The sequence below is a fragment of the Callospermophilus lateralis genome, chromosome X, assembly GCF_048772815.1.
Source record: "Callospermophilus lateralis isolate mCalLat2 chromosome X, mCalLat2.hap1, whole genome shotgun sequence".
Lineage (NCBI taxonomy): Eukaryota > Metazoa > Chordata > Mammalia > Rodentia > Sciuridae > Callospermophilus > Callospermophilus lateralis.
In genome coordinates, this window is record NC_135325.1 from 57,349,389 (window position 1) to 57,493,567 (window position 144,179).

At 38.1% G+C, this 144,179-nt stretch overlaps 3 protein-coding genes, 1 non-coding gene and 1 pseudogene across 4 annotated transcripts in view; 3 read left to right on the top strand and 2 right to left on the bottom strand.

The window, feature by feature from the left end:
• Positions 1-6,741: 6,741 nt before the first annotated feature.
• On the bottom strand, positions 6,742-19,817 carry LOC143638551 (RNA 3'-terminal phosphate cyclase pseudogene; annotated as a pseudogene).
• On the top strand, positions 18,289-78,520 carry Mtmr8 (myotubularin related protein 8). The gene is made up of 13 exons (XM_077107056.1): positions 18,289-18,388; positions 21,686-21,848; positions 22,973-23,130; positions 26,096-26,224; positions 27,343-27,477; positions 30,465-30,597; positions 31,890-31,999; positions 37,807-37,932; positions 38,967-39,016; positions 42,546-42,746; positions 45,313-45,441; positions 75,385-75,511; positions 77,971-78,520. The coding sequence occupies exons 2-13, from the start codon at positions 21,734-21,736 to the stop codon at positions 78,511-78,513; spliced, it is 1,956 nt and encodes a 651-aa protein (XP_076963171.1). The 5' UTR covers positions 18,289-18,388; positions 21,686-21,733; the 3' UTR covers positions 78,514-78,520.
• A 28,999-nt stretch (positions 78,521-107,519) lies between these two features.
• LOC143639638 (U6 spliceosomal RNA) lies at positions 107,520-107,625 on the bottom strand. Its single transcript, XR_013154781.1, has one exon. It is a non-coding gene; the product is annotated as a U6 spliceosomal RNA (small nuclear RNA).
• A 1,837-nt stretch (positions 107,626-109,462) lies between these two features.
• Positions 109,463-115,887, top strand: Asb12 (ankyrin repeat and SOCS box containing 12). Its single transcript, XM_077107406.1, has 3 exons — positions 109,463-109,625; positions 114,341-115,190; positions 115,617-115,887. Exons 2-3 carry the CDS (start codon positions 114,365-114,367, stop codon positions 115,748-115,750), a joined length of 960 nt encoding a protein of 319 aa, XP_076963521.1. The 5' UTR covers positions 109,463-109,625; positions 114,341-114,364; the 3' UTR covers positions 115,751-115,887.
• An 11,740-nt stretch (positions 115,888-127,627) lies between these two features.
• Positions 127,628-144,179, top strand: part of Amer1 (APC membrane recruitment protein 1) — a 16,642-nt gene continuing 90 nt past the window's right edge. Inside the window, exons 1-2 of the mRNA XM_077106917.1 lie at positions 127,628-127,770; positions 140,734-144,179. The exon at positions 140,734-144,179 is cut by the window's right edge and continues 90 nt beyond it. Coding sequence (XP_076963032.1) covers positions 140,832-144,179 — 3,348 coding nt within the window. The 5' untranslated portion in view covers positions 127,628-127,770; positions 140,734-140,831. The remainder of the gene's footprint in view (positions 127,771-140,733) is intronic.

Sequence of the window (144,179 nt, forward strand, 5' to 3'; positions counted from 1 at the left end):
CCAAAACTTTGACCTTACTTAGTACTTGGGAAACCTCCAACTAAGTAATTACTCCTAGAAACCAATGGGATTTGTTTAAGGGGTATATCTTTTTACATAGCATGTGTAGTTTTGTGGTATAATGCTTAAGTGTATTAAAAAGATTTTAAAAATGCATTCTAAAGACATTTTCATTATTTGAGAAGCCGATATTGGACAGTCAGAATACCTGCGTTCTGCCCCAGGTTGTGTGACCTCAGATTGCTTTTTTTTTCTTTAACCTCTTTTGGGTTTATTTTCCTTATGGGTGAAATAAAAATAGCTAACATTTACAGAGCTACCAAATGCCAGATAATATTCTTATTTCTTTAAATATTATTATATCCCCATTTTATCCTCACAGCAGTACTGTTATTGTCTTCATTTTAAGAATCTTTTTTTTTCTTTTTTTTATGCTGGGGATCAAACCCAGACCCATGTACTCAAGGCAAGTGCTGTGCCACTGAGCTACATCCCTAGCCTTAACCTCATTTTAAAGGTTAAGTAAATCACCCAGAAAGCTTAAACAAGTTTCCAAAAGCCATAAAAAAGCCACACAATCTATAACTCAAAAGTATGTGCTCTTAACTATTGTGTTATGCTACTTCAAAAATGAGAAGATCATATTATACCAACATTTCCTAAACTGCTTCTCATGACACTAGTCCTACAATATAATTTGTTTAAAAATAAAAAGGATCCTAAAGTAAAATACGTTAAACCCCCACAAAATGTAGAGATTATTCATATTCACCTATTAAAGGATCTGAGAAGCCCTGCAATACATACACTTCCTTATATTTATTTCATCCAGTGTTTCTTTACTGCGTCTGCAAATTTCTTTGTGTCATGTATACATTTTTGTGTGTATACCTATTAACATTCTGTTGAACCTAGGGTTCATAGAACATGTTTTAAAAATGCTGGGATCCATCTGGAAGGTTCATTCCAACTCTTGGCACTTAATGATAGATATGCAGACTATGAGAATTCCCTTTCCAAGTTTCAAATTTGCTTTATTTGGAGGGGGACTGAAAATTTATATTGGGAGCCATAAGTTCAAGGCTAGCCTGGGTTGCTTTTTTTTTTTTAACATTTGTACATATTGACTCTCAAGACTTCATTTGCTTTCTACCATTCTTTTTCTTCTCCCTTGCTGGGTTGCATATTTTCTCATTTATTATTTAAAAAAAGAGACTTTCATTATAGATGTTTGCCATGAAATCAAGATAAAACATTTTTAATATATGCATGGTGCAGGGCTTGTTTTCCTAGAAATTTTTCTCTGCTATTGGAGGCAGTGTCACTCAGGGCAGGGCTTGCTTTGGACATGTGTATGGCTGATGAAATCATTATATTATTGGTACTCCAGAGGCAGATGTCTCATGTTTTATTTATTTTTGCAGTGTATCTGAGTTATTACCAATAATTGTGGCAACTAAGGAAAAGAAATGAATTCAGAGACCTCTGAATACACCTTATTACCTCTCTTCCTTCCTTCCTGGAAGGGAAATGAAAAAAATATAGTTTATGGTTCATAGCTTTTCCAACAGTAAAGAGCTTATAAATGTCAGCAAGCTCTGTGTCCAGCTCAGAAGTGCAAAACTAACAAAGCAACTGGGTGGTCTGTTTGGGAAATAAAGTCTGTACAGTATGTAGTAGTGCTATACTACTTCAAAAAATGAGAAGATTATCTTTTATAATCTTCATGTTTTTCCCTGTTTTTTTTTACCTTCTCTCTCTCTCTCCTTTCCTTTGCCCTTCTAACTCCCTCTCTCTTCCCTTCTCCTTTCCCTCTCTTCCACTCTTATCTCTTCCTTCTCTTTCTCTCCCCAAATCCATCTTGCCTTCTCTGTCTGTACACACATATGCACATAATGGAAAATGGGTTTCTATTAGCTAAAAGCATACCAGGTAGAAGACCATTCTTACCACACTATTTCTGAACCAGAGGGGTCTCTTGTGCCCATGAGTAGAAAGAGGGAAGAAATAGTAATTGCAGGTCGCCTAAGACATCCAGTCTGTTAATAGGCACAGGTTTCCTGCCATGTGGAGCCCTATAGGAAGATCACCCTGTACAATAGTTTTACCCTCCACTGAGGATTCCTCAACAACTATGTTACAAGTGGTGCACACCCTGTATACTTGGGCAGTGTACACTTTTGGTAGTGTGTTAGACAGATTTTTGTCACTGGGAATCAAAATACTTGACAAGAACAACTTAGAGAAGGAAGTTTATTTGGGTTCACAGTTTCAGAAGTTTAATTAATCTTAGTCAGTTTCATTGTTTGGGGCCTGAGGTGAGGTGGAGGAAAGCTGCTCATCTCATGGTGGGATCAGGAAGCAGAGAGAGGGAGGGAAAGGGGCCTTAGGGAAGATGAAGCCTCCAGGGCATACCCCTAGCAAACCACCCCCTCCAGTCACAACCTACCTGCCTACAGTCACCACCCAGCCTGTCCACTCAAACCAGAATGGACTGATTAGGCTATAGCTATCATAATCTAATCATTTAAAACTGAATATTCCTGCATTAACACAGGATCTTTTGGGGGACACTTCACATCCAAACCATAACTGGTAGATAGTGCCCAGGGTCTTAGCAGGAACCCTTTTGTTGAGAATTTCCTGCCATTCAGAGCTATACAAGATCTCTGGGACAGGCATGAGAGAGGTAATAGATACTTTACTACTTTAAGTCCTACTTTCTGCCCCTTGCCCAGTTTTCCCTGAAGTATATTTCTTTACCTAAGTTTAAGAGAGTAAGCCCCTGTACAGCTGACATTGATTTCTTCTATTAACCTAATCACAGTGTTGTCCCTTTGGAAGAACAAGCCTGCTTTTTCTTCTAGCTTTCAATTGCCTGAAGTCATCACGTGATTATAGTCAAACTACTCCCATCAAATTTATATATCACTCCTACATTCAGTTTAGCACAATACCTCTCTATTAGCTTTTCATTGCTGTGACAAGTACCTGAGGAAAACAAGTTAAAGGAGGAGAGATCTATTTGGGGCCACAGTTTGAGAGACTTCATTCCATGATTGGCTGGCTTCATTGCTTTTGGTCTGAGGTGAGGCAAAACATCTTGGTGGAGAAGAGCCAGGAATCAAGGAGGGCAGAAGCCATGGGGGAGCAAGATATATTCTCCAAGAGTATGCCCTCAGTGACCTACTTCTTCCAATAATATTCCACCTGCCTACAGTTTCCACTACTTCCTGAAATAGTCCATTCAATAATATTAATCCATCAAGTGGATTAATGCAAGATGAGGTAAGAGCATTCATGATCCAATCAGTTTCTAAAAGGCTACCTCAACATGGCTGCATAGGGGACCAAGTCTTCAACACATGAGACTTTGGGGAACATTCCAGGTATAAACTATGATAACCTCTTTTAAGCTTCCCTATCAGGAAAATAAATGCTTTACATTCATGTTTCTCTTGTAACCATATTTGCAGCTTTCCCCATAAGTATTTTGCCAATCTCTTGCCGTTCTGTGTCTGAAGGTTAGTGTGGATTCTTTTTTTCCTATCTAGGTTTCTAATCCTATAATGTCTCCTAGGTTCTGAGAGTCTTTTCTTTATCCTAAACCAGATATATATTCTTTTTTTAATTAACTCTACTCTTTCTCTAGTCCCTCCTCCTTCCATATGTAATTGGCCAATTTTTGCTGTATTCCTTACTCTCTTTTAACTTAAGCTACCCTTTACTCTGCTTTAATATTATTTAAAGACTAAATTGCAACAAATTCAGTTAAAGATCTAGCTGCCTTCTTTTACACAATTCATGACTGGGTTAGCTTCCATTCTATAAAATAGAAGGAAAGCCAGGCCTGGTGGTGCATACCTATAATCCCAGCTACTCGGGATGCTGAGGCAAGAGGATCACAGCCCGAGCCTGTCTCAAAAATGGCTGGGGACAAAACTCACTGATAGAGAGCCCCTGGATTTCATCCCCAGTTAAAAAACAAAGTGAGGACTCTCAATGGGAAATATCAGGACAGTGGGTTTTGTATGGTAGGAGCAAACAAACAACAAAAGAAAACAAAATTGATTGTTTGGCTTTGCATGGTGGTGCATGCCTGTAATTTCAGCAGCTTTGGAGGCTGAAGCAGGAGGATCACAAGTTTAAAGTAAGCCTCCACAACTTAGTGAGACCCTAAACAACTTAGTGAGACCCTGGCTCAAAATAAAAATAAAAAGGGCTGGTGATGTGGCTCAGTGGTTAAGTGCCCCTGGGTTCAATCCCTGGTACAAAAACAAAAACAAAACAAACACAACACAAAGAAAGTAGAACTGATTGGTTAACATCAGGTTATTCCATTTTCCTTTCTTGGGAGGTTTGAAGTAGAAAGGTCTTATTATGTTGACTCAGGTCAACTAGAATCTCTTGTTTTCTGGGGGAAAAAACTAGTTTGGAGATCTGTATGCAGTATGATATTTAGTATAAGTGGCTTCATTTTAGTTTGTCAGGTTTGTTGTAACCTAGTGTAGGAGATTTAGTCAAAAATAACAGCCTCTCATAATTTTGGTTAACAGTATATACTCCTCTAGCAAATTTGGCTCTGTTCTGGAAATAAATGTCTTCCCAGACTGTACATTAAAACAAGAAGAGTATTTCTTGGGATTGGAAAACAGTCTTAAGAATGACTTTGAAGGGCTGAGGATGTTATTCAGTGGTACAGCACTTGTCTAGCATGCATGAGGCTCTGGGTTCAGTTCCCAGCACTGCTGAAGAAGAATAATGACTTTACAGGACAGAATTCAAGGGGAAAATGATCAAGAGAGATTTTTTTTCTCTCTCAAGCTACATAACTGCACTGAGTTATAATAAAATTAAAATGAAATGTACAGCTCAATACTTAGTGCATAATGGCATCTCTATTTTGTTATTATAGCTTTTGTTCTTATATATTTAGCCATGAACCTTGGAGACTATCCCTGGAAAAATAAGAGGATAAATTTGTGATTCTCTAAATCTCTGATTCTCAATCTTGGCCACATACTAGAATCACCTGAGGAAATTCTAAAGATACTCAAGATCAAGGTCATTTACATCAGAATAGTCTAGGAGTGGGACCCAGGCATTAGTATCTTTCTTTTTGTTTTTAATTGACATAAAATGCTTTTACATATTTATGGGGTATAGTGTGATAATTTGATCTATGTATACACTATGTGATGATCAAAACAGAGTGATTAGCATTTTACCACCAAGTTTCCCAGTTGATTCCAATACTCAAATAAGCATGAGAACCATTGCCCTAAAGTTATTTTTTTAATGATTCCAGATTCCATGGATTTCTTCATGTTTTTAGTTTTTTAACTGCACATTTTATTTAAATATGATGTTAATTAATTTGGATTAATTCCAATGGGTACACATTAGATTCACCTTCAATAAATTCCAGTGTGCCACCTCAGAACAATTAAATTGATCTTTGGGTATAAGGCCACATGTGTCCAGTTTTTTTTTTTTTTGTTTTTTTTTTTAAAGCTCCCTTTGCATATGCCAGGTAGGACCACTGGTTTACCTGAAAGGAAATTTGTGTTTATGAGGCTAAGCCACTGCTTAATTTATTTGCAATAGCTGAAATATAATTAAAGAATTATCCTGTAGGGCTGGGGTTGTGGCTCAGTGGTAGAGCACTCGCCTAACACGTGCTTGGCCCTGGGTTTGATCCTCAGCACCACATAAAAATAAATAAAATAAAGGTATTGTGTCCAACTACAACTAAAAAATAAATATTAAAAAAGAATTATCCAGTAATAATTGATGCTTCTGATTTACAATGTAGAGATAGATACATATGCATTTGTTTGCAATAACCTCATGTGTCAGGCATAATTTCTCCTATTTTACTGATGAAGAAACTGTGACACCAAGAGGTGACCTAAGTTTCTTAATGTAGCTATCCCATTGGTACAGCTGGAATTTATACCCAACATTCCTATGGTAGTGTTGCCATGCACAAAAACTTGTGGATGGATTTAATTAATTAATTAATTAATTAATTTATGTTTATATTTTCTTTCAGTCTTTTAGCCAGAGTAAGTAATCACACAATTTGTGTAGAATATTTTTTGATCCCACCTCTCTTTATACATTCATTCATTTCTCAGCTTTCATTGAGTCTGTCTGCCATAAGGCTTAGAATACGATGAACATGGAAAAAACAGATTTCAAAATCAGCCCTGTTGTTAACTACTTGTATGACTTTAGATAATTCACCATCTCTTTGGACTACGGTAGTCATCAGTGCAGCCTGAGAAAAAAGAATGATGGGGTGTCTCAGAAGTTCAATTTAGAAAATATTTCAAAGAGGAAATATTAATAACTATGTCAAGTGCTGTCTTTAGGTCAAGTAAGATAAGGACTTACAATTAGCCCCTCCTTCCATTCTTTTAAAATTAATAGATGCTGTTTCTTTTTCTTTTTCTTCAGGAATAAACAGTATTTTAATGCCTTAATATTGAAATCAGTTATACACATATCCACCAACTCTTACATTTCATTGTTTATATTGGGATTTATTCATAGTAGATTAATTTGATGAAGCATTCTCAGAAAATTTAGAACACTGTGCTTAATATTTGAATTTAAGTCAGGTAGTCTAGTAAGTTTCTTATTCATCATTTTTTTATATTTATAAAATGAGTTATTATATCCTTGAGGAATCATTTAAGAGGCAAATACCTATTTATACCTTTGGATTTTTTGGTCTCAATTCTTTGACACTAAATAATGAGTGTCTTTGGAGGTATCTTCATCTTCTGATATTTTTCACAGTAAAATTAAATTTTGCTAGTTGTTTTGCAAAATGTATAGTCACTTGTGTATGGAATGTAAGTGGACCTGTTCTTTTTCTGTAAATTTGAATGGCTAATGTCATGAAAAAGAATGGTCTTGCAGCTATTCATCCATAGTACCATCACATTTGAGATTTTCTAGTAGCATTTCCAGTGTTTCAATGCCAATCTGGTCTCCATTTATGCTTTATCAAGTATGACCTAGCCAGCAGATGTCTCAGAAGTGTTGATTATTCCATTGCCATTGCCAAATGCTTGATGTTTAGGATTCCAAACAGACTAGATATTAATATAGATCCCTGATCTCCTTTCTGGTGCATTTTACTGCTGCCACATCATATATTTTCTACTTTAAAATGACAAAACACAACAAAAATGATTACATACATCTTAGTTACAGAGTCATGATCATTTAAATTTATTGGGTTCAACTCTTTAATTGGTAACATTCACATAATCATTCAACACTCTCTTTTGGGTAATTATACCCCTTTTAATGTTGCAATTAAATTTGAAACCAATTTCTTCAACAGTTGGCTTGAAAACTGTCATTGTTTAATTGGTCTGTGGTGCCATTTTAGCCTTAGTTCCACCTTTCAAACAAAGCTCTAATGGAGACACAGCAAACAACACAAGGCATTGAAACCTGCATCAAGAGGTACATGCTCCCTACTATCTTGACATTTTCTGTGTGGATTCCACCTTTGATCTTTTCTGGTGTATTATTTCTCTTGAGTTCATTTCTGCCTGTTTAGTTGCCCATCACCCAAATCTGGAATCATTTCACATCCAGATAAATGTTGATGCCTTCAGGTCACTAATATTCAGGCTTGGTGTACTATAGCCACCTCAGATCTTCTGTATCCACAAGGGGAGTTCTAGGAGATAGCTTACGACTACAGACTATGAGGATCTAGCTACTGCCTCCCACTATACCATTGTCAGCAATTTTAGATCATATAAAAATAGAGTGGAAAGCACAGAGAGTTCCCACATACACCTTCACCACTCCCTTCAGGTTCTCCTCTTATTAACATCTTAATGAGTCAATATTGATAACATTATTATTAATTGTAACTCATACTTAACATTACCTTCCATACTTTGTATTATGTATTCTGGTTTTTTTGACAAAGATATAATGACATGTATACCCTTATATGAAATCATACAGATTAATTTCATTGCCTTAAAAATCCCTTATGTTCCATCTATTTGTTCCACACTCCTTTCTCCTGAACTCCTGGCAATCACTAATATTTGTACTCTCACCATAGCTTTCTTTGAAATGAATGTTATGTTGTTGAAATAGCATAGTACATAGCTTTTTCAGATTAGCTTCTTTCCTTTAGCAATATGCAACTAAGTTGCCTTCATATCTTTTCATGGCTTGATAGCTCATTTCATTTAATCACTGTATAATATTCCATTATATGGATGCAGAACATTTAGCTTATGCATTCTTGTATTGAAGGAAGGAAATTGGTTGCTTCCAAGTTTTGACAATTCTGAATTAAATTGCAATCAACATTTGTGTGTGGACATTACTTTTAATTGTTTTGTATAAATACTAAGGAGCACAATTGCTGGAACAGATGTTAAAAGTATGTTTAGTTTTGTAAGAAATTTCTAAACTGTCTTCCATCTTGGCTGTACTATTTTTCATTCCCTCTAGCAACAAATGTGAGTTCTAATAACTCCACATTCTCGTCAGCATTTCAGCAATTGGTGTTGCCAATATTTTATATTTTAGTCATTCGAATAAGTTTTTAGTGGTATCTTGTAATTTGTAATTCTCTAATAACATATGATATTGAGAATCTTCTAATATGCATATTTACCATCTTTATATCTTTTTTGATGACGTGCCAGTTCATACCTTTTGCCCATTTTTATTGTATTGTTTTCTTATTGTTGAGTTTTTAAAGTTCTTTTTCTATTTGAATTCCAGTCCTGTATCAGAGATGTGTTTTGCAAATATTTTGTGGTGTAAGTATAAGATTAACTTAATGCATTTTGCATTATGAGATGGGCGTGAGCCTTTGAGGGTCAGGCACAGAATGCTATAGTTTGGACATTAAATATCTTCCAAAGCCCATGTGTTTTGTCCCTAGGTTGTGGCACTATTAGGGTGGTAAGACCATTACGAGGTGGGGCCGAGTGGAAGGAGTTAAGTCATTGGAGTTAAGTCCTCTGTCATGGACTGCTACAGTGAAATACTATGCTGCCACAGGACCAAAGCAACAGATCCAAGAGACCATGGACTAAAAACCTCTGAAACTTGTGAGCCAACACTAACATTTTCCATTATTAAGATGGTTATCTCAGGTATTTGTCACAGTAATAGAAAGCTAACTAACACAACCATATAAGTATGATATAATTCTTTCAGCTGAGCCATAATCCTAGCCCCTGTTTTATGTTTGTTTCTTTTTATTTTTAGCCTTTTTGGTTTTAATAAATTATCTTACATGCTTTATTTATTTATTTTACATGATTTTACTGTTCTTTTCTCTGTCTCAGCATAACAATTATAGTTCGTTTTTCACATATTTTGATTATTGCCTTTGAGTTTGTAGTAGACAATTTACAAGTGATCCAAATCCTCTTTCAAATAATACCATACCAACTTTATAGGGAATACAAATACTTTATAATAGAATATTCCAAGTGACTTTCTCCTGTCCCTTATAGCTTTTTGTAATTCATTTCAATATCCATAAACTATACTCATTGAATACATTGTCACTATTATTATTTTGGACAAACTTTTAATTATTAATTTAATTAAGAATAAGAAAAGTAGGCACAAGAGTTGTAGCTCAGTGGTAGAATGCTTGCCTTACATGTGTGAGACTTTGGGTTTGATTCTCAGTACCACATAAAAAATAAAATAAATGAGTAAATTAAAGGTATAAAAGTACATATTAATGTGTGGAATTCCCAGGTGAAATGTTTAAAAAAAGTATAAGAAAAGTAAAATATATTACTTTCATTTGTTCCTTTTCTAATATTCTTCTTAGTTTCTGACATATCATTTTTCTCCTCTCTGACAGACTTTTTGTTTTGTTTTGTTTTTACCCTTTCTTACCAGGCACTTCTACTAGTGACAAATTCCTTCATTTTTTTTTGTCTGAAAGAATCTTTATTTCTTCTTCATGTTGGAAGGATAATTTCAATGTATACAGATTCCTAAGTTGCTAACTTTCATTTTTCAACACTTTCTTTTTGCTTGCATTATTTCTAAAGAAAATCCAACATAATTTATATATTCTTTTCTCTCTATGTATGATGTTTTTGTCCCTCTAGTTTCTTCAAAAAATAATTTGGGGGCTGGGGTTGTAGCTCAGTGGTACAGTGCTCAGCTAGCATGTATGGGGCACAAGGTTCGATCCTCAGTACCACATATAAATAAATAAAAATTGCGGGGCTTGGTGGAGCATGCCTGTAATCCCAGTGGATCGGGGGGCTGAGGCAGGAGGATGGTGAGTTCAAAGCCAGCCTCAGCAACTTAGTGAGGTCCTAAGCAACTCAGCGAGACTTGGTCTCTAAATAAAATATAAAAAAGGGCTGCGGATGTGGTTCAGTGGTTAAGCGCCCCTGGTTCAATCCCCAGTACCAAATAAATAAATAAGAAATAAATAAAAATAAAGGTATTGTGTCCATCTACAACTAAAAAAATAAACAATAATAATTTTGGTGTTTATCATCCTGCTTAGTGTTCTCTGATCTTTCTGGAGCTGTGGTTTATTTCTATTATTAACTTTGTGGAAATTCTTAGTCATTATTGGTTCAAATATTTTATCTTTTCCTTTCTGTCTTCTCTTTGATATTCCTATCATGCAAACGTTACATCTTTTGCAATTGTCTCATTGAATATGAATTTTTCATTCTTTTTCCTCTTTACATTTACATTATGGAAGGTTCTTTTGCAATTCCTTCAAGATTACTGATTGTTTCCTCAGCTATTTCTAGTATACTGATGATCCTGCCAAAGGCATTCTATTACAGTGGTGTTGATTTTTAGTATTACCTTTTGAATCTTCCTTTGAGTTTCCACCTCTCTGCCTATAATGCCTATCCATTCTGTTATATTATCTACTTTTTTAAAAAAAATTTCTTAGTTATAGATGGACACAATATCTTTATTTTGTTTATTTTTATGTGGTGCTGAGGATCAAACCCAGTGCCTCACATATGCAAGGCAAGCACTTTGTCACTGAGCCACAACCCCCACTCCATATTATCTACTTTTTCATGAGGGTGTTTAACATATTAATCATATATATTTTAAAGTCTTGGTTTGACAATTTAACATCTCTGCAACATCTGAGTCCTGTTCTGATTGATGTGCATTCTGTCCTTTGAAGCTATTATCTTTGTTGTTGTTGTTGTTTGATACCAGGGATTGAACTCAGAGGCTTAACCACTGAGTCACATCCCTAGCCCCTTTTTAAATATTTTATTTAGAGATCAGGTGTTGCTGAGTTGCTTAGGGCCTCACTAAGTTGCTGAGGTTGGCTTTGTACTCAAGCCTCCCAAGATGCTGGGATTACAGGCATGTGCTACCATGCCCAGCCCGAAGCTATTCTTATTTCTTATAGTGTGTGCATTTTGTTGAATGACAGACGCGATTTAGTGGTTAAAACTCATTTATGGTTCCCATGAAAGTTTCTGCTTCTGAGATTCTGCTCTCATAAGTTACAGTTTATTTGTTTATACCTATCTCTCTGTCTAAACATGTGGACAGTGGTTTACTCTATGGTCTTAATTCTGGTAAATCTAAGAAGGAGTTGATGACTTTCAGTTTATTTACCTTTTTTTATGTGTGGGTAAGAGTCATGACTTTGAAGCTCTTTTGCATTCCAGTCTAGAAATTGGAATTTATAGTCCCCTTATCCTTTCAACTATCTCCAAGTAGTATTTTACCCAGCAAACTCCACCAGAATTGTTATTCAGGGTCTCAAGTGGCCTCTTGGATCGAGTGGTCATCAGTGTTCTCTCCTATGTCTTATGTCCTTGTCTTCTGGATTCTTTCTTCTGGCCTGGAATATTTTTTAAGTCTCAAGTACTTGTCAAAGGAATTCCTCCTTAAGTAACCCTTTCTTAATACAGACAGTCTCTGATTTATAGTTGGCTTAATTTCAGATTTTTCAACTTTATGGTGATGCAAAAGTGATATGAAATGCAGTATAAATCTTTTATAATTTTTGAATTTTAATCCTAGATAGTAATAATAGTATTACTATCTTTCATGATGCTAGACATTAGTAGAAAACTAAAACTCCCAGTCACCCATGCAATCACCAGGATAAATAATTGATACATTACAGTGTACTGTGTTGCTAAGCTATGATGTTCAATAAGTTAGGTATATTAAGTACATTTTCAGTTTACAGTATTTTTTAAATTTACAGTGGTTTTATTGGGACATTTACTATATCATAAGTCCTCATGTATGTAAGTTTGATTTTCTGAATTATTTTCTAAATTTAAATTTCTAAGAATTAGGAATATTGAGTTGAAAGAATTATATCATACTTATATGGTTGTGTTAGTTAGCTTTCTATTATTGTGACAAATACCTGAGATAATCATCTTAATAATGGAAAATGTTAGTGTTGGCTTACAAGTTTCAGAGGTTTTTAGTCCATGGTCTCTTGGCTCTGTTGCTTTGGTCCTGTGGCAGCATAGTATTTCACTGTAGCAGTCCATGACAGAGGACTTAACTCCAATGACTTAGCTCCTTCCACTAGGCTCCACCTCGTAATGGTCTTACCACCCTAATAGTGCCACAACCTAGGGACAAAACACATGGGCTTTGGAAGATATTTAATGTCCAAACTATAGCATTCTGTGCCTGACCCTCAAAGGCTCATGCCCATCTCATAATGCAAAATGCATTAAGTTAATCTCCAAGAATCCTCAAAGTTAAATGTCCCAGCATTGCTCAATAGTCCAAGTCTTCTCTGAATCTTAAGACAAATACAGCTGTGAGACCCTGTAGAAATCAAAAAAGAAAGTCATACACTTCCAAGATAAAGTGGCATAGGATAAAATTTTCTATTTCACAAGGGAAGAATAAGGGCTTAGAAAGGAAAGATTAGAGAAAAGGAGGACAGAAATCAAGTAGGGAAAATACTAAATGATATAGTTCCATGTCAGGCATCTGAAGCGCATGGTAGTGTGATGTGAGCTCCAGAGGTGTTGGGCAGCCCTACCTCCTCACCCTTGCTGATTGCAGCCCATATGGCCACTCTCTTGGGCTGGCTCTGCCTTCTTTCTCTAGCTTCCATCAGTGGGTGTTCCTTTTTGCTGGCATCTCTAAATTTCTGAGGTCTCCATTACAGCCTTGGCTTCCCTCTCATAGCTTCACATATCACTCTGTCACGTCACCAGTGGCTGATTACTAGACCCTAATCCTGCTACACACAATCTGGCCTCACAGTCTTTCCTTTGAAGTATCAGTGGAAACCTCCATGACCCCAGTGCTCTTGCATCTTGTATGAATACAAAACCATTATCATATGGTTAATAACAAGATCTGATGCTAGTGTGAGCTTTACCAGGGCTCACATGATCATGGGCCTTTCGGAGACATTTCATATTCAAATTATAGCAGTGGTCATGATAATATTTCCATACACACACACACACACACACACACACACACACACACTCACAGTATATGTGTATGTGGTGTATATAAGAACATACAATAAAACATTTATGATGTTTTTATTGGGACACATGAAGAGGATTAAGAAAAAGCCTCAGTAAATATATGGGTTTACTTTTCTTAAATGTCTCCAGGAAAAGAGGTGATAAATCATTATTGTCATCCTTTTCAGCCATATGCAATTTGCCTGCATAGTAATTTGTTATACTGATATACTTCGAGCTAATGATGCCTGAATGTGAATATGCAAAATGAAAAAAAAAAAAGCATTTGACTGAAGGTTTTGCATTCAGTGTGATCTCACTCATTTCTTCTTTCCTCCCTTTGTAAATGAGAGTCATGATGCCCAAGGGCATGTTAGAATCCTAAGTTTTACCCTGGGTACAGATAAGATAAAGAGGTCAACATTATAAATCAACTTTTTAAGTATCTAAGATTATTTCCCATGTTTTGTTTTATTTTGTTTTGTTTAAGGAAAGGGGGCTTTTATATTTGCTTCTGTTTTTATAATCTTTGTTGTATAGAATTGAGTTCATCACCTGTTCCTCATTTCCTGGCACATAATTATTATTGATCTATGCAAGGATATCTCGCATTTTTATTTATTTACTTAGCCTCTTTCCAACATTTTCTTCCCCATCATACACAAACATTCTAATGTAATTGATGTGATTGTTTATCTTTGAATGTGTCCTTTAAAACAATGTTTGTATTGGTATCTTCATTATATATTGTTTTTTACTTTTTCCCTAAATTATACATATTTTCTTTTACCCATCCATGGATCCATGTTATATGTATCTATAGCCGATTGCTTCTCTCTCTCTCTCTCTCTCTCTCTCTCTTTGGTACCGGGGATTGAATTCAGGGGTACTCGACCACTGAGCCACATACCCAGCCCTATTTTTAGAGACAGGGTCTCATTGAGGTTGCTTAGTGCCTCAAAGTTGCTGAGGCTGGCTTTGAGCTTGTGATTCTCCTGTCTCAGCCTCCCAAGTCGCTGGGATTACAGGCGTGTGCGACTGTGCCCACCATAGCCCATTGCTTCTTATTAGCACTATTGTTGCATAATATTCTTCCACATCTAACCTGTCTGTTCTCAAAATTTGAACATTTTCATCCTGTACATTTCCTCTTATGGACCTATATGAATATTTTTTCAGGATCATTTTCAGGAATAGAATTGATAAGTAATTTTTATGTTAAGTAATGGCAGATTGCCTTCCTGAGTGGACACACCTCAGCTGTAGTGGATGAAGTTTCTGTGTCCCTGAAACACTACCAACATGTAGCATTTTCTAGATTTCTAATTTTTCTGTTATAGAACTAAACTAATATCTCATTTTAATTTTCATTTCTTTTATTAAAAAAGGTTTTTGTCATATCTTCATGGTTGCATACATCTGGGCTTTTCTTTCATGTAACTTGCCTACTCTTATGCTTTATATATTTTTCTGTTAGTGCTTTATTTTCTTCTTGAGTTGTAGGAGTCAATTCTATATTCTAAATAGTAGTTCCTTATTCATTTTAAATGTTGCACATACTTTCTCCCATACTGCTATTAACCTTTAAAAAGTCTTTCACTGCGCATAGATCCAAGGTATTCTGTAGTATTTTCATAGAAACTTTATAGTTTTACCTCTTATATATAGTCACATCTAGGGTCCACTTTTGTATATTGTGTTACATATGGTTATGATTCTGTCTTTATGTAATGATACTGTTTCCTCCAGCATATTTAGTACATATCTTATATTTTGTCCATCAATTTACAGTGCTATATTTATGCTGTATTAGGCTCCCATCTATATATGAGTTTGCCTTTCAGCTCTGTTTTCCCCCATTTGTCTCTTTTTTCTGTTCTTGTGGTAGTACTATGAGTTTTTATTTGTTCCTACAGCTTTGAGTATATTTTGATATCTAGTAGAACAAATCTTCCTCTGTCTAGTCTTCTTTTTTTTTAAAATTTGATTTAGTTATTTGTGGGGCTTATTTTTCTGTTTGGATTTAGTATAAGTTTGTTGGAAAATCCACTTTGAATTTGATTGAGATTGGGTTGAATTTATAGGTTAGTTTGAGGGATAATTGCCATCTTTGTAATATGAAGTTGTCCCATATAACAACAAAGATGTCTTCATTTCTGTCTTAGTTCATTTTCTTTGTTGCTATAACAGAATACTTGATACTGGGTAATTTATATAGAAAATTAATTTCTCAAAGTTCTGGATGCTAGGAAATCCAAAAACATGTTACTAATATCTGTTTATCATCTACCAAGGGCCTTCCTGCTTGGCCTGATTAGAAAGTATCACATTAGAAATGTAGCAAGCTGGCCACAGAAAGCTTGCATTGATAACAAAAACTGTTCCCTTGATAACTCTAGTGACTGGAATCAATTGGATAAGTCCATTAATCTGAATACATACATTAATTAATTCATGAGAACAGAGCCCTCATGACCTAATCCCTTCTCAAATGTTGTACCTCTTAAACCCCAGTAGCATATGACTTTGGGGATTAACATTCCAATGCATGAAATTTGGGGAACATATTTAAACCATAGCAATCTCTTTAGATTGTCTTCTACATCTTTTATTAGGGAGTTAACTCTAGAGTTAAAGATTTTTTCTGTAAAGATCTTGTATATGCTTGGTAAAATTTCAAGTTTCTGTATAGGTTTTGTTGCTAGTGTGAACAGTATTTTTCATTATATTTTCTAAGTGGTCATTGCTGGTATAGAAAAATGTTGATTTTTGTGGGTTGATCTTCTATCTTATATTTTTACTGAACTCTGTTCATATTAGTTCCTATAGTTTGATTTTTCGTTTTGAATTTTTAAGTAGATGATTATCTTCCCTAAATATGGTGCTAATTGTTTTTGCATCTGCATTTCATAAGTGAAATGGGCCTAAAGTTTCTTTTCTTATAATTGTCTTTATTTGATTTTAGAATCAAGATTACACTACCCTCATGAAATGGACTGAGTAAACTTCATTCTTTTTCTAGTGACTGGAATCAATTGGATAAGGTAGTAATTAACTATTTCTTAGAAGTTTGGTAGAATTCACCTATAATATCATCTGGGGCTGAGTAGTTTTTTTTTTATTTTTTGGTAGGAGAAATCTTTAACTATCATCGTCATTTTATTTTGGGGGGGATTTTTTTTACTTCATGTCATCTTTCCAATTTATTAGCCTATTGTATATAATACTCACTTAAAACTTTATATATTATTTTCCTTTTTTCATCCTGTATTTTATTTATTTAAATCTTTTCTCATCTTTATAAAATATCTATTTACTTTTTCAAAGAGTCAAATTCTGATGCATTTCTCTGACTGTGAAAAAGGATTTTCTGCTTATCAATTAGTATCGATCTTCTTCCTTGTTATTTTGCCATTTCCATTACATTGAATTCTTAGCTAGTTTTTTTAGCCTCTCTCATTTAATGATATATAAAGCTATACACTGATATATAAAACTATAAATGTATATAAAGCTACACACTGCCTTCTTAGCTCTCTTTAATTGTCCCACAAATTTTAATTTGTGTTTTTATTTTCATTCACTTCAAAATATTTATTTTATGATTTATCTTAACACAAGTTTAATTTAGTAATGGGCCATTTTGTTTCAAACATATGCTAATTTTGACTACTATTTTGTTATTTCTAATATTATTGCATTGTGATTGGAAAACATAGAATTATATATTGAACCTTTGAAATTTATTGAGTCTTCCTTTACAACCATAATTATGGTCTTTTTTTGGAAAATTCTATTTGTTTTTTGAATGATTCTATATGCTTTATTTTTTGTACTCCTACTCTCTATATAATACCTGGAATTTTTTTATTGATAATGCAAAAGTGTTCCTTATCTCTACTTGATTTTTATGATTGCTTGATCTATTAGTTCCTAATAGAAGAATATTAGAATACTCAAGTGTACTTGTTCCTTTTCTCTCTCTGGTTCTACTAGTTGCTTGATATATTTGAAACTATTGGAAAATGTATACATGTGAATAATGGATATATCTTCTTGTCCTATTGTTCTTTGTCACATAAATTTTATTTTGTCATATATTGAGAGCTCTACCTCAACATTATTTTGGTTCATATTTGTCTGGTGTATCTTTTGAAAAATTATTTTCAATTTGTTTGTGTCTTCTTATATTACAGTGTGTCTCTCTAGCCTGAATATTGTTGAATCTTACTTTATTCCAATCTGTAAGTCTGTCTTTTAATTAGTCAGTTTAATTCAGGTACATTTAATAGTTATTCTTATGTTGGACCTTTTTTGGTATTTCATCTTATACTGTCAATTATAGTGCTTTCTTTTAATTTTTTTCTCCTTTCTGTTTTATGTTGTTCTTGCTTAGTAACTTAAGATGTATCCTCAAGTTATGTACCCTTCTTGATTTTTCTACACATTAAATAACTTAACCTTTCCTCCAACAAGATAAATACTTCAGCAGGCTCTCAGATTCTATTTATTTTCCATCCATATCCTTCCCATCATGTAAACATTGTCTAGATTTTTTATATTATTTAGATTTCATGTTTCCCTCTTTTATAGATTTCCCTGGGCTGATTTAGGAAAAAGAAATACAGATCATACTAGTTCATCTTCTTGGCAGGAAGTGGAAAATCTCAAAGTATTTTTTGTAGCAAATTGACAGCATTTATCTTGTTCTGAATTCTCCCACTTTAGTCACAGATAGTGAGTTGATAATGGTATTTTTTTTCCTCAAATAACAGGTAGAAAATGTGAAGTTATTGGATCGTTATGTGGGTAAGAAACCAGCTAATGGGATTCTGTATCTTACTGCAACACACCTGATCTATGTGGAGGCTTCTGCTACAGCCAGGAAAGAAACATGGGTATGTTTGAGAAGAAATATAAAAAGATCTCAAAGAGTTATGTATACATGTATGGTAGTTCCTTGAAATTTCAGCAGCATTGTTGAATTGCTGTGAAAACTATTCTTCAAAAATAGGTTCTAAGAGTCTTTTTTTAGCCTGAATTGTAGGATTTCTCTTCCTTCAAGTCATGAGAGTGTTCCTGAGATTTATTTCAGTTATTTTAGGTTTAGTAGTTTCTGTTTGTTTTCTGAACTATTTTAATTGCTAAGTATCCTGAAATAATAGAAAGCCTTGCTGCATAAAAGTCAGGGTCCAAGAACCAGCAGCATCCATGTTATCTGGGGGCTTGTGGAAAATAAAAAATCTCAACCCCTTAGAGAGCCCTTGAGCATTTGGATTCATAAAAAGCTCTTAGATGATGCTAATGCTTAGGTCCCATTGCATATACCCTGGGCTGCACTGAAGTAAACTCTCTCTGTACTAAGACAGGATTTCATCTGCATGTGTGTGAGAGTGTACATGTGTGTTTCTTGTTTTTCCTTTGAATAGTGTTTTGTAACTACTTTAGTACCCTTAACATTATTTTCCTGTCCTAAAGCAGCATCATAATTTAATCTTAGTCACTAGCTAGATTTATGCTTATACCTCTTCATTTATAACAAATACAACATGTTTCATATATATGGCATAGTATTAAGATCCCAGACGTTAGAGCCACTCTGCTTAGGATGAAATCCCAGCTTAATTATTTATTACCTTTATAACCTTGGGCAAGTTACTTTTTTGTGATTAACTTGTTCACATGCAAAATAGGAATAATAATAATAATACATTGATAATTCAAGGTATAAAAATTACAAAGTTTATGTTTTTAAGTGCTTAAAACAGTGCATAGGATATAATAAGTACTGGCATATGAGTGGAAAATAAATTGGATATACATATGAAATAATTATCTTAAAATTCTTTTTAAAAATACTATGACTTTCTCCATATGAGGTTGTATCTTCCTCATTTTGCTGCAATAAAAGAAATACCAAAAGTGGAATTTGGAGAGCTTATTCTAGCTGGATCTGAAGCTAGTTGGTGATGTGACCATACATAAGTGATTCTCCCTCTTTGAGTTTTTTCCCCATCTGTAAAATTAGGTGGTTAGATTATGTAATTAGTAAATACTCTCCCAGTTCTAACACTTTGGGAAACAGCTCTTTAGTACTGTGCCATGAGCTTGTCTCTTGTCTACCTACATTCATAGACAGTTTAAATGTCTCAAAATTTGTTCCTGGTGGCATGTATTTCAAACCCAGTGGGTAGGATCTAGAAGGTAGAACTTAAGTTACTTATTTCTGCATGTCAGAGGGGGCTTATTTACCCAATCAGTATTATTAATAAAGTTCTTACCAATCGTAGTCTGCCCAATTAGTCTCCGTCCCCACTCCTCTCCCATTGCAGCAAAATGAGGAAGATACAACCTCATATAGAAAAAGTCACAGTATTTTTAAAAAGAATTTTAAGATAATTATTTCATATGTATATCCATTATCACAGTTGTTTGCCTTGCCCCCGATCTTGGTGATCATTGTTTTACCATCCAAATACATGTCTCCCACATTGACTCTCAAGGCTTTGATTTTCTTGAAATTTAATACATTAAATTCTAATACATTATCAAGAGATTTTCAGGTATCCTCAAAACTGTCATGGGAGGAACTGAGTTTGACAAAATATTAAAATTCCTCTTAGGCATATGTGAATGATCTCCATACCTGCCCCATTTTTTAAATATTTATTTTTTAGTTGTAGGTGGACACAATATCTTTATTTCATTTCATATGGTGCTGAGGATTGAACTCAGTGCCTCAAGTGTACTAGGCGATCACTCTACCACTGAGCCACAACCCCAGCCCACCTGCCCCATTCTTAGACAGTGGATATAACTGGAAGATTTCATGAATGAGATGACTTACTAATAAAATTGGGGTGAAGAGAAGAAAAATCACTGTTGATTGGGAGGCCATTGTAGGCACAGGAAAGAGGTAGTCCAGAGAATGGAAAGAGCACATCTGGGGTCTGTAGTTGCAGGAAACATCAGAGACATACATGGAGAAAAACATCAAATGATAAAAATGTTTCTGTGTCTTTTTTGATTTATAAGGAGAAGATTACATTATTTAGACAGTTTCTTTTACCATTTCCCTCTCTATGCCTTTTTTTTTTTTTCTGGCATTATTGTGAACCAAAGCAATCATCTGACATTTTTTGCGGGGGGGTGGGGAGTTACCAGGGTTTGAACTCAGGGATACTTGGCCACTGAGCCACATCCCTAGTCCTATTTTATATTTTATTTAGAGAAGGGTCTTACTGAGTTGCTTAGTGTCTCGTTTTTACTTGAGGTTAGCTTTGAACTCGAGATCCTTCTGCCTTAGCCTCCTGAGCTGCCAGGATTACAGGTGTGCACATGTTACTGAACCTGGCTTCATCTGACATTTTTGCTTTGCTGTCATTAGAGTCTAAAATGTGGGAGAACATTTTTTTCCTAATGTTTTTATTATGTCCTAATTCCAGATCTAGCGTTTTCAGAATGACTATAGAGTTAGATTTCCATGTTTCAAATCCTATTTGTGCTACTTCTTGGCTGTGTGAACTCTCGTGAGGATTCACTTCTTAGAGCCTTGATCTCTTTATTCCTAAAATAGGGTGGTTATACCCCAAAGGGCTCTTATAGAGATTAAGTAGCTAATAGTCATGGGCAACCTAGTAAGTAATCACAATACTGATTATTAACCACTATTTTAATTAGTAATTTGTTAGAACAAAAGGAAGTTCAAATACATTCTAATATGATGTATGAGTAAAAAAATTAAAAAAAATACAAATTTAAAATATAATAAAATAGAATTTCAAATTAAACAAATAGCAATAAATGCAGAAAAAATAAAATGAATAATAATTCAAATTTTGAACACTTAAAAAAGGGAAGTTCTGTTTTCTCCTGATAATTATTCTATGATTTTTAAACTCCATTGTAACATGGAGAAGTTATATCTGCTGAGCTAATCCACTAAACCTGTTTATCTTTTATCAGTGAGTTTAGAGAATTTGTCTAACACTGCTATTTGCTTCTCATTGTTTTGCCATTATTATGTTTTATTTCTGTTTGAGATTCTTCCATTGTGTCTTGCAAAGGATGTTGTAGGTTGTCCATCTGATTACATGTCTGGCCATGCTGTTATTACTACAGAAAGTCAGGAACACTGATAATGATAGAGCTAGCACACATCTGTATGTTTATCTTGCTTCTTTTCTGTTTTGCAGATTGCACTCCATCACATTGCCACTGTGGAGAAGTTGCCCATCACTAGCATGGGCTGTCCTCTGATCCTCCGCTGTAAGAATTTCCGGGTGGCCCACTTTGTTTTAGACTCTGACCTTGTGTGTGAGGAGGTTTATATTTCACTACTCAAGCTTTCTCAGCCAGGTATATGATAGCATTTTTATTTAAAATAATTTTTCCAGAGAATCATGATAGAAAGATCATGGGTTGTATAGTTAGTCAGAGTTTAGATCCAGGCTCTATTACCAGATCTGTGGTATGTAGACAAGTTATATAACCTCTGAACTTAGCTTACTACCTATAAAAGTAGGGGGAGTAAAACTCCTAAGGTGGTGGCTTTGAAGCTTAGATACATTCATTCATTTTACTGTGCACTTAGTATATAGTAGATGTTTAATAAGATATTGTCTTATTTCCTTTTGTCCTTTGGGCTTTATGTTTGGCCCACTATTCCTACTCCTACCTTCAATTCCAACTGGAATATTAGAGCTATTTATCATAGTTCTTAAAATATCATTTTCATTACTTTTTCCAGCTTCACTTTCATTCTTAGCCCTCACTCCTAGGCAGTTAATCTATTGGCCTCCTCTGATTTTTAGTCTTTGGATTCCCATGCTCTTAAGTTTTACCTCCCATTTTCTTCTCTTTTTCCTCAGAATAATTCCTCAGTATTTGCTTATATTTTATTGATAGAAAAACCTTCCAGTCAACCCAGCAATTAATAAAGTTCTGATAGGCTCTGATATTTCTGGGAAATATGTTGTCACCTGAATTGCTCAAATGAGTATTGATTGCATGTCCCATCTTGTGAAGGGAGGAAGCAAAACTGACAGGGAGAAGTGGCCCTTATCAGCCAGAAGATGGTGTTGGCCTGACAAGTAGAATGCAGTGTAATTGTTAATGTTGTGTGGCATGTGTCAAACAAACCGTGAAATTACAAACAGTTAAAATTTTTGGTAAGGACTACCTTCCTAACGTGAAAACCCAAAGCCTCATTCAGTCTATTATTCGACATTCTTTTTTTATAGTAAGTCAAAGAAAGTTCTCACTTTCTACTGGTGACAAAAAAATAAAACATTTTAAAAGAAGAACCCAAAGCAATATGTCAGATCTTATCCCTTGCATAAAGACAAACATGTACACAAAGTCCTGTTCTTTTCTGGGACTGACAAACATTCCTTTTGGGAAAAGGTAATCTTTATTCGCCTTGTTTGGTGGTCTTTCAGTTTTACTTATAGTAACTTTGTTTCCATGGCTTTCTTCTCCAGTATTACCTGAAGATCTTTATGCTTTCTCTTATAATCCCAAATCATCAAAAGAGATGAGGGAAAATGGATGGAAACTGATTGACCCAATATCAGACTTTGAGAGAATGGGAATACCCAATCGGTATTGGACCATAACAGATGCCAACAGAAACTATGAGGTGATTTGTGATTTTTGCTTTCCTTTAGGTACATTTAATTAAAATGACAGAATATCAGCAAATGAAGTTTTGAAAAAGAAAGAGGGAATCCCTTATAAAATCTCTCCTTTTCATTTAACATTCAATTAGTATTTATTAGGTACATACTGTGCTCAAGGCACCAAGTCAGAGATCTCCTGGTCTAAAGCACAGGGGTGCTATGGGAATGTAGATGAGGGAAAAGAAAAGCAACCTGGGAAGCCAGAAGTTGCTTGATGTTTTGGGGTATTTCCTTGTGAAGGAACTTTATCCTAATTTATGTAAGGGGAGAAGGAAGGAGGTTAAAAAGGAAACCAGATCATGAGGGGCTTCATGGCTAAATTAAGAAATTTGAACATTATCATGAAGAAGAACATTATCATGAAGTTTCTATATTTTAATATAGAAAGGAGCATGAAAATATATTTGTATTTTAGAAAGGAATTATTGTTATTAGTGTGGAGAATTGGCTTGCTGGCTAAGAATGCAACAAGGTAATACATGAAATGATAAGAACATGAAATAAGGCAATTAGACAAATTGAGAAGAATTTAAAAGATGAATATTTAAGTGGTAGAATTGAAAGAATCTGGTGCGAGTAAAAATGTGGTTGAAAAAAGGAATGGGAGTTTAGTATGCATCCAAGATTCCTTATTTTTGGCTTTAGTAACCAAGCAGGTAGTGAGAGGACAACAAGAAGAGGGACACACACATCTTCAGATTTTTACTTGAGTTCAAGGTTGATTCAAAAGATATCTAGTTTTTTATATTAAGCTTTGTGTCTGTATCTGAAGAAAGAGCTCTGGGCTGAATATAGAGGTCTAGGAGTATACTTGGGATTCCCATGACCATTTCTCAGATTCTGTGATCCATTAGAAGAACTCACAGGATTGAACATATATTTGAACTTTATGATTTATTATAGTGACAGATACAAAGTAAAATCAGTAAAGGAAAAAGGAACATAAGGTGAAGTATGGAGAAAACAGTACAATCATTCAATGTCCTTTCCCAGTGGAGTCACATAAGATATACTTAATGTACTCCAGCAATAAATTATAACACATGTGTATCGGGGAAGCTCATTAGAGCTCCATTGCCCAAGATTTCTATTGGTTGGCTGCTTGCATTTGTCTTCATGTAGACCAAACTTTCAGATGCCCAATAGGAAAGTGTTTTAGTTAGGTTTTTTGCTGCTGTGACTAAAGGATCTGACCAAAACAACTGTAGAGGAGGAGGAGTTTATTTGAAGGCTCACAGTTTTAAATGTCTTAGTCCATAAAAGGCTGGCTCCATTCCTCAGGGCTCAAGGTGAGGCTGAACATCATGACAGTAGAATGTGGTGGAGGAAAAGAGTTCAGGAAGCAGAGAGGAATAGTCTCTACACTCCAGATACAAAATATATACCCCATAACCCCACTGCAATTCCCACCTCATCCAGCCATACCCTACCACTTCAGTTACCACTCAATCCCTATCAGGGGATTAATTCACTGATTGGGTTTAAACTCTCATAACCCAATCATTACTCCTCTGAACCTTCTTACATTGTCTAATATCTGAGCTTTTGGGGGACTCCTCACATCCAAACCATAACACAAAGCATGTTTTCTACATAAATCACATTGTTCATACAAACAGTTTAGGCACAATGACATTCTTACCAGTTAAGGAATGGTGGACAACCTTCCAAAATCCAGGTTTCCGGGCACCAACCAAAAGCTAATATTACAAGGAAGACTTTCTAAGGATGGCAGTCAGGCCTTCTATGAATAATTGGTATATAAGTGATATTCCTAAATTGTTGGATCTTTAAATTATTTCCAGATTTTATTATCACAATAAAGTACTAATTGCAATGGTTTTCTGATAACACAACTCTGAAGTATTCACTAGGTATGATAACTGATGAGCTGTCACTTAGCAGACGCATTTACAAAGTGGCTTATTTGGGCCATGCTTTACAGGAATGAGTACAGATGGGTGAATTCTGTGCAGTTCAAATATGTTTGTAAGTCTCCTGAGTAAGTCTGAAATATCCATTTTGGCCCTTTGGATGTGCATGGCCTTCTGAGCCAAAAGGGCAGCTTCATTTATTTCTCCTTGTGTGACCTGCTTCTGAAAAGTCTGACAGGTAAAAGGGATGGGTAGAGAACAACTTCTTTTTCAAATATTCTGTATTTGGGGTCACTGACATAAGTAGAGCATTCTTGATCTAATCTACCTTAAATTACTTTTGTCTTTTAATTTTTTTAGGTTTATTATTAAATATTTGGGAGTATTCTTAGGGGAGTGATCAGAGTTAATTTTGCATTAAGTCTGTGCTATTATAATATCTGATTGGAAAAAAAATTAAGCACTAAAAGCTAATAAATTTCAGAAAACATGTTAATCTCTTTATAGAATAAGTCACACCTAAAATGTCAACACCTCCACCCCCACATTAGTATATTAAAGGCCCTTTAGATATGCATACCAGGAACTCATATGTAGTTTATGAAAGAGTAAATAATATTTCCTCCTCCTCCACCTGTCTGCCTCACATTTGAGCTTATTTGTTTTAATTTACTTATTTATTATCTATATCATTTATTCTGATAGGCAAATGTAGGAATTTCAGAGTAGGGTTGAATGTGTGTTTTTGCCTATAATTTTTCTGGTTTTTCTAAAGGTAGATTTTGTTCTTTTATGTGTTTATACTTTCCTTTCTGGAAAATAATAGCATACTTGGAAAAAACTTTTATAGCTAGGATATTTTTGTTCCTATTTCTGAGGAATGGATGAATCTGGATGGTAAATCCCAGCCAGCTAATGCTTCAGTGAATGCTAATTACAGCCTGTTAATAGCAAGTGAAAATTCTAAAATATATACGTGTAGGTGTGTGTGTGTGTGTGTGTGTGTGTGTGTGTGTGTGTGTGTGTGTGTATTGAGTTTATTTTCTTTTAGATATGCAGTACCTACCCTCCTGAAATAGTGGTTCCTAAATCTGTTACCTTGGGAACGGTGGTTGGAAGTTCAAAGTTCAGAAGTAAAGAACGTGTCCCTGTGCTCTCCTACCTCTACAAAGAGAACAATGTGAGTTAAGCAAACTTCTGTAATGGGAACTAAACTTTGCTCTAGAAGACCTATTTTCAGTCCCACCCTGCCACTTAATAGCTGTGTGTCCTCAAACCCAACTTCTTTGAAATTTAGTATTTCTGAGAGTTTTGAAGGTGCCACATTTGGGGGGATATATATGCACTTTGTAAATTGTAAAATGTCATGGATATGTTGAGTGGTATTTTGTTGTTCTTTTGTTTGTTTTCTGTGGGTTCCATCTTAGTGAGATGTTGCAGAAAAAAAGGTAACTAGTTATATGAGATATATTTGGGAACTGTGGCTTCTCACTAGAATATAGATATCCTTATTCTTTTTCATGTAATTTAAGGTTGTAAGAAGAAACCACTTGACTCCTCTGTGTTTGAGTTACCTCAAGTAGGAAGTGGTAATAATTCTTACCTTTTATGGTCACTTTGAGATCTAGGGTTAGACAAATAGTTAAGTCCTCAAATAGGCAACTACTGAAATGCAAAAGAGTACATTAATGCAATTGGTGTCTTTTTATGGAACTACCAAAATGCACAGACTCCTTCAAAACTACACTAAAGTATAATGAAGTCGATTAACTAATCATTACCAGATATTCCTATTAAATATCTATGTTGGTTTTTGTTGTTGTTATTGTTGTTGAAATGGCTTGAAATATACCAGCCCTCTGATTTTGGCATTAACTCCTACAAATAGTGAACCCTGTTCTCTAAATCTGTAGATCTTTGTTGTATCTTGAATTCCCTTGCTTCAAGCCTCTAGTTTATATGGATTATTTTACTGGAATTGTAAAAAATGGGCATTTTGAGAAAAATTACCAATCCATTATGTACCAAGAATAGGATTTTATTAAAGAAACACTCAAGATGTGATTTTTTTGTAGTCTGATTTGCCAAGACTGGGTTGAGAAATAGCCACAAGCCAAGAGGAGGCAGGAGGCTTAGCTCAATATCAGTAGAAGCTAGGCTTTAGAACCACATCTCTTTGCTGTGGATACTAACTCAAGTTGGCTTATTCTCTTATTCTACTCCCTAAACTTAGATTCAAGGAAGAATTTTTATCACCTGTAGATGTGATGACTCGGCTAACACATTTTTTCCTTATAGGCTGCCATTTGCCGCTGTAGCCAGCCTCTGTCTGGATTTTATACTCGCTGTGTAGATGATGAGCTCTTGCTAGAGGCCATTAGCCAAACAAACCCTGGGAGCCAGTTTATGTATGTTGTAGATACAAGACCAAAGGTATCTGTCAATGATTTCTTTGATATTCCTGCTACTTGCAATCCCCTTCTCGTATGTTGACACTTGCAATGTTACTGGGAAAGTTAAATTAGTGTGTGTGGGTTTGTTGTGTCAGATATTACATAAAATCACTTGCACAAGCCATTGATGCTCCATTTATAAGCCTGTCACTGTCAAATGAGACTATGAGAAGTTACTTAGAACAACTTAGCATTGTCACCTCAATTTGACATTCTGAGTTGAAGACTCATTGACATCTATCTCCTCATCATTTTCACTAAATTTATTCCTTAACCAGAATTTTCAGTAGTCCCCTGCTATGGTCTAAATTTACTATCAGAGAAAGAACTTCAACTTAAACACTAGAGGCTTAGTAATATCAACATATCTTTCTCTAAATAATGTATTAAATTATATTACATTGTAGACACAAGATCAAAGGTATCTGTCATGACTTCTTTGATATTCCTGCTGCTTGCAATCCCCTCCCCATATGTTGAAACTTTCATTGTATTTAATAATAGTATTTAATAATAGTATTAATGATACTTTGGCATCCCCCAGAGAAGCAGGATTCACAGACTGCTATAGGAGTAACAAAAATATTTAGCTCATGTGGTAGTAATTTTTTAGCACACAGCACTATTAGCTAATTTTTTTTTCCCCCAACCAATGAAGTACAGTTTAAATCTTGGTCCCATAGAGTAAGAAAATACCAGAGACATAGATTCACCATGGATTTCGGCAGTGGACATGGGCCTAGCAAAATCCTTTCATCTTCCTGAGAGCCCAGTGCTGTGGACTTATTGCATTGTGTTTTCTCAGGCTTCTTCCCTAATGTGAATTTCACTGAACAGGGGGTCCTCAGATCAACCTAAGTATCAGCCTAAACTCCTCTCTGCATTAAATCCCTGACTTTCAACAGTTTGTCTAGTTATGTAAAAGTTTATACAAGAATTCATTGTGCCCCATAAAAGAAGTAAAGGACAGATTCCCTTTTCTTAAAAGTTGTGCTTTTCACAAAAAGACCCCCAAAGAAATGATTTTGCTTAGAATTGTAGGTGTGGAATGTACATGATTAGGATATTTAATTGCAACCTAGTGATTGCAAAATCAGTGATTTAGAGCTAAGCCTAAGCCAGGTGGTTGTGGCTTCAGAGTTGAACAACTGGACATGCACGAAACCAGATAGTGACCTTAGACAACTGTTTGTCCCATTTTTGTGATCTCTCACTGGCTGTTCTCCAGAGCTACCTAGGACTGACTGGACCCAAGAAAGAAAATAATTTCCCTGTCTGCTCAGGCACCGCCCTTCAGTTTGTCCCATTTTTGTGATCTCTCACTGGCTGTTCTCCAGAGCTACCTAGGACTGACTGGACCCAAGAAAGAAAATAATTTCCCTGTCTGCTCAGGCACCGCCCTTCAGTTTCTCAAAAACTTGCTGTCTTGTTTCAGTCATAAATGTTTGACATTATGCTATTGGAAAGATCTAAATCAAATATGTATCTTTTATCAAGAGGGAGACACACAAGAAACACACTAAGCTTTTGAAAACTGGAAGGATTTGTTAAAATTTAGCACCAGAAAGTCCCTTTTAGCAGGTCCCATTTTCCTCTCAAATTCAAGCAAATTAAGATATGTATTGAGAATTGAACCCAGGGCATGCATGTTAGTCAAGTCCTTTATCATCAAGCTTCATCCCCAGAAAAATGAAGCAATAACCTGTCTAAAAATAAAAAAAAGTAAAAAGGACTGGAGATGTGGCTCATTGGTTAAGTGTCCCTGGGTTCAATCCATAGTACCAAAAAAAAAAAAAAAAAAATATATATATATATATATATATATATATATATATATATATATATATATATATATACACACACATACACACACACATTATATGTGTGTATAAATAAATATATATGTGTGTACACGTGTGTGTGCATATTTGTGCATGTGTGTGATATATATATATATAAACATCTCTTCATCAATATGTTAATACCTCGCTCTTTTCAAATCTGCCAGGTATATTTCCATAGAGTATATACTGGCACAGTGTTGCTAGCTATTTGCATTAGGTATCCTACCCATACCTGGATAGGAACTGCTGTAATCATTGTTTTATTTGTTGAAGAATCACTTATAACTAAATTCATTGCAACTAGGCAGCTGTTGTTTGTGCTTCCACAGGTATTCCTTTGACATCTGTCATTTAATGAAAGCTCAGTGACACTGCCAGAGTGATAAAAGATCAAAATTACTGTCACATTTCTGCCTTTTGTACATTTTTTCCTTTATGTTTGCTAATGTGTACAGTTTTTGCTGTGAGATTTTTGCATTTCATCCATGAATACAAAAATCACACCTTGTCCATGTATATGCTCCTCCTGCCTCTTGAAATGCTCAATACGCAGTAGATAAGAAAACTGGCAAACAACAGAAAATCAGTAAGATGGTCATAATCATAGAAGGTATTTTGGCTGACTTCAAGTGACTGCATGAATATTTCCTTTCTGTGAATCTCATTTACTGCCAAACATTCTTATACAGCCACGTTATTGATATCTTTTCTAGAATAGCTATCAAAAATTGATTAGCCCAGAGGTTCATAGAGTTATTTCTATAGCTTCTCACTTGTAAAGTTGTGAACTTTTACATTTTTCTCATTTTAAAGTCCTTTCAGCTGTGAAGATACTTGTTTGTAATAGGTAGCTCAAATTATTATTTTAGTTATTCAGATCGAATACCTTTATAACTGCCACATCCTTCATCTCTTAAGTAGGATATTAGTAATACAAGAAAACCTCAATTTCCCTCTTTCTGTGAGTCGGTTACCTAAGTACTTGGTCTAAAAAATAGTGAAATTCGCTCCATACCAGAATATGTAAGATTTAAAACTGTTTTAAATGAGGTATTGAGATTGATGAACCCCACTCTTTCATCATTTGGCATTATCTGCTATGTTATGCCCTCTACTGTTACAGCTAAATGCCATGGCCAACCGAGCAGCTGGTAAGGGGTATGAAAATGAAGACAACTATGCCAACATTCGCTTCAGGTTCATGGGCATTGAGAACATTCATGTGATGCGGAGCAGCCTGCAAAAACTCTTGGAAGGTACAGGGATTTCACCTTGGCTAGGCCAGAGGCCATACTTTGGCACTATTATGTCAAAAAAAAAAGCATTCCTGATTTGGGGTGGAACATAAAAGCCAGCAGGTGAGCAGAGTAAATAAGTGATGAGATGTTTAACTAGAGTATGGACATAACTTAAAAGAATACTGAATTATAGCAGTGTTAGTCTGGCAAGGGGAATGAGATATTTCGAAACTCATTTCTCAATAGAATTACAGAGGCTGGTATTCAGGGGTGGGTAGACCAACATAAGCATGAATGAATTTAGAATTCATTTCATTGTCCTCAAGGCAAAAAAGTAACCTCATATGATCTATATGGAATCATTTTGATATCATCATTGCTGAAGAAGAAGTTGAATTTAGATCTCCAAGGGGAAAAATGCTGATATCAGACAATTTTGGCCATCTGTCATCACTGCAAAATAATTGGTGTCAAAAGGGGAATTGAGGTGGTTTGCTGGGCCTTGTAAGATTCTTGAGTTTAGAACCTTTCTTCTTAAACCTCTACTCAGAATTCCATGATGTGATATGCCAACTCAGGAAAAGATCATGAAAACTTACCTTCTTTACTGAACTACCTGTTCTTCCTTTATATTCTTCAGTTTTGTACTGATACAGTATGCCAGGGCGTCTCCACTATACAACCCTTATCACATCCTGTCTCCTCAGTCTATGTCCCTTTTAAAATATTGAATATCCGTTTTCCTTGTTTCTCTCCGGTTTTCATTTTGACTCAGAACATTCTGTTGAAGGGAACTTTGCTTTACAGATTTTGAGGCAAAAGGTTGCCCTCTGCTGGATAACTAGTGAAAGGTGCACAAAAATTAATGTGTTCCCTTCTGTGCAACCTGTTGAGACAGCACAGAGCTGAAAGAAGTAGGTGGAGGTATAGGAGTAGAGACAGATGTTAAGGGCCTATAGGATTAGGATGAGTGGGTGGGATTAGGATGGGGATCAAATGTGTTTTTAATGAAAGGAGATGTGAGTATTTTCCTGTAGGTATTGACTCACACTTTGGGCTTTCTTGAGAGATTTCTGAGTGTTTGAGGGTAGGTTCCAAACCTAGGGAAAGCAGAGACCCATGGTGGGAAATCTGGTAGACTTTATCCTTAGTCATATTCCTGATTCAACTGTATGGTTTCCAGATAATCATTTAACCTCCCTGTTCCTCAGCTTCCTCATTTACAAAATGGGGATCCACTTTCTTCCCTTTCTTGATGAATAAACTGAGGTGATTGTCAATTTCAATCTCTGCTTCCTTTTCTACCTTAGTTTGTGAATTGAAAACTCCAACAATGAGTGAATTTCTTAGTGGCCTGGAGAGCTCAGGGTGGTTGAGACACATTAAAGCTATTATGGATGCTGGAATTTTCATTACAAAGGTAATAATCAAGACTTTTAAGAATTTGCACTGACTTTAATTATGGGATCTCCTGAAGTAGTAGTGTGCCATGGTGGAAAGAATATTAAAATAAATCTAGTTTCTGGATTCAGCTCTGCAACTGTTTGCCCTTGGGCATGTTTCTTCCCTCTCTGGGTCTCACTTCTTCATCTATAAAACAAAATGGTTCTATAGTATCTAGTGTAACTTTTGGCGGACCAACAGAACACTTTGGGAATGAGATTGATCATCTCCCCCTCTGGAAAATGCAGATATAATTATACATATAAAAGTGGACCTCAATTTCAGGGAGTTCATAGACCTAGACCTCAGTTTAAAATTCTTAGGTAATTTTTAATAATCCCTCCAGCTCAATTACTTTCTGATGTGTTTTTGTGTTAAGGGTGAGTGTGAAATAAATGCAGAGCTTACATATCTGTGAGTATTCAGAGCTCTGAATACATACGTTTTTATGGCTTCTTTTTGTATAGGTTTGCGCCTGAATGCAGTCTAGGCAGGCTTTGTTACCCTACATTTATGCTGACCCACTTATTTTCTGACCTCCAGAACCCCAGCCTTTTTAAGATGATTTTTTTAAAAAAAAGTAAATTCAAAGCATATATTTTCTCATTTTGAATTATCTTTTATATATTCCTACCTGAAAACTTTCCCTCTTCACCCCACCCCTCTTTATTTGGTAGAAGTAAAGGAAAGGAGAAAATGACTCTTCGCTCCTCTGCTGTCATTTTCTCAGTTGAAAGCAATGATGTATATCTTTTGGTTTAAAAGGTTTGGAGAGAAAGAGAGAGAAAGAGGAAGAGAATGAATGAATGAATGAATGAATATGAATATATGTGTGTGTGTAATTAACTGCCTTAAATACTTTTTGTTTTCCTAGTTCTGTTGCCTGCACTTTTCATTGTAATGTGTTAGTATTTACTATGTGACCCTTTTGGCTATTTCAATCCCTCTATTCAAAACATTCTTCATGTTGTTCCTTTTTCATATATCCTACAACCATACATCTATAGTCCCTGTCTGAAACCAAATTTATTAGACAAAAGAAAATGATGATGGAGGAGAGGGCAATTTGATAGATTGTCCAACCTTAAATTATTGGTTGAATTAAAATGAGTTGACCAAAAATAGATTTGGGATTGCATAATTATTCTTATAACCTTGCTACCTATAGAGCATCCCAAGCTTTAAAACTTCAATCAGTCTTCAGTTCTCCCTCTTTCCTCCATCTGTCAATTGCCAACTCCTATCAGTTCTATTTCAAAAGTGTTTCAAATCTATCCTTTCTTTACAATTAACATTATAGATTAAAGATGCTTCTAACATATGTTCCTTACCTTGATTGGTACTATCCATTTGAAATTTCTGTGATGATGGGAATTCTCTGTATGTTCTAATAGAGTAGCTACTATCCACAGAAGATAACTAAGCACTTGAAATTTGACTAGTGAAATTGAAGAACTGAATTTTTTATTTAAATGAATTTTAACAAATTCAAATGAAATACTCACAGATGACTAGGGACTTTCATTTTGGATAGTACAGCTATAGAGTTTTTTAAGATACATACATATACTATTACTATGTAAAAATAGGACTATATTGTATATACTGTTCTGTAATTGCCTTTTCATCTTTAAAAATAGTGAACATTTTTCAGATCAGGTCAGTCAATACAACCTCATTTTTTTTTCCCCAAAACTATATATATTCCATTGTGGGAATTTACAGTGGTCTTCCATTAATTAAAAAATTCTGTTGTTTTCAGTTTTTCACTAATATAAACATTGCTGCACCAAATAACCTTAAACATGTATCCTTACATATGTGAATATTCTTAGAAGTAGATTTTCTTAGTCAAAGAATATGAATATTTCAAATTCTAATGGGTGTGGTCAAGTGCCTCTGAAAATGTAGTACCATACCCATTTTTCAATGTTGCCAGCAATGGTAATCATTAATCTTTTTTAATCTCTGTATATGTGATAGGTGATCAGTTTTATATCATGTTTTAATTTGTGTTTCTATCATTAGTAATGCAATGGAGCATCTTGTCCTGTCTACTGTTCACTCTGTTTGGATCCCTAAAAGGAGCATAATTGCTACTGTTGGGCCTCTGATACCAATGGAGGTCTCTGCTGAACTAAAAATTTTAAAAAGGCTGAGATGCCTGTTTCCAGATTTCTTTAACTCCTTTCTTACAACCTAACTACCCTTCCAGGAATACAACTTTTTTTGCACTGTTACTACAAAAGTTGCTCATTCTCCTACATGCCACAAACTAAATGGCCTAGGGAAAGTTTAGTATCCTCCTTGCTCTTTACAAAACTGTTTCTTCCTTTCTGATCTGTTTCATTTAGCTATATTACCTTGTACATTTCTTTCTCCCTCCTCCATTAAAGACTTTGAGAAAGGCCTTAACACCTGTCTCTCCCTCTTTATTCAGGAGATTTGAAGGTTCATGTACAGACTGTTGAACTCTCTGCACTTATATTTCTTTAAGTTTTTATATGCCAGTTCTCAAACATTTATTCTAGATAGCATGGTTCTTCAAGCTCATTGAGACCTTTATACTTTTAATTTCACTTTTTTAACTTTCTTCCCTATTTACCAAGACCTGTTGGTATAGAAACTTCTCCATTCCACCTTGTCCCTTATTCTTCTATTCTACCTGCTTTGCTACCTCAGTAATTTCCTATACTCTGACTACTGAGCATTGCTGCAAATAAATAAATTTTATACATGTTAATTTGTACTATTACAGGTTTAATTTGTACTATTTCAAGTTTATAGTCTATAGTTGCCTACTTAGCAGTTGTTGTATGTGTTCCTGATTGGGTCCTAGTCCTGCTGCACCAAGCAGGTGTTGCCAATCTGTACCTTGCTTTCAAGCTGGTTATACTTTCTATAGGCACATATTAAAACATGTCTCCTGGTTCACAGAAAAGTCAAAGTGATACCTCATCTTTCCATTATTATTATTAACATTTTTGAATGTCTTTCTCCTGACTATCACAGAGGACTTGATGTCCAATCTGTGTATATGCTACCTATATTATAAATCCCATCCTCTCCTACTTTTTAAAGAAACCAACTCTATCAATTAATCCCTCTTTCTGCTATATTTTCAACCTGTTCTTTTTGACTAGTTTCTTCCTTCAGAAGTATGTTCAAATATTTTTTCTTTATCTTTAAAGAAAAATAATCATACTTGCTTCTAGCAATTGCCCTCTGTGTTAGCTTTCTTTCACTGTGACAAAATACCTGAGATAATCAACTTTTAAGGAGGAGAGGTTTTTTTTAGCTTAGTTTCAGAGGTATCAGTCCATTATCACTTGGCCACCTTGTTTTGGGGCCTGTGATGAGGCATTACATCATGGAAAGAGTACATGATAGAGCAAGATGTTCACTTCATAGTGGCTGGGAAGCAGAGATGCAAGAAGGAACTGGGGTACCAATACCTCGTTAAAGGCATGTCTCCAATGACCTAATTTCCATCCATTAGGCCCCACCTCCCAATAGCATCGAAGGCTTGGGACCAAATCTTCAATACATGGGCCTTTGGGGTCACTTTAGAACCAGAATGTACCCTCTTTCCTTTTAGAGCCATTTGGAAAACAGTTAGCCTTCCCTATGAATACTTCTTCACCTTTTTTCATCTTTCAGCTCACTAAGATTCAATTTCTATGCCATTACTATTATTCTTGCTAGGGATACTAAAGACTCTTCACTTATCAAATTTAAATCTTCATTCTATTTTGACCTCTGTCACATTTATACTTTTGACCACCCCCAAACTCTTTGTTTTGGCTTTAATCCAGCCATTCCTTCCTGCTCTTAATACCTTTCAGGCTGTTTCTGTACAGGCTAACTCCTATCATAGCCCTTCTTCCTCTTCTTGCCCTTTAAACATTGCTGCTTTTTTTTTCTTTTCTTACTTTTGGTCCTTACCTGGACAGTAGCAGCTATGTACACAATTACTATTACCATATCAATTGAGACAGTGGTCAGTTCTACACTCTGACTTAGATCCTTCCCTCTCCTCAACTCTAGACCTAAATATCCAGTTGTCCCCTGTACTCTCCATTGGCACTTTCTTGTTCGTTCTCTCTCTCTCTCTCTCTCTCTCTCTCTCTCTCTCTCTCTCTCTCTCTCTCTCTCCTACCTCAGACTCACCATAGCCAAAACTGTAATCTCACTTACCCTCACTACTCTCTAAAACTAACTTCTAACATATATGTATTTTATAGAATGATGGTACTGCTATCCATCTAGTTACTAAGCTGTACATTTTAGAGTTATCCTTGACTTTTCCTTCTTCATCTCATATTCATTTTCTCAGTATATCCTGTTAAATTTTTATACTTTCCATCCTTCTCCTTTTAAGCCCCACTGCTACTTTTTTTTTTTTTTTTAACTTCAGGAACTCATGGTCCTTTCATGATTTTAGCAGCTCCTCGACTATTTTTCCTATATCCAAATTTGTGTTCTACCAAGCCATTTTCCTTGCTGCCACCACAATGATCTTTTTAAAGTGCACATCTGATTAGGATACTTCTTTGCTTTCATAACCTTATAGTTTCCCTCTTGCCACCAGATAAAATGCATACTTGTTCATCTTATCCTTGTCCTCTTGGCCAGCTCTGTTTCTCATCTTTCCCTCACTCCCAGCCCAAACTTAATGGTAACCAGCTATTTAAGAGTTCCTAACCTATGTCATGCCTCCTTGCATACATATTTGCTGATATTTGTTTGCCCTGATGGAATGTCCTTTCCTTGTAGTCAGTCTGGCAAATGCCTATTCAACTGAAAACATCCATTTTAGTTATCTGTTCCTCTTTGTTTATCTTTTGAGCTTTTGTTGTACCTGTCATGGAATTTTATTGTTTTATTTATCACCAGTTTGCAGTAATTTGTTCAAGAGTTTGTCTCCTTTGCATTCCTAGTGCACACTGTAGTGTCTCTTGTACATTGAGCAGCGACTGACATATATATGCAAATGAATGAATACGTGAATTAATTAGTATGTTTTTCCTTCCTCACCTAAGGATGTCCTACTCTTTCTTTGAGGCTCAAGTTCCCCCAGCTCCTGCAAAAGGACATATTTACCACACATTACACTCTAGCAGTTGTTTTTCCAGTGTCTTATAATTATTTACCTTTGGGTACTGTGACTAGTTTGTGGGCTCCTCAAAGGTAGAAATTGATTATCATATTTGTATCTCTAATACATAGTACTTACCTGGCACATGCAGTTACATAATTAAGCCTTAGAATTAGTAAATGAATAATCAAAATCTGCCATTGCCAAATTTGCTCAGGTCTTTACATTATTCTGATTGGAAAGAAACCAAGCTAAGGCAGGCAAGCTCTTCTATCTTAAGTTGGGAGGGTTTGTTAGTAAGACTAGATAGCTATAGGAAATCTTTATTAGATCTGGGACTGGGATGTGGATTTGTCCTGTGTTTTTGAGCATGAATTTCTCCTTCTACCCACTCTTCCTCTGAGAATTGATACTTATTTTTATGGACTTAGGTTTTCCCTTTATTCCATATTAGGTATTGTTTTCTTATTTTATTTTCCTATTATATAAGCTTTCCTTCTTCTCATATACTCTTTCTTTCATTCCCCCTAAAGGATTCTGATATTATGTAAAGAAATTAATGTAACCCAGTTAGATAAATGTCTCTGTGCTGTAAGGACAGTATTGACAGCCCTATTATTAGTCCAGCATGCTAAGCAAAGGTGGTTTATTGTATTTTTTTTTTTTTTTTTGCCCTGTATTCACAGGCAGTAAAAGTAGAAAAGGCCAATGTCTTAGTCCATTGTTCTGATGGGTGGGACCGCACAGCACAAGTCTGCTCTGTGGCCAGCATTCTTCTAGATCCATTTTATAGGACATTCAAAGGACTCATGGTAAGAGAGCAGTGATTACATTTTACTTTGTGTCAGTAGCAGTTTGTGAATAAATTAATAAAAGAACTCTCAACTAACTTGTCCCATTTTTTTACAAGAATGAGCTTTAAATCTATAAAAAATAGCTATATTTTAGTTTAGCTACTCTAAATAAAGCATATATAGTCTGTATACTTTCTGTTGTGCATTTAATGTACTTCATTACCCATTAGAAGTTAAGTTGTATACAACAGGCTGTTATAAAGTATAGGAAAGGCTCAGAAAGTTTGTAAAGCTGAATGGTTAACAGTAAAATGGACTGCCTAATAAGGTCATCCTCTGTAACTTATCTATGTGAACATCAGACTCATGATCGTTTTCTTGTGTTGAAGCCAATGCTACTTTGTTGATCTTCCTAAAAAAGAGAACCGATAATCATGGTTTATCCTCATTTCTTTAGTTGTTTTTTTTTTTTTTTTTTGCATGTGTGTATATGTAGTACTAGGGATTGAATCTAGGGGTGCTTTACCACTGTGCTATATCCCCACCCCTTTTATTTTCTATTTTGAGACAGGATTTCATTAAGTTGCTAAGGTTGGTCTCCAAATTATGATCCTCCTTCCTCAGTCTTCTGCATAACTGGGATTACAGGCATGTACCACCACTCCTAGCCTAGAATTTTCTTTTAACCTTTGAAAATTATTTCATTCTTAGTACAAACTCAAATTCTGCCTTTGGATTCTTATTTTTTATGGGTTGAGTTTAACATTGTGCATAAGCACATGATTACATTTAATTATGGTGTCATGTAAAGGCCAAAAAAAGTGACACTAGATACAAATCCAATGTAATTTCTCCTGAGTGCATATAAAGTTTGAAGGCATCCTATATATATGCCTATAATTGTAATCAAAGTTACATACTTATCATTTTGGAAATTAACTTTATTTTCTTATCAACTCATTCATTTCAGCAAAATGTTTTGATATTCTTGTGTGTATTGTTATTGTATGATTTTCCTAATGCAAAAATCTTCTTTTTGTATAAAAATGAAGATTCTAATAGAGAAGGAATGGATATCTATGGGCCACAAGTTCTCCCAAAGGTAAAAATATCTTTATTTTGAAGGAGGGGTGTGTGAAGAATTCCTTTGGGTAAGATTTAATAAAATCCAGATTTACCAATTTGGTATTGTGTAGGAAGAAACAGAAATTTGAACATGACCCTAAATGTTTTTCATCAAGAAAAAAGTATTTCAGGGTGTTAAGTCTACAAAGGTGGTCAAAATATCATCTCTGTTTTGAAGGAATACAAGTAATTATATTCAATTGTTAAATATTTTAGGAAAGAAAAGCTTTCATGGGCCACAGAGAAAAGTGCTTAACTCTACGTAAAGAGGTCAGAGAAAAACATAAAGGAAGGTTATCTATTCTGGTGCAAAGGTGACTTCCTGGAATAGTGCATATAAACTGAGCTTTAAAGTAGTAGGTGTTAGATAGAAAGAGGAAAACATTCCAGAACTGATGTGTGTGAAACCATAAAGGCATTAAACAGAATGGTTTATTTGAGGAACTGCAAGTGATCCAGTGTCACTAGATCATAAAGTACAGAGGGGGAGAATAGAGGCAATGAATGTAGGAAAGGGAAGCTAGGAAGGAGGTGATCTTCAAGGCCCTGTTTTTTGCTCCTTCCTCCTTCCCTCCTTCCTCCCTCCATTCCTTCCTTCCTCCTTTCTTCCCTAAAAGTTTTGAATATTTTTCTCTACTTAGTAAAGCTATACTGGAGAACTTTGAACAGGGAAATGGTATAGAAAATTGAGATTGGAGGTAAGGGGATGAATTAGAGATTTATCACAATTTGTGAAGGCCCAAAATAAAAAGACAGAGGCCACTGTGACAGATACAAGGATATTTGGGAAGTAGAACTTATAGAAAGAATCAGGAAATGAAAGAAAAAGGTTAGCAGAACTTGCAAGTTTTTAAGCCTTAGTTTGCTGGGTTTACTGAGAGAATGTAGAACAATACAGGGCAAGTGATGGGGGAAAGGTGTTTTGAATTTAGGACCTATTTGGCATGGGGCATCTAAGACATGTCCACTAAGCAGACTCCTCAGTACTAATTCAGAATTTCCTAGTTCTGGATTTGACAGAGAGGATTAGAGATTTGAGAGTTAATCTGCTTGTGAATGGCATTTTGGGCTATGGCTTCAGATAAGATTGCTCAAAAAGTTGTCTGTAGAAGAACCAAGTGATAGGACAAAGCCTTGGATGATACACTTGAAGATTTATTGAAGAAAAGAATCCCATGAAGGTGACTGAAAGAGTTGTTGGAGAGGTAAGAATAAATCTAAGGAAACAAAAGAAAAAATGAGAGGAGAACTCACATGAGTAGTCAGCAGTTTCACATAACCCAGTATAACCCAGCAGGGCAATATGACAATTTTGCAATATGTGGGTTCGAATGATCCTTAGTGATAACCAGTTGAGTAAAGTGGTGGAAGTAGAAGCCAAAAAACAGTGAATAGAGGCATGAGTAAGCAATAGAAAAGTAGAATGTGAATGTATAATTCTCTTCCTAAGAATCAAGTTCCCAAAGGGGGTGGATGAGAAGGGATTGTGCCTAGATAGGTTATGAGGTTGAGTATTTGGGTATTTAAAGGCAGGAGAGATTTGAGCAATTTTCTTTGTAGAGAAGAAAGAAACATTAAAGAAGATAAGGTTGAAGATTGTAAAGAGATGATGCATTTTTGGTAGTTAAGACTTCTGAGGAGTTGGGAAGAGGTGAAAGCTCCGGTCCAAATGAAAAGATTAACTGGATCTATAACTAAGGACCTACCTCTTCCATGGAGACTGGATGAAAATGCAGAATGAGAGTGAATGTGTCAGAGACACTTGTTAGACATTTTGAACTTAATGAACTTGATCTTTTGTAGTAAACCATAGATCTAGCGTAAAGGAAGATGTGAAATGGGTTAGAGGTTTGAGAAGGTAGCTTAAAATTTTCAAGAGCTTTAAGGATGATGAGAAAATTGTTTTCAGGACAATGATTATTTGGGAACATTTGAGTTTCGACTTAATGTGGAGATTTAATTTTGAATGGGATGAATTTATATGATTTTATAGCTTCTTTAAGTATTAGGATGTGAGAAAAGAGAAGCTAGCTTTTTAGGCTGATATGTGGTTGAGTTTTGATGAATAATGACAAGAAATACTAAAAAAAATTGAAGAAAATGGGGAGACAATAGTTGTTGGGACATACAATGAAGTCTAGGTTGGATAAGGAACAAAGGGAAGCCAATAAGGATCTGGCTGGTGGAGAGGCCTTTTTTGATAAGGGCTAGAGGATGTTAAAAAAAGTATGTTTTGGAATGTATACGGAATAATTTATTTAGATTAAAATTTCAGAGGTGGGGTAAGAACTTCTGGGTGGTTTCAAGAACCAGACTACAGCCATGGACTCGGGATGCTGATGTGGAACAGAGGTGAAGATTGGTGAAGATAATTATATTTCCGTTAGTTAAGGAAACTTTCAGTTTAGCCAGTGTTGTCATCTTCAATAGCACCAAAGAGAAATATGTAAAACTGGAGTGAAAATCTTCAGATAATATTGGTAAAAGACAATATTGATGAAAGGGAAGGTAATAATCTAAACAGTATGACCCATATTGGAAGTATTTTTTTTAACTCCCAGTAAGTATTTATTGATAAACATGTGGAAGACACTACAAAGAATTTAAAAAAATGTGAAACAGATTAGTATTCTACTGTGAATGCCTTTATGACCAACCAAGTTGTTTATATCCAGGATCCACTGAGATTAGTGGTGTGTGAATGTTTTTTTTTTTTAAATAATGTGAAATGAGTAGTAGTTTGAAAGCAGCAATATGAGCAAGGAGAAGACTGATTGCACTTCTACCCTGTTTTAGGATTAGGGTATGTGGAAAATTGGAATGATTAGTACTCATCATTGATTTGGGGCCCAAGAAGAGGTGGTGTCCTTGGTGAGTCAGGTTGCAGTTATATCAGAAAGCAGAGAACATTCCCATACAGGCTGAGGATGACATGTTGATTTCCAGTGGGATAGGATTTCCTGTAGGTTGTAGAGTTGGTAAAGAGGATATTATGAGGAAGAAAACATTACTCAGTTCTGAGATGAAATTTCATTTGCAAATTTAATAATTTTCATTATCTATTTTGTGCCAGGCACTGTGCAGTGAACAATTTGGTGTGGTCCTTGCTCACATTAAGCTAAACATAGCTGTTTAAATTAATTTAAATTTAATACAATTAAAATTCATTTTCTCAGTTAAACTAATGACATCTCAGTGACTCTAGTATTGACATTACTACTGTAGAAAATTTCCATCATTGCAGAAAGTCCTGTTGGAGAGAGAGTATAAGAGAAAGCGGACAAATGACCAAAAGGTCTTAAAGTCTAGAGAATAATGAAGGACACCAGTGGCTAAGGGGCTTACTATGATTAGCTGGTTTTGAGATTCTGGATGGCACTTTGACTTGAGGTATTTTCTTGCCAATGCCAGCAGAGACACAAAGTGAACTTTTTATAGCCTTCTACAGACAGTTTAATCCCTGATGCTAACCAGTATCTTTCTTTACCATGATTTGCATTTCTCAGGTGTGGCCACCTGGATGGGGACTCTAAAGAAGTGTCCCCTATCTTCACCCAGTTCCTAGACTGTATTTGGCAATTAATGGAACAGTTTCCCTGTGCCTTTGAATTTAATGAAAACTTTCTGCTGGAGATCCATGACCATGTTTTCTCCTGCCAATTTGGAAACTTCCTTGGAAACTGCCAAAAGGATCGGGAAGATCTAAGGTGAATTCATTTTGTGAGAAAACACTGAATAGAGAGAAGAATGCACTCACCACTCTGAATTTTAGACAGCAATCAGGGAAATGGGAGGAGATAACAATAATGAAAAGAACTTTTGAATCATAAAGCACTCAATGTTTGCACAGGGATCTCTTGGAACCTCAGATTCCTCATCTGTAAGATAGAGATCATAATGCCTACTTTCCAGGGCAATCATGAGGAGCCAATAAAATAGGGAATATACAAGGGCTGCTATAGGATCAGGGATGGTGAAGGGAAGGTACTGGGAAATGAGATTTATCAAATTGTGTGCATATATGAATATGACATAATGAATCCTGCTATTATGTATAATTATAATGCACCAATACAAAATTAAAAACAAAGAATCAATCATTGTGGTATGAATGGTCATTACCCACAATCCTTTTCACTTGTATCAGAGATCACAAACTGGCAGCTCATAGACCCATCCCAGCCCAACAGTAGAGGTTTGTTTAGTCTGTGAGTATTTAAAATGTGAATTCGGTTGCCAGTGTTTAAGTGTTAGAGAATTTAACATCAAATCCAGTTGATTTAGGATTTTTTTAAAAGTAGATAAGCTGTTTTACTAAAATATTCTGAAAAACCAGGAACTCTGTCAACACTGGTCCTATATTCTCTTATATCAATAATTAACTAGAGCTCAATAGCAGCTCCTGCATTTGAATGGGACAAATTTTCATTTGTTACAGTTCTTGCCACTCCCTATTGTTCAATCCTAGCCTACTTGTAATGTTATCTGTCCAGTTCTTGTAGTCAGTTTAACTTTGTCACCCTGGCTTGAACCAACATCCCCATGATGTAGAAAACATAGTTTATGAGATTCACAAGGTGTGGAGCACCTCTGAGCATCACTCTTCTTATTTTAGAGGCAGAGAAAATATTTCACACTATTGGCTGCGTTAACAGCTCAGGTTCTTGGGCCCTTTCATGACATAGCCTAGATGGCATCTGCTCTCCATGATTCCATTATTTTTCTTGACAACATAGAGAACAGCGATGAAGCTTTCTGCTTTAACGTGTATTTACTTAGATGCTTCCTTGCATACATACCTATCTATCTCCCTCCCCACTCTGTTTTGCAACAAGACCTTTATCACTCTCTCCCCAAATGATTTTACACCTGTTCTTTCTATCAACTGGATGTCCATTTTTCCATAATTTTTTCCCTTCTTAAAATGAGATTAATATATCTGGACCCATTTCCCACACAATTCTGAATCTCAATGTTAAAGTAGAAAAGTTGAACATTTTAATATATGTTAAAATACTGATTACTTAAAATAAGCAGAACTGTCATTCACTCATGAAAGGAAAAACATAAGCCTTAGTTAGAATAAGGTAGTCCAAGATACAAACTTTGAATTTGTCACCTATTAACTATGTGAGCTTAGGCTAATTAATTTTTTTATCTTATATTAGTAATTTAGAACTAAACACCTCACAGGATTTTATTATAAAGATTTAAGGAAGTATTTTGGATAAATAGTCTGGAACAGTAATTTGACACATAGGTAACAATAAATATTAGTTACCTTAACTCTGGAAGATTTGTTGTCATTTTTAACCAGTGACAGATGAGAAAGATGGATATAAAGGGCCTTTAGCCTGACTGAAATGGTCTGTGGGTTGTAAAAGTTACAGGACCACAATTTTAGGTACTACCACCTATAGTATTCTCCTCCTCCAGCTTTCTTCGACACAGTGTGTACAAATGACCTTTCCATGTGTGGTTACATACAGATTTCATTGGGACCAGTGGATCCCATGTATTTTGAAGTGTTAAATAAGGAACTTCCTTATTGGTTGATCAGATTACTTGCAGTCCTAATTAAAGTAGAAGAATCAGTCTTGCCATATAAATACCCAATCTTTGGTTATCTACCTGGGATAACTCAAAAATATTTGCTAGTATAAACTGCCAATTGTCTTTCACTGTCTTTAACCTTCTGAAGGGAGAAGAAGCTGGAAACATGGGCGAACCATAAATATTCCATCTAGGATTTCCATTTCTTAAACTACCAGACTTTTTAAAAAATCCAATATTTTTTGTGGTGCTGGGGATTGAACCCAGGGACTTGTGCATGCTAGGCAAGCACTCTACCAACTGAGTTATATCCAACCCCAAATCCAATATTTTTAAATCTGGAAAGGTCATCATTTCATAGAATCCTAGAGTTGGAAGACATGTTAGAGGCCACATTGTATAGACAAGGAAACAGGCCCAGAAACAGCTAGGAAATTTTCTAAGATCATGTAGCCACATCCACAGCAAACACTGGACTTAGAACTCTTGCTATTTAATTTGGAACTCTTACTAACATTTTATTCATTTTAAAGATGGATAAATTGGAGCCCAGAAATCTGTTCCTCTACCAACATTCATTAGCCACTTATTTCAATTTTCCTTCTTTCTTGAGTTGGGATACTTATTTGTAATATTTGACTAAATATAAAGTTCAGCAGTTCTGTTGAGATTACTTGATTACTGTTTGTAATTTTTTGGTTTGTTTTTCTTTTCTAACAGAGTCTATGAGAAAACACATTCTGTGTGGCCTTTCTTGGTTCAGAGGAAACCAGACTTCAGGAACCCCCTCTATAAAGGTTTCACTGTATATGGGGTGCTCAATCCTAGTACTGTGCCCTACAACATTCAGTAAGTTTTTAAGTTCCCTCTATTATTTTAGCAGGCCCTGGGGTCTTAGCTGCCTTGCCTGTCCTTAGATAGCTGCCATCATTTTCACAAGCCTGGCTATGGAGTAGGACAATCTGTCCCAATATGACTTATTCTTTGCCACCTCTTATAAGAGCTCAATCCTCTTTGGTTTTTTGGTCTGTGCTATTAGTTGCTGTATTAATTAGCTTCTTATTTCTATAATGACATACCTGAAGCAATTAACTCCTAAAGAGAAAAGGTTTATATTGATTCATGGTTCTGGATGTTTTAGTCCAAAATCAAGTGCCACATTGCTTTGGTTCTCTGGAGAGGGCAGTACATCAAGGCAGAACAAACTGCTCACCACATAAACCAGGAAGCAGAGCAATGAAAGAGGAAGAAGAAACCAGGGTCCCACAATCCCCTTCTAGACTATACATCCAATGACCTACAGATATCTCACTAGGCCCCACCTCCTAAAAGTTCCACAGCCTCATAATACCACCCTGGGCATCAAGCTTCCAAGACATGGATGTTTGAGGGAGCACTTATTCAAAACATAGCATGTGCTTGGGGAAAATAAAAGAGAAATAATAATTGATGTATAGGAATGTAACCAGTCAGGGATGCAGATTGTTTTATTTCTTTAGTCTTTCCATGTATCTTCTATTTTTCCTTTCCCATCCTTTTCTACAACAAAGAAAAAAATGAAAGAAATAGTGCTGGTAGTATGTGCTATATTTTTCCAAAGCCTCAACAGGCTGAAGTGCTCACAAACCGAGAGGAGGAGAATACATTTATTAGCTATAATAACTTATTTTGGAGGTTATTTAGTATTTTGTAGTATATAAGATTTTTTATCATTTCTGAATAGAGATGGATTTACTTTCTTTGAAATTTGGATGTATTTCCTTTTCTTAACTAATAATTCTGGCTAGAACTTCCAATGTAGTGTTGCATAAAAGTAGTATAAGCAGGCATCCTTGTCCTATTCCTGACCTTTAGTGTTTCTCCGTTGAGTGAAGTTAACTCTAGGTTTTTCACAAACACCCTCTCCATGTTTAGCACATCCCCTTCTGTACTTAGTTTGTTGAGTGCTTTCATGAAGAAAGGATGCTAGAGTATGTCAGATATTTGTCCTGTACCAATTGAGATGATTATGTGTTTTCCTCTTATTGCTATTAATGTGGTATGTTATATTGTTTGATTTTCATTGTGCTGAACCGCCTTTGCTTTCCTGGGGTAAATATCACTTACTCGTGGTGTATAATCCTCTTAATATGGTGCTCTATTTGGTTGCCTAGTATACTGTTGAGAATTTTTGCATGTATATTCATAACGAACATTGATCTGAAGTTTTGTTTTCTTGTGATTTCTTTAGCTTTAGTGTCAGAATAACGCTAGCCTTGTAGAATGAATTAGGGAGTCTTAAAATTAAAGCCTTAAAATTTATTCTTTAAATATTTCTGAGAATTCACCAGTGAATTTGTTTCTTGGGACGTTTTTGTTTCCTAATTAATGCCTCTACTTCTAGACCTGTTCAGATTTCTTATTTCTTCTTAGATCACTTTTTGGCAGTTATGTTTTTCTAGAAATTTATTTATTTCATCTGTTTAATTTTGGCATAAAATTATTCATAGTATCCTCTTCTCATCTTTATTTCTGTATGATGAGGAATAATATCCCCAGTTTATTTTTTGGTTGACTTCTCTTTCTCCTTTTAAAAATCATTTTAGCTTAAAGATTTGTATCTTATGTCGATCTTTTCAAAGACCCAACTTTGGTTTTATTGATCTACAGTTTTTCTAATCATTATTTCATGTATCTTTGTTCTAATATTTATTATTTCTTTCATTTTCTAGTTTTGGGTTTTATTTGCTCATCTATTTCTCTATTGTTAATGTGTAATGTTATTGATTTGAAGTGCAAGTAAAAATTAAATTTGAAAACTATTAATTTCATGTATATATAGCAATAAATATCCCTTTTAGCACTGCTTTCTCTGAATCCCATGTTTTGGTATGTTGTATTTTTATTTTCATTCATCTAAAAGTATTTTTGGATTCCCTCACAACATATTCTTTGATCCAATAGTTGTTTAACAATGTATTGTTTAATTTTCACATATTTGAATTTTCCAGTGTTTTTACTGATTTCTAATTTATTCCATTGTAGTCAGAGAATGTATTTTTATTATTTCCAAGTTTTTGAATTTATTCAGTCATGTTCTGTGGCCTAATATATGTTCTGAACTGGAGAATGATGTGTCTTCTGACAATAATGTGTATGATTTGAGGAAAATGACTATTCTCTAATTATTGGATGGAGTGTTCTACACATATCTTTAGGTATGCTTGATTTATAATGTTGTTCAAGTCTCTGTTTCTTATTGATCTGTCTAGTTTTTTCTATTCTTTATAGAAAATGGAAGACGGGTGTTGTGGCACACACCTGTAATCCCAGTGGTTAGGGAGGCTGAAGCAGGAGGATCACAAAGTTGAGGCCAGTATCACCAACTTAGCAAAGCCCTAAGCAACTTAGACTCTGCTAAAAAAAATAAATAATAATAAAGGGATTGGGGTGTAGCTCATAGTAAAGTGCTTCTGGGTTCGATCTCTAGTACCAAAAAACAAAAGGAAATAGAAAATGGGATACTGAAGTTTCCATTTTGTAACAATATTTGACTTAAAAGACTCATTTGTCCTTAGTACAAGCACACCAACTATTTTGGTTACTATTTTCCTGGCATATATGTTTCTATCCATTTAATTTTCTCACTTTGAATCGAAAAGGAGTCTAGTGAAAACAACATTAATTTGGATCATGTATTTTTAAAGTCTATTTTACCAATCAAATTAGTAGAAACTGTTTAAGACCATTATTATGAAGAGTTTCTACTAATTTGTTTTTTTTTTCCCTATGAATGGGCAATACTTTTGTTTCTTTCTAGCAACTCTTAAACCTTTATCAAACACCAGATCAATTGAATATTATAATATAGTAATCCTGGTAATCAGATTCTCACTTGGAATCTAAAGGGATTCCAGAGAAGTTTTTGTTGCTGTTTGTTGGGTTGAGGGTACGATTGTTGGTTTAGTAGCTTTTTAAAAATATATTTTTAGTTGTAGGTGGACACAATGCCTTTATTTTTTTTAAATTTTTTTAGTTGTCAGTGGACTTTTATTTTATTTATTTATATGTGGTGCTGAGGATCAAACCCAGTGCTTCACACATGCTAGGCAAGTGCTCTACCACTGAGTCACAACCCCAGCCCAATGCCTTTATTTTTATTTATTTATTTTTATGTGGTGTTGAGGATCGAACCCAAAGAAGGTGGTAGCACAGAAATGCCAAGGGCATGAAAACCCAAAGAATCCTGTTCTGTCTAGCTAAAGAATCAGGAAAGAGACAGCCTGTTAAGACAGACATCCTTAGACAATAATAGCTCTCTTCTTGTCATACCCTACAGAAGGAAAAAAAAAAAAATGGCACTCCAACCAATCCACAAAGGCCAAATTAGGAGTCAATATTTCTGCCTTCATCAAGCTGGAATAAACACCTAAATATCCCTGTACCTCCCAACTGGTGGTGTTAGAGAAGGCCAAATGGGGATTGGGATTTTCATCCCCAGTGTATACTTCCCTTCCTCTAATGTTAGTGAGACCATGTGGAGAGCCTGGACTTCTACTTTCACTCAATAGGAATATGGTATTTGTCCCCCTCCCTACTTGGATAGTATCAGAAGAAGCCTTTTGAGAGTCAGGAATTTCACCACCACCCAGCATTAATGAGGCCATGCCTTGTGGTATCATTGGAGGTATCATGGGGAAAGGTAATGAGGCATATCTGTCCATCTTATGATGTTATCAGCATATGTCTAGTGGGAAGCCTGCCAATTTGCTTCCATTTAGTAGTACTTTGGAGGCCCTCCCCAACTCAAGTGTCAATATAGGCTAAGTGAAGAGCTTCAACTTATACTCCCTCCTGACCTATAATGAGGAGGAACTTCCTACTTTGTTGTCCCAAGTCAGAAGAGGGCCATAGGAAACAAGCCTGGTTAAACAGAAAATCTAATTAAAATTCAGAGACTCTTAACAACATTCCCCAAATGTCTATTTAATGTGAAAATCAGTCATCAGAACAAAAGTGTAGAAAATATCAACTTGAATGAAAAAAGGTAGTACATTCCAATACAAGATGACAGTGATGTTAGAATTATCTGACAAATATTTTAAATAGAAATCATCAAGATTCCTCAAGAAGCAATTCAAAACTTACTTGAAATAAATTTTTATAAGTCTCAGCAAAGAAATTGAAGATACCCTAGCATGGTAGCACGTGACTATAATCCCAGCTATTCAGGGGACTAAGGCAGGAATATTTTAAGTTGAGGCCAGCCTGGGCAAATTGGTGTGAAACTATCTCCAAATTTTTTTTTAAAGGGCTATGGATATAGATCAGTGGTAGAGTACTGACCTGCATGTGTGAGGCCAAGGGTTTAATCCCCAATACTACCAAAAAATAAAGAAAAACTGAAGATATGAAAGAACCAAATGGAAACCGTATAATGGAGTAATACAGTAACAGCAATGAAAACACAATAGGCTCAATAGCAGAATGGAAGGGAGAAATGAAAGAATTTGAACCTAAGTAAAAATAGGAGTAAGAGGGGGAAAAGTGTAAGAGAAAACTGACTGAAAAAAAACAAACAAAACCTCAGTGGGACAATAAGAAACAAACTAACCCTGGTATCACTGGACACTTGGAAGTAGTGGGCAAAGACAGAGGTGCTGAGGGAATACTCAAAGAAATACAGTTGTCTCTTAGAATCCAATGGGAATTGATTCCAGAAACACTACCCGCTGTGGAAACCAAAATCCATGAGTGCTCAAGTCCCTTACATAAAATGGCATAGAATTTGCCTACTGGTGCACAGTCTCCCGAATACTTTAAATCATCTTATAATACCTAATACAATGTAAATGCTATATAAATAATGGTTATACAGTATATTTTATACTAACAAAAAATCTGTACATGTTCAGTAAAGATCAACCATCATAGGCCTAATTACATTTGTTTTTGATAGAAAACAAATTAGAGATTGAATCCAGGGATACTCAACCACTGAGCCACACATCCCCAGCCCTTTTTATTTTGAGACAGAGTCTCTGAGTTGCTTAGGGCCTCTCAAATTTGCTAAGTCGGACTTGTCATCCTCCTGCTTCAGCCTTTTGAGCAACTGGGATTGCAGGGATGTGCTACTACTCTTGGTCTAACTACACTTTTGTTCAGCAAATGGTTGAATTTACAGATGCAGAACCTATAGATATGGAGGATAAGTGTAATGGCTGAAAATATTCCAAATATGGTAAAAGATATAAACCTATAGATTCAACAAGATGTGTTACTATCAAATAGAATAAACCCAAAATTCACACCAAGAAATATCATAGTCAAACTTATTAAAACAGCAAAAACATTCTTGAAAACAACAACAGAGAAATGACACCTTAAAAGGGAAAACCATTCAAATGACAACAGATTTCTCACCAGAAATCAGGGAAGCCAGAAATAAGGTCTCATTTTAAGCACTGAACAAAAAGAACTATCAATGGATAATTTTTAACTGAAGAAAATATCCTTCAGGATTGAAAGAAAGGTGAATGAGAATGTATTGGTAGCAGACATACCCTAAAAGAAAGGCCTAAAAAATTTCTCTAATGAGAAAGGAAATGATAAAACAAGGGATCTTGAAACATCAGAAAGGAAGAAGGAACAATGGAAAGAATAAAAATGTGTAAGTATGATAGACTTTCTCCTCTTGAATTGTCTAAATTATTTAACATTAGAATCAAAAAGTAAAACATTGACAATATGGCTCTACATATATAGAGATAAAATATTTAAGACAATTTTAAATGGAGGAGAAGAAAGGGATGTAAAGAGAAGAAGGGTTTGTACACTTCATTCAAACTTATAAAATATCAATACTAGTAGACTGTGATAAGCCACTCATATACACACACAGTATGTGTGTGTGTATAAATACATATATGTGTGTGTTTATAAATATATATGTGTGTGTGTGTGTGTGTGTGTGTGTGTATGTATATATATAAATAAATTATACTGCCTAGAGAAACCACTAAAAAGTCTGAGTTAAATTCAAAAACATTTTAATGAAAACAAAATTTAAAAATATATATTCCAGTGCTGGGATTATGGCTCAGTGGTAGAGCACTTGCCTCACACATAGGAGGCACTGGGCTTGATCATCAGCACCACATAAAAGTAAATAAATAAAATAAAGGTATTGTGTCCATTTATAAATAAATAAATATATATATATGCATTTTTTTTTTGTAGGCTAATTTTTTTCTTTTTTTTCCTTTTTTTATGTTGGTTGTTCAAAACATTACATAGTTCTTGATATATCATATTTCACACTTTGATTCAAGTGGGTTATGAACTCCCATTTTTACCCCGTATACAAATTGCAGAATCACATCAGTTACACTTCCATTGATTTATATATTGCCATGCTAGTGTCTGTTGTATTCTGCTGCCTTTCCTATCCTTTACTATCCCCCCTCCCCTCCCCTCCCCTCCCCTCTTCTCTCTCTACCCCCTCTACTGCAGTTCATATCTCCCCCTTGTATTATTTTTCCCTTTCCCCTCGCTTCCTCTTGTATGTAATTTTGTATAACCCTGAGGGTCTCCTTCCATTTCCATGCAATTTCCCTTCTCCCTCCCTTTCCCTCCCACCTCTCATCCCTGTTTAATGTTAATCTTCTTCTCATGCTCTTCGTCTCTACTCTGTTCTTAGTTACTCTCCTTATATCAAAGAAGACATTTGGCATTTGTTTTTTAGGGATTGGCTGGCTTCACTTAGCATAATCTGCTCTAATGCCATCCATTTCCCTCCAAATTCTATGATTTTGTCATTTTTTAATGCAGAGTAATACTCCATTGTGCATAAATGCCACATTTTTTTTTATCCATTCGTCTGTTGAAGGGCATCTAGGTTGGTTCCACAGTCTTGCTATTGTGAATTGTGCTGCTATGAACATCGATGTAGCAGTGTCCCTGTAGCATGCTCTATTTAGGTCCTTAGGGAATAGACCGAGAAGGGGAATAGCTGGGTCAAATGGTGGTTCCATTCCAAGCTTTCAAATCTCCATACTGCTTTCCAGATTGGCTGCACCAATTTGCAGTCCCACCAACAATGAACAAGTGTACCCTTTTCCCCACATCCTCGCCAGCACTTGTTGTTGTTTGACTTCATAATGGCTGCCAATCTTACTGGAGTGAGATGGTATCTTAGGGTGGTTTTGATTTGCATTTCTCTGACTGCTAGGGATGGTGAGCATTTTTTCATGTACTTGTTGATTGATTGTATGTCCTCCTCTGAGAAGTGTCTGTTCAGGTCTTTGGCCCATTTGTTGATTGGGTTATTTGTTATCTTGTCTAATTTTTTTAGTTCTTTGTATACTCTGGATATTAGGGCTCTATCTGAAGTGTGAGGAGTAAAGATTTGTTCCCAGGATGTAGGCTCCCTATTTACCTCTCTTATTGTTTCTTTTGCTGAGAAAAAACTTTTTAGTTTGAGTAAGTCCCATTTGTTGATTCTAGTTATTAACTCTTGTGCTATGGGTGTCATATTGAGGAATTTGGAGCCCGACCCCACAGTATGTAGATCGTAGCCAACTTTTTCTTCTATCAGACGCCGTGTCTCTGATTTGATATCAAGCTCCTTGATCCATTTTGAGTTAACTTTTGTGCATGGCGAGAGAAAGGGATTCAGTTTCATTTTGTTGCATATGGATTTCCAGTTTTCCCAGCACCATTTGTTGAAGATGCTATCCTTCCTCCATTGCGTGCTTTTAGCCCCTTTATCAAATATAAGATAGTTGTAGTTTTGTGGATTGGTTTCTGTGTCCTCTATTCTGTACCATTGGTCCACCCGCCTGTTTTGGTACCAGTACCATGCTGTTTTTGTTACTATTGCTCTGTAGTATAGTTTGAAGTCTGGTATTGCTATACCGCCTGATTCACCCTTCCTGCTTAGCATTGTTTTTGCTATTCTGGGTCTTTTATTTTTCCATATGAATTTCATGATTGCTTTCTCTATTTCTATAAGAAATGCCATTGGGATTTTGATTGGCATTGCATTAAACCTATAGAGAACTTTTGGTAATATCGCCATTTTGATGATGTTAGTTCTGCCTATCCATGAACAGGGTATATTATTCCATCTTCTAAGATCTTCTTCTATTTCTCTCTTTAGGGTTCTGTAGTTTTCATTGTATAAGTCTTTCACCTCTTTTGTTAGGTTGATTCCTAAGTATTTTATTTTTGGGGGGGGATATTGTGAATGGAGTGGTTGTCCTCATTTCCATTTCAGAGGGTTTGTCGCTGATATACAGGAATGCCTTTGATTTATACGTGTTGATTTTATATCCTGCCACTTTGCTGAATTCATTTATTAGCTCTAATAGTTTCTTTGTAGACCCTTTTGGGTCTGCTAGGTATAGAATCATGTCATCTGCAAATAGTGATAATTTAAGTTCTTCTTTTCCTATTTTTATGCCTTTAATTTCTTTCGTCTAATTGCTCTGGCCAGTGTTTCGAGAACTATGTTGAACAGAAGTGGTGAGAGAGGGCATCCCTGTCTTGTTCCAGATTTTAGAGGGAATGCCTTCAATTTTTCTCCATTCAGAATGATGCTAGCCTGAGGCTTAGCATAGATTGCTTTTACAATGTTGAGGTAAGTTCCTGTTATTCCTAGTTTTTCTAGCGTTTTGAACATAAAGGGATGCTGTACTTTGTCGAATGCTTTTTCTGCATCTATCGAGATGATCATATGGTTCTTATTTTTAAGTCTATTGATGTGGTGAATAACATTTATTGATTTCCGTATATTGAACCAGCCTTGCATCCCAGGGATGAATCCTACTTGATCATGGTGCACAATTTTTTTGATATGTTTTTGAATCCGATTCGCCAGAATTTTATTGAGGATTTTTGCATCTAGGTTCATTAGAGATATTGGTCTGTAGTTTTCTTTCTTTGAAGTGTCTTTGTCTGGTTTAGGAATCAGGGTGATGTTGGCCTCATAGAATGAATTTGGAAGTTCTCCCTCTTTTTCTATTTCCTGAAATAGCTTGAAAAGTATTGGTATTAGTTCCTCTTTAAAGGTTTTGTAAAACTCTGCTGTATACCCATCCGGTCCTGGGCTTTTCTTAGTTGGTAGTCTTTTGATGGTTTCTTCTATTTCCTCGATTGATATTGGTCTGTTTAGGTTGTCTATATCCTCCTGCCTCAATCTGGGCAGGTCATATGACTTAAGAAATTTATTGATGCCTTCACTATCTTCTATTTTATTGGAGTATAAGGATTCAAAATAGTTTCTGATTATCTTCTGTATTTCTGAAGTGTCTGTTGTGATATTGCCTTTTTCATCCCGTATGCTAGTAATTTGATTTCTCTCTCTTCTTCTCTTCATTAGCATGGCTAAGGGTCTGTCGATTTTATTTATTTTTTCAAAGAACCAACTTTTAGTTTTGTCAATCTTTTCAATTGTTTCTTTTGTTTCGATTTCATTAATTTCAGCTCTGATTTTAATTATTTCTTGCCTTCTACTTCTTTTGCTGTTGTTTTGCTCTTCTTTTTCTAGGATTTTGAGATGAAGTATGAGATCATTTATTTGTTGGTTTTTTCTTTTTTTAAGGAATGAACTCCAAGCAATGAATTTTCCTCTTAGAACTGCTTTCAATGTGTCCCATAGATTCCGATATGTTGTGTCTGTGTTTTCATTTATCTCTAAGAATTTTTTAATTTCCTACTTGATGTCTTCTATAACCCATTGATCATTTAGTAACCTATTGTTCATTCTCCAAGTGATGCATGTTTTTTCCTTCCTTCTTTTATCGTTGATTTTCAGTTTCATTCCATTATGATCAGATAAGATGCATGGTATTATTTCTACTCCTTTATATTGTCTAAGAGTTGCCCTGTGACATAATATATGATCTATTTTTGAGAAGGATCCATGTGCTGCTGAGAAAAAAAGTGTAACTGCTTGATGTTGGGTGGTATATTCTATATATATCAATTAAGTCTAGGTTATTAATTGTGTTATTGAGTTCTATTGTTTCCTTATTCAACTTTTGTTTGGAAGATCTGTCCAGTGGTGAGAGAGGTGTGTTGAAGTCTCCCATGATTATTGTATGGTGGTCTATTAGACTCTTGAACTTGAGAAGAGTTTGTTTGATGAACATAGCTGCACCATTGTTTGGGGCATATATATTTATGATAGTTATGTCTTGTTGGTGTATGGTTCCCTTGAGCAGTATGTAGTGTCCCTCTTTATCCCTTTTGATTAACTTTGGCTTGAAATCTATTTTATTTGATATGAGTATGGACACTCCTGCTTGTTTCCGAAGTCCATATGAGTGATATGATTTTTCCCAACCTTTCACCTTCAGTCTATGTATGTCTTTTCCTATCAAATGCGTCTCCTGTAGGCAGCATATTGTTGGGTCTTGTTTTGTGATCCATTCTACTAGCCTGTGTCTCTTGATTGGTGAGTTTAAGCCATTAACATTTAGGGTTATTATTGAGATATGGGTTGCTCTTCCAGCCATATTTGTTTATTTATGTTAGTAAACATGGTTTGTTTTCCTTTTTGATTATTTTTCCCCCCTTTACTGTCCTACCTCCCACTGTTGGTTTTCATTGTTATTTTCCATTTCCTCTTCCTGTAATGTTTTGCCGAGGATGTTTTGAAGACATGGTTTTCTAGCTGCAAATTCTTTTAACTTTTGTTTATCGTGGAAGGTTTTAATTTCATCTTCCATCCTGAAGCTTAATTTCGCTGGATACACGATTCTTGGTTGGAACCCATTTTCTTTCAGTGTTTGAAATATGTTATTCCAGGATCTTCTAGCTTTCAGAGTCTGTGTTGAAAGATCAGCTGTTATCCTGATTGGTTTACCCCTAAATGTAATCTGCTTCCTTTCTCTTGTAGCTTTTAAAATTCTCTCCTTATTCTGTATGTTGGGCATCTTCATTATAATGTGTCTAGGTGTGGATCTCTTATGATTTTGCACATTCGGCGTCCTGTAGGCTTCTAGGATTTGGGATTCTGTCTCATTCTTCAAGTCTGGGAAGTTTTCTCATATTATTTCATTGAATAGGTTGCTCATTCCTTTGGTTTGGACCTCTATACCTCCTATATCCCAATGACTCTTAGGTTTGGTCTCTTTATATTATCCCATATTTCTTGGACGTTCTGCTCATGGTTTCTTAACAGTCTTGCTGAGCTGTCTATGTTCTTTTCAAGTTGAAATACTTTGTCTTCATTGTCTGATGTTCTATCTTCTAAGTGTTCTACTCTGCTGGTAGTATTCTCAATTGAGTTTTTAAGTTGGTTTATTGCTTCCTGCATTTCTAGGATTTCTGTTTGTTTGTTTTTTATTACCTCTATCTCCCTGTATAGTTGATCTTTTGCTTCTTGGATTTGTTTATGTAATACATTGTCGAAGTGATCGAAGTGATCTTTCATTGTCTGATTTTGCTGTCTAATGTCTTCCTTGAGACTCCAGATCATCTGCAGCATGTATATCCTGAATTCTTTATCTGACATTCCATCTGCTGCAGCTATTACCTCTTCTAAAGTTGAGTTGACCTGCATTGCTTGTGGTCCTTTCTTTCCTTGTCTTTTCATATTGCTCGTGTTTCTTTCTGCTTGGTGAAACTGTTGTGTTTTTGAAATTTTCCCCCTATATATTTATATTGCTCTTGTATAGTTGAAAAGTCTCCCTTGCAGGGGTGGGCGGCGGCTCTGCTCCTCCTCCAATTGGGGTGATCTGTCTACCATGCTGGCTGGCCGCTGGGATTGTTCTGGCGGTCGGTTGCAGGTCTGCCTACCTTGGAGGTGCGGGCAGCGGCTCTGCTCTGCCCCTCCTCCAATTGGTGTGACGTGTCTACCACGTCCGTGAAACCCTGGGCCTGTTCTGCCGGTCAGTCGCAGATCTGCCTACCTTGCAGGCGCGGGTGGCGGCTCTGCTCTGCCCCTACTCCAATTGGGGTGTCATGACTACCATGCCTGTGGGTCACTGGGCCTGTTCCGGGCGCGGGAGGCGGCTCTGCTCTGCCCCTTCTCCAATTGGGATGACGTGATACCACGCCAGGAGGCCGCTGGGCCTGTTCCGCCAGTCTGTCACAGGCCTGCCTACCTTGCGGGTATGGGTGGCGGCTCTGCTCTGCCCCTACTCCAATTGGGGTGTCGTGAGTACCACGCCGGCAGGTCGCTGGGCCTGTTCTGGGCGCGGGCTGCGGCTCTGCTCTGCCCCTACTCCAAATGGGGTGACGTGTCTACCACGCTGGCAGGCCGCTGGGCCTGTTCCGCCAGTCTGTCACAGGCCTGCCTACCTTGCGGGCGCGGGTGGAGGATCTGCTCTGCCCGTACTCCAATTGGGGTGTCGTGACTACCACGCCGGCAGGTCGCTGGACCTGTTCCGGGCACGGGCGGCGGCTCTGTTTGTCCCCCACTCTAGCTGGGGCGACACGACACCACGCCAGCGGGTCGCTGGGCCTGTTCTGGGCTCCAGCGGCGGCTCTGCTCCGCCCCTCTGGCCTCCACAGTATTCAGTAGGACCCGGACCGAGAAGCAGTTTCCGTGGGTTCTTTATCCCTGGGCCAGAGCAGTTCCGGGAGCCAGAATTCGGCCTCTCCGGGCTTGGTGCATGCTCTGACAGGAGCAGGCTCCAAGAAGCAGTTTCCGCGGGTTCTATAGCCCTGGGTCAGAGCAGCTCCGGGAGCCGGAACTTGGCCGCTCCGGGCTCGGTGCGTGTTCTGATAGGAGCAGGCTCCAAGAAGCAGTTTCCGCGGGTTATTTAGCACTAAGTCTGAGCAATTTGTCTGCGAGATGCAGACAATTGTCAGCCTGAAATTACCTGTTCTATAGCTGAAAGAGCTGCGATCAGTCGAAAACAAGGATGGTGACATCAGCTCTCCAAGATGGTGGCCACTGGCTTCCTCCGTGGTCTGACCGGTGTGGAGAACCGAACTCGACCGTTTCCTTCCCCCCGTCTCAAACCAAGAATTCAGCTCCGAGCTCAGCAAATGCATAGCTGGCAGGAGCCCACAGAATCAGCAGCGCTGTATCTCTGCGCCATCAGCCCGTCGTTTCCCAGTGCGCACCGCAGACTCCAGCCGCGGGGCGATCTGCCGAACAAGCAGCGTGACCCTCCGTATGGACAGATCGCTCGCGTTTGAGTCCCCAAAGCTGATCCTCGTGCGATGAAAATCCTTCCACTAGGTTTTGGAGCACCCCAATTTTGCTGGAAATTCCTAACAAGATAGCTTTTAGCCGTTCTAACTCGTCATTTTCCCTCACAGTGACACGGTACACGGAGTTGATGCACTCCCTTCGCATCTTCCTCCCTTCTCCCATGTATTATATATATAATATGTATGTGTGTATATGTATATATGTGCATATATATGTATATTTCAGTAACCTACAGGAAGTCAGAGAAAGAAAACAGAAAAGAGAATGAATAGAGAAAATAATAATATGGAATTATTAAGTTCTAATATCATAGTTATATATAATTTAAATGATCCACATATACATATTAAACGATAAAGATTAGAAGAGTGGATAAAATTAAAACACTTTATGCTGCTGTAAGTAACTTGCTTTAAATATAATGACATAGGTAGATTGAAAGTAAGAGGATGGAAAGATATATATCATGAAAATGTAAATCAAATCAGGAATGGCCATATTAATATCAGATACAGTAGACATCATAAAAAAGAAAATTACTGTAGACAAAGAGATAACATATAATGATAAAAAGATAAAGAATAATAAATATTAACCTCAAATATATATGATCCAAGCAGCAGAGATATAAAATATGTGAAGCAAACAATGACAATACTGAAAGAAGTTATAAAGAGAGCTACAGAGTTGGAGATACCAATACTCCTCTCTCAATGGTCAATAGAATATTCACATAGAAAACCAGCAAGGAGAGAGAAGAAATTAACAACACAGTCATTCAGCAGGATCTAATTCACATGTGTATACCAGTCTACTCAAAAACAGAAGAATATACATTATTTTCAAGTACTCATGGAACAAAATACCAAGATAGATCGTGTCCTTAAAAAATGCTCAATATACTTTTTAGAAAACTTGAAATTATATGAAATGTTTCTCTAATCAAACTAGAAGTCAATAACAGGAAAATCATGAACACATAGAAACTAAATAGCATACTTCTAAATTATCCATGTATATAATAAAGTTTCAAGGGAAAATTCATTGAAATAAATGAAAACACAACATACCAAAGTTTGTAGGACACACCTAATTAGAGCTGAAAGGGAAATGTATTGTTCTAAATGTCTACATTTGAAAAGAAATATCAAAAGAGAAAAGAAAAGAAATATCAACTATTCTTAAGACAACACGTCAATACCCCAGAAAAAGATAATTATAAACAGGGAGGATATAAAGATCAAGAGTGACAAAAAAGAGAAAACACAGGTTACTACCCATGTCTGGAATAAACCAGGGATTATAACTATGCACCCTGCAGACATCAAAATAAGGAATACTACAACAACTACAGTCAGTAAGGAGGATTTCATCAGTATAATGTCAATGCTGAATTTCTGGTGGGAATGTGTGACAAGCATCTAAATCATATCTGCAAGGAATAGATGGAAGTATACTCATTAGTTTCTATGTGCTTTTATTTTCCTGTTATATTTCTGCTATTGACTTCTAGTTTGATTCTCTTATGTTCAGAGAAAGCATTTTAAAATTATTTGAATTTTTAAATAGATGCCTATTGAAGTATCCTATAGACATCTATAAAAATGTGTACTGTTGAACCTCAAAGGGAAAGGCAAATCGTGGTTGATTCTCCTATAAAATGTTTACTGTGTAGAACATGTAAGACAAATCTACAGCTCCAACCATGTACCTGTGTTGTTTTAAATGTCTTCCATTAATGTATGATATCTGGCAGAGGTGCTCTAATAAAGGGCACAGCATTCTTTAGCTCTCTGTGATCAAATAGTTAATCTTCATTTAGTCTTTAAGCACCAGTCCATACCAGGGGATTGAAAGATGAGATGGAAAGAATAAGTGCCCAGTGTATCACAAGGTCAATCAGAACATTTCATAATCCTTCAGTGCCTTGCCTTGTATCGTATCATATTTACCACCTACACCAGCAAGGGAAAGTTAACTGGTTCCCAGCAGGCAATAACCACCAACAATATAGAAACCTTAAGTTTGTTCCAAGAAGAAGTCCATTCAAATAATGGGAAAACAGATAGCTTTAAGGAGTACATCCAAGATCAAAGCTCCTTTTTGTAGAACTCAGGCAATGTTAATATTTAACTAAGTAATTGTTTCTTTATCCTGCAAAGCTGATCATCTCTTGTACAAGGTAAAAGATGAAGTAAGATGGACACTTTAGAACAGCAGTGATTTCTGGGATTGAGGAAATTTGGGTACTCATGTCCAACAGAGACAGCAAGTATTCAGGTTTTGGAATCAAACCACAGTTAAGGGTTTTTGCTACAAGTGGCCAGTTTCTGCAACTGCCAGATCACTATGTGGGAGCAGATCCCTGCCACTAGAAGATATCAGAATCAGACTTCAAAGGCAGGACTGTCTAATCTGTTTTATATTGTAATCTAGCCCTGATAAGTATTGTTATTCCTTCAAAAATTTTCCAGATATCATCCAATTTGGGCACCCCTTGACTCTAAGGATATAATAGTTTGCTTGACCTACAGGGGGCAGCATCGCCATTGATAGTAAATTCAAATTTAGGCCAAACAGAGTGATCATTAACAGGCAATACTTGAGTTTGTCTTTCATGAGTTCCTTTCAGATCCAGGGAAGCTCTGACCTTTTAAATTATTTTAGCACTACCCATTATTGCTCAGGAAGAGGATTTATACTTATCAAGAGCCTGCCTGAGAAACAACCAGGTAGACTCAGGACTCCCTGGCCTGAGTTTAGTATCCTCTAGTCTTGCCAAGTTATCATGCTTCATGCCATCTGTTGCCTGATAAACTCTCTTTCAACATCACCAGCTGATGAAGGAGATCTTTGGCTTCAGCTAACTTTTTCCATTGACTGTCTGCCCAGGCCTCAGAAGAGGCCTAATATAGGATGGGCAGTACTCCATGCCATAAAAATCCACATCAACAAGGTATTTGTGGGTGGAGGTCCAAAGCCTCCTGTGAGGGTCATTTCTACTTCCCACACTTACTATGTAGAATCCTTTAGCAGTGACACCACTTTTTCTATCTTTGTACTATGACAATCAGTTGTGTAATTCCACTGTGAAGAGTTTACTCCCTACTAGATTTATTCTATGTAGTTGGGCACCCCCTTTTAATTTAGTTCCTGGGCTAGCTACTATCTTAGTCCATTTTGCACTGCTATAGCAGTATACCACAGGCTGAGTAATTTATAAATAAACAAATTTATTTCTCTCAGTTCTAGAGACCAGGAAATCCAAGAGCATGATGCTAGCATCTGATGATGGCCTTTATGCTATGTCCATCTCATAAAGAAGAGTAAGAAAAGGCAAAAGTGACAGCAAGATGGGACTGAATTCACTTTTATAATGAACTCACTTGCTAACTAACCCACTCTTGAGATGATATTAATCCAGTTATGAGGACTCTGTACTTCTTATTAGACCCACCTCCCAGTTACATTAGGAATTAAGTTTTCTACACATGGATGTTGGAGCATGAATTCAAACTGGACCTCAGCACAAGAAAAAAGACATGTTTTCTCCTCCAAATGATAACTGACCCTTCCTTTCAAGTACCACCCCACCATAGTTACTGGCAAAATAGAAGGTAAATTATCTCAGTCTTTATCATGGTAACACCATGCTGCTTTTGTATTTTTTCTCCCTTTTTTTAGTAGTGGAGATTGAACCCAGGGGCACTTTTTCACTGGGCTTTATGTCAACTCTTTTTATTTTGAGACAGCGTCTCTCTAAGTTGCCAGGGTTAGCCTTGAATTTGTAATCCTCCTGCCTCAGCCTACCTAGTAGCTAAAATTACAGACATGAGCTACCACACCTAGAACCATGCTGCTTATTTCTTTAGAGGACACCAGTTCTCTTCACCAGGGTCTTACCCTTTGACTCATCTCCCACAGAAATTTGAGTTTCTACCTCTTCTCTGAGCATGTCCTGGTGGAAAGTACCCACAAGGCCCAACATATTCTTCATGGTTTGGAGTACCTCTTAAGTAGCTACTTCCTTTGGAATCCTAGGAAGGGTAGGGATATAAACTTACCTTTAATCACTTCAAGTAATGCTTTAGCCAACTTAGCCAAAGAGTGAGGATCTCAACATGATTTAATTGAAGGACTAGAATGACAATATCTGCAATTACATAATTTGGTGTCATGCTAGCTGCTTACAAAACCATCTCTGCCAGTTGTGCTTGGGACTAGCCTTAGCCTGACATTTCTACATTATTGACTTGTTTGTCAAGGACCCCAAATTACCAACCTGACCACAGGGAGCTCTCCTACTATAACCTATAATGGGGCCTGGGGTAACACACTCATGATTCACAGGTATGCACAGTTCCACTTTCTCTATTCAGGCTCCCAGATTTTAAAATATCCAGTATTGACTAGTGGGGGACCCAGGTGGGTTTGCTTATGTTCCCTAAGCAACTGGGTGTCTCAAATCTTGAAAATCAGCTCCAGTAGCATGAGTTCACTCACATACTGACATTACCACTTATCTAGGCTGATGAGGAATAGTGGGGAAGCCACAAAGTGTTATAGAGTACAGTGTAGCATAGAATGATGTTATGCCAAATTTAATGTAGGGGTGTTCCAAATTTAAGTAACAAATACTCAAGGCTCTCTGGAGTTTTTTTTTTTTTTTTTTTTTTGGTTGATTGATTATTCCACTGATTTGATGGACCCTATTTGATTTCTTGCTCATCACCAAAACTCCCACCTTAACACTAATTACAATGAGTTCAAATGATCTCAGGTCTCATCAGAGAGAAGATATGACCTCAAGATTTGCAGTAACACATTCAATTAGCTTTTTATGTGTGTGTTTAGGGCAGAGACAACACTGTGACAGGTTTATATGGATGCAGAGACCAGCACTCAGGAAAAGAGGACAAGGAAACTCCTCCAAAGAACAAGGGGCTTGTTTGTCTAGCTTCCTAGACAGCATGGTAAAGTATTTGTGGGTCAGAGAATTCTAAAGGTCAGTCACAACATGGCTTCTTTATTACCACAGAGTTTATTTCATCTATGACTAGCAGATATTTGCAAGGTAGCAAGGCAATCAGGCTCAAAATGGCTAAAGAAATGCTTATTTAGGCTATTTAATGCAAGCAGAAAATTTGAGTTTGTTCTTTCGAGCTAATGGGTTCCCCGTCTATTATGAAGAAGAAAACAACATAGGCCATCTTTGGCTCATTTTTATAATTGGACCATATAATGTATAGCCACTCTAGAAAAAAATAAATGTACAAATACAATATTTGCCAACAATTGTACTAATTGCATTCCTGGGCATATATCCCAGAAAAATGAAAGATTTTTGTTCACATAAAAACTTATATGTGAATATTCATAGTGGTTTCTTTAATTAAAGTCCAAAATTAAAAACAAACCTGTTGTCTTTCAACAGGTAAATGGATAGTTATACAAGCTGAAGTATATCTTTACCTTGAAGTACTGCTCAAAAATAAAGAAAAGCAAACTAGATAAGTGCAACATTTATTTTATTTATTTTTATGTGGTGCTGAGGATCAAACCCAGTGCCTCACACATGCTAGGCAAGCGCTGTACCACTGAGCCACAACCCCAGCCCAGATAAGTGCAATTTTTTGCAAAGAATATATTAAATGAAGAAAAGCCAATCTCAAAATGATTTGTACTGGTATAGTTTCATGTGTGTATGTGTGTGTGTGTGTGTGTGTGTGTGTGTGTGTGTGTGTGTGTGTGTGTGTGTTTTGAAAAGACAAATAAATGGAACATAGGTTAATATTAATCAAGGGATAAAAACAGTAGGTTATAGAGAATAGGGAAGCCGGTTTGGCAATTGAAGGACAACAGGAATGGGCTTTATGGTGATAAATTTGTTGGTATTGTGACCATCATTGTCGATATCCTGGTTATGGTATTGTACTATAGTTACCCATTGGGGACACTGAGTATAGGATACATGGACACACTATTTTTTTAAAGAGAGAGAGAGAATTTTTTAATAATTATTTTTTAGTTTTCGGTGGACACAACATCTTTATTTTATTTTTATGTGGTGCTGAGGATTGAACCCAGTGCCCCGTGCGTGCCAGGTGAGCACGCTACTGCTTGAGCCACATCCCGAGCCCTAGTTTGTATTTTTCATTTAGAATCAGGGTCTCACTGAGTTGCTTAGTATCTCACTTTTGCTGAGGCTGGCTTTGAACTCTCAATCCTCCTGCCTCAGACTCCTAAGCCCCTGGGATTACAGATGTGGGCCACCAGGCCCAGAAAATTACTTTTAATTGTAGAAAAATATGCATAATATATCATCATAACCATTTTTCTAGCTCAGTGGCACTAAGTACTTTCATTTTGTTATATAACCAATGTGTACAGCTTTTTCATCTCACAAAACAATACAATTTTTTTTTATTCCCATGAAAAAAACAACTCCTTGTTTCCCTTCCCCCAAGGCCAATCATTCTACTTTTTATCTCTATGAACTTGACAAATATAAGTCTCCCATATAAGTGGAATCATACAATTTTTGTTGTTTTGTGTCTGGTTTATTTCACTTAGCATAATGTCCTCAGGAATTCATATTATAGCATCTGTCAGAATTTCCTTCCTTTTTAAAGCTGAATAACATATAATTGATTTTATATAGCACACTTTGATTATTTATCTGTTAGTGTGTATTTGAGTTGTGTCACCCTTGCCTTTTTTTAAATTAATGCTATTATAAACATTGATATAAAGTAATTTTTTAAATCTCATCTTTTAGTTCTTTTGATGTATCACCAAGAGTGAAATTGTTGGATCATGTATTGATTCTATTTTTAATTTTTGGAGGAACAACCACAGTATTTTTCATAGTGGCCTCACCATTTTACAGAACAGTGCACAATGGTTCTAATTTTTCCACATCCTCACCAACATTCTTTCCCTTCTTTTCTTTTTTTCATTTTAGCCATTCTAGTGGGTATGAGGTGATTTTGTGGTTTTGATTTGCAACATCTTTTCATCTCTTTATTGACTATTGGAATTTATTTGGAGAAAATATTTTTTAAAATATTTTTTAGTTGTAGTTGGACACAATACCTTTATTTTATTTTATCTATGTGGTGCTGAGGATCAAACACAGTGTCTCGCATGTGCTAGGTGAGCGCACTACCACTGAGCCACATCCCCAGCCCCTCCTTTGAACATTTTTGATTGGGTTATTTTTGGTTGTTGGATTTTATGTATTCTAGATTGATTCCTTATTAGATAAACAGGTTTCAAATATTTTCTTCCATTCTTTAGGTTGCCTTTTTACTCTCCTGATAGTGTCCCTTGATGCAGCTGTGATTTGAATATCCCCTCCAAAACTCAGTGAAATTTAATTGCCATCATAACAGTATTCAAATGTGATTAGCATGAGGATTTTTTATGCCGTTATTGATAGAAAGAGTTAATTATCTCAGGAGTGGGATCCTACTCAAAATAATGCATTCTGAGTGCTTTTCTTCTCTCTCTGCCATGTGTGCTCACTTGTTCTTCTGCCATGTTATTCTGCAGCACATAGGCCCCTGCCAGATACTAGCATTAGACTCTGGGACTTCCCAGCTGCCAAAACTGTGAGCCAAACAAGCTTCTATTGTTTATAATGTACCCAGATTGTGTGATATTCTTTTATAGCAACAAAAAATAGAATAAGGCAGATACACAATTTTTTTAACTTTGATACTGAACTGTTTATTTATTTATTGTTGTTGTTGCCTGTGCTTTTGATGTCATATCCATGAAATCCTTGCCATATCCAATTTTCTGAAGGATTTACATTGTTTTTATTAAGGGTCGTATAGTTTTAGCTCTTATATTTAGGTACATTTGAAGCTAATTTTTATTTAGGGTGAAATTTACTATTTATGATAAGGGTTCCAACTTCATATTTTGTATGAAGATATAAAATTTTCCCAGCACAGTTTTTCAGAACTCTGTCCCTTTCTCCATTGAACTGTTTGTCATTCTTATCAAATCATTTCATCATATATACAGTGATTTATTTCTGGGCTCTCATTTCTGTTCCACTATTCCAATTTTATGCCAGTACCACATTGTTTTGTTTGCTATAGCTTAGTAATAAGTTTTGAAATCAAGACATATGAAGCCTTCTACTTTGTTTTCTTTTTCAAGATTGTTTTCATTGTTTGGGGTCCCTTAGAATTTTCAGGAAATAATTTTTCCATTTCCATAAAAAGCACCATTGGAGGGGCTGGAGTTGTAGCTCAGTGATAGAGTACTTGTCTAACACAAATGAGGCACTGGTTTGATCCTCAGCATCATATAAAATTAAATGAATAAAATAAAGGTATTTTATCCATCTACAACTAAAATAAATATTTTTAAGAGAGAGAGAGAATTTTTTAATCTTTATTTTTCAGTTTTCGGTGGATACAACATCTTTATTTTATTTTATGTGATGCTGAGGATCGAACCCAGCGCCCCGCACATGCCAAGCGAGCGTGCTACCACTTGAGCCACATCCCCAGCCCAATAAATATTTTTTTTAAAAAAGACACCATTGGAATTTTAATGGAGGTTACATTAATCTGTAAATCACTTTGGGTAGTATTGACAGTCTTAACAATATTGTCTTCCCATTTATTTGTGTCATCTTCAGTTTCTTTCAGTAATATCTTCTCTGTATAAGTCTTTATCCCCATGCTTAAGTTTATTTCTAAGTATTTTATTATTTTTGATGCTGTTTTAAATGGGATTGTTTACCTAATTCCCTGTATTTAGAAATAGCGAAAGTGGGTTTCATTGCTTACTCCTGATATTAAAGGAAAAGCTTTCAGTCTTTTACCATTAGGTGTGATATTTACTTGGCTTTTTCATATAATTGCTGGGAGCCATCAGCCAAGTAGGTATGACAATTTCCTTGCCAGCTACTCCCATGCTGTCTAGTGGAAGGACTCTTGAAAGGTGACCTTGCTCAAGGACCAGGGCAGATCCGTGTTTAGGGTGTTCCCCTTTTAGAATAGGGCGGTTTAGCATAATAGGAGATTAGGGTGTTCCCCCTTTAGAATAGGGCGTATCCTGCTGCTGAGTTCCTCTTGAGTTCTTAGGGTCAGACAGTATATTTTGGGAGACAGAAGCCCAGGAGTAGTGGATTTGGGCAGAGAGTGGATTTTGGGCAGAGTGTGGATTTGGGCAAAGAACTTGGATTTCCCCAGAACGTGTTTGTAGACGGCCGGTGTGAGTTCGGGAATAAAGAATTGCTGTTTGAATCTACAAGCTGTGTGGAGACTTGTGATTTGTGCCCAGCCAGAGACTGCGGCATATAATTGAGATAACTTGCTTCTGTACCAGTTTATGGGCTTTGATCATGAAAGATTGTTGCATTTTCTCAAATGCTTTTTCTGCATCTGTTTGAGATGACTGTGATTTTTTTTACCCTTTCTGTTGATGCAGTATATGACATTAATTTGTTTGCATATGTTGAACCATTCTTGAATTATAGTGATAAAGTCCACTAAATTGTGGTATATGATCCTCTTAACATGCTGTTGAATTCAGTTTGCTAGTATTTTCTTGATTATCTTTGCATCTATGTTCATTAGCAATACTGGCCTATAAGTTTATTTTCTTGTGGTATCCCTATATGACTTCATAAGAAGGTAATGCTAGCTTTGGCAAATGAGACTTTACCTCCTTTTCATTTTTTCAGAAGAATCTGCATAGTATTGACATTAATTCAAATATTGAAGATAATTCTCCAGTGAAGCTTCTGGTTCTGGCTCGTCTTTCTTGGGAAGTTTTTGATTCTTGATTCAATCTCCTTACTCAATATTAATCTGTTAAGTATTTTTTCCATTATTCATTCTTAGTAAGCTGTATGATTCTAGGAATTTAGCCATTTCTTCTAGATTATCCAATTTTTTGGCATATAATTGTTCATACACGTTGGATATCCTTTATGTGACATGTTTAGGACCCATAGTGTTTCATATTTCTTTTTTTCATATTTTTATTGTACACTTTACTGGTTAAGCATCCCTAATCTAAAAATCCAAAAGCCAAAATGCTTGAATTATAATATTTATTATCCTTTTTTTTGTAAGTGGTATCAGTTGTAATGTCTCCTTTTAAATTTATGATTTCATTTATTTGACTCGCCTATTGTTTTTTTTCTTGGTCTAGCTAAAGGTTTGTCATTTTAAAAAATATTCTCAACAAATTTTGACTCTCCTATTGTTTTTTTTTTCTTGGTCTAGCTAAAGGTTTGTCATTTTAAAAAATATTCTCAACAAATTTTTTTTATTCTGTTTTATTTATTTATTCTTTAATCATTAATTTTTCATTTCCACACTAACTTTTAGCTGGTTTGTTCTTTACTTAATTCCTTAAGGTATAAAATTAGGTTGTTGATCTGAGATCTTTCTCCTATTTTAATGTATGTGTTTATTACCATAAATTTTCATTTTTATTACTATATTTGACCAATGTATATATTTATTTGGTACCATGTGATGTTTTGATATATGAATACAACTTACAATGAGTAAATCAAGCTAATTAACATATCTCACCCATTTTTTATAACAAGACATTTTAAATTCTCTGCAATTTAAAAATACACCTTATTATTAACTATGGTCACTGTGCTGTGCAATAGATGTCAATATGACTGAAACTTTTTACCCTTTGACTACCATCTTCCCTTCTCCCCTCTGCCAGCCTCTGGTTATTACCATTCTACTCTCTGATTCTATGTTTGATTGCTTTTGATTCTACATATCAACTAGATCATGCAATAACTTTCTTTTCTGTGCTTGGCTTATTTTACTTAGTATAAGTCCTTCAGTTCCATCCATGGTGTTACAAAGGACAGAATTTCCTTCTTAATGCTGAATTGTGTTCCATCTTATGTATATACCATTCATCAACTGGTGAACACATGTAATGATTCCATTTCTTAGCTATTATGAATAATCCTGCAATGAACATAGGAATGCAGGTATTTCGTTGACATATCAATTTCAGTCCCTTGACTATATATCTAAAAGTGGTATCCTGGATCATACTGTAGTTCTAAGTTCTATTTTTATTTTTATTTTTTGTGAAACTTTTATATTGTTTATCTTTTTTAAAAATATATTTCATTGGGCTGGGGATGTGGCTCAGGCGGTAACGCGCTCGCCTGGCATCCGCGGGGTGCTGGGTTCAATCCTCAGCACCAAATAAAAAAATAAAGATGTTGTGTCCTTGAAAAACTAAAAAATAAATATTAAAAAATTATCTCTCCCTTTAAAAATATATTTCATTTATTCTAATTAGTTACATGTGATAGCAGAATGAAATTCAATTCATATTACACAAATAGAGCACAATTTTTCATGTTATATTGATAATGGCTACACTAATAAATTTACTTTTGTGACTCATTTTGCTACATCCTATACATTATGGTATGTTTTATTTTTATTTGCTTCAAGATATTTTCTAATTTCCCTTTTGATTTTTTTGACCCATTGTTTGCTTAAGAATATATTTTTAAATTTCCACATATTTCTGAATTTTCCAGTTTTCCTTTTACTGTTGATTTCTAGTTTTATTCCTTAGAGAAGATGTTTGGGATGCTCTCTGTCTTAAATTTGTTGAGATTTGTTTTGCTACCTAACATGATGTATTTTTGGAGAATGGTCCATGTGCTTTTGAAAAGACTATTGTTGGGTTGAATGTTTTGTATGTGGCTGTTAGATCCATTTGGTCTATAATGTTCAAGAATGTTGTTTTTTGAAACAAAAAAAAATGAGATCTAGCTCTCCTTCCTCAGTTATTATACCCATTATTGAAAATGGTGTATTTAAGTCTTCTTCTCTTATTATTTAATAGTATTCTTCTCCCTTCATGTCAGTCAGTGCTTGATTCATTTAGTTTGGTGCTCATATCTCTAAAGTTGTGTACATATATTTGTAATTGTTATGCCTTCCTAGTGGATCAACTTTTTTTCACATTATAACATCCTTTTTTGTTGCTTGTGTCAGGTTTTGCTGTTTTGCTATTCTTGCTGTTTGGGGTTCTGGGTCTCAAAACCAGGACCTCACACATGCTAGGGAAAAGGCTCTACCATTAATCTACATCCTTAACCCTGTTGTGACAGTTTTTGATGTTTATTTTGTCTCAAAAAAATTAAATATAAAAAGGGCTAGGGATATGGTTCAATGGGTAAGCAACAGTGTGTTCAATTCCTGGTACAAAAAAAAAAGTTAATTTTGTCTGAAAGAAATATACACACTCCTGATGGTTTTTTGTTGGTTTGTTTGTTTTGGGGTTTCTTTTGGTTGTTATTTGGATGAAATATCTTTATATCTCCTTAATGTCAGTATACATAGGGAAAGATTTACTTTAATTATTTTGCTAGTTTTTTTTTACTTTGTACTTCTTTTGTTAATCCTTTCATATCTTGCTGTCATTTTCTGTTTCAATGTTTTGCTTTTGTTACTTTATTAGTATGCTTTCATTCCTTTTGTTTTTCTTCTTTTGCAAACTTTCAGGGTTTTGTTGTTTTGTTTATATTGTCTTGGTTCTTTTTTATGTATGCAGGACAGTATAATTCATTTTGACATAATTATAAAGCATGGAATACATCTTGTTCTAGTTCAGTCCCCAGTACCTTTCCTTCCCCTTCCCTCTATACTCTAGTCCACTCTGTTCCCTTTAGTGTTCTTTCTGCCACTTACCCATAGTTATTTTTTAAATTAGCTTCTTGTGGATATACATGATGGTGAGATTCACTGTGATGTATTCATATATGTACATAGGAAATTATGTCAGATTCATTTCACTGTATTTCCTTTTCCCATTCCCCCGCCCTTTACTTCATTTCCTTTTGTCTACTCCACTGAACTTCTATTCTTTTCCCATTTATTGAGTATTAGCTTCTATATATCAGAGGAAACATTTGACCTTTGGTTTTGGGGGGATTAGCTTATTTCACTTAGCATGATAGGCTCTGTACATCCATCCATTTACCAACAAATGCCAGAAAGTCATTCTTCTTTATGGCAGAGTAATACTCCATTGTGTATATATTCCACATTTTCTTTATCTATTCTTCTGTTAAAGGACACCTAGGTTGGCTCCAGAGCTTAGCTATTGTGAATTGGGCTTCTGTAAACAATGATATGGCTTCGTCACTGTAGTATGCTGATTTTAAGTCCTTTGGATGTGTACCTAGAACTGGGATAACTGGTTCAAATGATCGTCCCATTTCTAATTTTGGAGGAATCTCCATACTGCTCTCCAGAGTGGTTGCAAATTTGCAATCCCAGGAACAATTTATGAGTGTACCCTTTTCCCACATCTTCATCAACATTTGTAGTTACTTATATTCTTGATAATTGACATTCTGATTGGAATGAGATTAAAATCTCACTGTTTGGGTGTTAAGTTTTTTGAGTTCTTTGTATATCCTGGATATTTATGCCTTATCTGAAGTACAAGTGGTAAAGATTTTTCTCCCATTTTATAGGCTCTCTCTTCACATTTTTGATTGTTTCCTTTGCTGTGAATGTATTTAATTTGGTACCATCCCATTTATTGATTCTTGATTTTACTTTTTGTACTTTGGGAGTCTTCTTAAGGAAGTCAGACCCTGAGCTGATATATTGGAGCATTGGGCCTACATTTTCTTCTAGCAGATGCAGGGTTTCTGGTCTAATTTCTAGTCTTTGATCCATTTTGAGTTGAGTTTTTTGGAGGGTTAGAGATAGGAGTTAAATTTTATTCTACTACATATGGATTTCCAGTTTTCCCAGCACCATTTGATGAAGAGACTATCTTTTCTCCAGTGTGTTTTGGTCACCCTTGTCAAGTATACTACCAAAATGCTTCATAGATTCAGTGCAAGTCCCAATGACATTCTTCATAGAAATAGAAAAGGCAATCATGAAATTCATTTGAAAAAATAAGAAGCCCAGAATAGCCAAGACAATCCTTAGCGGGGGAAGCAAAGTAGGAGGCATTACAATATCAGACCTTAAATTATACTACAGAGGTATAGTGACAAAAACAGCTTGTTACTGGCACCAAAACAGGCATGAAGACCAATAGAATAGAACAGAAAACACAGGGACAAACTCACATATATACAATTATCTCATAGGTATTTTCTTTGTGGTAACCATTGAGTTTACATAAAATATGTGTCTATTTTAAGCAAATAACAACTTCAGCATTCTATAGTTTTCTTCCACTCTTATATTATTGGTATCCAAATTTATATGTAAATTGTGTCTATTAATTGTTTATACTTATTTTAATATTTATTCTTTTAATTTATACTAGAATTAAATGCAATTTACTTACCAACAGGAAGATAATATAGTATTCTATATTTGTCTAAATATTTACCTTTGCTAAGTTTTATGCCTTCTTATTCTCTTTCACTTCAGCTTAAGGAAGGTCTATGGTAATAACTCCCTCAGTTTGTTTTTTTTAAATTTTTTTTTAGTTGTAGTTGGACATAATACCTTTATTTTATTTATTTTTATGTCGTGCTGAAGACCGAACCCAGCACCTCTCATATGCTAGGCAAGTGCTCTACTGCTGAGTCACAGCTCCAGCCCTCCCTCAGCTTTTATTTGTCTGTGAAAGGTACTTACTTCCTTTCTCTCTTTTTTCCCATTTTTTTAAATTATTTTGTTTTGTTTTGTTTTGTTTCTGGCTCTGGGGATTGAACCCAGGGGCATTCTACCACTAAGCTACATCCCTCTCCCTTTTTATTTTTATTTTTCAATAGGGTCTTGCTAAGTTGAACAGGCTGGTGTCAACCTTGCAATTCTCTTGCTTCAGCCTCCTGAGTCACTGAGATTACAGGCATGTGCCACCTCACCTGTCCATTTTTCTTTCTTTCAGTTTTGGAAGAGAGTTTTGTCCCAATAGCATTCTTGGTTGACAATTTTTATTTTTTTCTTTCAGCACTTTTAATATATAATCCCACTCTCTTCTTACCTGCTAAGTTTTGCTAAAAACATCTTATGGATGTTTCTCTTTCATTACATATGTCATTTTTTTCTCTTGCTACTTTCAAAATTCCTCTTTGCTTTTGACTTTTGACAATTTGATTACCATATGTCTAGTGTGGACTTTTTTTCATTTTTAATGTTTTTATTAGTGCACTATAGTTATACATAATTTTAGGGTTCATTTTGTCATATTGACAAATGCATATAACCTAATTTGATGGATTTCTTTGGGTTCATCTTATTTGGGTTCTTTGGGCTTCTAAGATCTTTAATTTGGGAAGTTTAAGCCATTATTTCTTTGAATATATGGTCTGTCTTCTCCTAAAACTTCCATAATGCATATATTGGTTCACTTCATGATATTCCACAGGTTCCTTAACCTGTCTTCCCTCTTTATTAAAAAAATATTTTTAGTTGCCAATGGATTTTTTACTTTATTTGTTTATTTATATATATAATGCTGAGGATTGAACCCAGGGCCTAACACATGCCAGGCAAGTGCTCTACAACTGAGCCACAACCCCAGTCCCTGTCTTCCATCTTTTTTCTTTCATTTTTTTCTTTTTTTTCTCCTGACTGGATAATCTCAAATAGTCTGTCTTTGAGTTTGCTGATTCTTTCTTTTGCTTCTTCCATTCTGTTGTTGAACTTCTATATTGAATTGTTCATTTCAACTATTCTTCAGCTTTAAGACTTCTGCTTTTTTGAATTATTCTCTTTGTTGAAAAGCTCACTTTGTTCTTGGATTGTTCCCTAGATCCTTATGACCCTTTCTATAATTATTATTTTAAATTTTCTTTTGTATAATTAATATATTTTCACTTCATTAGAGTTAGTCTATGGAGTTTTTAGCTATTTCCTTTGTTTGGATTTTTGCCTTTTTCTTTATTTTCCTTGAATATCTTCATATCCTCACATTAGGGGAAAAATCCCTACTTCTTCAATTTGTGTATAGACCTTCATCAGTCAATGAGGCCAGAACTTCTGTGTACCTCTTAAATCTTTGTGGTGGTCTAAACGATTGTTTTTGTTTTAGTGGCCAGCCCCCAGATATCTAGAGTATAGTCAGTTTCATCAGTGCCCCTAGACACATTTTCATACAGATGCCATTCCTTTAGTAGCTCCTGGAGAAGTTGGAATGCTGGTTGTATAATCTATCTCTTTTCCTCCCTTCAGAGAAGCTAGGAGCCAGGATTTTAAACAATTCCCATTTTCTTGAGTTTTTAATCCCAGGGCAGGATCCTTGGTGCATACCTGCATGGTAGTTCAAGCTGCCACTTTGTTCTCTATCATCTGTGGGATATCATATGCCAGACCCAGTCAGCTCTCTGAAACAGTTGAGAAAAAAATCCAGTCTTTCAGGTTGCTCCTAAAAAAGTTGGAGTATTAGATATGTACTCCAGTTCCTTCTTTCCTCAGATAGAAGCTAACACTTGGAGTTCTGTCTGTATCCTATAGTACTGTGCTAGGAGTAGGGATTAGTATGTTTTGTCTTTAAGGTCATCACAATTATATTACTTTTGTATTTTCCCACCTAATATTTTCTTTACAAAATGAAAATGTTGGTAATCAGTTCCTCCAGCTAAACCAACCCACTAACCCACTTTTCTTTTTTATTGTTGTCTATTCAAGGTTCTGGTGTGGGATGTATAACCGCTTTGACAAAGGCCTGCAGCCCAAACAGAGTATGCTAGAGAGCCTCCTGGAAATTAAGAAACAGAGAGCAATGCTTGAAGCAGATGTGTATGAACTAGAAAAGGTGAGGAGAATGGTCCCAAAAAAGAGATTCTCTTGCCCCTTATTAGTAGGTCTAGTCTGTTTGGAGTTGAATTGATACTTACAGAATGCTACCTGGCTGGCTTATTATACTCTCTGGCTTCTAAGTGTCCTGTGTCTAAAAAGCTCAGGATATAATGCCTTTTGTTTCCATACCATGGTAATTATCTCAATGAGCTAGTTAAACAAGTAGATTGGTTTTCTATTTGGATCTGGACAGAATGATTAGGTGGAACAAGAAGGAATGACAAGAAATCAGTTTGGGGCACTTTATATACTGTATTTCCTTATATCCTTTAAAGAAACTTGTTAGGTATGGCTTCTGTTTATAGAAGAAATAGAAATTTAGAGAACTTAAGTAACTCAAATTCATAAGTTGAAAACCGGGGTCTATCCTGCATCTTCTAACTGGCAAAGTCTTTCACCTGTCTACTACCTCATGCTCTGTCTAAAGGATATTTTCACTTTCAGGGATAGAACATTGATATATTAATACTTTACAACAGTGATTCTTTGAATCATACACCCCTTTAAAATATGAAGACAATGGCAGATATTTCCCTCGAAAATTTTGGTATATACGTGCATTATACAAGTACATGCAATTTTAAGCATAATTTAAGGGGGTCAACAGATTCTGAAAGCCCACCTATGAGTTTATGAACTCCAGTAAGAGCTTTTGCCTTATTGTACAAGAATATCATTTTTATTTTACTGGAACTCATAAAATCACAGTGATTTGTAATAAAAATGGTGATAATCCTTGGAGAGAGGTATTGTATAGTTTCATTTCAACATTTCATTTTATATTTTATTGTATTCTATATTTTCTATCTTTACAGTTTTATTGTCTTTTAAAAACATAGCAACAGAGTTTTTCTTCTCTGTATTGAAAAAAGAAAGTAACCTAAACACACACACACACACAGGAAAACTTCAGAGAGTTATCTGAGTCTCTCTCAGGAATCAGAGAAATCAGTCAAGGATAAGTGAGAGGGCTAGATTCAGAAAAGGATACCTGTTCTGGGTGGGACCTTTTGGAAAAGTCTGTGAATAACTAAAAGGGCTGCTTGTTTCCTATGATTTAAATCATGCTTGAGTTTCCCCTTTGTTTTTGTTTATTTTTAATGCAACCACGTAGCTGGCTATTGGGTCCCAAGAATGCTTTCAAAAGTTTGTGATCTGATACAATCACAGATACAATTTGATACAATCACATGTGAAAAATGTATTTTCACAATAAAAGGATATTCACTTACTTATATGGAGCAAAAAAAATCTGACTTATCTGGCCTAAATGGGTTCACACCTGGTTCCTAAATAACACACCCTTTCCAAGAATTCTTTTCTAAAATGTATCCCTCCCCTCTGTCCTTCAAATAAACCCTTAGGGACCCTAAATTTCATAAGCAGCTCAGAATTTTGAATATTTTGAAAAGAGATCCTTTTTGATGTCTTTAATGTATAATTAAAAACAAGTGTCCATCTTTGGTTCTTCTGGTATTGTAAAGCCAGATCAACAAACATAATACAGCTATTCAGTGATCAGAGTTTGCAGTCTGCATGGGAAGGAAATAAAAAAATATTCTTTGATAATAATTTTCCTAATTGGAAATATACCAATTTCATTGTTCTTATAAGTATACTCAAGGTGTTATAGTTATTCTATTAGTGGATGACAACTGACAATGTGATTTCCCTGTTACTTATTCCCTTTGTTCCACCTAATCATTTCCCCAAGATCCAGATGCAGGGTCAGACCCCAACTTTCCACTTTCTAAATGAGTGAATTTGAGTGACATGCTTTAACTTCTCTGAGCCTCAGTTTCCTCATTTGTAAAACAGAGGTATTATTTAATAAACTAATGATTTTCTTATATAGAAAGGAAATGTTTTAGGTAAAGTGCCTATTTACATGCAGGCATGTAACATTAGTGATCTTCTCCTTTGCCTTCCTCAATCCCAGAAATAAATTGAATTTATAATATTTATCAGAAAAGAGAACTTTTATACATATGACTTTTGAGTTTCTTTTCTGATAGAACTTTTTTAAAAATAGACAAAGAAGTTTAATAGATATTCTTTTTTTATTTTAAAGAGAGAGAGTGAGAGAGAGAGAGAGAGAGAATTTTAATATTTATTTTTTAGTTTTTGGCAGACACAACATCTTTGTTTGTATGTGGTGCTGAGGATCGAACCTGGGCCGCACGCATGCCACGCGAGCGTGCTACCAGTTGAGCCACATCCCCAGCCCTCTGATAGAACTTTTTAAAAGCACAATGACAAGTTATGAAGAAAAGATGTTTGAGAGGGCGGGCGCAAACAATAATTTTCTACCATAAAAGTGATAGCAGCAAGATCCTTGCTGGTTGATGAGATATTTGCCCAGATTTTTGTTTCCTGTTTCTAATTCTTTTCAACCATTCCTTGCTCCTGAAACAGAAACTGAAAGCCCATGATGAGCCACCAGAAGAGGTCTGTACCTGCTCTCAATTAGGGAATTTACTGTGCCAGCATCTAGGAAGTCCTTTGGCCAATCCTCTGGGCTTTATGGGTATTGATGGAGACCTAAATACATTGATGGAGAATGGCACTCTGTCCAGGGAAGGAGGCCTCCGAGCTCAGATGGATCAAGCAAAAAGCCAATGTACAGACCTCCGCCATGACTATTATGGGATCATAGGTAGCCTTAGGGCCATAAATATCTCTGAGGATATGCACATCTCTGGAGACATAGGCACCTCTGCAGCCACAGGTATCTCTGGTGACATGGGAATCTTTGGGGCTATGGGCTTCTCTGAAGACGTGGGCATCTCTGAGGTTACTGACATCCCTGGAAAAATGAATATTTCTGAGGCCATGGGATTCTCTGGAGGCATGGGTTTCTCTGATGGCATAGGCACCATGGAGGACTTGGGCTTCTCTGAAGACACAGATATCTCAAAGGTCAGCACCAAGGAGTCAGGCTACTCTAAGCAACAGTGATCTAGCTACTCATATGCTTCTCTGCTAGGGGCACCTGTAGCAACCACAGTGATCTTTGTTCCATACAGGGCTATGCTGCTTTTCTGGTTGGTTTAAATGTGTGAGACCAGGGTACCCCTTTTCCTACTTAGAGTCTGGAAAAAGACTTAGGGCCTTTACTGATTAAATGATCGCTATACACATGTTGTTAAGCAGTCCAGAATATGAGAAAATATGTTATTGTTATAAAATGAGATTTAACTTTAGAAATATTTCCCTTTAGCTGCTTATTAGGCTGGTTATATTATTTTCCTTAACAATCAGCCTCTCTTTCCACCCTTGCTTCTCTAACCTGAGAGCACAGTAGAAAATTACAATCCAGTTGAAGGGATAGAGAGATGTTATGCAACAGACAACTGAATTACAGAATTTTGTAAAAATGTACTTACTCTCAGATATGCCTAGTCATGGGATGCTAATATTGCCAATAGAGACCCCAACATTTGTGTGATAATGAATCAAAATGATCCTTAATTGTTAGCATGAGTGCATGGGTGCTTGGAGGTTTAAAATATACAAAGAAAGTTTTCTTAAGCTATAACAGTTGCTCTCCCCAGCCCACACCCCAGCTTGGTCTCATTATAATACTCATCTAGCCACTCTGCTATATTGTAGATATACTGTAGGTAAATTTGAGTCCATTACAGGCTAAAATGATCAATTACAAATTAACAGGGTCTGAGTTAATACTGCTTAATAGCATTCTCAGCATCAGTTCAGAAAGCAACTGATAATCTGAGTGCTCTGTCCCTGTCTGAAACATGGTCTGTGTGCTTATCTGGGATTGTTTTTTTAAACAGGCCCCTTCTTAGGATTTTTTTTAAGAGAGCGAGAGTGAGAGTGAGAGCGAGAGCGAGAGAGAGAGAGAGAGAGAGAGAGAGAGAGAATTTTTTAATATTTATTTTTTAGTTTTCGGTGGACACAACATCTTTATTTTTTTTATTTTTATGTGGTGCTGCAGATCGAATCTAGCACCCCATGCATGCCAGACAAGCGCACTACCACTTGAGCCACATCCCCAGCCCAGGATTTTTAAAATAAAGACCAGTTGTTTTGCTTATGGAGATGTTACATAAAACTTGTGGATTTTTGGATACAATCAGCACTGTTTTTTTAAAATCTCATAGGTTTCTCACCTTATACACTTTTTAAAAAGTCTATTCTTAGAGCTGGTCCACATACTCCCATGGGCAAGGGTATATTCTTGTTGTCTAAACACGAGATTTTCCCCTTGGTGTTGGTACATTTGTTGGTTTTTCATCTTCCCTATTGGATATTCAGTCATAGTTTTGCCACTTCCACATGCTGGGGGTGGGTAGGGTAGGCCTTAGGCAATTAAAAAAAATAATTGTCAGTTGGCCATTATTTTATTTATATGTGGTGCTGAGACTCAAGCCCAGTGCCTCACACATGCTAGGCAAGCACTCTACCACTTGGCCTCAGGCAATTTTAATCATGATCTACATATAGTCAATATTTCCAGAACTACCAAGGCCAATGGAATCCACATCTTTAACCATACTATCTATTCCAAGTACTCTGTATCTGGTTTCAGCTCAAAAATTCAATTTCTGTTGACTATCAAATTAATTTGTGAATACATAAAGTATCTAAAGGATCACATTATTAGGTGCTTTTCTCTGAAAGAAAGAGGTGCCTTTCAATTTAAGTATGTAATTAAATAGCAGAAGACAGTCACCAGAGTAGCTCCTTGATTTCTTACATAGAGCTATTTGATGGACCCAAAAACAACTTTCCTTTTCAGAGGAAAAATTCTAAATCATTTTGGTTGTCTTTTTCATATTTTAAATGAGAATCATTTTTCTATTTACCTCCTCTTGGTAGCTGTTTTAATTCTGTGTATTTAAAGAACTCTAATTTGTGTCTTTCCCATTCATAAATAGGGACCATTTTTCTACTAACCTCTTCTTGATAGTTGCCTTGATCATATAATTTTAAAGCAACAAGATGTATCTTCTCTGATCCCCTTCTTGGTCTTTGGCTCATACAACCTAAATTACCAGATGTTTCCTGCTGCCATTTGGCTTCTTACTTCTGGGGGAATTATATTTCTGTACATCAGTTTGATGTGGAAGCTACATGTAACCCTGGTTTTGTGGAGGAATTTGTCAAAAAGGATGACAGTACCAGTCTGTCACAAGTGAGGCTATTCCAGTCGTGCTTTACCCCCAGGGCTTTCTCCCTTATCTCAACCTGTATTTTTAGTGTATTGACTACATGACACACCAGCTATAACTTGTTGAGGTTTTTGAGGGGGCAGAGGAAATGGGAAAATGGCAAGATGTAAATCCTTTGCAAATCCTTTCAAAAGTTATTTTATGATCTCAAATTTATTTGCAAAGACCTGTAAAAGGTACTATTCCCATAATTTATTTGATCCAAAATAAAACTATCCAATAGTGAAAAGGTTTTTCAATACAACTCTAAACTCATAATTGATAAATAGCAACTCTAATGTTTCCAAAAGCAAAACCAAAAATTTTACAAAAATTGTCTTATTCCATTGACTATCTAAGGCCATGGAATCAATTTCAGCCTCAAGATCTGTGAAGTCAATTTGTTTTATCTTTTTGTTGTTGTTTTTATTTCCCAACATGTCTCATTATTACTTGTATATAAACAAAACCTTGTGAAAATTTTGTATTTTTTCTCATCACCAACTACTTCCCTTGTTTTACAATTGGATTTGAAAATCTGAGAGAAAAATGTTCAGTGGAATCCAAACACTAATTTGCTGGTAAAATCCCAATGGCTATCTCTACTCAGGAGACCAGGAATAAAGTGGAAATTCCTGAAGTAAATTGCCAGGGCTACTAGAAAAGATGATATGTTAATGGCTTTCATTTCATATTCTCATATAACACAAGCTGAAAAAGAAATGTGACCCCTTCACCCACTCTCTTACGCTTCCAGTTCCCCAAGCAGAAATTCCTTTCCCATATGACTGCCCTACTTAAATAGGAAGGCATTTAAACCACCTGCCACTGTCTCATCTACTAACCTGACCTCTGTCTCTTTCCCATACAAGTTTTACAGGCCTAAGGTCACTGCTTATCTTTTCCAAGCATGAGTCAGGCTCAGTTCCTATGCTGCTGACCATGTTCAGGTTCTGCATGAACACCCTTTCAAAAACCTCATTAATTCTTTACTTAGTTAATCACATGATATATTTATCACAAAATAAATACAGTAATCCTAAATAACAAACTTAAGTAACAGCTAACAGCTGTTTTAAAGAAGAAATTCAGGAATAGGGTCCAGTGTATGAAAGAAAAACTGAAACTGTCTAGAACTAACACCAAGAATGTAAAATTTATGGTGCATGTGTATGGCACATGTATCTTTGGAATATCACTTTAGAAATTATGTTTACTTATCACCAAGTCAGTTGCCATTGCCTGCCAATATGCATGGACTACCTTTTGTTTGCGATGCACCTCACACATCACATGAAGTGAGACCTTTTCTGAACATTTCCATCTAAAGGGATACAAGTCTTTTTAAAAGGTGCTTTTCATAAATATTTAAGCATGGCCTGGATTTAGCTGAAAGAGATGTTCATAACCTAGGGTACTCGTGTCATATCTTTGTTACATACTAGCTTTTTTTAAACACACCACACTTTTCTTAATATTGTTAGGTTTTCATATGTCATTTGAGAATCTTTCTATGAGAGTATTTTATAAAGTGTCCTTTCTTCAAACAGTTATGTAGGAAAATGTAAATTACCCTTAAGAAAATTATTTCCCTCAAAAGGGGTTGACCATGTTCTATATAGGTTTATACTTACAAAGATTGTTCTTACTTTCTCTCTTAGTTCCTAGTGATTTAATATCTATACCAAAACTTTCCCCCATCCTCATACCTCTTCTTCTCAGAATTCTATGGAGGATATAAGCTGATATTGATTTCAACCAAATCTGGTTGTTTTCTTCTAATTGCCAAATCTAGAAATGACTTTTGATATAAACATTTTAAAAGAAAATAGACATGGCTTAAGCCTTAAGTTTTTTTTTCCTATGGCATTATCTTTTTATATGATGTGAATAAATAGATGGCCTGTCAGAAAACACCAACACATAAAGGACAAGGGGAAAGATTTGGGATCATAAAGGACTCTTATCCTTTTAAAGGTAATTCTGTTTTTGAAGTACTTGATGGCAACACAGAGGTTTTTCCAAGGGGGAAATACTACTTTCCTAGCCATATAAAAGATATCTTCTCTGATTCTCCAGCTGTGGAACTGAAAGTATATGCCTTCCTCTTAAATAGGAAGTAGTGGTACTGTCACCTATTCATGGTAGTCCACATCTCCTTTAGATGTCAGTGCAAGTAAAAGTGTGTTACATGATATGTGATTTGTGACTTGAATTCACAAAAGACAACTGTGCTTTGAAGGAAGCTAATTTAGCCCTGTGTGTCTTGCAGAGGCTGAACAAATCATGTTCAGAAGTTGGCCTATGAAAAACCAGTAGCTCCCATGTAAAGTCTAGCACCCTGTCCCTCAGTGTTTTCTAAAGCTTTGGGAATGAACTAGAAGCTTATTTTTTTCCAGTGTTTTTATGCCTTTCAACCATTTTTATGGTTTTATACTCTTTTTAGAGGACCCTACACCAGCCATCACAGAATCCCAGTTAGTGGAGAAGTTTGTTGGGAGAGAAGAGAGGGTCATACAGAAATGCAACTGGCCAGTTAAGATTTCATGTGCTCCTTAAAATATTATTACTTGCAAAAAAGTCCAAAAATGATCTTTTCCAGGAAGTGCTGTGACTGATATATTTTCTTTTAATGCTATCCTTTCTTTACGCTGATAGAAATTCAAGAATGCTATGAATAGTGATTTCCATCCATAGTTTTCTATGCTGCAGGGTTTTCTTTTCTTTTAGAGAGTCAAGGATGGTGGGTGGCATTTTCTTCCTTAAAATGTGCACAAAGCAGATTATTTTTGAGCATCTTCTTTGCTTCTGGAGCTGCAGTATCTTTGGGCCCCTTATCAGTCAGGTAAGAATATGGACACCAAAATCACTAGATGATTACTGTTCAAGGACACATATCTCTAGTCACAAGTCACAGATAATTGGCCGTGTCAGTTCATACATAAAGGATCTGCAAGTGTCCACCTCACTCATATTTACAGACAAGATTGTTTGCATTTTTTGTATGTACCAGTGGGAATGCAGAGAACATATCCTAATTCTGAAACAGAGAATGTTCTGTATTCTTGTTTAACAGTGCCTCCGGCTTACAAACAGCTACCAAGTTCAGTCCTTTGGGAATATAACTCATAGTATGACTATTTGTATATGTATGTGTTTACTTAACTTTAGTAGCATCTGCTCTCATGGTCATTTGGACATTCAGGTGAATAAAATTTGTTCATGAATAAAAAAAAATATTTAGTGCTAAACTTTCAACTTTTATATTGTCCACCAAAGTGTCATGAGGACTTTTAGACATGTCAAGCCAGAGATACAAACCAAAGTGAAGCAACTGGACTTCTCTCTGGGATGTATATATCAGGCAGCTTTAGGAGTAGGATTCATATTTATGACCAGTTTAATCTGTGGAGTGTTAATGTCAGCCACATACCTGTGTGGACATCAAGCAACTCAAGTGTAATTCAGAATTCTATGTAGGTTCTTTGAGGAGCTGACTTTTCATTAGCTTCAGATTTATAGAATGACAGTCACATCAGCTCAAATTTGAATTTTTCAAGATATAGTAGTGTAATGACTGATTTTAACCTTCCTGTTGTGTATTATCCTGAGCTGTTTGTTGTACAGTTGGGGTATGAATATGTGAACCAGTCAGGATGTTCACTGCCAATTGTTTTGTCTAGTGCCACAGAGTTCACTGGCCCCTCTCTGCAGTTGTGTTCCACTTTGAAAATGTTTGGTTTGTTTATATTTTTGTTCAAAATTAAAAACCTTCAATCTTTTGTGTGTGAGAAGTTGCTGTATATTTGCCATAAATAAAAGAAATAGTGGCAAAACCTCCCCCAATTGGTACTGTGGACTAGCTTTACCAGATGAACCACCTTACAAAGAGAATCTACAAGTAGGTTCAAATATGCCCTGTTGATGTTAAATTAAGTTATGACAGGCATCAGAGAGGGAACCTGGTTCTGAACAGCACCGGGAGGGCAGGTTCTGTCATGGACCCTCTGTGAAGACAAGACCAACACTGCCTTAATTCACAAAAGCATGCTAATGGAGCACGAGCCGTTTTGTTCACATTGGGAACAGAAATGTTGAGGGACCAGGTGCTTCATCTCTCTCTAGAGCCTCCAGCAAGAATTCTCATACATGGGGCCTCACAACTTGGGAGTTCTTTCCTCTAGGCCTCAAAAGAGTCCCCCAACCCCCTGCTTCCCCAGCAGTGCTTTTCTCTCTAGGAATCTCATGTCTAGGGCCTCCTATATGAAACACAGAAACTTGAGTTCTAGTCTGGCTCTGCCATTTACTAGCTATATGGCCTATTCCAAGTCAATTCCTAGCTGTGAATCTCAAAGCCCTCATCTATAAAATGGGAGAAATGTGTCTACCATATGGGACAATTGTGCATATTACTGAACTAACATATAAAGTGACCATGTAAATTCCCTGGAACTTAAAAAAGTCAAAAAGCATTAGCCTCTTCCTACTTTTCAGCCCTGATGCTACTGATTAAACTGACAAATGCCTTTTCCTCCGCTCCACTTAGCTCCCTTCCTACTCTTGACATATTGTCTTTAAACAGATTATGATACAAGATGGTTATAACATAATGAATAAGGCTATGATTTTTTTTATAATTAACCAAAATATCTGTGTTCATTGTAGAAGTTTGTGAAATTGGTGAACTGGAAAAAATAATAATTCCTTTATGCAGATATAAATCCATATGCATATACAGAGAAACAAAATAGGATCATACTGAACAATCATATAATAGTCTCACAATTTTGAACATCTTTTCATTTCAATAAATATGAGTCTCTTCTTTTTAATTGTCACAAAATATTTCACTATATGAGCTATAGTTTATTCAATCATCCCCTTATTACTGACAATGTTATGATTGTCTTCTATATCAAATTTCAATTTGCCTCCGTGAATATATCCTATTTTTCTTCATGGAAATGTAGCAAAGTGTCATGAGGACTTTTAGACATGACAAGCCAGAGATACAAACTAAAGTGAAGCAACTGGATTTCTCTCTGGGATGTATATATCAGGCAGCTTTAGGAGTAGGATTCATGTATATGGACTAGTTTAATCTGTGGAGTGTTAATGTCAGCCACATACCTTTGTTGACATCACAGGACTTGCTAACTTGAGACATCCTCTTACCTGAAGTGACCTATACAGATGGTTAATCTCATCCGTTCTGAGAGGATTTTTTAACAAAAAAAAATCCATAATTTGAGCTCCAATTTTTCATCATACTTTACACAGAATATGAGGCCGAACTTGGAATCTGTTCACTGTACAGTCCCCAGGTAACCCACTATTTTAACTGTGGCCAAAGGCATGGCAAGCTGGGAACCCTGAAATCAACTTAGTCCATGGTCTCCTGTAACTCCTTAAAGGCCTTGTTTCATAGGGGAAAAGGGTCAAGAGAATTCCCTAAATGAGGAATCACTTCTGGTTGAGTCTCAAACTCCCAACTTGCTGTGTTTCTTTATTTCTAAAGTAAGAATAATCTCTATCCTGCTAGTTTCATCCTGTGATTTTCACAATCAAGGGAAATTATAACTGCAAAATTCCTTTGTAAATTTGGAGGTGTTTTTCAAATATAAATTGGAGATGTTTGTTTCAGTCTAAAAATTCTGTCCAACTGAACTAGAACTACCATACAGAAGCAAGTGAAAAGATAAGAATTGGCAGTATCCTTTAGATTTCAGGGGAATATATCACTTGGGCATTTGTGAATCACACGTCTAGGTACATGTCATAGTACATTTAAAAGGCTCCATCATTTCTCTAGGCTTCTGTTGCCTTATATGTAAAACAGGTGGTTTGAACTCGATGATTTCTAGGAAAATATATTAACTCCCTATTGAGTGGTTCATCTTCCAGGCTTTAAGGATGTGTGTCTCTGTGTGTGTGTGTGTGTGTGTGTGTGTGTGTGTATCTCCAAATATATAAGCAAAGATGTGTGTGCCTGTGTGTGTGTGTATATGTGAAAAAATATATATAATACATAATATATATATATACACACACACACATACACACACACATACATACATCCCCTCAAATGGGTACAATAGCTGAAGTCCTGTGTCAAGTCACTAAGCTAGTATATAAACTATTGGAACCTAGGAATTAACAAACATAGTGTCTCTCTTCAGAATATCATACTATTAAATCATATTGATTGAACCTCCAGTACAAACAAGAAAGTATACATTCATTTCTCCTGTTCCTTCCCACTAAATACAGTTATGAAGTCCAGGAGTAATTCAAGAGGCAGCTAAAAGAAAACTCCAAAATGAAAGTGGTAAGAATGAGAACTGGTTTGGGACCCTAGGACTGGAGTAACAATATAGCAGCAGGGTAAAATCTAACCTAATCCTAAAGGAAATCTAACCCTAAATCTAATCTAACCCTAAAAGAAATACCCATCTGGATTACTTTCTGTATCACCAGACAGAAAGTAATCCAGGTTGGGTTTTTCTTGATATCCAATATAACAATAGAAGGCAGCCCTCCCCCAGATCAAAGGCTCATTCCTCCACCAAATCCAAGGACTCTTCCCTACATAGAGAAGCCAGCAGCATCAGCAAGGGGGATTGATCAATGCCTCCACCACCCACACTAAGAGCAGTGAAAAACTTTCCATCTCTACCCTTTCCCGCCTAGAAACATGGGCAGCCAGAAGACATCAGCAACAGAGGCTCTGCCACAATAAGCACTCATTTAGGGAATCTTCTCCATCTCCAAACTGTTAAACAGGACCAGACATGGGACTTCATTGTCCCCACAGTACTGAGAAATCCCATCCCTGACCAAGAAACACGGAGACAAAGAAAGGCCTTCCTTCCTCTCAGGCTACACAGCAGAAAACAGGAAGAACCCCAGTGATAACCAGATAAACAAATTAGACCAAAATAGCACCCAAAAATTTCTAAAAACTAAACTTCCATTGGAACCACAGCTGACGAGAGTAGTTTTATAAATCATAATTGATTAAAAACTGAAATGCCATATAATAATTTTAAAAGTAGGGAGGAGGATGGGACCTAAATGGATTTAAGTTTTCTATACTTCAAAGAGTGGTAAAATGTTAGTACTCAGACTGTGATAAATCACATACATATATTTTCATCGTTTTACAACCATCACAAAATGATACAAAGACACCCACTAATAAAACACTATAAATCAAGATGGGATCCTAAATATGTTCAAGTAATGTACAGGAAGGCAAGAACAAAAACAAATATTGACAATGATTTGTAGAATGGATTAAAAAGAAACCCCTAGGGCTGGTGATATAGCTCAGTTGGTAGAGTGTTTGCATCACATGCACAAGGCCCTGGGTTCAATCCGCAGCAACACACACACACACAAATACTATTGTAATTGTATATAATATATAAGAAAATCATTTAAAATTCTGTGTCATAGGTAGATTTAAAGTAAAAGGGTAAAATAAAGATTCCTGTGTTGATAATCTAATAAAAATACACTAAAGGAAAGGAAATTACTAAAAAAAAGGGACAACAATGATTATAGGATAAATCCACCAGACAGAGCTAATGATCTTAAGATGAGTACAAAACCAACAACAGAAACTCAAAATATGTAAAACAAAAATTTGTAACAGCCCTTTGAAATTAATGTTGCTTCCTAACTACCTAATAACTGCTTTTTTTTGCATCTGCAGCTTCCTCATGCTGAGCACAGAAACTGAGAAAGTTATCCCTTGGCCTGAATGAACATTAATGAAACAAACTATGACATACTTCTGACCAGGATAGCTTAGGTAAACATATGTATATATTCCCTGCCTTTTGTTCCACTGTACACTTTACTCTTTAAAAAGCTTATTTATCTGCCCTTGTGTCCCCACTTCCAAGATGAAGGTTTGAGACACAAAATATCTCGAACTTCCTCAAATTGGCTTGAATAAACCTGTTTTCTTTCACCAACTTCTGTCTCCCTAGCTTAGTAAAATGATAAGCAATAGAACCTTTAATTCCAGGTGACAAACTGAGAGAACTAAAATGAGAAATAGAAAAACCCACAGTTATAATTGGGAACATTGACATTCACTTCTCAGCAACTGATAAAACTACAAGAAAATCATCAAAGCTATAGAGCTGAAAAATACAATGGACTAACAGGATCTAATAAATGTATATATTGACCACTATGCCCAACAATAGCAGAATACACATTTTTTCAAGCTCTGATAGAATAATTAAAGGAATGCTAATCATACAGACTATGCATTATGACCACAATATGCTAAAACTAGAAATTGATAACAGATAATAGTAAAAATCTCTATAGACATTTCTACATAATCCACCAGGTCTCAAAGGAAATTGAAAATCACATCAAAGGACTTCCTGTTTGTAGTTCAGCATGTAAAAAATTTGGAACTTGCACTCTTATTCAAATAAGAGCTAAACAAAGGAAATTAACTTAATTCTTAAGTCCATTAGAGAATTGAGTTCACAGGAAAAACTATTGCCCCTGAAATTGGAGAGAGAGAGAAAGCACAGAAGAATTTACCAGATTAGAAATCCATGAGCAGATCTCTCCAACACGAACTAGTACCAGAGTGTAACAGCTTAACATTTAATTAAAGAATTACTGGAGATTTGGCATGTGGACACACTTGAGTTAAGAAGAAAAAATAACATTTCAAGTCAAAAGTTCTATTGTACAGGATAGTCAGTATAGTTAATAATGATATGCTGTATTGAAAAAAATAAAAAGAATTGTGTTCCCACCACAAAAATGATAGCTAAGGGTTGGATGTATAGCTCAGTGGTAGAGTGCATGCTTAGCATATGTAAGGTCCTCAGTTTGATCCTCAGCAGCAATAATAATAATAATAATAATAATAATAATAACAACAACAACAACTATGTGAGGTAATATATTTGTTAATTACCTATATTTCACCATTTTACAATGTATATGTGTATGTGTATGTGTATATGTGTGTGTGTATGTATAGATATATGTATACACATACACTCTTTAAACCTCATGCTGTAAATGATAAATACATAAAATTGTGTCTGTCGATTTTTTAAAAAAATAACAACAAATAAAAAACCCTCTAAAGGACTCAGTCTTAGGGGAGAGTCCACATTTTTGTGACTTTTTTTTACACTAGGAACCCTACCAAATAATCATAACAGAGGATGAAGAAAAATCTCTTCATGCTTCCAGCAAGAGAAAGCCTGCCCTTAGAAGAAATTTTTTCACCAGAACATAAGTTTACGAGCCAAACTGAACTGGGTGAAGAGAAACACACAACTCCAGTCCCTTCTAGTATTACAGATAGGGGAAGGGTAATACCCAATTCCAGCTCCCTCTGTTCCTTCCTATGTGGGGAAGAAAAATAGACAACTCTAAGCCCCTGTAGACTTCTATCTCTATAAGAAAGATGGGGGGAAATGTGAAACATTTCTGAAACTCACAGCAGCCCAGGGGCATAAGCTCACTAAAATGCTGAGATCTAATTGTAGGACAGTAGAACATTTCTATTCCTTCCATATCTTACCACCATATCAATTATACTCCTGTATAATAACAGGGGAATATAACTGAAGAAAACTGCATACCACAGACCTTATTTAAAAATAAGTCCCTAGAAAACCCAAAAGACAACAGGGGAGGAAAAAAAAAGGACATCAGAGGAAATTTTAGCCTCTGACACCTACAGTTACAGGAAACAGTAAACACAGTCTAACCCTTAGCTATATAAACACAAAACCTTGCAGTAAAAGCCTATCTCAGTTCCTTTTACCCAGCATATCATGTCCGGCTTTTTAGCAAAACATTACCATGTGTATTAAAAGACTAAATTTCACAATATAAAAAATACAGTATAAATAGATAAAGCAAGTTTCAGAAACAACTTAGTATGGTGTTAGAGGTGTTAGAATTATCTGACAGAGAATGTAAAATAATTATGATTAATATACAAAGGGCACTATTGGAAAAAAATGGGCAACATGTAATAACAGATCAATGAAAATGAAAGAATTAAAATGAAATGCTACATATAATACATAATTTCATAGAAATGAAGACAAACTTTTATAGGCTCATCAATTGATTCGTCACCAGGAAAGAAGCAGTGAGTGCAGTGAGCTTGAAGAGATTTCAATAGAACCTTTCAAAACTAAAATTCATTCTTGATAGAAAAAATGGAAAGGATATAACAGGAACCCAAGAACAGTGAGACAATTCCAAATTTATAACAAAACTTTATGTAACGAAGAATTACATTAGTTAAAGGTGTCATGGGAGTACCAGAAATAGAAGAAAGAAACAAAAATTTAAAGCAAAAATGATTTACAATTTCTCAAAATTAATGACTGATATCAAGCCATAAATCCAGGAAGCTCAAAGAACACCAATAAGAATAAATATTAAATTATCTACCTAGGGCTTGGCATGGTGGTATATGCCTATAATCCCAGTGGCTAGGGAGGATGAGGCAGAAGGATCACGAGTTCAAAGCAAGCCTCAGCAACTTAGTGAGGCTCTAAGCATCTTAGTGAATCCCTGTCTCTAAATACAATATAAAAGGGCTGGGGAGATTTCTCAGTGGTTAAGCATTCCTGAGTTCAATCCCCAGTATAAAAAAACATCTAGCTAGCTATATCAAATATTCAAACTAAAGACAAAAAAATTGAGAGGAGCCAGAGGTGAAAATAACTTAGTAGGAAGAACAATAATACTTGCAGACTTCTCTTAAAAGTCCCCATGCCATTAGAAAGAAACTAGATCAAAATGAAGCATTGAAATAAAAAAAAAAACACACACCAATCTAGACTTCTGTATCCAATGAAATTATCCTTCAAAGATCAATAAGAGAAAAGCTTAAAGAAAGATGGTGGACTAAGAAGATCCAGGCACTCATTGCCTGACAGAAACATTTTTTTAAAAACAAAAGACAGGAAAAAAACAACTGTTAAAGAGTTCTGGAAATCAGTCAAAGATCTATAGCAATTAAGCAAATGCCCAATCAAGAAAAATTCACGGGCTGGGGATGTGGCTCGGTAGCATGCTCACCTGGCATGCGTGCAGCCCAGTTCAATCCTCAGCACCACATACAAACAAAGATGTTGTGTCTGCCAAAAACTAAAAAATAAATATTAAAAATTTCTCTCTCTCAAAAAAAAAAGAAAGAAAAATTCACAGTATAAAACAAAATCACTGGGAAAATGCATGAAATTTTTACACACTCTTAATCCACACATTCTCTGGTGTGATGTCATTTTGAGAAAGCAGTAGTCTGGTACCTAGTCCTCCCTAAAACCATAGAGAACAGAGCAGAACTAATTTTCAATATTCTTACCTATCTAAGGGTAGTCAGAGGGATCAGTCTGTGTTGCCTAACATGGAGCTCAGGTTGCCTAAAGTAAAAGAGTTCAGATCTTAGGCTCAAAAAGGTATGGAAATCAGTGAATACAGTTCATGAAAACTACAGGGGTCTACAGGTTCACAGCTATAAGAGGCAATAAATGTAATGGTAGTAAAATACAATATAAGAGTTAAGACCCCAAAAAGCAGCACTATACAGATTTAATGCAATTCAAAATACAAAAGCACTATACAGATTTAATGCAAAAACACAAAAGCACTATACAGATTTAATGGAATTCCAATCAAAAACCCAATGACATTCTTCATAGAAATAGAAAAAGCAATCATGAAATTCTTCTGGAAAAATAAGAGACCCAGAATAGCTAAAGCAGTCTTTAGCAGGAAGAGTAAAGCAGGTGGCATCCCCATACCAGACCTTAAACTATACTACAAAGCAATAGTAACAAAAACAGCATGGTATCGGCACCAAAACAGACTGGTAGACCAATGGTACAGAATAGAGGACACAGAGACTAACCCACAAAATTACAATTATTTTATATTAGACAAAGGTGCCAAAAACATGCACTGGAGAAAAGATAGCCTCTTCAACAAATGGTGCTGGGAAAACTGGAAACCCATATGCAACAAAATGAAATTAAATCCCTATCTCTCACCATGCACAAAATTCAACTAAAAGTGGATCAAGGACCTAGGAATAAAACCAGAGACACTGAATCTATTAGAATAAAAAGTAGGCCCAAATCTCCATCATGTGGGATTAGGCCCCAGCTTCCTTAATAAGACCCCTGTAGTGTAAGAATTGATATGAAAAATTAATAAATGAGATGGATTCAAACTAAAAAGTTTCTTCTCAGCAAAAGAAATAATCTCTGAGGTGAATAGAGAGCCTACATCTTGGGAGCAATTTTTTTACCCCTCACATGTCAGATAGAGCACTAATCTCTAGGGTATATAAAGAACTCAAAAAGCTAAGCACCAAAAAACAAACAAACAAACAAAACAAAACAACAATAACAAGAAGAAATAACCCAATCAATAAATGGGCAAAGGATCAGAACAGACACTTCTCAGAAGAGGACATACAATCAATCAACAAATATATGAAAAAATGTTCATCATCACTAGCAATTAGAGAAATGCAAATGAAAACTACTCTAAGATATCATCTCACTCCAGTCACAATGGCAGGTATTATGAAGACAAACAACAATAAGTGTTGTCGAGGATGTGGGGAAAAAGGTACACTCATACATTGCTGGTGGGACTGCAAATTGGTGCAGCCAATATGGAAAACAGTATGGAGAATCCTTGTAAAACTGGGAATGGAAACACTATTTGATCCGGCTATCCATCTCCTTGGTCTATACACAAAGGACTTAAAAACAGCATACTACAGGGACATAGCCACATCAATGTTTATAGCAGCACAATTCACAATAGCTAAACTGTAGAGCCAACCTAGATGTCCCTCAGTGAATGAATGGATAAAAAAATGTGACATTTATACACAATGGAATGTTATGCAGCACAATGAAAAATCAAAATCATGGCATTTGCAGGTAAATGGATAGCGTTGGGGTAGATAATGCTAAGTGAAAATAGCCAATCCCCAAAATAACAAATGCTGAATGTTTTCTCTGATATAAGGAGGCTGACTCATAGTGGGGTAGGGAGGGGGAGCATGGAGGAATAGATGAACTCTAGATAGGGCAGAGGGGTGGGAGGGAAAGGGAGGGGGCAGGGGGTTAGCAAGGATGGTGGAATGTGATGGACATCATTTTCCAAAGTACATATGAAGACAGGAATTGGTGTCAACATACTTTATATACAAAGATATGAAAAATTGTGCTGTATATGTGTAATAAGGATTGTAATGCATTCCACTGTCATGTTTTTTAAAAAATCAATTTAAAAATTAAAAAATGTGTAAAAAAAAAGACACTACCTGAAAGTAATCATATTATATGGGGAAAACTAGATAAAAGAACACATAAAGGTCAAGGAAAGTGCATGCTGCATGCTCAGGAAAGGCCCGAGAAGACCATAAGTCTACATGGTGAGTCAATTCCAAGGCTAAGAAAATAACCTGCTACTTAATAAAGGTGTACTCCTGTAAGGAGGCATTCTGAGAAGTCTGAAAGGAGAGGTTTTTGTTTTTTTTTAATGTACACATATAGATGAATAAACAGATAATAGGTAGACAGATGGATATACGGGCAGACATTAAGACACACAGAGAAAAAGGAATACAACCCATTGAAAGGGAAAAAATAAATCTCTGGAAATAATCTAAGAGAAAAAAGATCAAATGTATGAGACAGAATCTTTAGTACGACTGCCTTAAATATGTTCAAAGAGCTAAAGAAATTCAGGAAAATAATATGTGACCAAAATTAAAAAATAATGAAGAGAAAGAATTCTGTAAAAAAAATAAAGAAAACTTTTGGGCTAAAAAATGAAATAACTGCATTGAAACTTCTACACAGTTACCATATCAGAATCTGGCCAGGGGTGGTGGCACATGCTTGTAATCCCAGAGGCTTGGGAAACAGAAACAAGAGGTTTGTGACTCAAAGGCAGCCTCAGCAACTTAGTGAGCCTCAGCAACTCAGTGAGACCCTAGCTCAAAATAAAATATAAAAAGTCTGTGGATATAGCTCAGTGGTTAAGCATTCCTGGGTTCAATCCCTGATACCAAAAAAAAAAAAAAAAGTTATAACATCAGAATCTAATAAAAGAGAAAAGAATCAGTTGACTTTAAGACAGGTCATTTGGAGATTCAAGATGGAGGGGTCCAGCCTGAACAGTGGCACACGCCTGTAATCCCAGCAGCTCAGGAGGCTGAGACAGGAGGATTGCATGTTCAAAGCCAGCCTTCGCAAAAGTAAGGTGTTAAGCAACTAAGCGAGACCTTGTCTCTAAATAAAATACAAAATAGGGCTGGGGATGTGGCCCAGTGGCCACCTGCCCCTGAGTCTACTCCCTGATACCCTCCCCCACAAAAAGATGGAGGGCTTGAGGAAGGCTGCATTCCAAGTTGCTCCATGGCTTGGGATTCAGGCAGCAGAAGTACTGTGAGGTGGGTGAAAGGGACTTCATTAAATTCAATATTGGATACTCAGTATCTCAGAGACTCAGAAAGAAGAAAGAGTACTTTGGAGCTGAGCTGGTTGCAGCAGCACCAGCAGCTGTAGCAGTGCTGGTTCACCACAGAGGGAGAGAGAACAGAGAGGGAAAGACAGATTTGGTATGGAAAAACCTGAGACCAGTAAATAAGACTGAATTTAGTCAATCCAGAGGCTGCCCTGTGCACTAATGCTTGAAAAGTGCTCTGTGTGGCCCAACTAGCTGTGGAGAATTAAAGTGGGAGCCATCTTAAAGTGGTCATGCTGGAGCTGCTGATGTGGAGCCAAGAAATCATAGCAAGCACTGCCATATTGTCCTAGTAAGTGCCTGCCTTATGGCCTAGGATGTAGAACAAGAGCACAGAAACTGAGAAGATTATAACCAAGGTATTCAAGTCAGAAAAGCAAAGGGGAGCCAAACTCACTTCTCCTTTGAGTCTGATAGCTGCTGTGAACAGGTGAAGCAGGTTGGGATTTGAACAGGTGAGTGTGCATACACTTAGGGACTAAGTCTGGAAAGGCTGTGTTCCTAGGCAGCAAAGTGTGCGGAGGATTGGCTTCCCTGCCCCACAAGTAGAATTCTTGGAAGGCTCCTGAGATCCAGAACCCTGATAGAGATCAGAAACTCCTAATCCTTAGGGATGATATAATCACTCCAGAGCACATATTACTCAACAAAGCCCTTGGAGGCCCGATAAGACCAAAGTCCTACCCACCAGAACTGCACTCAGAACTCTACTACAGCTCTGCCCTGGGAGTGCACTGACTTGCTCTTCTTTTGCTCTGTGCAGACAAAATTCCAACTGACATTCCACTCCATCCTCTCTCATACTGTTAAGAAGGGAAGCTGAAATTATTTCAACCAGCTTCAGGCTTAGGCCACATCAACTGGCAGCAACAAAAACAAGTTCAGACAGCAACAAAAAGAAGGAGTTAACAACCCCCCAAAACCCCATCCCTTACTCTTTTTTTTTTTTTTTTTTGGTTGTCAGTGGACCTGTATTTTATTTATTTTTATGTGGTCCTGAGGATTGAACCCAGTGCCTCACACATGCTAGGCAAGTGCTCTACCACTGAGCCATGACCCCAGCCCCAGCCCTTACTCTTGCTCTCAGTACATAGCTCAAGAAATAATGGAAATACTGACAATCAGGTATAAACAATAACTATCCCCTCTCATCAAATATTTTGACCACTTTGGTGGAGATGATTACATCATTTTTCATTAAGAAAATTTTTCTTTTTTTCCTCTTGTGTGAGTTTGTGTGTACATATGCACACACATGTGCATGTATGACTACTTGATGTGCAGATTGGTTCAGGGACATAGATACAATATACACTTTGGTTTATTTTTTCTCATTGTTAGCACTTTTTAAAATATTTAATTTTTAGATGTAGTTAGACACAATACCTTTATTTTATTTATTTTTATGTGGTGCTGGAGATCAAATCCAGGGCCTTGCATGTGCAAGTCGAGCACTCTACCGCTGAGCCACAACCCCAGCCCAGCATTTTTCAATGTAATTATTTTCCTTGCCTTGTCTTTTAAGAGTTAGGATTTTGGAATTTTTATATTTTGGGTTTGTTTTGTATTGTTTCCTTCATTTTTTATTAATTAATTTATTTTAATTAGGTATATATGTCAGCAGAATGCATTTTGATTCATTGTACACATTTGCAACACAACTTTTCATTTCTCTAGTTGTACGTGATGTAGTGTCGTACCATATGTGCAGTCATGCATGTACCTAGGGTAATGATGTCCATCTCATTCCACCATCTTTCCTGCCCCCATGCCCCCTCCCCACCCTTCCCTCACCTTTGTTCAATCAATGTTCCTTCATTTTTTCCATCCACTCCCTGCATCAGCATCAGCATAAATGGATTAGCATCCATTTATCCAAGAGAACATTCAGCTTTTCGTTGTTCAGATTGATTTACTTCGCTGAGCATGATATTCTCCAACTCCATCCATTTAGCTGCAAATGCCATAATTTTATTCTACTTTAATGCTGAGTAATATCCATTGTGTATATAGACCACGGTTTCTTTATCCATTAATCTATTTTTTTATTTATATATGACAGCAGAATGCATTACAATTCTTTTTACACATATAGAACACAATTTTTCATATCTCTGGTTGTATACAAAGTATATTCACACCAATTCATGTCTTCATCAAAAAAAATCTACAATTAACTCAATACTTAATGGTGAGAAAATAGAATATTCCCTGTTAAGATCATGAGAAAGGCAAGTATGTTTACTCTTACTATACCTATTCAACATTGTATTAGAAGGGTTAGCTAAAGCAATAAAAAAGAAAGTAGAAGTTACATAAACTTATAAAGGAAATATGAAATTGTCTTTAAACAAAGATTATAGTTTTCTATGTAGAAAATTCTGAAAATATTTAAGAAAACTGTTTTCTATGATAATCGTTATGTGGAGTTTGCAGAATAGAAGATTAATATTAAAAAAATTTGCTTCCTATATACCAAATATAAACTGCTGAAATTAAAAATCATTTATATTAATACCCCTAAAAAGGAAAATGTTTAGGTATAGGTTTATTACCAAAATAAATAACTTAAATTTCTTCCTTAAGGAATTAGAAAAAAAGAAAAATTAATACAAAAATAGCAAGAAGAAATAATAAAGATTAAATCAGAGATGAATAAAATACAAGATAGAAAAACAATACAGAAAATCAATAAAACCAACTTTTGGTTCTTTGAAAAGATCAACAAAATTGACAAGCCTTTTAAAATAGACTTACAAATAAAAAGAAACTGGAAATAAAACAGAAATGAAAGTGGTGACATTGCCACCAATATTATAGCATTGCAAAGGATTTTTAATAAACAGTATGAAAAAATTATGCTAAAAAATTTGAAAACCTAGAATAAAATGGACAGATTTCTAGGAATATACAAGTTATCTAAACTGACTCAAGAAAAAATAGAATCAATGGTCCTATATGCAAAGACATTGAGTCAATAATTAAAAATCTCCTAATGAAGAAAACCCAGGACCAGATGGCTTCATTGGTAGTTTTTACCAGACCAGAATTAAAACCAATCATTTTCAAGCTGTCCCCCAAAACAGAAGAGGAGCAAACACTTAGTTTCTAACTCATTCTACAAAGCCAATGTTTATACTGAAATAAATCTTGAAATGACAGTATAAGTCCAGACCAATATATTTCATGAATATATATGAAAAAATTCTAAACAAAATACCAGAAAACTAAGCTTAAAGGTTTTCTACACAAATATCAAATAGAATTTATCCAAATGATTCAGTGTAAAATTGTTATATTACATAATACTAACAAAATGAAGGAGAGAAAAACAAATCTCAACTAATACAGAAAGTCTTTTGACAAAATGCAACATCATTTCATGATTAAAAACTAGAAGTAGAAGGGAACTTTCAAAACATAATAACAGACATTTATGAAAATGTTCTGTGACTAAGAGCAAAACAAGATGCCCCCTTTCACCACTGCTATTCAACATTGTACTGGAAGGTGTAGACATAGAAATTAGACAATAAAATGAAATTAAAGAAATCCAAATTGGAAAGGAAGAACTAAAATTATCTCTGCTAACAGACAACATAATCTTATCTGCAGAATGCTCTACAGACACCCCATACACTCACACACACACACATGCAAAAAAAAAAAAAAAAAACCTGTTAGAACCAATAAATTCAGCAAAGGTAAAATCCTATAAGATAACAATGAACAATATGAAAAATGATAAAATACCTTGGAATAAATTTATGCAAGCAAGTGAAAGACTTGTACAATGAAAACTATAAAAATGATGAAAAAAATTAAAGTTACAAATAAATGGGGAAAAACCTCTTTTTCATGGGTAGGAAGATTTAATATTTTTTTAAAGAGAGAGAGAGAGAATTTTTTAATATTAATATTTTTTAGTTTTCAGCGGACACAAGATCTTTGTTTGTATGTGGTGCTGAGGATCGAACCTGGGCCGCACACATGCCAGGCGAGCACGCTACCGCTTCAGCCACATCCCCAGCCCAAGGAAGATTTAATATTGTTAAGATACTATTACTACTGAAAGCAATTGCTTTAGTTAACTTTCCCTTGCTGTGACCAAAATACCTGACAATAACCATTTAGAGGAGGAATAGTTTATTTTGACTCATGGTTTCATAGGTTCAGTGTATGGTTGGCTGGTTCCATAGCTCTAAGCCTGAGGTAAAGCAGAATATCATGGCAGAAGAGCAGGGCAGAGGAGAGCAGTTCAGAACACTATAACAAGGAAGCAGAGAGAGAGAGAGAGAGCTCTGCTCACCAGGGACAAAACATAAACCCCAAAGTTATGTCCCCAGTTACCTACTTTCTCCAGCTGTACCCTAAATGACTAGAGTTACCACCCAATTGATTAATGTATCAGTAGATTAACCCAGTGATTAGGTTACAATTCTTATAATTTAATGATTTTATCTCTGAAAATTCTTATTTTGTTTCACACATGGGCTTTTAGAGCAAACTTCATATCTAAAACAACAGAAATCTATAGATTCACTGAAATCCCTGCCAAAATCAGCCTTTTTTGGCAGAAATTGAAATCTTGTGTTCATATTTATATGAAATCTAAAAGTTTTCCAATAATCAAAACAATCTTAAAAAACGAAACATAAAGTTGCTGGACTTGCACTTCTATAATTCAAAGCTTACTACAAAATTATAGTAATCAAAACCATGATTTCTCACATAAAGATATACATAAACCAGTGGAATAAAATTGAGAGTCCAAAACAGAAATCTGTCATGTATAACTAAGAAGAACAAAATAAAAAACCCCACATGTGTGGCCAATTTGTTTTTTTGAAAATGTTAGGTTCTTTCTTACCTTAATCCATATACAAAACAATTTGAAAAAAAAAACATTTTGAAGCACATCAACAACCTAAAATATAAGACACAAACCATAAAATACTTAGAAAGAAACATAGGTATAAATTGTCATGTCCTTGGGCTTAACAATGCAGTTTTAGATGTGACACAAAAATCATAAGCTCAAAAGAGAATAAATTGAAAAATTAAATGTAATTGAATTTAAACACCTTTATGTATCAAAGCTCATTATTAAGTGACAGCCCACAAAATGAAGGAAAATATTAGCAAATATTTTATCTAATAAATATTGTACTATCCCAAACATATGGAGAACTACTAAATTCAACAACAAAATGACAACCCAATTATAAAATGGGCAAAGTACACAACTTCATACTGGCAAAAGATGGAAAGCTTTTCATGTAAGGTCAGGAGCAATCAAGGATGTTAGTTCTTATTACTTCTATTCAAACTGGTGTGAAAAGTTCTTGACAGAGCTATAGCTGTGATAATCAAAATAGAATGGGGCTTACATAAAGATAGATATATAAACAGAATAGAGAGCCCAGAAATGAACCCTTTTACAATATGATTAAATGACCTTCAATGAGGGTACCAAGACCATTCCATGGGGGATATGATAGTCTTTACAACATATGATGCTGGAAAAACTATTTATCAACATGCAAAAGAAACTTTGTCTTAAAACATATGTAAAAATTTACTCAAAATGGATTAAAGATCTAAATATAAGACCCCAAATTGTAAAAGTAGGAGAAAATGTGGAGGAAAAACCTTGACATGAATTTTGGCAATGATTTTCTTGGATGTGACACAAAACACACAGACAATAGAAGTTAAAGGAGACAAATGGGACTACATCAAACTTAGAAACTTTTGCCTAGCAAAAAAAAAAAAAGAAAAAAGAAAAAAAACCAGGATGCATCACAATGCCTAATCTGAAATTATACTACAGAGCTTTAGTAACAAAAACAGCATGGTATTGGTATCAAAATAGACATGGAGACCAAGGAAACAGAATCAAAGACACAGAGGAAAATCCACATACCAACATCCATCTGATATTTGGAGAAAAGCCTGGCTTTTTTTTTAACAAATGGTGCTGAGAAAATTGGATAGCTAAATGCAGAAAAATGAAACTAGATCCCTATCTCTTACCCTGCACAAAACTCAAATCAAAATGGATCAAAGACTTAGGAAGTAGACCAGAAACTTTACACATTGCTAGAAGAAAACATAGGGTCAGCAGTCCTTCATACATGGCACCAAATTCCTTAACAAGATTCTCAAAGTGCAAGAAGTAAAACCAAGAATTGATAAGTGGAATGCCATCAATGTAAAAAACTTCTTCAGAATGAAGGAAACTATTAAGAGCAATGAAGAGAGAGCCTACAGAATGGGACAAAGTCTTGACCAGCTATTTTTCTAATAGAAAATTAATAATCAGAATATACAAAAAAATTAAAAAAACTTACTACCAAAAAGCAAACACCCCAATAAATAAATGGGCAAAAGAACCAAACAGAAAAAATGGCCAACAAATATATGATAAAATGTTCAACATCTGTAGCAATCAGGGAAATGCAAATGAAAACTACACTAAGGACTGGGGCTGTAGTTCAGTGGTAGAGTGCTTGTCTATAATGTGTGAGGCACTGGGTTCAATTATCAGCATCTCACATTAATAAAGAAAAATAAAATAAATTTATTTTTTTACATCATAATCATATCATACATTTATATATGATATATATTTATATATAAATATATACTTATATATAAGTATATTTACATACACTAATATATTTATATATAATTATAAATTCATGCATAAATATTTTATATATTTACATATACCATGATTTTATATTTAATATAAATGTAAATTTGATACTTATATTTAAATGTAATATAAATATAATTTACATTTATATAAATTTAATTTACATTTATATATACATATGCATCTATAAATATATAATATACATTATGTATTTATAAATATAAAAATATTTTATATAATTATATTTATTAAAATACTTAAATACATAAACATATTTACATAAATATATATCTATGTGTCATATATATTTATATATTATTATATAAAATAAATAACATGATATATTTACAATATTAAGTATATATAATTATATATATATATATATATACACACACACACACACACATAGCCAATAAGTACATGAAAAGATGCTCACCATCATTAGTAATTAGAGAAATGAAAGTAAAAACACATTGAAACACTGCTTCAAACCTACAAAGATGACTATAACCAAAAATTTGGAAAATAGTAAGTATTGACTAGGATGTGAAGGGAATTGGGATTTTCTTTTTTTTTTCCATGTGCTATCTCTCTGACCTATCTCCTTTCACTTCATTAAAGATTTTCAATGAAATTGGTAAACACTATACATTTGTGGAAAGAGAACTAAATTGAGTATCCACAGGGGATTGACTCCAGGTCTTCTTTTCATACATCATTGGTGGAAACATAAAATCATGTATCTTCTATGGGAAAACAATGCAACCATTCCTCTCAGAAATTTTTAGGTAGAGCCAAGTTTATTCTAAAATTTATATTAAAAGGCACAGGTCCTCAGATAGCTAAAACAATATTCAAATGTGAGAGTAAAATTGGGTGAATTACTCTGATAGTAATGCCTGAAAGATACATAAGTACACTGAAAATATAGATAAGCAGATATTTATAGCAGCTTTATTCATAATAGCCAAATATTAAATGCAATCCAGGTGTCCTTCAATGGATCAATAGTGAAACAAATCATGCTACATAAATACCATGAATCCCACTCAGCAATAAAAAGTAAACCCAAACTTGATACACACAACAACTTATATGAATCTCTAGGGTGTTGAGTGAAAAGCTACTTATAACTATGTATTCCTTAGTATTTATCCAAAATAACTAAAACAGCATACTGTAGTGATATAGCCACTTCAATATTTATAGCAGCAGAACTCAGAATAGCCAAATTACAGAATCAACCCAGATGCCTGTCAATAGATGCATGGATCAAGAAAATGAGGTACATACACATAATGGATATTTACTCAGGCATAAAGAAGAATGAAATTATGTTATTTCCTCACAAGTGGATAGAAAAGGAGAAAATCATGCCAAGTGAAATAAGCCAAAGTCAAGAGTTAACTAGTTTCTCTCATATATGGAAGCTAGAGCAAAATAAGGAAAAGAAGGAAGTGGGGGAAAGGATTAGATATCAAAAAGATACAGGGAAGTCTATTGGAATGAAAGAGGAAAAGCAAAGGGAAGAAGGATGAGAAAGGGGAAGAAACATGGATGATTTAACAAAATTCTGTTATATATGTATATAAATGTACCAAAGGAAATTTCATTTTTATGGATATGTAGAAAGTACCAGTCAAAAACAAAGAAGATAAAATAAGGTCAGTTCAGTAGAGGAGGGAGAAAAGGGGAGGAAAAAGTAGAATGAAATCCTTGTATGTATAATTGTGTCAAAAAGAACCCAAATACTGTGTATAATTATAATTCTCTAATTTAAAAAAAAACTAATGACAAAACATTTGAAATTTATTTATGATGGTTCCATTTATATATTTTAAAATAATAGAAATGGAGAATAAATTAGACATTTCCAGAGATTAGGGACCAAGGTGGGAGTAGTAGGAAGGAAGTGGATGTGGCTATTAAATCTAGTATGATATATCCTTATTGGGATAGAACTAATCTGTATATTGTCTTTGGTTTTACACATAAAGAAACTACACATGATAAAATATGTAGGAATAAATAAGTATGTGCACACATTCATACCCACAAATAAGTACAAGTTAACCTAGGAAGACTTGAATAAAATGTGTGGATTGTATCTAAGCCAATATCAAACTTATAATATCATACTGTAGCACTGCAAGAGTGGTAAAGTGTCATGGGATTCCTATTAGTTTTACAATCTCACTTGAATCTATAATTATCTCAAAAACATACTGCAATCTTGCAAATTATTTTTTCAAGAATAATATCTTATTCTGTCAACTGTAGTATTACAACAGCTTATTTATTGATGGCTAATCAACCTTGCATAAGGTCTCTGATAATGAATGCTATAGGCCACTGGCTCAAACTGATATTCCTGTTTTTCAGAGTCTCTGATCAATCTGGGACACCAACACATTTGAAAGGAGCCATCAGGCCTCCTGTGAGCTCCTGGACACCATCAATATTCAAGAAGTCTGCATGACCACCCATCTCATGAGTGTGGTAGACTAGACAGATACAAGCTTGAAATACTTGAAGTAGCTATTTTCCCTGAGAAACAATGACATGGAGGATAGGATAAGTTGATTGAGAGCCCTAAGAAGGCTATAACCATATTCTCTGAGGCCCAAAACATAAGCAGAAGATAAAATTAGACCTCTGGGATAGATTGTAGATGAAGATCTGAGATTATCAGAAAGAAGGACTAAATTAGTTGCCCAGCAAGGAATGATATGTGCTGCTTCTTGTATAGAGAGTCAAGTCAAAGCCATCAAATATCTCAGAAATGTAGGACTTTGCTTTCAATGTGCCGATTCTAAAACTGAATAAGCATGGGAAGCAGAGCAACTAGAGCTTTATCCCATCAAATCTCTGGTCCCCTTGTTATTATCTAGGTGTGCTAGGTTCATTGTCTCTGTTCAGAAAAGAATTGAAGAACAGGACACAGAGATAACAAGAAGAAGTAGGTTTATTGCAAAGGTGACAGAGATACAGAGAATAGACCTCTATGAAGAGAAGTGGCCCCAGAATTGGGAATCTGATAGGGAGTTTTGGCCTGTTTCTTTTTAAGATCTCTGGAATTTCCTCCTTTCCTTATCTCCTCCTCTGTCAACTTTCTCCTCACTATTATTGATTGGTGCCTCCTCTATCCATGCATCTGTTTTAGTTTTTCTACTGGATTCCCCACTTAGGAGCACGAGTATGGAAGTGTCTGACTGGGTCCCCCACTTGTGTCTATGTGCACTTTCGTCAAGCAGAAAGTTGACCTCATCAGAAGACTCTTTCCATTATCCTTTGTTCTGGCTCTGCCTGAAACCACCTCACTTGCCATCGTGTCCTGATTGCTTAAGCCCCTCTACATCTCCTACACCCTCTGTAGATTTTATTTTTTCTTGACTGGAATTTTCTTTGGTGATTAATTATAAAGGGAAATAGAAGTACTTATTTATTGATGGCTAATCAACCTTGCATAAGGTCTCTGACAATGAACAGCTATGGGCCACTGGCTCAAACTGATATTCCTGTTTCATGTCTTGGGGTCAGTGCTCTGTATAGAGTACAATCTATTTGCAGGAAAATTCATGTTATAATTGTTTTTTATGGGATGTAGAAACACAGAACCCTGAAATACCTCTGAACTCCTTTGGGAGATTGACATGAATACAAAATAACCATAGGCATCCAGGGTACCTTTTAGTTATGGCATTTTTTGCATATGTGAAATAAAATTTTTTCCATGCCTATTTTTCCTATATTGTTTTGTTTGTATTAGAAATTGAACTGTGGAATGCTTTACCACTGAGTACATCCCCAGTCCTTTTTAATTTTTTTTTTTTTATTTTGAGACAGTTTTGCTAAATTGCCTAGTCTGGCCTGGAACTTGCTATTATCCTGCCTCAACCTCCCAAATTACAGGGATTATATCTCAAGTAAAGGCCATCCTGTGAGGTTAAATATTCTAATCAATTCCTTTGCCATAGAGGGGTGAGAAAATGAAAGTGAGGATGGACCCAATGACAGCTACAGAAAAATTCAGATTCAAGAACCAAAAGCATACAGCTAATTTGAAAGTCATGGGCCAAGCCAATAGCCTTGGTGTCCTTCCAATACTTGTACAATATAGATTCCAACAATTAGCCCCAACACTTTTTAATGTCTATTCAGGATGTGATCAATGCCTTTATCCAGAATCCATAAGTCCCCAAACTAGTATACCCAAGAGGAAAAGCCTTCCACTAGTTTCCCCACTTGCAACACAGGAATTCCATCTTCTCTCATTTAAACATACCTTTACTCCTTTTTAATGAGATACTTTACTCTTTATAGTACTTTAATAAAAACACAGATGAAACTTTTTGTACACCTATAGAATTACACCTGATAGAATATTAACTCTTAGTAACTGTGCTTTTAGGTTAAGACCCATAAATAAGCAATCTTAGACCTCTTTTTTAAAAATTGCCAATTTATAAAAACACATTTAATAGACCCAAGTATATGTTACCTTACGGAATTCAAGAAATCAAGAGTACTTGAATTTATATTTAATTGATGTTTTAGAATTTTAACTTTGCAAATTAATCAGATGTCTTCTCTAACAACCACATTTAAGAAAATTAATCCCATTTATGTTAAAACTATTTTACCCATTTCTAATTTAGGTTACCCATGAAAACCAAAGTATCAAAAAAGTATAGTTAACACTTTAAGTCAGTTATTCCTGCCAAAGAAAAACCACTTTAAACGTTTTATAGAAACTGACACAGTAATTGGCTGGCTGTAACAGTGGTCTACCTCATGCTTTGAATATAGCTATTGCTGCTCTGCCACTGAGTTGGGTTTTTTTGTTTGTTGGTTGGTTTGTTTTTTTACTGGGGATTAAAGCCAGGGGCACTTAACCAGTGAGCCACAACCCCAGCCCTTCTTTTATATTTTATTTAGAGACAGGGTCTCACTGAGTTGCTTAGGGGCCTCACTAAATTGCTGAAGCTGGCTTTGAACTTACAATCCTCTTCTTCAGTCTCCTGAGCTGCTGCAGCAAAGCTGAGACTTATTTTTAAATGGACATGGTTTTCTTTTCCTCTTCTCCATATACTCCTTCCTAACCTGAGGGCAAGGAACAGGAACACCTTTTCCTCATTTTAGGTTGAATTATCTGTCTCTGAATACACACTCACTAAGCAATTATAATTTAAGGGATAGTGCCAGATGATCTAAGAAATATCCATTTCCCAAATTAACAAGGGAATCACAGTCCCCTCACAGAGAACACCTGTAAGGAAGCCTTTTAATAGCTTCTTTAAAAATTCTTTGTTGTCCCTGATTGGCAGAATCACAGCCTCTGGGACAGTATCTCCTGTGCCCCTCTCCCACCAGCAAAGCAAAAAACCCTTTTCCTCTATCTCAAATGCGTGTCCCTGCCATTGAATTGGTATTGGGGAAAAATCCAAACTTTCAGTAACCTGGTCACCTAGAAAAACATGGGGGTCAGTAATTTCAAATGCATCTTTATACTTATCAATTTAAATTGACCCCTTTTTTAAAAGTTTTTTTTTGTCTTTTTTTCTTTTTTTATGGAACATTTCATGAATTGTGGGTCATCCTTGTGCAGAGGCTATGCTAAACTTCTCTGTATCATTCTAATTTTAGTATATGTGCTGCCAAATCAAGTACTTTGTTGAAGTTTTATTTAAGTCACATGAACTGAAAGGCATTTAGATCCATTCATTAAATTTATGAGTACTCTTATCTATAAGCCAATTTTGATACCATGTACATGACATAGACACAAACACATATATAGACACAACATATAATACACAGATTAAAATAGAGCTTTGTCGGTTGCTGTGGTACACACCTGTTATCCTAGAGTCTCAGGAGGCTGAGGCAGGAGGACGTGAGTCCAAACCAGCCTTAGCAACTTAGCGAGTCCCTAAGCAACTTAGCAAGACCCTGTCTCAAAATAAAATATATTAAAAAGGACTGGGGATGTGGCTCAGTGGTTAAGCACTCCTGGCTTCAATCCCCAGTATATAAAAAATAAAAATAAAATAGAGCCTGTCACATATTTTCACAGTATGACCCAGATATGAAAAGGGCTCAAAGGAAAAAAAAATATTTGTTCATATGAGTATTGTTCGTTGTTCTTCCCTGTCCATAGGCCTAAAATTTTTATTCCCCATTTTTTTCTTGTATGTTCATATAATTAAAATGTATCGTTTGTACTCAACCTACCCACCCCCACTTTATTGGAAGTTTCTTGTATATTCTGGACCCCTATATGCTCAATCTCACTAGCTGTTTCTTACATACCCCCCACCCCATTTTCTTGGATGTGATCTTGTGTTTCTGAATACAGTCTCAACTGTCTCTTTTTAGTGTTTTTTTGCACTCAAGTCTTAGTCACACTCATATATTTTCTGGGATGTCCTGACAACCAAGGGAGTTCTTCTCTTCCAAGTTCGAGAATAGATTTTCCTACCTTGTTCCATGCCCAATGTTACCAAATCAATGCAGTAATTGACTGGGTCCTCTCCCTGAATTGCCTATCCACATCTGATCCACTTCAGATTTTGGGTGATCTGTGGGCCTCAGGGTGGCCTCTGTTCTGAGGCAACCGCAACGAAACAGTGGGATTCTTTTCCTCTGAGGAGGAGAATTCCCCACAATCCCTAGGCAATATATGGAGCCTCATGGCAGCTGCCAAAATTGTTAGAAATACTGAGGTGCTGCAAAAAATAAAACCCTGTTCAAAAGTGTGTGGGCAAGGCAAACTTTTACTTCTGCCAGAAAGTCTTGCAACTGGAACCTGATTAGCAAGTGCATCTGACCGGGCAGTCCTCCCATTGATATCACTAGGGTAGCACAGTCCTTCACCCCTGTTGGAGGAGTTTGGGGCTATAATCTATGCAATTGGCTAATTTTTAAATTGAGGCTGGCAAAAGGATGGGCTATAATTAAAATGGCTAAATTGGGATCCAATTAAGTCTACCTAATATATTCTGAAAATGGACCCCCGGACTTTGTAAAAAATTCTTACATCAGTATGGAAGCTTCCACTACATGCTGTCCTTCTCACTCCAGGGAACTGGGGAAGAATGGAGGGCAGTATGTTACTAGGCCCTAAAGAAGGGAAAAAGGATATGCAAAGAGATTAACTTTGGAGAAAAAGTTAAAGAGGCTCAGCACAGAGGATGGTGTGCTAGGTGAGGCTGGGCCTTCTCAGGCCTCTTGTTGAAAAGCTGGGAACTCCCATAGCTCATAGAACTCACCTCTGTGCCCATATGAGTGGTGCAGGAGAGTATGTGAGGACATGTTTTGAACAGAAGCCCCAACCTTCCCAAGCACCTGTCTATCTGTCAGTTCTTCCAGGATTTCCCTGTGGCTGGCCACCCCCTCTAGCTGGGATCACTCCCAGAAAGGCACTGGTAAGATAACACGTCCCCAGGAGGCGGCGTGGAGGGTAACCTAAAATTAGCCCCTTGAAGCAAGTCAGCCTTGGGACCAACTACTAACCTTTCTGCCAGGGTGTTAACAGTGGAAACAAAGGGCCCCTTCTGCTCTAGCCCAGGGCAGTAGGGGCTCCCCATGTAGGGTCCACCAGGGCCCAAGTGTATCGAAGAGGCACAGAGGAAGCAACACAGTTCAGTGTGGCCTCAGGCCGAAGTCTTGTGAGTACCCACAGCCTAAGACCCATGTCTGTGAGCCTGCCATTTCTAGAGTCTGGGACCTGGGAGTGCTTAGGAGGTCTGTAGGCAAAAGCCTTCATAAGGGAGGAAGAATACCATGGCAGCTTTCTGCCTTGTCTGTCCCAAGAAGGTGTGTCTGCTCAGGCTCTTGTGTCTACACGGACCTACTTTCATATGGGCATTTGCTGTTACATACTACAGAGAGGGTGAAGGTTTTTGTCCTTGTATGGTGTTTGCAAGTCTGTATGTATGTGGGTCTGTGCAGTTTAGTGGGCTTAAAGGCATAAGGACAGAGCTTATCAGGGTGGGTGGAGGAAGGTAAAACTTAAAAATAGTCTACTAATGCTTGGAGAAGTGTGCTAGGTCCTATAGAAATAAAACTCTCTCCTGTAAGAGTTTTTACATGGATTTACAGATCCTGAGAGGGCCTTAGATAAAATATAAAGGGTTCAGAGACTTGAAAGGGCAAACAATTACCTTTTGCCTCCTAACACAGTAACCTCTAACTGAAATTTACCATTTCTTTCAAGGACAAACACAGGCAGTAAATGCCTGTAGTATTACCAGTTCCTGTAACTTGGTCACCAGAAGAAATCACAGACATTTTATATCATATTACAGTGTGGCAGAGATCTTGAAATGTCATTTACGCACACTGCCGCTTAGAAATTATTAGATCTCATTATATAATGTGTTAATAAATAACATCTATTACTATGTCATGAAGTTTTTAAAATATTTTATGGCAGCATTTTAATGCATTTGATTTCATTTAACCCTATATATTTTATTTTTATTCACAAAAAAACATAGTTAAAGGAGTCGACAGACTTCACCTGGGCCAATTTAACAAAAAAGGTTCAAAACTCCTGCATGCAAACCCAAAAGTATACAGTAGGCACATTATAACTCTTTGATTAATAAACCAGAATAGGGTGAGGTCAGGCAATATTAGCTGGATTTTCTTGTCTACATCTAATGCAGATAGTTATGATAGTGCCATTATAAAGGCAGCTAGCTTGATTTCCCTCTAGGAGTTCATTATATGGGCTCTGCTGTGGACTCATGTTACATTCTAGGTGAATGCATCATCATTTCTTCCACTGTACCCTGCTCTTTTCATCTCCCCAGACCCAAATCCCTAAAATAAAATAATAAAAAGGGATTCCCAACTGGTTATCAGAAGAAACAAATCATAAAGGAAACTTCCAGTACCAAAGTCTCTGGAATTCAACATGACACTCAAAATCTGAGGATACTGGGAACTGCAATGCAACTTTGCTTGAAGAAGGGGGAGGAGTCTTATTTGCATTTCATATTGCAATATAAAGAACAGGTTGGGAAGCAGGAAGACCTGAATTATATTTCTGGCTCTGGTATTGCCTTAATATAAGTTACCTAGGAAATCTCTTTCCTTCTCCAGCCATAGTTTCTAACCACTCACAAAACAGGGATAATGTTACCTATCCCACCCCATAAAATAGCTTTGAACAGCACAAGATTATAGGTGTGTTCTGGATTTTTTTTTTAAATGAGACAACAGTAACAGCTGTGTGACCTTGTGAATGTCCCTGCTCCCCTCTGAACCTTGATTTTTCCATCTCTCAATTGAAGAAATAAAATTAAATTGCCTACAAGGTTTATTACAACTCTGAGGAAGAACATTAAGTAGGGAGCAATAGCCATAGAAACTGAAGACCTAAGTAAAAATCATAATCATAGTAAAAACAGTGGTTGAGAACTATGTTCAGATACTATTCTAAGCAATTATTTTGTATTAACTCATTCAATTCTAACAGCACTTGAAAAAGGTACTGTTATCCTCCCTTAAGAGATGAAGAAATGGGAACTTCTAGAGTAAATGATCTTCCCTAGGTCATACAGTTACTAAGTGGTAGAGCTGTGATAGAAGCAGGAAAGCAGAGGTTTGCACTATCCCATATGGTTCCCCATGTACCCTGGGAACAAAACAGACCTATACAGCAATTACAATACAATATAATGACTGATACAGTGCTATAAGAACACACTCAGTAGGAAATAACTCAGCAGAAGAAAATGTATGTGGCAGAAAGAAGCACATTGTATATGGAGAACCATCCTTTTCTTCCCTTATCACTGGATTCCAGATTATAAATAGAAGAGTAGTAAGAAGTGAGGCTGAAGAGTTTGGCCGAGATCTATGAGTGTGGCCAAGTCTTTTGGGCTATACCCTTAAAAAGTGGGCATCATTGAGGGATTTAAAACAGAGGATTGGTATAGGCCAGATTTGCATTTTTAAATTATTGTGTTAGCCACAATGTTGAGAAAAATGGAAACTACCTAGAAGACTACATAACTATTGTGACAAAAGATGGTAGGGGCCTAGATAAAGCCTCCCACTGAAGATGGATATGGGATGGATGGATAGAGGTCTATAGGAGATAAAATCCAAAAGACTGAATGGGATTGAATGTGAGTGGGGCAAAGAGGTAAGAAGACTTGGATGGGTTTTGGGGTTATATATTTTGGTGATTGGGTACATGGTGAGGAACTGACATGTGGATTAAGTTTGGTGGTGGTGGTGGTGGTGGTGGTGGTGGTATACTTCTGAACTTGAAGTCCCTGTAGAAATTCTGTGGATTCATTCCTGGAGATGAAGAGTTTCAAGGTGGGATTGGGGAGTGGCTTGGAGTGATGGGTTTAAATCATCATTGTAAAGATAAGTGCTAAAGCTCTGGGGACTAGAAATCAGGTGATGGAAGGCAGAATGAGAGGGTGCTAGCCAGAAAAATGTGGGTTGAGTTGGTGGGAAGAAGTGGTCAGTAGAACAGAAGTCCCAGAAAATGTCAGAAAGATCTGAGAAACATGCATTGAATTTAGCCATACAGATGGCCTTTTAAATAGCTTTCTCCATATGTGATCAATGTAGGTAGAGCCAGACTGCAGAGAATAGAGAAGTGAATAGGGAGTAGGAAAGTAGTCAGTAAATAACTGGATACTAGTTATCCGTAAAGAAGGGAGAAATGTAGAGAAAGGTAGCTACAGAAGTCAAAGATCTATAGAAGTTTTGGAGGTTTGTTTCCTAAGATAGATGAGGGGGAGAAGTCAGAGAAAGGAGATTGAAGGTGCAGAGAAAAGAAGGTCACTTTTGAAGATCTAATATATGGGCAGTTCTCTTTATTCTAAAAGCTCCAGGAAGCATGTACTATTGTTACTATCCTATAGATAAGGAAAATGATACACAAAGAAGCGAAGAGACTTGCCAAAGTTTACACATTAGGAGCCAGGGATACTAAGCTACAAGCCTAATTCCACCTGAACACAGTCTTATTCCCATTTTACCCAGAGAGTGAATAATCAGACTATATATGGAGTTGATACAGCCAGGTGGGGATGGGCCTAAAGTTGAGAGTGACCCCACCCACCCACCTCACAATTTTCTTTCTATGAGGTGGGTACTTGAGGTCTCCAGTTAACAAAGAGGGGTGGAGTGGAGAGTGAATAAAAGGAGATGTGAGGCCCTGAGACCCCGGCTGCAGGGTATGGGAGAGTAGGGAGATTTGAGCTCTGAAAAATCTACCAGCTCACCCTGATGACATTACAAACTGAGGTGAGTAAACATGAATTTGGAGAATTAGGAATAGGACTGGTAAATCAGGGGTTAAAATGAGTACATCATTGGGTCATGAGTGAACTTGGGGGTCTGAGGACTATAAGGGGAGAAGAGTTGAGGGTTGTGTCAAGGCTCCAGGCTGGATTTGGCAGAAAGGATAGGTAAAGGCTTTAGTCAGAAAGATGGAGATGCAGTGTGTTCTGAGGAAGTGTTGGCAATCAAAGGGACTCCTTGATTGCAGTGGTTCTGGTAAAATAAACTAGATGTATCAGAGAGAACCTGATCTGGAAACTTCAACTGCCATTTCTTTCCTTTATTTTACTTGAAGTGTGTTTATTGTAATGCCACCCCTTCATTTAATCAGTAAATATCATTCAACCTTCATTTTCTGGGCATCTCTACTTGGGAAGCATGGGACCTGAGTCTGAGAAGAAGTTACAGAAATCTTGGGAGAGGGAGATTTGGTCAGATATGAGTAGTTGTGAAGAAAGTGAACTTCCTCTAAAAGGTCAAAAGGCGGAGCTGAGGGTCTGCTTCAGGAGACTGATGTTAGAATGCTCAGGAATGACACAACAAAGCACTGCTGTATTGGCCTAGCAACTGCCAGGTCTGGCGCAGGGCTCTGCAGATAACTAACTTCATTAATCCACATATTCTGATCTGAGGAAGATGCATCTACCAAATTCTCAGCCATTACATAGGCCCTACTGGCAGTGGAGGAATAAAAGATGGACACAGGGTCCTCACCCAGGAGCTTATACACTGATAGAGCACAAGTGAGTGAAAGTGTGGTATACAAATTCATAGGTGGAGTCCAGTTGTCATCTTTTGGAATCCCTGAGTAGGAAGAGGTCAGGGAAGGCTTCCCAGAAGTAGGAGTTTGAGGGGCAGTCAGAAAAATTATATGCAAAGGAACCAAGCTCTGAAATGCCCTGACCTGTTTTGAAAACTATTCCTGGGGCCTAAAATAAGACAATAGCAGTAGGAGTGAGAAACAGGAGACCCTGACCATAAAAGACAGGGAGCAAGAGGTTAGAGTGGAGATTGGCATTCCCAGTTTTTCATAAGTACCCTCAGTTTCTCCCCCCTTTTTTACCCACAGATCTGGCATATCTTCCTCCTCATAATGAAAGTAGTCCTGTTACAATCAGCCAAAATGAACCTCATGGATATCACCAAGATCTTCTCCCTCCTGCAGCCCGAAAAAGAGGAGGAGGACACAAACACTGGGGAAAAACAGGCTCTCAATCAAGCAGTGTATGACAACGACTCACATACCTTGGATCAGCTTCTACGCCAGGAGCGTTACAAACGTTTCATCAACAGCAGGAGTGGCTGGGGTGTTCCTGGGACACCCTTGCGCTTAGCTGCTTCTTATGGACACTTGAGCTGTGTGCAGGTCCTCCTGGCACATGGCGCTGATGTTGACAGTTTGGACGTCAAGGCACAGACACCACTTTTCACTGCCGTCAGTCATGGCCATCTGGACTGTGTGCGTGTGCTTTTAGAAGCTGGTGCATGTCCTGGAGGTAGCATCTACAACAATTGTTCTCCTGTGCTCACAGCTGCCCGTGATGGTGCTATTGCCATCCTGCAAGAGCTCCTAGGCCATGGTGCAGAGCCCAATGTCAAGGCTAAGCTACCAGTGTGGGCATCAAATATAGCTTCATGTTCTGGCCCTCTCTATTTGGCTGCAGTCTATGGACACCTGGACTGTTTCCGCCTGCTTTTGCTCTATGGGGCAGATCCTGATTACAACTGCACTGACAAGGGCCTACTAGCTCGTGTTCCACGACCCCGCACCCTCCTTGATATCTGCTTTCACCATAATTGTGCGCCAGAGTATATCCAGCTATTAATTGATTTTGGTGCTAATGTCTACCTTCCATCTCTCCCTCCGGACCAGACCTCTCATGATGATAAACGTGTTACATTGCTGATACAGGCCCGAGGTGAGTAGTGAGCAGGCCAGCCCCCATAGACCCCTAGCTTGTAGGTCCCAGGGCCCCAAATCACTCTTCAAACCAGTCCTCTGGGATGAATTGGAAAAAAAACTCCATTTTCCTCCTTTTCCTAGGGCCCAGTGGAGAAGAGGTTACTGATTCAATGTTATGGAAAGGGTCACTAAGATGAAGTGGTGGGGGGAACCTCATACTAAATTTCTGGTGATGGCTCTGCAATGGCTTTTTTCTGAGCCTGAGCAGGGCCTCTAGGCTTCAGTGCGTTTCCACTGATACCATATATTGGGGGTGGGAAAGGGGACATTTCTTATAAGGGAGAAGATGTTAAAGCTCGAACAGCCAGGGAAGGGAGATGTAGCTTGCCCAGGAGAATTACACTGAGAATTGCTTCTCATGTCCTGTTTCTCCTTGCTGTAGCCACTCCACGGTCACTCCTATCCCAGGCCCGTTTAGTTATCCGCAGAGCCCTGCGCCAGACCTGCCAGCCACAAGCCATCGACCAGCTGGATATTCCCCCCGTGTTGATTAGCTACCTCAAACACCAAACATGATCTTGCAATGTTTCCAGGAACCCATGATGCCTCCAAAAACCACCTAAGGACTCAGGTAGCTGTAGGGCACAACAACCCACTCAACTGGAACTGTCCTCCCACATTATCCTCCATGATTAAATCCTCAGCAAAAAGTCTTGGTGGCTACTATGTCTGACATGTATGTGGGGGAGGGTTGAAGAAAGGGGTCTGATTGGCCATGGGATAGAATGGTACTGGTCTGATATTTGCCAGGCAGAAGAGTCTTGGCCACTGAAAATCCAAAAGACAAAACTAAACCAATGGCTGTGCCTACCCAACCAAAGCCCTCTAAGAGTTTGGAGCTTTGTTGCCCTAGATGAAAGGTCCTGAAGAATCCAAGTGGGTGGAAGGGTAACATCATCAGCTCACCCAGTCCTGTGGCTCACTTCACTTCTCTGGATGCTACGAGGCAAGTTTTCAGGGGTTGTTCACCAGTCTCTTAATACTTTCAAGCAAATGACCAAGGTGCCTCCCATTTAGTCACCTTGAATTATAAGTTGCATTTCCACTAGTCCACTTTAGAGTCAGGATCAACTGAGAAGCCAGGCATGGTGGCACATGCCTGTAATCCCAGCAACTTGGGAGGCTGAGACAGGGGGATCACTAGTTCAAAGCTGGCCTCAGCAACTTAGCAAGGCCCTAAGCAACTTAGTGAGACCCTGTCTCTAAATAAAGTAGAAAAAAAAGGATTGGGTTGTGGCTTAGGGCTTAAGCACCCCTGGATTCAATTCCCAGTACCCCCACCCAAAATCAACTGGAAAAACAAACAACCAAATATTTATGACAGAGAATCAGAGATTTAAAAGCAGAAGATAAATAGGTCACATAGCTGATAGGCAGGATAAAAAATTAACTCAGAGATTAGTGACAGCAGAAAGCTAATATCACCCCTAGACTTGAGCAGTATTTCCAGAGGACAGGGGCAAGGATCACCTTGTAGAAAGTGTCACAGGTATGTCCATGAAAGCTAGATCCATAGAGAAAACAGGCTGAGCACAGCAGAGGAAAAGAAGAAATACTCTCTCTTTTTCTTCATTCTTGCCCTCTAGTATGTCTCTTTCCCTGGAGAAAATGGAAATCAATTAATTTAAGTTCCTGGGAAACAACTTCAGAGGTCAGTCCCCTTGAGGTACAAGGCAGAGCAGTGAGAAATAAAGAATGGAAACACAGTGGGAGGAGGTGTGTGACCTGAGCTGGGAGCTGGATTCACACAGCAGAACTAGAAGTATGCTGATAGCAGAAACCATAGACAAGACATAGCAGAGCTACCACCTGAGGCATAGAAGGCAGAGAATAAGTATACAGGCTTCTCCATTTTTCCTGTCCTCTCATTATTCCTCCTGCTGCTTGAATTAAGCCAAAATTGACTGACTTGGGAGCCTAGGAAATGCAGTGTTCAGACTCCCACTCCCATGATATGGAGATGGGAAGAAGGGCAGGGACAAAGGTAGGCAGGTCCTGGACCAACACAGATGTTCACCCAAATCTAAGCACCTTTATTTTGTTAAACCTTATTGTATTTCCCCTGTAAAACTATGAGTGAGGATGTGGATGAGTAGTGAAATGGACACAGGATGAAGGGGTATATGAGAAGCACCTTAGATGTTTAGAGGTCTTCATGGTAGCTTCCTTGACAGCCCCCTATATTATAGGCCCCTGTCAAGGGGAAAGGGAAACAAGACATGGGACTTAAACTGACTTGTCTCTCCACTCTTCCACCTCTCCCATTCTCACGTACCACTACATCCTGAGAGACTTCAGGAAGTAAGGAAGGAAAATTGGACATGTCCCTGCTCCTGGACCCATTTCATTCTTAAGTACTTTGGAAAGGGCTGGGGTGTGGCTCAGTGGTAAGAGCACTTGCCTAGCACATGTGAAATACTGGGTTAGATACTCAGCACCACATAAAAATAAATAAATAGAATAAAAAGTCATTATGTCCATCTACAACTAAAAATATTTTTAAAAAAGTACTTTGGAGAGTGGTACAATAGTTTGTCTTCAAGGAGTGTGAGAGTTGAAGGACTGTAAACACATAGAGCTTCAGAGTAGGCATCCTACATTTCTTTTTGGGGGGATGGGTACCAGGGATTGAACTCAGAGGCACTCAACCACTGAGCCACACCCCCAGCCCTTTTGTATTTTATTTAGAGACAGGGTCTCACTGAGTTGCTTAACTTCTCGCTTTTGCTAAGGCTGGCTTTGAAGTCATGATTCTCCTGCCTCAGCCATTGGGATTACAGGTGTGCATCACCACACCTGGCAGACATCCTACATTTCAATCTGGGTTCCTGTTGGGTGGTGTGTCCAGGATCCCACTCCTGACCCTGCCCCCTGTCCCAATAGTCAAGGCCTTTGAGCCTTGGTCAAACTCAGCAGCTCAGTCTATAGGCCCTTGGGAAAATACACCCTTCAAATGGGGCCCAGCCAGGGTAGTCTCTTCATGACATGATTGACCCATAAAAGCATGTGGATATTCTAGTTATTTTAAAGGACTTGAATTTGAGAACATTATAGGAGTGTACCAAATACTAGGAAAAGAGGAAGGGTTGAAACAGCCTCTTTTCTACACAAGGGAACTGAGAAACTGATAAAGTTAAATGCCTATGTTATTGGTGGCTCAGCTCTCCCAGACTACTCCCATCTATTCTTCCAGTTGTCTGTTCTGCTAGTAGGCAGAGACAACCCCAAGGTCAGGTACCTTAATTCTTTCCCTTTCTCATGTCTCACCATTCCCATCTAGTCAATGGTCCAGTGTTTGAAATGAATCATCTTAAGTTTTTTTTTTTAAACTTTTTTTTAGTTGTAGATGGACATATCTTTATTTTATTTATTTATTATGTGGTGCTGAAGATTGAACCCAGTGCCTCACATGTGTGAGGCAAGTGCTCTACCACTGAGCTATAACCCTAGCCCACATCTTAAGTTTTGATGATGAATCTTCCAAGGTGATTTTTCCTAGGAAGTATGAAGAGGAAGCAGAAGTGATATTACTATTCCTGGAGTAAACCTTTCCCTTATTTGGCACTGATCCCAAGTGAGAGCTTAGTCTCCCCATTTTCCTAGCTACTCCTACCAGCTTTTAGGAAGACTAAGTCTTAACCAGTTCAGGTGAGTCCTAACCCCTTCCCTCCTTCCTTTTCTCTTTTTTTGTCTCTTCCTTACCTTCCTTTATATTTTTTCCTTCTCTCCATCAGCCTGCCTTCCTCCTTCCTTCCTGATATGGTCTGAATGTTGACATCTGCCTAAATTCAACTGTTAGAATCTAATCCATAGCATGATGCTATTACAGGTTGGACCTTTGGGAAATGATTAAGTTATGAGGGCCTAATTTTCATGCATAGGATTAGTGGCCTTATAAAAGAGGCTCCAGCAAGCTCTCTTAACCTCTTTTGCTATATGAGGACACATAGTTGGCACCAACTAGGATGAATGGGCTCTTATCAAACACAGAATCTGCTGCTGTCTTCATCTTAGGCTTCCCAGCCTCCAAAGCTATCAGCAATACATGTCTGTTGCTTATAAATTACCTCATCTAAAGCATTTTGTTATAGTGAAAAAGTGGACCAAGATAACTCTCCTTTTTCCTCCTGACATTACCATAATCCTGAGTCTTGGCTCTGCTTTGCACATACCATTGATCAGTCTGCACTCTCTTGTAATGGGAAATTTCTTTTATTCAGGAAAATATCTCCCAAATGGCCTATGGAACTCCAGAAATAAGAGATATCTTCTTAACCTGCTAAATTGATTGAAAGCTTGATGGAGGAGGTGGTACTTAATCTTGGTTTTAGATGGTTGAAAGGACTTTATTTATCAGAAAGAAAGAGAAACCATATTAATCGAGGGGAACTCATTGAGTAAAAGCATAAAACTAGAAAAATGCAGAGCAATTTAGGTAACAAGTTCAGTTTGGCTCCAGTTGGGTGTATTTGAACAAGAGCTATTTGCTAGGGACTAGATTGAAGAGGTAGTGAATATCCTTGTAGTTTGGATTAAATATTTTAGCTGTTAGAACGGGACATGTACAATCATAGGAATGACTTACTGACCATATGGAGAACATTTTCTCTGATTCCCATGACAAATCTGGCAACATTCACTTAACTACACTCTTATAGGGACAGAGTAATTTGCCTATAAATTATCTGTGTGTCCATCATTTCATTTACTTCTCAGAAAAACTCTGGTAGGTAGAACATTTTTGCACAGACACAGATGGCACTGGGGATAGTCTAAAGGGGCTGGGGTAAAAGAATGGGCTTATGGCAGAACAAAAGCTCTCTTTTTCCCTTTATAGGATTCAATGGAGCTGTTTATTTCCAAATTATAATGGAGCTTCACTTTCCTCCTAGCCCTGAGGAAAACCTACACCTCCGTGATCAAGTCAATAATCATCTGCTTCATCCTAGTAACCCTGGAGCTCTATCCACCTACAGGCATAGAAGACATTAGCTTCTGGCCACTAGCTTGCTTGATACCTGCTACTTTAGCATTCTCCAAGTAGGCTTCCTTTTCTCAGTAGAAAAACAGTGGCTGGGTGAATGGTACCATGTTGTCCAGTGATACCTCAAATGCCCTGGCCTATAGTTTCTTCACCTCCTTAATTCTTATACTAGCACCCACTCCCTATTTTAGCACACTTGGCTCCACCAGGAAATGCAAGTCCCCTTTTGTAGTCAGAATTTTCTGCTTTTCCAGAAATTACATTCCTGAAACCCAGTGGTTTGACCCCACAGAATCTCCTCTTTCACTCAACAAATATTTGCTAAGTACATACTTCTGTCCTAAGCACTGTATTTCAGACACCACATGAACCCTACTTTCTCTCCATTTACCCCGTCCCTTGCTTTATCCTTGCCTATCTTTTCTTTTTAATTGCATTTTTAAATTTGAAATTTATTTTTAACTGATACACAAAACACAAAAATCCACATATTTATGGGGTACTATGTGATGTTTTAACACATGTATATGTTGCATAATGTTTAAATCAGGTTAAACAAATCTATCTCCTCATTTATTTTGTTTTGTTTTTATGGTACTGAGAATTGAACTCTGAACATCATGCATGCTATGCAAGTGTTCTACCACTGAGGTATGTCACAGCCTCAACTTTTTTTAAAATTTTGAGACAGGGTCTTGCTAAGTTGCTCAGGTCAGCCTGGAATATGTGATCCTCTTGCCTCAACCTCCAGAGTAGCTAGAACTATTGGCATGTGTTACCACGCCCAGCTCACTTATCATATTTTAGTGAAAACATTTAAAATCCACTCTTCTAGCCTTTTGAAATACACAGTACATTATCATTATCTATAGTCATCCTGATATGCAATAAAATACCAGCACTTGCTTCTCCTATCTAACTATAACTTAATACTATTTAATCCCAGCGCTGTAAAAGCCCCAGAATATTGTTTACCAATTCCAAAGAATTCCAACAACTTGGAGTAATCAACTGAGAGGATTTGGACATTTTATTACTTGTGTATTTCTCGGTGACAGCAGGCAGGGACAAAATGGAGGGCAGCACTATGCTGGCAAGTGGTAGGGAATACAGGATAAGTTGTAGGCCTACTGTGCAGATGGATTACTTCAGATATTTTATGAGTACATTCCTTTACTTCACAACCAAGGTCATTTAGCTTTGATCCACACCTAATGATTGGAGATGAGAGAAGTGACCAGTTTCCTTTACCCTTAACCAGGATAATATATACATTCAGGAACAGCAAGCCTTCCTCGACATTGACTGTTGTTAAAACCCAACAAGTACCCATTGGTCAACACTGACTTGTGTTAAAACCCAACAAGTACCCATTGGTAAACCTCTCCCTGACATTTCTTCTCCTCTACTGTTCCCAGTCTCTGGTGATCATCATTCTACTCTCAACTTCTATGAGATCAACTCTTTAGGATTCCACAAATAAGTCAGTGTATATGGTATTGTTTTTCTGTGCCTGGCTTATCTCACTTAACAAAATAATCCCCAGATTCATCTATGTGGTTAAAAATGACAAGATTTCATCTTTTTATAGCTAAATAATATTCTATTGACTATATGTACCACTTTTTCCTTATCCATTCATCAGCTGATTCTGTGTTCAATCACTTCAGTCTCTCATCCAGGAACATACTCATTTTGGAGCAAGCCAATGTACTCTCCTAATCCCAGGATGATGAATGCCATAAAATAAATCAAAATGACTAACACAGAAATCTAAATAGATAAGAGTAGAACAATGGTTATCAGAAACTGAGGAGGTAAAGAGGACAGAATGGGAGTTGTCAATCAAATGAAACTATGTTTCAGCTAGACAGGAAGAATAGGCTTTAAGATCTATTTTTATAGCAAGGTAACTACAGTCAATAATAATGTACTACATATTTCAAAACAACAAAGTAAATTTTAAATGTCTCATTATAAAAAATGATGGGCGAGATGATGAATACCTTAGTTTGATTTAGTCTTGCCACGTTATACATGTATCAAAACATTACATTATACATCATAAATATATGCATTTGTGATTTGTCGAGCCAAAATAATAAGTTTTTAAAAAGAAATATAAATACTTTCTATCAATCACTTATTATGTGCCAGGAAATATGCTAAGTAATCACTTTAAATGAATTAACTCATATAATTCAATTGTCCTGCCTTACTCATGCCCATTTTGTAGATAAGGAAACTGAGGTGCAGTGAGGTTGAGTAATTTGTTCAAAGTCATATGGCTAGGAAGCAGGATCTCACAAAATTATAGAATGAGGTTGCCATATATCTTTAGGTGTCAACAAACCTGGACCTTTATCAAGTAGACATTCTCTGCATTAGCTATTTCAAAATTCATCCCATATTAACAAGCTTGCTTGAACATCCCCACCCCCACTACTGTTTTACTCTCGCTGTCAACTGGGAACATTTTTTCCACATCCCAGAATAGGTAGAAGGCATTAGGCATGACAGCTTCAAACTACTATAACAACTAACTCTACTGAATCCACCCATCCTTCCCTCTTGTTTTGGTTCCTCCTCCTAACCAAGACTAACTCATCTGTATTCACTATGGATCCCATCCCCTACCCCTATCCATGGTCCCCAACCTATCAACTATCCTGTCTCCTATGTCTTCTACTGGATTGACTTTCTTCTCAGCTTTTAAATGAGCTCACATCCTTCCATCTTGTAAATATAAACCTGAACCTCAAATACTCTTCTAGCCACCATGTATGGTTTGAATATAAGTTGTCACCCAAAAAGCCCATGTCAGTCAATGCAGAAATTTTCAGAGGGAAAATGATTATGAGGGCTGTAACCTAATCAGTGAACTAATCCATTTGGAAAACAATATGAATGGATTACTGGGTGGTAATTGTAGGTAGGTGGGTTGTGGCTGGAGGAAGTAAGTCACTGGGTGACATGCCCTTGGGGATTATGTTTTGTCCTGGTTTATCAGATTCTCTCTCTGCTTCTCTACAGCGATGAGCTGACAGCTTATCTCCATCATACCTTTCCACCATGATGCTCTACTTCACCTCAGGCTCAGAGCACAGAACCAGCTGACAATGGACTGAACCTCTGAAACTATGAGCCCCACATAAATATTTCTTTCTAAATAATTCTTGTTAGGTATTTTAGCACAGTGCTGAAAATCTGATTAATGCATACCACCTCTTTCCAATCAAACTTCTGGAACAAGGAGGCTGTATATATTCTTCCTTTCCTCACCAACAATTCTCTTGATACCCTACTATAGTGTGATGGTTATCCCCACTTCTGATCTAAACGGCCTTGCCACACCACCAGTGAATTTCTAGAGCCATATCCAATTATACATTTTCTACTTGATCTTGCTGTACCCCAAAGTAGCATCTGACACATTCTTGGCAACACTATTTTTCATAAAACCCTAGTGTCTTCCTTGGCTTCAGGAGAGAGACAGCTCTCCTGGATTTGGCCTCACCTAGCCAATTCTTCCCTCTCAGGGCTTTGGGGGCTAATTTCCCTTACTCCTCTCTTCTTTCATAGCCATCATCTAACATGCCATTATGAAGTTCAGCCATGTCTATCTTCTGCGTTCATCCAGAATCCAAATACTTCTCACCACCTCACTGCCTACACTGTGATTTGAGCTACTATCAGCTATTGCCTAGCTCATTATTAAAGCCTACTTCCTGGATTCCCTGATGCTTCTCTTGCTAGTACTCCCTAGACATTTCACTAAAATCATGTGACTCTTCAGCTGTAAATCCTGCAAAGTCTGAAGTATCTAAACTGACTCACAAAGCCATATATATCTGCCCACATGCCCTCTCTGGCCTCTTCTCATACCACTTTGCCCCCTTACTTCCTTTGTTACAGCTATACTGGCTGTCTGGTTTTTCTCTAACATTCTAGCATATTATCACCTCAGGGATTTTGTACTTCCTGTTCCCTCTGCCTAGAAGGTCCTTCCTTCAGATGTCCTCATGGTTTGTTTTCTTGATTCTTCTAGGTCTTTGCTTGAATGTCTCATCTTTTCAGTGGGGGATAACTGAAATTCCCTATTTAAAACAGCACCCTTCACAGCAGTGCACCCTCTACTCCTTCCCCTACTCTATTTTTCTCTATCACATTTATCACCATCTGGCATACTGTATATTTTACATATATATTTTGTTCAATGTCTGTTGGCCTTCACAGAGCTTCTATTATGATAGGAAAAAAAGACACTGAAAAAAGATAATAAAAATAGATACAAAATTATATGCCAAAAGGTGGTACATTCCATGGATAGGAAAGAGGCCAATTAAAGGACTGGAAATGAAAGGGGTGAGAATTGGGATTTCTATTTTTTGTATCAAGTGTCTAGGAAAGATCTCACTATTAGAAACATTTGAATAGATACCTGAGGGAAGTGAGGTGCAAACCATGCCCATATGCAGAGGACAAACATCATAGGCAGAGGAAAAAGCAAGTACACAGACCCAAGTTGTGATTTTGACTTGCCAAACTCAGAATGGCCTAAACAGAATCATGTTTCCCTAATCCTGTTCCTATATTCCGCAGTTCAATGGGTGACAACACCATCCAACAATTCCTTGCCCAAGTTGGAAACCGTAAGGCATTGTGGGAAGTTGTGTTCCTCCTCTAATAGACTGATTACCCTTGAGGACAGAATATTTGTCTACTTTACCATTCTGTGTGATGAATGTGGCACTTAACAGAGAACCTCACACAGAGGAGGTGCTCAGTAAGCAACATCATCACACTTCACTGATGGTTGGTGAGGCCTAAATTTGATATTAGACCTAAAAATGTCTCCTTTGAGTATGTTTAGCAAACATATGCTCAATGATGAGTTTTTGTTAAACTTTGTTCAGTGTTGAGAATATAAAGATGAACAAGAGACTCTACTCTGGGAACTGCATAAGCAAAAGTAATCTGTGCATAAGGTATCACAGGCTTATTTGTGCTTATATTAAAAAGTGATTTCAAAGTCATACACTGAGTTCTAGAACTTTGAAGATACATGCATTGGAAAAGAAGGAAAATAATAATAATAATAGTAGTAGTAGTAATAGTAATTATATTAACAACAACAACAACAGAAGCTAACATTGAGACCTTTGTATATACCAGGCTCTGTGCCACTTTACATGGAATACTGCCTATTCTTACAACAATTCTGTGACATATGATAGAAGAGAAAATTGAGACTCAGAGTGATGAATTAACCTGCGTACATTGCACTGCTTCCAAAATTGACTGCTATGGAAGAATGCTTGGTGGCTAGCAATAGGCTTGGCAGATTAGCTCCTGTAACAGGAGGAGCTCAACAGTGCTCAGGAGAACTTCAAGCCCACCCCAGACTACCATGCATACCTTCTCTCTTTCTGTTCCCACAGCCGAGACTGTGCTAGGTCTTTGTTTCCCTGGGTTCCAGATTTGTAAAGCATTTTCTCCAAATTACAATCTTGACCTAATTCAGAGAATGAAGGTTCTAAGTGAAATAAGACCAACGCAAGTAAACAGAGGCACAAGGCATCAGGGAAGCCTAAGATGGAGGTGATGGAAAAGAAAAGAAAATTTCCAAATCAAGCCCAACAAATAAGAATCAGAACTTTGCAGATCAGGAAAGCATAGCTCCAATGAAACACAACAGTCCAGCCATCTAGGTGGGAAATCTGAGATTTACCAATGTTGTATGTTAGGCCTATTCCCTACCATTTATTTAGACCCAGGACTAGGATGGGGGTGTGATGTTTGATGTTGATTTTTTTTTGATGGAGATGTACAGAAAGTCATAGAAGGTCAAGAAACATCAAAGAATATTATACAAAGAATTGAGTTGAACTTATAGAGCTTACCCCATCCTTGTGGAGATAGGATGATAGACTGTCCCAGAGAGGAAAAGGCATTGGCCAAGGTCTCACAGCAAGTCCAAGACAAAGCTGAAACCAGATCCCAGTCCCAGTAGCCATGTCAGTCAGTTCCTGTGCCCCACAACTGCAGGGAAAGCAGTCCACCTCTATCAGTTCAGCAACTGGATCTCTTCAAGGCAGACAGGACCCTGTAGAGCAGCAAAGAATACTCCTGAAATGAAAAATTGTCTCACATTGTTCTCTAATCCTTCCTCCTCTCAACTTTAATCACCTCCCCCTCCCCACCTTTTCAGACAGTCACAGAGTTTTAGGGCTGGGCCTTCTGGATATTCTTGACTTAGTGGTAGAACTGGATTCTTTGTTGCCTCTGCTCACCTGGCCCTGGCAGCCACAAATGTGACTTAATGTCTTCCGGCTAGAGACCCAAACACAGCTGGCCCCCTGCCACATCCCAGACACACAATAAAGGGAAAGGCAGTAAAGTGCAGGCCTCCTCACTCAGTCCTCAGTATGACCTCCGGTTAAAGGCCCAGACAAGATTTTTCTCTCAATATGCAGACTTTTCAGTGAAAAGGATCTGCACTGTCAGGCTCACAGTTAAAGGTGGAGAGCACTCTAGAGACCTTGTTCTCCATGTTCTCTGGGAGGTGGGGAATTCGGATGAGAGCCAAACTATGAAGCAGGTATCTTCCCAGAGAAGAAAAGTGAAAGCAGCCTGGGAGGATGAGCCCTGGGCTCTGGATTCCAATTCTGCCCCTGTTATTGGCGAACTGGGTAACCTTGGAGAAGTTCTCTGAGCAGCAGTGGGCCGGTTGATAACTGGTGGCAGTTGGCCTCTATGGTGCAGTCCCTGAGGGCCCTTGTGTTAGAGAAGCAAAGGAAGCTGGGGCGCTGCAGCTGACTTTCCTGGCAGGTGAGTCCCTCTTCTGCGTGGCCTCGGAGCAGGAGCCACAGTTCCTGCCTCTATGTCTAAGGGCGGGCCAGTCAAGGTGCCAAGGGGCTCTGCAGTCCCTCCAGGTGACACAATCTCCCTACCCCGCTTTTCCCCACCGGCCTCAAGTTCTGGGGATAAACTGCCTGGTGGAGGCCAGGGAGCTATAGCGCAAATGCACAGCGACCACGGAAATGGGAGTGCTCGCAAAACCGAAACCCAGCTCCAGGGATCCTGTGAGCCGCATCTGGGCGGGACCGGCCCCAGAGCTGGCGTTGCAGCCACGCCACAACCCGCCCGGCTTCGGGAGTGCGGAGCCCCAGCAAGGGGTTCCGTACCCTCCCCGCCCCCTGCCAACACCACGCCCGCGCTTATTTGCATTTAAAGAGAAAGGCACGAAGGAAAACAGTGGGCGGGCTCGGGCACGCCTTCCCACTTTAGCGATTGGGTTACACACCTGCCAATCATGGCACGGACGCCCCACCCTGTGGTCGTGGAGTCCGGGGGGGAGGGGGAATGGGGGAGCTGCCCGGAGCCTGGGGAAGGAGAGTCTGTGCCGGAGGTGACTGGAGCCTCGGCGACGGAGGCGGTGGCGGCAGCAGGAGTAGCAGTGGCGGCGCTCTCAGCCGCAACAGCTGAGACTCTGGCCCGGGCCAGAGCGGCGCGGCAGACAATAACCAGGCTGGGAGCAGGACCCGGCCGGGTAAGCTTTGCGCACAGCCAGGAGCCTCCGCCTGCCGGCGATCGGGTACATTCCCGCGTGCTCCGCTCTGGTCGCCTGGAGGAGGGCACTAAAGATTGGGCCGGTTGGAGTCCGGGCCATTCAACGCTTTCCCTGGGAACCCGCTTTGCGAACTGTCCAGTGGGGAGCTAAGCGGCCGCGAGTCCTCAGGGCGCAGGCGACCGTGGCTAGGGGTATGGTGGAAAGGGCGGGCAGGCTAGACTGTGCAATGCCTCAGGGCTCTCGAGGGAGGCGGGGATGGGCCTGCACGTGCTGCCGCGCGGTCCCGGGTGGGGCGCCACCAGCCAGAACCCCAAGCGGTGCATTCGTAGGCCGGGAGTTACACAGCTTTGTTGTAGCACATTTGCTGGAACAGCTGTGCTACGCGGGTACTGCTCACCCCCGCGGCCCTGCTGCGGCCCCTCCCCTCTGCTGCGCATCTCCTGCCTCTCCCTTCTCTCTGCAGACCAAGTAGAAGCTCTAGCTTGGGCCCAGTAGAGACTGGCTTTGGCGTGAATTGGGAGATTCACACTGCCTGTGCCCTCCCCAGGGGAGCGCAATTGGGCCTGTGAGCTGCTCACTTCCCTCTTGAACCTTGGTCCTGCAGCCTCAACCAGCGGCACCCCCTCCTCCTGGGCCTCCAGACACATCTGGCGCCCGCCCCCGCTGGCAGGCGGGCCAGCAGCCTGGCTCTTGCAGGTCCTTGGGTTAGAGCAGCAGCGAAAGCTAGTCCTTGGGTTAGAGCTGCAAGGCCGCTTTGTCTCCCCCCTCGCCTCGCCTCTTTTCCCCTTGGAGGGCATTAGCCGCGCTTTTCTCTGCAGCCTCCCATTTTATAACTGCGATAGGCACTATGTTGTGGGGGGATTTCGGAACCAGAGACCGAGAGGGTAGTTATTGTAGTAAGGAACAAACAGTATGTGTGTGAGAGAGCTAGCGAGGCAGCCAAACCCTACAAACTTCGCAGTTACTTAAAATACCCAGGCGGCTGGGCTGCTGTCATTGTCTGCTGCAGGCACCTCTGACATTGATGACCACCGGAACATCAGACTTCGTCTGGGTTCCCTGGCAGTGAAGGGCCAATCCCTCCAGGCGCACCACAGCCTGGGACCCCAGGCAGCAGCTGGATTAGCCCCTAAGAGTCGCCCTCCATCTGTCCAGGCTTGCCTTGGAGTGGGCCTCGGGTCAAGGCTAGCCTTGTCTAGCATACAAACACCTCCCTCTGCAGCTCTCCCAGCCTACCGCAGCAGCAGAGGCATGGGCAGGGCAGAGGGCACTGCACTGTTGAACTCCCTGCCTCACCCTCTGGGATTCCAGCAGAGCCCCCCTCCCGCGGTGTAGCTCCCCTCTTTGGGCCCCACCCACTGCAACATCTTCTACCTCTGGCAATAGGCTCTCTTGGCTTTCCTGAGGAACAGGAGGGAGAGAATGACCAAAAGGCTTGGCAGGCTCTTCTCAGACCTTTGATCAACCTATAAGAGTGGAAAGCTCTATGAACTGCAGGGCTCTTTGAGGTGAAGCAATGAGACCTAAAGAATCCCTTACCTAGGGGAAGGCTAGTTTGGGACCTTTTTGATCCCAGCTAGAACTGCAGATACTACACAACAGTCACTTCCTATACTGTCCAGGCCCCAGCCGTAAACCTGTACTTGAAGGTAGGCTTCTCCTGCCTAAGGCCTTTGCCTCAGCCCAACAGCCACCTAATGTACCTGCTCTGTTTAATTCTCTTCCTTAATACCAAAACCCACTCACCCTACACACCTCTCCAAATCCTCATCCCTCTTAGGCCCCAGTTTTCAGCCTACCTTCTTTGGTGCCTTTCCTGCCTGCTTCTTCCAACCAATAATGACCTCTTCTTTCTCAGAATTCTTCCAGGGATGCCTGGGTCTCTTGTTCATTTTTGAGCTTAAATTATAATAGGAGGCTGACTATAATTAAATTCTCCTGCCTCTGCTTTGTCTCCCTGATATACCAGATGTCTGGATTCTCTCAGAACCCCTCAGCAGAGTAAATGAAACCTGGATCTAAGCCACAACCTTCTCAGTGCCTAGGAGTACAGAGCAGTTAATGAATGCTTTGGAAGGACTCACTGCCTTTGTAGAGCTTTTGAGAAGATCTTACCTTTCCAACTTGTGCTAGTTCTGATCCATATGAAAATGACTAGAGTAATAATACTCGAGGCTCAGACATTTACTGAGTATGCCCAATTAGGGTGGAGAAGGGGAGCGAATTGTAACTGCAAGAGGAAATATATTATGATATATCCCCTCAACAACAATCTCATTTCGGGGACTGGACTGCTCAGAATCCAGACTGCATACCTTTGGTTGCTGATTCATAAGCCTGGAGGCAAACTGCCATAGAGAGAGATGAAAGATCTGTATGTACAGGGGGATCATACTGGGAAGCTGCCAGAAAGTAGAGGGGTTTGGTAGGCAAAAGGCCAGCAAAATTAGGAATGGGAGGGAGTGACAGGCAGGCAGTATGAGTAAGGTGATTGAGCTTATTCTGGTTGAAATAGTATGTCTCAAAGGTAGAGAAGAGAATGGGGCCCAGTGGTGGGTGTTTCCAAATGCCTGACTGTGGAATGGCAATGTAATCCTTTTGGGGGAAGGAGGCTTTGAAGAGTGGGGAATTGGGGGAATGGGTTGGTATTTTTGTGTATAAATATGCCATGATAAAAACAGAATTGTTGAAAGGGTTTTAGAAAGGTGTCTTAGAAAGGGATTGGAAACCTGCTGGAAGTCATTTAGAGGCCACTTTTGGTCTTCGAGTTGCAGGCAGATTGTCTTCAGAGGGAAGTTTCACTATTTCGGCCTATCTTTTGCCTTGATGGGGCAAGGTAGGGACGGCGAGAACATGGAGCCTAAATACTCATGTGGTAGGGGTTGAGAAGTGTCTTCTAGGACTCTGCTGAACCCCTTCTTCTCATCTAGACAAACCTTTGGGAGCACCAGTTAAGACCCTTCTGCTTGCAAATGGAAATCCTGAGTCCGGAAAGCAATAGGGGCTTTCTTAAAGTCACATAGCTATTTAGGGAAAGGCTACTGTCTCCTGTGTTGTAGCCTTTTATACTGTGTCACAGTCCCCAGGGACCTCCACTTAATGCAGATCTCATTAACTACCTCCCTCCTCTCAACTCCCCCCCCCAGTGAAAGCATGCTGATTTAACTTGGGGGCTGCCTGTAGGTGAGCCCATTGCCCTTTTCATGTCTCTTTTGAGTCTTGGTCTTAGTTGCAGTATATTGGGAGCTGAAATTTTCAGAAGGAGGGAAGATAGTTGGAAGAAGTTGGCAGCTTAATGATTCCCTCCTAGTATAGTAGAGGTGTTAAAAATTCCTCAAGAACTGTTACATTCACATTCTCGTAAAAGTGTGTATGAGGGGAGTAGCTCTGCTCCATTGGTCCAGGGAATAATGGAATGAGAAATAACAGCAAGCCTGGCTTGTAGAAACAAAGAGGTTTCCAGTACCCTCACTTAACTGATTTTTAACTGATATTACCTGATATTTAACTGATTTAACTGATTTAACCTGAGGATAGAAGGGGAGATGTCCAGTGCTATTCCATCAATTTTCCTGCTTGAAATCCTGTCTAGGAAGATAAACTAAATGATAAAGGTTAAGCCCCCAGAGGAAATATTTTAAGCCTTCCTGTGTCACTCATTCCTGGATCACTCATATTACTACCAGGAAGTTCTTTCTCAAAGCTAATCTGAGCCTCTCATGGTATAGTTAAGACTTTCATGTGTGTGTGTGTGTGTGTGTGTGTGTGTGTGTGTGAGAGAGAGAGAGAGAGAGAGAGAGAGAGAGAGAGAGATGGAGTTGAGTTCAGTCAGCTACCATTCCTCTTCTACATAACAATCCGTTGGAGATTTCACAGGCATTAAGCCTAAACTCCACCCCCAACTTCTGTTCTCTGAATTAAATAATTGCAGTTTTTCATCTCCTGTGCATGTATTAGTGTATCTACAGCAACCCAGGCAGGGAAACCAGAACCACTGCAGAGGTGCAGATGCCAGCTGAGTTAAGGTGCATTGCTCCCCCACTTTCACTTTGGGAATTAAGGACCATGGAGAAAATGGCCCTAGGGGTTTGGTAGGGCCAGAGGCAGGCATGCTAATGCTGCTAGGGCCTTTGTGACCCTTTGATCTACATTTCTTGTCCCAGGGTCCTCTTTGCTTTCATCTCCCACAGGTGTTTAAACCCCTGCTGGTTTTCCAAGCAGATACTAACCCCCCTTTCTCTAGCCAACACCCTTTAACCCTCACCCCCATCTGCTCAGCCCTCCCTTCTGGGGGCTAAGTCTTTTTAAAGGAAGACAGGGCTGAGCCAGGCCAGTTCCAGACCTCCATTTTTCTAGATATATTGGAAATACTTACAGGCCAGACCTAGTGCATTTTGAAAGAGTAAAATGTTGGCACTAGTATGAGGAATGAGGCCACAATAAACCTGCCTGTAGTAGTGGACTGAATCCAACCAGCTAAGTGCCCAAGCCTCCTAGCAAGTCCTAGGACCCCCAGCAGCAACCTAGTGGCCCCCATTATGCCTCCTGATTCAGCATCCACTAGAAAATTGGGCACAGTACCAGTATCTCTCCCAGCCTTTGAGGGCAACCAGGGACAATTGGATCCTCTGCTCCAATTGGGGTTAAACACGGTAAAGATTTTCCTAAGAATACATGTAAGTCCAAAGCATGTAGCCCCCTCCTCCCCCCATTTCAAGACTTCTTCCTCAAAGCACATTCTCCTTATCCCTTCCTAAGCCTCAGTTTTCTCACTTGACCTCTACACAGGGTATGGTGAGTAGAGGGAAATGGCTACATAGGAAACTCAGGGGTCTCCATTGTTTGCTTACCCCAGCTGCTCCTCTCAGGCCTTCCTGTCTTATCTTTTTTCCTGAAGTTATCTCCTTTCTTATTCTTTTTTAATTTTTTTTTAGTTGCCAATGGGCTTTATTTATTTATATTTGGTGCTGAGAATCGAACCCAGTGCCTCACACATGCTACACCACTGAGCACAACTGCAGCCCTTCTTTCTTATTCTTCATTTTAGATAGTTGGTGGGGAATGGTGGAGCTTGACTCTGATCTCATATTCGCTGGGCTAGTACTGACTTAGTAGAAGCCTATACAGACAGATAGGCATGCTAATCAGATATATTCTCTAAGGAAACTTGGGAACCAGAGAAAGGTACTGTCATTCAAGGTGAGCTGGGTAGGCAGTGGACCTCAGCAGCCTTAAGAGAAAGCTGGGGCATCCAGAAGAATCACCAGGACTAGAGGTGTAGCTCAGTGGCAGAGCACTTTCCTAGCATGAGGAAGGCCCTGGGTTCCATCCCTAGCACTGGAAAAAAGGAAGGAAAAAAAAAGATAAGTAAGGCCATGTCTAGGGAGAAGCTGTGTTTGTGTAACCACACTCACAGACTGGAGAGAAGCCCCTGTATATTGAGGGCTGAGGCCAGGAGGCAGCAATGTGAAGCTGAGAAAACTGCAAGGGGCATGTAGGGAAAGCAAGCCTTGAAGGTCAGACAAAAGGGTTTGGCCCTGATCCTGTAGGCACTGCGGAATAATTTGGTAAGTAGAGGAGTGCTGCACTGAAATCAGGATTGTAAGAAAATGAATCTGGCAAGGGTGTGCAGGATGGATGACTTGGGAGGGGTGAGGTAGGGGGAGGGATTTCTGCGTTGCCGCAGGGAGGGACTAGAAGGAGCTCGGCTAAGAGGCTTGTGTCATCTTTAGAGGATGTGGGATGGCAGCTAAGGAGCTGGAGAGGAGAAGATGACTGGAAGAAGCCCCATCACAAGGGCTCTTTATTGTGCCTAGTGACCAGTTTGCTTTTACAGTGATCATCTCTAATCCTTCCCAGGATCCTGCATGGTAGGTAGCATTTTCTTCATTTTATAGATAAGGCACTTGAGTTTCAGAGATGTTAGGTCACTTTCCCAAACCACACAGCCTAGAAGGGGTGAGATGGCATTCCAGTTTCAGACTGGCAAACTAGCTGAATTAGAATTAAGCTGAACCAGCACCATTTGAGATCTTGTTGTGTGCTAGATGTAGTGACTGTAAGAAGAAGGAAAGTCCATTTGAGAGAGATGAATGAGACTGAGGCCTGCCAGAATGAATTGAGCAAATCTGTCAAGGGGCTGGTGGGGAATAGGCAGGGAGAAAACCAGGTTTTGGGGTTTGCACTGCATCTGGAATTGATGAGGTGTCCCTTGGAGATGAGGTGCCCTCAGCAGGAAGGCTGCAAATTATAGAAGGGGTTGGTTGCAGGGGTAGCTTAGAACGGCTTTGTCAGAAGCCTTTCCAGCTCCACCAAAGAGTACCAAGCCAGGCAGCCATTGCCTCAGGCCTTGAACAAACTTTTGAGAAAAGGCCTTTGCTATGGGATTTCAAATTCCAGATCATCTTAGAGGTCATTCTCTTCAAATAGCTCAAATTCTTCATCTTTGTTCAAGGTGGCAGATTTCTGTTTGAACTTTTTGGGGATCCTTCAAACTTATTTCCCAAGGAAGTAGGGAGCAGAGGGACATGCTCCACAGTTTGGGTGTTATAGTGATAGCAGCAGTGCTGTTGAGGAGAGCAGCCTCAGGCTGGGTTGGTGGCCCCTATATGAAGTCGGCAGGCTGTCTGGAATGTGCTGGGAGGGGCCAAAATAGCAGCAGCCAGTGAGAACTGGAAATGCTGCAGAGGAGGCTCAGCTCTGGGGTTGGAACAGGGTAGGATGAAAAGGAGAGATGATTGCTCTTTCAGGAGTGAGGAAAACCTTGAAAGTCCTGGTAGCTCAGTCTTCCTGCTTTAATTGGGTGATTGTGTAGTGCAGCAGAGTGGCATGAAATTGGGACTGAAGAAGTCTGAGAGCTAGTGTGGCACTGTCATATCCCACTGTATGACCTTTGACAAGTCTTTTCCTAAGCTTATACAGCTTATTTCTCTGTGACAGGGACTTACCATTTGCCACCAGGCTTGATTAATGTGTTGCTGGGAAGGGCAAATGGGCAGGTAGGGAGTGCTTTGTAAACTTATAGGTACCATAAGTAGGTGAAGGAGATCTGATGATTTGCATTTTCTTTGATGTTGGTACTCTAAACCAAGTTTAAAATTTTGAACCTTCTGGCCTGAGCTAGAGAACCTGACTAATTGAAATTCCCAGGTGATTCAGAGCTGTTAGCTAGCTGACTTTTAAGGGTCCTTGAATATTAAACCTGGTTAAATGAGCAAGTAAAGCCCCCTGTAGGTTGACTGTATAATCACCCTCACTTTTGGGGACCTGAGAACCAAGGGGGTTTGGGACTTATTCATAGAGCCCTAGGATGCACCCTACTCAATTCTGGGGTGACATTACTGCTAGAAATTGTTCAACTATAGTTGGAATAAAATATTAATTAAAGTTACTATGAACTTTTGAGCTTCTGCTATGCAATGCATTTTATTTGGTACTTCATTTGAGTTTTGCTGCTTACATAGCCTTAATACGTTGACACTCTCAACAGCCTTGTTTTACAGTTGAGAAACCTGAGGTATAAATATGTGAAATAACTTGCTAGATTTCCCCTAGCTAGGCAGAACTGATTACAGCAGAACTGGGTACTCTCTGGAAGGAGAAGACTTCCCATTCTCATCTTTCTTTTTTACCATCCCTCCTCCAATATACAGAAGACCAGGATAGGTCCACAGTGGGTCTGTTTCCAGGAAGACTTCTTGAAACATGCCTGGGAAACTGCAGCTGGTCAAGGCCATGCCTCTGGAGCTACTGTATAAATCCATATACTTTTTATTCTCTGAACTCAACCTTCCCAATGTTGGCTAAGTTAGCTGCAGGAAGCAGGGTTGGGAGCAGAATGTGCAAGGCTCAAGCTGCAGCTGTTTCCTCCTGTCCAAAAGTATCTCTGGAGCAGGTTTGTGGCTGGTCTCCTGCCTATATTTTGAGTTGAGGGGAGAAGTTCTGTCCTAGTAGCTGACCTTTCACTTGTCCCAAAATGACCTGCGGCTGGCCCTGAGAGCTGAGGTGACCCTACCATTTTTAACTATAGCTAATTTCCTGCCATGATAGCAGCAACTGCAGCAAGTGAAGACTATCAGGAACCACAGAGTACTTGGAAGAGTTTCCTTTACTTACCAGTTCACCTGCAACTTAGCCACACTGATTGAGAAGCCTGCGGGTTGAGGGGCCCTGCATTTGGCAGGGACATTTTCTTGGCAGGAACACTGAGGAAAGGCAGCCCCAGCCTATGCAAGCTACATAGTCTGTCCCTTGCTGTTCCTTTTGCTTTCTGTGCCACCTCTCCTAGTAAATGCTTGTGGTCCTAAGTCAAGGCAGCATAGCCCATTGAGGAGGGACAGCTTTGAGACCTGGTGGGTTAGCAAAGAAGCCTGGGGCAGAGGTAGTTAGGCAGGGCTAGGCAAGGCAAGGCAAGGCAAGCCCAGCCCAGCCCCTGTTACCTTCCTTCCCAGTGACCTGTGGGACCCTGGCAAAGAGAGAGAGTATGTGTAGTATGGAAGGTATCATGGCTCTGGAAGGGACAATGCAAGAGAAAGATGGTAAGAGATGGCACAGTTACAAGCCTGGTTCTTGCCAACAAAGATGAACCTGGGCCTGGTTGGGAGGAGGCCCTGAACTAGGGGTAGAGAATATACATCCCAGAAACATCTGCATCCCTCCCTAGTCATTGCACCCCAACACACACACACACACGGGCTTTAAACACTACTCTTAATGGAGGACTCCACACACATATTTAAAATGCCCTTACAGTCAGGTCTGCCTCAGCATAATCCAAGGCAGCAGATTCTTCATCTCAGCAAATGGATTTCCCATTTGAACAACCTTATATACATGGTCTCCTGACTAGGAAATAGGTTCTGACTTGGAAGGGTATGACAATAACAATAATGCTAATATTTCTCATTTACACTTTATAGTTTACAAAGTGTCTTTTGTTGCCCAGCATGACCTCTGATCCTTACACTACTTCAGTTAGATCTGGGAGGTGAGGACACAGGTAGAGGAGTTATTTTGATCTTACAAATACCTGACGCTCAGTGAGCTACCTTGGCTTATTTGGAGTCCCCTCACAGATGGGAGACTGGCATGGTTTGGAGGTTTGAGCTCTAGCCCTGTGGCATGGCTCCTTCACAACACTGAGTTCCCTCTGACAGAGAAGGGAACAATGTAAAGGGCATGGCAAAGCCAGGGTGGTGGTGTATGCCTGTAGTACCAGTGAATCAGGAGGGTACAGCAGGAGGATCACAAGTTCAAAGCCAGCCTCGGTAATTTAGCAAGACTCTGGCTCAAAGTAAAAAAGACTGAGGATGTAATTCAATGGTTAAGTGCCCCTAGGTTCTATCTCTGGTACAAAATCAAACAAACTGGGGGTGGGGGGGGACCTTAGAGAGCTAGCTTCTACCCCTAGGGAGCATGGAAGCATAAGGTCAAAGGTCAGCAAAGGCCCAAAGGTACTGTCCTCCAGCTAGAGCATCAAGGTTCTGGAAAGCAGTCCTCTTTATGATTCAGTTTGCTCTGTTCCCAGGAACTCCAGTCTCAAACCTGGTAGGACAAGTCAGCTTTTGATTCACAAGGATATCTAGGCCCATACATTTTTTCACTTGGCCCTTGAGTCTTCCTTGAGGCCCAACCACACTTATTAGTCTGACCTACACCTTCCACTCCTTCATTGTCATGTCCACTCCCTCCAGCCTGTCAAAGCTAAGACTGAATGCTTCTTCCTCAAGGCAGCTTTTCTGAGCCCAGGGAGTATCTTTCTGCTTTTCATATTTATCTATGGGTATATTAACAAGGTATAGAAATGAGAATCCTGCTGCCTACCTTAAGAACTAACAAGGGTTAATAAAGAAAAATGAAATTATGTCATTTGTAGGAAATGGATGGAACTCGAGAACATTATATTAAGCAAAATAAGCCAAACTCAGAAGGTCAGGGTGTTACGGACAGCTTGGTCTTTGTCCCTGAGGCCAATCTGATAACAAATATATGGTTTTTGAGAACAAGGAAAAAGAAGTTTTTGCTTTGCTAGCTAGAAAGGAGAAACATGGGACTACTGTCCCAGAGGCTGTGATTCTGCCCATTAGGGGAAACAAGTGGTTTTTGAAGAGGTGATTCAAAGGCTACATTCCATTTATTTTGTGTCAGTAATTGTAATTCTCCTGTTAATTTGGGAGAGAGCCATTTCTTAGATCTACTGGTCATCCTTGAAGTAACTTTGCTCCTGTGGTGGGTGTGTGCTCAAGGGTGTGTGTCTTGGATGGGGAAGAAAGGTAATCCTGTTTCCCTGAGATTAGGAAGGGGAAGGGAGAGAGGAAGAAAAAGAAATGTGTTCATTTTAAAAATAAGCCTCAGTGGCAGAGCAACAAGGCCTATATTCAAAGCATAAAGTACACCACTGTTACAAAGGGTCCTATGATTTTTTTCCCATTTGTGGAGAGGAAAAAGGAAAAGAAGGGTGGAGGGTGGATGTACATGGGGGGGAGATGAGTAGAGGAAAGGGACAATGGGGAGTGAGTAAGGGAGGGAAAGGAAATGCTGGAGAATGATATTGAGTAAATTATATTGTTATATTATGTGCATGTACAAATGTCTAACAAATTCCACCAATATGTACAACTATACCGATAAAATATGAAGAAATGATTTTACAAGATAAGATAATCTCATTTTAGTTCTAAGCCTAAATTGTAGGAATAGTTTCAACTGCAGATAAGTTCTGAATAAATTCTACTATTCTGTACCTGTCTCAAAAAGTTTAACAAAAAAGTAACAAGAGTCATTCTTTAAGGCCTGCATCATTTTATGTCTTCAGATTCTTACATACAAGATTCTCTCCCTGTTGGTCTAGGCAATCCCAAAAAACAATAGGTAGGGGTCCCTCTTTTTGGTCTGTTCTGTAGCACTGGGCTCAGTGCCAGTCACTTACTGAATGCCCAAGAATTATTTGTTTCATTGAGTCCGCAGAAGGGAATACAATTTCACCAACAAGTCCTTTGCTGCCACCACCATCTCCAGTAATTTTAGGGCTGAAATAAAAACATATATGCTATGGAAAATGGGGGATTCAAATTGATGATAGGTCCCATATTCCTGTTAATCCCTGGAGTGGAGAACTCTAGGTGATTGTGTGTGTTTATATGATGGTTTGTGTCTGGGGGTTGGAAACATTGTCTATTATGAGGCTGTTGGTTGAGGACCCATTTGGAACAGTGTGATGTCAAGCAATCTTGCATAGACAAAACCGTAATAACCTAAGCAGATAGCAATGTGGATCTCTTCAGAAAGGGAATCAGATAGGTTTTGTTTTTTGTTTGTTTTCCTCTTTTTCTGGATAACCAGCCATTTTATTCCTCCAATTTTGATATTAATTTCTGTGAAGTGCTCTTTATGGAAGCTTGGCTCAAACTAATGATTCTAGTGTCAAGCCAAACACAGCATCATGCACAAAATTAATGTTTGGAAGATAGGATCTAAGATTCTAGGAGTTCTAATGAGGCCAGAGGCTAGAGTATTGTTGCCATCTTCTCTTCTCCAGTGCTGGTCCACAATTTACCACTGCAGGTGAGTGTGTGCCGTATTACTATAGCAACCAATCACAGGGCTAGTGTGCTGGCCAGCTGCTCCCAGGACTTCAGTGGTCTGTTTTTCTCTTACTCTCTCACTCCCAGCAGCATTTCTGCCTCTGCTTCTCTCACCCTGGATCCCCCTGTCTGCTGGTGGCTCCCTACAGACAGGGGTTACACTGGCAAGGGATTTTCCAGGGAGGGGATCATTGCATATTTGCAGGCTGATTACTGATCCAGCAGTCAAATGGCTACAGTCACTGAAATACACCATACCTAGTATGGAGTCAGGGGATGGTGAGGTGTGTTGGGGTGTGTCATCATCCCTAGCCCTTTGTATTCCCCTTCTATTGGTACTTGGGTTTTTTTGAGGTTTTAGAGCCTGGGACAGAAGGGTGGCTTATATCAGGTTTACTTGCTTAAAAAGCTGTTGAGAGTCTATCTTCTAGGCCAGGAGCAGGAATCATATAGTGCTGTGCATTCAAGGAATTCCCTTCCTAGATAGGAAGTTAGGGTTGGTCATAAAAATAATGAGAGGAGGAGAACGTCTGCCTCTTGGTTCTAAAGTGGAATCTGGGTTCCAGTTTTCAGAGGGCAATAATAAAATCTCTTCCCAGCAGGACAGCTGATAGAGTGTCTGACCTAGGTCCACCCCTCACATAATGTATATGAGAGGGGTAGCCCAGAGAGAGCCTTTCCTGGGCCCATCACATCATGTTAGTGGGTCCTGTGTTGCAGCCCTGATCTGCCAGTCTGTGAGGCTCCTTTTAGGGGGTCTGAAGGTCTGAGCATGGTTCTGGGGCAATTTATGGAGCACATGGATAGGAGGTGAAATTGTTGGTCTGCTTTTCTTCCTAACTCCAGGCAAAATGTCCGTGAGAGCCTAGGCTAATGTAAGATTGTGGCCTAGATCCAGTAAAACCCAGTGAGGACTCAGTGAGCTGTTGTGCTAGATGTGTTTCCAAAATTTTGTGCTGTTAGAGCCAAATCAGTATTCTCCCTAAGCCTATAGCACTTCTGGGCCTTGCACACATCTGCAGATCTCCTTCTTCAGTGCTCCCCTGAGTTTAAGGTCTGAAGGGAGTGGACTATTAAGGGGGTACCTAGTGACAACTGCCTGTTGCTCAGTATAGGGTTTCACTTCCTTGGGGCCCATGAGGGGGCTGGCCCAGTAAACCAAGCATATGGAGTGGATTAACATTTTCCCCACATTTTCCCTTTCTTTCTGGTTCCACTCAAGCCTGAGACTATAGACACCTGTGAAAACAAAACCAGCCTGGGTGCTTGCTCACCAGTCTCTCTCTCTTTCTCTCTCTCTCTCTCTCTCTCTCTCTCTCTCTCTCTCTCTCTCTCTCTCTCTGTCTCTCATTTCTTCCAGATCCCACTGTGATGCTTCCAGACTGATGATGTTATAACAGCACCTGGAAGCCTAAGACTGCATTTCCAGCTAAACATACCTGAATTGTCCACATCACCATGGAGACCTGGAAGGATGAAGCTGCTCAGACCAAGAGAGCAGCATCCTCTGGAGATATCCAGGACCAGGAAGCAGAGAAAGGAGCCAAGAACAAGGCAGCTGAAGCAATAGAAGGGCCAACCTCAGAGCCACCCTCATCTGGCCCAGGTAGGCTGAAGAAAACTGCCATGAAACTTTTTGGTGGCAAGAAGGGAATCTGTACTCTGCCTAGTTTCTTTGGAGGGGGACGAAACAAAGGTTTTGGGAAAAGCAGCTCCAAGAAGGGTCTAAGCAAGAGCAAGACCCATGATGGCCTGAGTGAAGCAGACCGTGGCCCTGAAGACGTTGTCAGTGAAGGAACTGGCATCTCCTTACCTTTGCCTGAGTCACCCTGCCTAGTTCCCAGCTCCCAGAGTGCCCATGGGGCTTTGGAGACAGGCTCCAGACAGAAGACCCCTGTGACTGGAACCATTGAAAAAACAGGGGCTGAGAGGGTTCCCTCTGTGCCCAAGCCAAAGAAAGGCCTAAAAGGCTTTTTTAGTAGTATCCGCCGTCACCGAAAGAGCAAGGTTGCTGGGGGTGAACAAAGTGAGCCAGGAGCCAAGGAACCTGAACAGGCCAGAGCAATGTCTCATGAATATGCAAGCTCAGCCCCTCTGCCCTTCTCTGAGGAGACTGCCCAACACCCTAGAAAGGATAATGCCAAACCTCATGATACCCCAGGGCTAATAATTTCTCTAGCACCAGAGTCTTCTTCACCAAATACTGAGAATACAGCCTGTAAAAATCCAGAAAAACCCAGTACTGAGATCTGTGCCTCGGTACTCTTGCAGCCTAAGCCAGACCCTGAAGCCAGTAACATAGACGAACACCACAGCCCGGAAACAGGGGAGAAGATGGTGGCAGGAGAAGTAAATCCACCCAATGGCCCTGTGGGAGATCAGCTGAGCCTCTTGTTTGGAGATGTTACATCCCTGAAAAGCTTTGACTCACTGACAGGTTGTGGTGATATTATAGCAGAACAGGACATGGATAGTATGACAGATAGCATGGCCTCTGGGGGCCAGAGGGCCAACCGAGATGGTACCAAACGAAGTTCCTGCCTGGTGACTTACCAAGGAGGTGGGGAGGAGATGGCCTTGCCAGATGATGATGATGAGGAAGAGGAGGAGGATGAGGAGGTGGAATTAGAGGAGGAAGAAGAGGAGGTCAAGGAAGAGGAAGAAGATGACTTAGAATATCTATGGGCAAGTGCCCAAATGTACCCAAGGCCTAATCTGAACCTAAGCTATCATCCCACTACATCTCCAGGCCACCAAGGCTATGTGCTCGTTGACCCAGTTCGGTCTTATCCTGGCCTAGGCCCTGGGGAACTTTTGACTCCTCAGAGTGACCAGCAAGAGTCTGCCCCCAATAGTGATGAAGGTTATTATGACTCCACCACTCCTGGATTTGAGGATGATTCGGGTGAGGCCCTAGGGCTTATCCGCAGGGATTGCCTCCCCAGAGACAGCTATAGTGGAGATGCACTATATGAATTCTATGAGCCAGATGACAGTCTTGAAAACTCCCCACCTGCAGATGACTGTCTTTATGACCTCCATGGTCGCAGCTCTGAGATATTTGACCCCTTCTTGAACTTTGAGCCCTTTTCTTCCCCCCGGCCACCTGGGGCAATGGAGACAGAAGAAGAACGGCTAGTGACCATCCAGAAGCAGTTGTTGTATTGGGAACTTCGTCGGGAGCAGCTTGAGGCCCGGGAGGCACGTGCTCGAGAGGCTCATGCAAGGGAGGCTCATACCAGGGAATCCTATACCCGAGAGCCTCATGCCAGGGAGGCCTATGTCCAAGAGGCCCACAGTCGGGAAGCTCATGTCAGGGAAGCCAGAACCCGAGAAGCTCAGGCCCGAGAGGTACGTGTTAGAGAGGCTCAGGTGCGAGAGACCAAGGCTCGGCAGGAGAAACCCATCTTGGAGTATCAGATGAGGCCTTTAGGCCCATCAGTGATGGGTCTGGTAGCAGGGGCATCAGGAACCTCTCAGAATTCCCACCGGGGAACCACCTCAGCTTTCCCTACCACTGCAAGCAGTGAGCCAGACTGGAGGGATTTCCGTCCTCTGGAGAAGCGTTTTGAGGGAACCTGTTCTAAGAAAGATCAAAGTACTTGTCTAATGCAGCTCTTCCAGAGTGATGCCATGTTTGAACCAGATATGAAAGAAGCAAATTTTGGAGGATCTCCAAGGAGGGCCTACCCTACTTACTCACCTCCTGAGGAGCCAGAGGAAGAAGAGGTTGAGAAGGAAGGAAATGCCACTGTAAGCTTCTCGCAGGCTCTGGTAGAGTTCACCAGCAATGGAAACCTTTTCTCCAGTATGTCCTGCAGCTCTGACTCTGACTCGTCCTTCACTCAAAACCTCCCTGAGCTGCCCCCCATGGTGACCTTTGACATTGCTGATGTAGAACGAGAAGGGGAAGGCAAGTGTGAAGAGAATCCTGAGTTCCACAATGATGAAGACCTTGCAGCCTCCTTGGAAGCTTTCGAACTGGGCTACTACCACAAGCATGCCTTCAACAACTACCGAAGCAGATTCTACCAAGGTCTGCCCTGGGGTGTAAGCAGCCTCCCTCGATACTTGGGACTACCTGGGATGCACCCTCGCCCTCCACCTGCTGCCATAGCACTCAACAGGAGGAGCCGCTCCCTTGACACTGCAGAGACCTTGGAACTGGAGCTCTCCAATTCTCATTTGGCCCAGGGCTACCTGGAATCTGATGAGCTTCAGGCCCAGCAGGAAGATTCAGATGAAGATGAAGAGGACGAAGAAGGAGAATGGGGCCGAGACAGTCCCCTGTCCCTCTATACTGAACCCCCAGGGGCCTATGACTGGCCTGCCTGGGCTCCCTGTCCTCTACCAGTGGGACCAGGCCCTGCCTGGATGAGCCCCAGCCAGTTGGATGGGTCTTCCAGCCAGTCTCCATATGGGCAGGCAACCTGTTGTATACCTCCTGTGGCCATTTCAATGTCATCAGGGCTAGGGCCAGAGCCAGAGCCAAGAGCACCTGGGGAACCTGGGCCTCAGCTAGCTCGGCCTTCACACTTACCTCTGCCCATGGGGCCTTGCTATAATCTCCAGCCACAAAACTCCCACAGTGTGAGGGCCAGGCCTCGAGATGTGCTGCTGCCTGCTGATGAGCCCAGTTGCTCCTCCAATTCTGGAGGTTTCATTCCCAGCTCTCTGCCCCAGACCAAGCCTGTGGGCATCACCCATGGCATTCCTCAGCTTCCTAGGGCTCGACCTGAGCCCTCCCAGCCTCAGCCCAGTCACTACGGAGCTTCTAGCCTTGATCTGTCAAAGGAGAGGTCCAAG

Coding starts and splice junctions, on each gene's coding strand:
- Mtmr8 (XM_077107056.1), top strand. CDS start 21,734: ATGGGCTGTCCTCTGATCCTCCGCTGTAAGAATTTCCGGGTGGCCCAC. Junction 27,478..30,464: donor TTGTAGATACAAGACCAAAG/GTATCTGTCAAT, acceptor CTACTGTTACAG/CTAAATGCCATGGCCAACCG. Junction 37,933..38,966: donor GGACATTCAAAGGACTCATG/GTAAGAGAGCAG, acceptor ATAAAAATGAAG/ATTCTAATAGAGAAGGAATG.
- Asb12 (XM_077107406.1), top strand. CDS start 114,365: ATGAAAGTAGTCCTGTTACAATCAGCCAAAATGAACCTCATGGATATC. Junction 115,191..115,616: donor ATTGCTGATACAGGCCCGAG/GTGAGTAGTGAG, acceptor TCCTTGCTGTAG/CCACTCCACGGTCACTCCTA.